The sequence below is a fragment of the Chenopodium quinoa genome, unplaced genomic scaffold (genome assembly GCF_001683475.1).
Source record: "Chenopodium quinoa cultivar QQ74 unplaced genomic scaffold, ASM168347v1, whole genome shotgun sequence".
Classification (NCBI taxonomy): domain Eukaryota; kingdom Viridiplantae; phylum Streptophyta; class Magnoliopsida; order Caryophyllales; family Amaranthaceae; genus Chenopodium; species Chenopodium quinoa.
In genome coordinates this window covers 568,750-712,928 of record NW_018745684.1, presented here as the reverse complement: position 1 = coordinate 712,928, position 144,179 = coordinate 568,750, and the positions used below count along the sequence as shown (strand labels likewise).

The 144,179-nt window shown below is 35.6% G+C and overlaps 9 protein-coding genes, 1 long non-coding RNA gene and 1 pseudogene across 15 annotated transcripts in view; 4 read left to right on the top strand and 7 right to left on the bottom strand.

Annotated features, from left to right (window-relative positions):
* LOC110717531 overlaps positions 1-1,533 on the top strand; it is a 6,990-nt gene extending 5,457 nt beyond the window's left edge. Inside the window, exon 10 of the transcript XR_002510758.1 lies at positions 1-1,533. This exon is cut by the window's left edge and continues 318 nt beyond it. The gene's annotated coding sequence lies outside the window, so the exon portion shown is untranslated.
* A 104-nt stretch (positions 1,534-1,637) lies between these two features.
* LOC110717532 (3-oxoacyl-[acyl-carrier-protein] reductase FabG-like) lies at positions 1,638-4,819 on the bottom strand. Of its 2 annotated transcripts, none has more exons than XM_021896258.1 (6): positions 4,362-4,819; positions 3,874-4,040; positions 3,477-3,739; positions 3,270-3,363; positions 3,036-3,147; positions 1,638-2,297 (listed from the first exon to the last, which is right to left on the bottom strand). In XM_021896258.1, exons 1-6 carry the CDS (start codon positions 4,373-4,375, stop codon positions 2,114-2,116), a joined length of 834 nt encoding a protein of 277 aa, XP_021751950.1. In that variant the 5' UTR covers positions 4,376-4,819; the 3' UTR covers positions 1,638-2,113. The 2 variants fall into 2 exon arrangements, with proteins under 2 accessions (XP_021751950.1, XP_021751951.1); XM_021896259.1 differs by having other exon boundaries at positions 3,874-4,035.
* An 11,218-nt stretch (positions 4,820-16,037) lies between these two features.
* LOC110717406 lies at positions 16,038-20,912 on the bottom strand. 3 transcript variants are annotated; one of them, XM_021896091.1, is made up of 11 exons: positions 20,637-20,912; positions 20,406-20,505; positions 19,910-19,984; positions 19,698-19,814; positions 18,743-19,417; positions 18,350-18,657; positions 18,157-18,256; positions 18,022-18,081; positions 17,331-17,414; positions 17,091-17,207; positions 16,038-16,583 (listed from the first exon to the last, which is right to left on the bottom strand). In XM_021896091.1, exons 2-11 carry the CDS (start codon positions 20,463-20,465, stop codon positions 16,281-16,283), a joined length of 1,899 nt encoding a protein of 632 aa, XP_021751783.1. In that variant the 5' UTR covers positions 20,466-20,505; positions 20,637-20,912; the 3' UTR covers positions 16,038-16,280. The 3 variants fall into 3 exon arrangements, with proteins under 3 accessions (XP_021751783.1, XP_021751782.1, XP_021751784.1); XM_021896090.1 differs by having other exon boundaries at positions 20,406-20,912; XM_021896092.1 differs by having other exon boundaries at positions 19,910-19,978; positions 20,406-20,912.
* A 5,987-nt stretch (positions 20,913-26,899) lies between these two features.
* Positions 26,900-32,840, bottom strand: LOC110718265. Its single transcript, XM_021897100.1, has 3 exons — positions 32,510-32,840; positions 30,008-31,802; positions 26,900-28,874 (listed from the first exon to the last, which is right to left on the bottom strand). The coding sequence occupies exons 2-3, from the start codon at positions 31,796-31,798 to the stop codon at positions 27,237-27,239; spliced, it is 3,429 nt and encodes a 1,142-aa protein (XP_021752792.1). The 5' UTR covers positions 31,799-31,802; positions 32,510-32,840; the 3' UTR covers positions 26,900-27,236.
* A 33,894-nt stretch (positions 32,841-66,734) lies between these two features.
* LOC110717624 lies at positions 66,735-82,454 on the top strand. 3 transcript variants are annotated; one of them, XR_002510763.1, is made up of 7 exons: positions 66,735-66,867; positions 72,068-72,283; positions 72,861-73,103; positions 73,213-73,321; positions 75,154-75,280; positions 81,222-81,447; positions 81,829-82,454. It is a non-coding gene; the product is annotated as an uncharacterized LOC110717624 (long non-coding RNA). The 3 variants fall into 3 exon arrangements; XR_002510764.1 differs by having other exon boundaries at positions 72,857-72,912; XR_002510762.1 differs by having other exon boundaries at positions 72,857-73,103.
* Positions 82,455-82,664: 210 nt separating this feature from the next.
* LOC110717623 (nodulation protein H-like) lies at positions 82,665-93,747 on the bottom strand. Its single transcript, XM_021896370.1, has 7 exons — positions 93,454-93,747; positions 92,525-92,751; positions 92,214-92,441; positions 86,528-86,558; positions 84,193-84,372; positions 83,959-84,114; positions 82,665-83,211 (listed from the first exon to the last, which is right to left on the bottom strand). The coding sequence occupies exons 1-7, from the start codon at positions 93,481-93,483 to the stop codon at positions 83,044-83,046; spliced, it is 1,020 nt and encodes a 339-aa protein (XP_021752062.1). The 5' UTR covers positions 93,484-93,747; the 3' UTR covers positions 82,665-83,043.
* A 2,810-nt stretch (positions 93,748-96,557) lies between these two features.
* LOC110717473 (patatin-like protein 1) lies at positions 96,558-103,768 on the top strand. The gene is made up of 8 exons (XM_021896186.1): positions 96,558-96,698; positions 96,859-97,040; positions 98,819-98,834; positions 101,232-101,400; positions 101,804-101,928; positions 102,563-102,865; positions 103,190-103,365; positions 103,582-103,768. Exons 1-8 carry the CDS (start codon positions 96,558-96,560, stop codon positions 103,646-103,648), a joined length of 1,179 nt encoding a protein of 392 aa, XP_021751878.1. The 3' UTR covers positions 103,649-103,768.
* A 998-nt stretch (positions 103,769-104,766) lies between these two features.
* LOC110717472 lies at positions 104,767-108,129 on the top strand (annotated as a pseudogene).
* A 287-nt stretch (positions 108,130-108,416) lies between these two features.
* LOC110717346 lies at positions 108,417-115,226 on the bottom strand. The gene is made up of 12 exons (XM_021896010.1): positions 114,635-115,226; positions 114,427-114,528; positions 114,253-114,333; positions 112,182-112,291; positions 111,911-112,046; positions 111,662-111,760; positions 110,906-111,008; positions 110,406-110,803; positions 110,140-110,316; positions 109,846-110,043; positions 108,965-109,285; positions 108,417-108,805 (listed from the first exon to the last, which is right to left on the bottom strand). The coding sequence occupies exons 1-12, from the start codon at positions 115,136-115,138 to the stop codon at positions 108,707-108,709; spliced, it is 2,328 nt and encodes a 775-aa protein (XP_021751702.1). The 5' UTR covers positions 115,139-115,226; the 3' UTR covers positions 108,417-108,706.
* Positions 115,227-115,436: 210 nt separating this feature from the next.
* On the bottom strand, positions 115,437-118,082 carry LOC110717347 (pentatricopeptide repeat-containing protein At2g03380, mitochondrial-like). The gene has a single exon (XM_021896011.1). It carries the CDS (start codon positions 117,824-117,826, stop codon positions 115,919-115,921), a length of 1,908 nt encoding a protein of 635 aa, XP_021751703.1. The 5' UTR covers positions 117,827-118,082; the 3' UTR covers positions 115,437-115,918.
* A 14,601-nt stretch (positions 118,083-132,683) lies between these two features.
* On the bottom strand, positions 132,684-137,512 carry LOC110717634 (methionine aminopeptidase 1D, chloroplastic/mitochondrial). The gene is made up of 10 exons (XM_021896380.1): positions 137,314-137,512; positions 136,179-136,248; positions 135,798-136,026; positions 134,975-135,136; positions 134,853-134,894; positions 134,282-134,353; positions 134,098-134,177; positions 133,725-133,822; positions 133,572-133,619; positions 132,684-133,106 (listed from the first exon to the last, which is right to left on the bottom strand). Exons 1-10 carry the CDS (start codon positions 137,423-137,425, stop codon positions 132,961-132,963), a joined length of 1,059 nt encoding a protein of 352 aa, XP_021752072.1. The 5' UTR covers positions 137,426-137,512; the 3' UTR covers positions 132,684-132,960.
* Between the last annotated feature and the right edge of the window lie 6,667 nt (positions 137,513-144,179).

The window sequence follows — 144,179 nt, the reverse complement described above, 5'->3', positions numbered from 1 at the left end:
TGTACATGCTGTATTTAGTCATAAGGAGAAAATAGTTCAAGCAGTATCTTTTTTGCAGTTGTTGCTGCTAGGTTATATATTTGTCGGGGTTATAAAGCTTTAGTTGAGCTATTCATATCCTTCTAGAATAGCTACGTTACAGACTTACAGAAAATGGCCCTACAAATGGAAATATGACTAGAGGTGGTTCTCACTGTGCTTGATTCTTACCTCCCATGCAACTTGAATATGGATCTATGAAAAGAAAATCTGAAAAATAGCTGAGGCTCATGCTCTGAGCCTTATAATCGCATGAGATGCTAGTTCCCGAGTTTGACAATTTAGAGTTGGCTTTGCTTGCTCATCCTGTATGTTGCCTGACTATAGTTAACATTTTAAGTAAGAACAACGCTGTTAAAAAGAATCAAGAATTATTGGTGAGCAGACAATTTACATCATCATGTCGTGTCCACAACTTTTTGAGATGTTTCATAATTGGATATTTGATGTGGAAGTGTTGGACATTGGACAAGGCTGGAAACAGAGAACTTGAATTCGTTGCAGTATGCACATGATAGGGCTAAGTCCCCACTAAATGACGGCCTTGGACCTTTCATAGAAATATCACTGTCTGACTCATTTCTAAACTTCCCTTTTGACCGGACTACATGGTACCTTAACCTCCATCCATTCACTTTCCAATAACAACAATTCAACCTTCTGAATGTTACTGGAGTGAATTTTCTTGTCAGTTATAGGAAAGAAATTTGTGGGGCCGTTAAGATTCAATTAGGCTACAATAAGTTTGTGTCCTCAATTACAACACGAAGTCTCTTTATCTTCCATGCAACTCTTGCCCCCATTGTATGCTCCATTTTCACTCTTTGTTCCACTGTTTAAGCTAGATCCTTATTTTTAGGGCCAATATAGACTTTACTAGATTCGCCTTCTCAATTATTATAGTTGCCTAAGGCTTTAACGTGGCATTTTAACACATAATGATTCAGAAAGCACTTGCCGATGCCAACGACCTAGGGGTAAAGTAGGGAAGAAAAACTTACTTCCAACCAGTTTAGTTTGTAGTTAACCAAAGGTCTCTTAGTCTATTGGCAGTATGTTCCCTCCTTAGACTCGGCCCAAGTCATCAACATTCGTTGCCAAGAGAAGTGTTGGGTATGCAACAAATTTAAGTCTGGTTTTCAACCTCTTGTTTGGGATAGAATTTCTAGCATCAGCTGTTTAGGGCTAAGGTGCATACGACGGGATAAGGGATGTGCTTCTTTACAATAATATGTATGTATTCCCTCCGTCCCATATTATAGTTCATGTTTCTATTTTTGGATAGTATGTAAAGACTATTATACCCTCATTTTTTAACTTTATTCATTATATTTATTCAATTACCCTTGAATTTTCCACTTGTCTTGTACTTTTTTTCACTTTCTCTCTCTAACTTTTGTCTATAATTGTACATTTTACCTTTTTTATGTACTTCATTCACTTTTTCCTCTCTAACTTTTGTCTATAATTGTACTCTTCACTTTTTTTTTATGTACTTCATCCACTTTCTCCTCTCATTTTTTAATACCGTGAAAAAACACAGACAAGAACTATATATTGGGACGGAGGGAGTAGTAATTAGTTTGTTATTCACAATCACTAGGAAACTAGGTTACACCACTTGGATATATAATCAAGAAAAATGTTCACATATCAACATGTAGAAACTATAATTAATTGTGCATATTGGACATGCATACAAAATCTTCCACCAAAGAAGAGAGCTAAAACATATACATACAGTTTAAAGATATAAATATTAATCAAAGCATTTCTTATCCATCCACGTTTGTCACCATGGTTTCAACTCAAGATTTGGCATTATGCAGATTTTAGATATTACTCCTTTTTGTTTAGCTTCCCCAAATCAACACAATGCCAAACTATGATTTGAACCTTAATGGTTGCCAGATGACTAATTAATTGATGACAAAAAAGTCCTAGTTTCCCCTTTTGCTGGATCAAATACCTGAGACTCCGTCTATCCCTTGTGGCGAAAAAGTAAACACTGTATGGACGTAAAAATTGGGTAGAACATACTAGCTGCATGACTGGTGCAAGGACTGGTTTGGTGCTAGAAGAACCTAAATGTAGTTGAGGGACGAAGGTCAATCTCTTGTGTCCAAGCTGAACGATCTTGTAGATGCAAGTGCCAATAGGTTTGAGCTAGAGCATCGGGGTCCATCAAGCCGTCTGCTGCCACTCCTACTCCACTTTGTTGCTCCCCTACATTTGTTCTCTGCAATATACTTGGTACCCTGCATAATTTTCCACCATTCAATTAATCTATCGAATCTATAGATCCATCAATGAGATTCAACTAGTGAACTGATGTTCCCTAATTTGTTGTATAGATTATGCTGCCTCAGATTAACACTCAAATTCATATGATTTGCATTGTTTCTGCTGAACACACACCCTTAAAATATACGTCTTTACCTTTTGGATTAATCTACATGTTTTATTAAACACTGTAAATTTTGTCTTGAGTCAACAAAATACTAATTGAAAAATATTGGCCTAAGCTTGCGATATTATATTTTGAGTTTTGCTATTGGGGAATTAAATGAAATATTTTAAAGTGTGAGACTTGACGATTTTCTTCATCTTGCATCCCTTTGGTTTTTTTGGCTGTGTTTGATTCTGAAGAAAACATTTTGATTTGAATTTTAGTTTCACTGGAAACCAGCTTTCATTCTCTTTGTTTAGTTCACTGCTAGCAAAGTTAGGGGGGGGGGGGAGAGAGAGGAGAAGAGAGGACAGGAAGTTAGAATGGGATGGAGAGAAAAACTGGCCATTCTTACCATAAAATGCCCTTAATCAACGAAAAATCTAATAATCTAAAAACAGGTTGATATATCCGGGGATGACATGCCCTTAATATGTTAAATCCACCATAAAATATTACCAAAAATAACCGAGACTGGAGTGAAAGTCTGAACTTGAGATCCTATTGAAATGGATGAAGTGTGAGGGGTACAAGTCGCACTACTTACCTTGGTGCTCCGACCAAGCCATCAATAATAACATGAGCAACATGTATTCCCAGTGACTGAAATTCCCTTGCCAGACATTGTGATAATCCTCTTAACGCAAATTTCCCACAACCTTTATTTAAACAAAAAAATTCATGGAACATTTATGAACTATACATGTAATTTAATATCTTAATTAGTAATTGTATCAAATATTCCAAATCTTAATTAGCAAGGATTTATTATAATACATACATAATTCTGAGAAGCCAGACATGCCATTGAGAGAAGCTGAACATCCTGTGAAGAGTATTGTCCCTCTTCCTCTCTCCACCATACCCGGAAGAATCTAACCCATGACAGCAAGTAGTTTCCATTAATCTTCACATCTATTTAAAACCTAGAGAGAGAGAGGGAGCGAGAGGAAGGAGGAGATTTGAATCAAGTTTTTGTGAGGATTACCTGCTGAGCACAATGGAAGGCACCAACAGATGAAACTGCGAGGGATTTTTCAAAAGAATTGACTGGAATTTCAGTGAAATTGGCTGGATGCAAAGGAAGGGGTTGGTATGCAGCATTGTAGACCAACACTTCAACGTATCCAAGAGAGAGAACCCCTTCAAAAGCTTCACTAATGCTTCTTGTATCCGAGCAGTCAATTCTTATTGCAAAGACTTGAGCTTTCTCTTCCCTTGCTATCTCTTCTGCAATTCTCGATAGCCTCCCTGGGCCAAAACCACAGAAAACAATAATTTCTGAAGATTTATTAGGAGAAACCTGAAAGAAGTACAAGAAGCAAAAGATTGAATGAAAGAGGACAGGATATATAATAATAATTGAAATTAAATAGGTTGCCTGCCTAAATCCCTGGAGAGGATGGCAACTGTGTAGCCTTCATGAGCAAACTTTCGGGCAATGGATCTTCCAAGTTTCGGTCCTACTCCAACAATGGCAGCAATGCCTTTGGAGTTTGTGGAGGAGAAACTGCTTGAGTTTGGCATCTCCCTTTCTGCCAAATTATCTGCCCTAAGAACTGTTAAGGAATGAAGCTAGGAAAGTTTGGGGAGAGGAGTGAGGGGAAGAGGAGGTTATTACTTGTAGCAAAAACTAGCATTATTACCCTTCCATTTTGTATCAAATTCTTGTTTGACTTTCTCTGATCAATAATTTTTTATTAATTAATGTTTGAAAAGTATAATAATAATTGTATTTGTTTTGAAAAGCACTTTAATAAAAAGATAAATAAATAATTATCAGAATTACAACAGTAAGAGCTCTATGTTAGACATAGCAAAAGTAAATTATAAATTTTATTATTGAATGAAGGAAGTAATATCTAGAAGATACGATGAAGAAGACATGTAGAACCCAACTGAAGTTGTTTGTCGGTGTTATAGCTTGCCTCCTCCAGAAAGACTAGTTAGCACTGCAATAATTTCCTGTAGTTTTGGAGATGACGTATATGCTTAATCTTCTTGCAGTTCCGATGTACTGAATGGCAGCTCTATTTTTTTCCTTCTTCTCAAAACCCCAGATTTATTCTGTTGACATGAGATCCATATTCTTTTGGTGGAATTATCATTTTTTGGTCAGCTAAATATTGATACTCCCACCTCTTACCAGTTACCAAGCTGCCTAGTTATGGTGGTGAATTGTCATAGGTGGCCCCTCTCTTTAGTGTTTGATAAAGATAAGCCATTTTTTTACTTTTTATCAGCTTATTTGGTCCAAAAAGGGAAAAGAAAAAAAAAAAAAAACATATAATTCCATTGTTTTTCTTGGTCTTTGTGTACATGATGAGTACATTAAATGATTGGTCCGTTATTTATACACGTCAGGATCCATACAACAAATCCAAATTATGGTAGTGTTTTGTTGTATAGTAATTTTGGTGGAAAATCATTTTCAGCACACCCCACTTATAGGAACTTCCATGTTAAGCTCGTTTTTATTTAGTTTTTACCTTGTTTTTGACATTGAACTCTAGGGGTGACAGGGTCCAATATACAGCATAATCAGAATTCAGAAATTAGAATCAGTAAATATTTCTTTCTCTAGAGATTTCGATGCCTTTTCACCCTTTTAACCATGTCTAAAAGCCGGTGTGGACCCTACATTAGAGGCTTGGAATAACATAACTGGGGTGCATACAACATTGTACTCCAGATAGATGGTGATGAAGTGTTCTTCTCACCATACCTGTATCCTATAGCTAGTATTGCCACTAAGGCAAGTTGTAAATTGGATATTAAAAGTTTCTTATTTTGTCTACTTGACTGCCATATCAGGTCAATAAAATCATTACGATATGATATGCTTCTGGCAGCATTGAACTAGTTGTACCAGATCTATTTTTTAGGGATGGTACAAAGTGTAAACTCATCACAACATTTATGTTATATTAGAGGGTCGAGCAGCCGAGAGTATCAAGAAACTTCTTAAATTTTATTGAACTTTTAGCTGCATATAGAATGCTAGGAACTAACATGTAAAAGCCACAACATAGTGGAATATAGCATTTGGAGTCAGTAAAGCGGCAAATTGAACGCTAGCATCATGCCAATTGCTAATCTCGAGCTACACGGGCTTGATGTTGTTCCTCATATGCCTAGCTACACAATACCAGCCTTGAGATAGATGATCACTTGAAAAAACCAACCAGTCAATCATTTGAGTCATTTCATTTTCACTGAAATGATGTGTACAGTGTACACTATCTTAAGGGTTTCTAAACCATTCTCAGGTGCTTGTTTTGTTGATAAGGGTATTAAATTCCTTTAAGAATCCGTTACCAGACAATCACTTAGGCTTCCGTTTGTTTTTGTTGGAAAATGATTTTTCTTCATTTCTCCGTTTTGTTGAAAGATGGAAAATGATTCCATAGGTGGAAAGTTACTTTTTGTGAAGAAAATATGCTAGAGTGTTCTCTTTACTCTTCACTTCTTTAGTTTCATATGTTTTCCTATAATCAAACAAGTAACCGAAAACCCTTTTCACAGTCATGTTTTTCTCTAGAAAATAATTTTTTTTTTTTTTTTCTTGAGGAAAAGTGTTCAAATCAAAACAAATGGAGAATGAGTATTAAGAAAAATTCACTTTAATAATCCCAACTAATAATCCAACTAAGATTTAATTATTATCTAATAATCCCAACTATAGGGTCAGCTTGCCTCCAATGACCTCGGATGACCGGTAGCCTGATAAGTAGGTTATCGAAATGTGTCGCATTTCTATTGGTTTAGAATTTCTATTGGTCTAGAAAAAAACAGGAAAAAAAACCCCTCTTCCTAGCCACCCTCCGCCCCCCTTCCCCTCCCCACCCTCGATTTCTTCCTCTCCCTTCTTCTTCCCCTGATTTCGGCCCCATTCCCTTCCCCCACCTTCAAATCCGACCCCATCCATTCCCTTACCCTCGAAATGAAGGGGTTTCAGATGGGAGAAAGGGTTTTGCAAGGGCAAGAGGTGGGAGGGGGGTGGTTTCGCGAGGGGACAAGGTGGGATGGCGGTGGTTTTGCAAGGGCAAGGGGTGGGTTAAAGGCGGTTTCGAGGGTGGGGGAAGGGAGGGGGCAATTTTGGGGATGGAGCTAGGGAAGGGGGTTGTTTTCGATGGGATGGAAGGGGAAAGGGGAAGTTTTCGACGAGGTGATGGAGGATTCCGGCTGGGCTAGGGGGAGGGGTGGCCGGTAGGGAGGAGAGGAATTTTTGTATTTTTTTTTTTTGAACTACTCACGTGATGCCACGTGTCAAAGTAACATGTTATATCTAGTTGATGACCGGTTTGGACTACTAGTGGTAAATTGATCCCATTATTAAGATTATTATATAATAAACCTAATCGCCCATAATTGAGATTATTAAAATGTATTTTTTCTAAGTATTAAATTACAAAGTACGAGTTTTGTTTGGTTTTCCAAACGAAGAGGAATGATTTGTAGTTAGTGGGAAGCAAATAATTAATTAGGTTATGGCATTAAATTTAAAGATTAAGCAAATAGCGAAGGAAGGCATGAGATGGACCATGGATATACATGCGCTGACCAATGAGAACTACTTTGGGGTCATTCTGTCAAGAAGAGCGGAAGATCTAAGATTGTTGCTCTTCCCTTTTATCTGGTCCCATACTCCAATCATTGGTTAATTGAACAAGTGTATGTGTCAATTTGCCAAATTGCCAGCTAAAAGATCATATCCCCTTCACTCTCACATTAGTGTAGCATATTTTTTTGGGACCCTTTGATTTAATGCTAATTGGAATTGCTGGAATTATATTTTTACTATTAGTTTGGTCCTGCACTTTTGCATATGCGGAGCCAGCGGAGGTTACTTAGTTATAAATTGATAATTACTTTGAATAGGAAAATTTTGCTTATGGTTATACTCCGTATGCAACAAGTTGATTTTTCATTACTCGATTTACGTGTCTTCTTTTGACAGTAAACAATTAGTATGGAGTACATATTAATAACAAATATTACGTAGTATCTAAGTTTTTTACTAATAATATTAGAAATATTAGTGATTAAAGTTGTGCACTAGCAAATGTGTCCGTCAAATTATTACATATAATTTGAAAAGAATGGAGTATTTGTAAGACAAAATTGGCAATTGTATTTGTTTTGTACAATCAATCATGATGACTATGGAAGCTTTGTATAAATCCTAGAGATATAAGAATGAATACAATATACTTTGTACTTTGTATTACTTAAGAGGTTCTTTTTGCACGCAGTTACCATCATAATCGTGATTATGAAAGTTTAAGGGATTGGTTGTGCAATTACTTCTTGATATAATCTTTATCTTTCATAGTTTTCATTAATTTATTACATGATAATTTTGATTGGAAAAAAGAAATCAGATCTTAAAAAAATTTATGGCTCAAAATTTCGCCTTGTAGGGTTAGCTTTGGTTTCGTCGGTCACTTAGAATTTAATATTGTAATTATTGATTGGCCTTTTGCGATGGACCAATTTGTACATTTCTCACGGATGCTGTTTGTAGAATTGCTGTTGGCCACTGCTGCTTTAGCAAAGCCAAGCGACTAATCCCAAGAGTTGGTAACTGATATTGGCGGAAATTGGTAAATAGTACACTTCTTTTCTTTTCTTTTTTATTTATAAAAAAAAAAATGAGATTAGGGTAACCATTTTTTTTAATGTTCAAAATGCTTGTTTCCATGTTATTGGATGTCTGGGGAATTTTGAGGACCTATTGAAAAATGTCCTAGATCACTAGATATTATTCCCTAAAGCTTTGAACTTTTTTTTTTTTTTTTTTTTTTTAAACAGTAAACTACGGGGAGGGCTTCCCAACCTATCACAGGAATGGGGGTTATGTGGAATTGAACCCCATCACTTGGGGAGGAGATGTATCCCTCCATCTCCTCATTCCTCAGCTTTGAACCTCTGATACACAATTTTTAGAAGACAACAATACTTCCTCTATATTAGATAGATTTCCCCTTGAAAATAGACGTTATATTTAATGGAATTCAATTCATCAATATAATTTGTATTTTATGTTAATATTTCTAGTCGGTAAATTACTCACTACTAGTATTTTTATTTCCTCATTAAATACTTTTTCCTTTATCCCTATATTGCACCATGAGAGGCGCATCCCAATACAGATTTCTAATCTTAATATAAAGGTAAAAGATTATAAGATTTAATACCATCAAATTCAAAGAAATAAAATGTATGAATAGTATAAAAGTGCAAATTGTGCTATATATTTAACAAATGGAAGAAGTAATAAAGTGGGTAAATATTTGGTCTTCTAATTTACCAATCAAAAAAGAGCCCCAAGAGTATGCTCAATCGATAAAAAGGGTGTACTCGTAATGAATAGGAGGAAATTCCCTCGAAAATTTACAGGTGTCCAATCCCTTATACCTCCTTAGTTAAGAAGATTACTGTGTAAAGAATAAAGACATAAAAGTTGTTTCTTTATAAGAGCAAAGTAAATTAAGCACTGATAGTAAATAGTGCAAGCATTTGGTATTATTATTATAAGAAGAATTGCAACTTGTCTAGTTGCTTACATACTGATTGTATTATTCATGGCTTTGAATATAGAAATAAAATCTATGACCTAAATATAGCATTTTCTTGAGAACCAGACGATTTACATATTACTATTTATATTTTGTCTTATCAAATTGTTCTACACAACTTGCGCAAGTGCCAATGACTAGCAATCTTCTATATGCCATATCTTTCGGTTTTTCCTTTTAATCAACTTGATCATACTGGTCCTTCATCTATAGTCACTTGCTCTATCACCCTTGCCATAATTGATCAGGAATACAATATATGGGTGTGCGTTTTATATATTTTTCTATTGTTTTTGTTTTAAATTAGATTCATTGTATTACAAATTTTCATCATAATATTTCAGCTACTGTTTTATTTATCTCGACATTTCTAATTTTATTCTATTTTTAATGTTTTGTTTGTACATATTTTAATATTTAACTTCTAATTATTGGGATGTCAAATATAAATGTACAAGTTTTATTTAATTGATATGTAGTACTTCGTATAAGAGAGAATTTACTCTGCATTACAGTATTTCACAATTTTCGGACTCAAGTTAAATTTTAATCGAAATTTATAAAAAATTAATCCAGCTTGTTTGCCCTAATGAAGTCACATTTATCCAGTGGATCAGGAAGCAAATACAATTGCGTAGTTATCAAAACTACGAGTTAGTCTTTTCTTTTTTTTGACACAAAGTTAGTCTTTTCACCCTTACTTATTTTCCCTGTTTCTTATTCACTCCAGTAAATATGGTATATACATTACTTCGTTTAAAAGGAAAATTGTTACGGTGTGAAAGGTGAAAGTGAAACATTTGCTTCGTTTTTCTTTGAGAGTTGTTATCAATTAAGTGTGTTGTGACTTGTGAGTGATGCTGAAGCCTGAAATGGTGAATAGCCAATTTGCAAGAATAGTACTATACTACTTACTGGGACGTTTTAGGAAACTAAGCTTCGTTACGAAAGTAATTACAAAAATGGTTGCGTGGCAAAAGTATTTACAAAAATAAGCTTCTGGGGTAAACCGCTACCTCGGGCAGCGTTTTACTTTCTATTTTTTTAAAAAAAAAATTATGCTACAAAAACGCTGCCCCAGGCAGCGTTTTTATAGTTTGACTTTTTTTTTTCCTCGTTTATTTTTTTTTTAAAATTAATTAAAAAAAGGCAACAGCATAAAACGCTGCCCCAGGCAGCGTCTTATGCTTGAACATAAGACGCTGCCTGGGGCAGCGTTTTATCTGTATATGTTTACAGGTAAAACGCTGCCCCAGGCAGCGTTTTACCTGGTTGGCAGCACCAAACCAGTTTCTTGCCCCAACCCTCAACATCCTTCCAACACCACCCCCAACCTCCTTCCACCACCTCCAACCCCTTTCCACTACCGCCCTCCACCACCACCGCCTTCCACCACCACCACCACCTTCCACCACCTCCAACCCCTTTCCACCACCGCCCTCCACCACCTCCAACCATCACCTCCACCACCTTCCACCACCACCGCCTTCCACCACCACCGCCTTCCACCACCTCCAACCACCACCTTCCACCACCACCTCCAACCATCACCTTCCACCACCGCCTTCCACCGCCTTCCACCACCTTCCTCCACCGCCTTCCACCGCCTTCCACCACCTTCCTCCACCGCCGTCCACCACCTTCCACCCCGACCTCCCACCACCACAACCACCTTCCAACAACCGTCCACCACCACCTCCAACAACCTTCCACCACCACCACCTCCAACAACCTTCCACCTCACACCACTACCTTCCACCACCACCGTTGACAAGTCAATATATACATAAATCAAAACATATTGGGAAACAAAGAACATAACACACAAATGTTGACCGAAAAACATTTATTATATTAGAAATGTAAATGTTATATACCTAATCTATACAAAAATTTTACTACATGAAATAACTAAGCTAACACTATCCCGATTCATCTATCCGGGGCAATTGATCTAGGTAAGGTTGCTCGGCCCTCTGTCTGACACGCCGCCGCCTGTAATGAGTAATGGTGGTGAATGGGTCTAGAGGCGGCGGGGGAGTCAGCTGGCTGGTATCTGGCACCTCCTGGGAGCCGGACGGCGCAGTGCTGTGGAAGGTGTAGTCCTCTGAGAATGTCGGCGTCGTAAAATCACCTCCACAACTACTCTGTCCGAGCTCGAACTGCGAATGCATCGAGTGGCCATCATACGTGTCCCGTTGGGGGACGAGGTAGTCGTGTCCATATCGACGCAAGCTGGCCATGCCCATATCCCGAACCCGCTGGACCTCGTTCCCGGTGGGCCCGTCAGCCAGGCTAAGGGACAGCGCGTCAACCATCGATGCCATGTCTGCCGCCTGCAATAATCATTGATCAGTTATGCATAGAAACCTAAAAAGAGATGAAAATTAATCGGTTGGAAGTGAAACTCACATATCCATAAATCACGTCATATGCTGGATGGTAATGGGTGGAGGGAGGTGTGTAGCTGGGGTTGATGAAACGCCGGGTAATCCGCTGGTACCAGACCATGTACGGATCGTGAGGCTGGAGGACGCCCTGCATCGGTACACCGCCCACAACGAACTCCAGTCGGCGATGCCAGAGCTCTACGTACGCACGATGCTCCACCGACCAATCCGTCTCTGCCTTTCCTCGTCGGTCAACCCCGTGCAAACGAGTGCTGGTGTCACATGGCTGAGGGATCGACTGACGTATCCCATATTGCCGCAAGACCCGGTCAGGGAGGTGACTCTCCACAACCTCAAAACAGATCACCGGGGTCCGAGCACGCCACTCTGCCTCATGCTCCAGCAAATGACCAGGCATGGCCTCCACTAACTCAGGAAGGTACGGATCCCATGTCACCTGCACATACACATCAAAAAAACGTCAGTGAACGCTAAACACATCAGACAGTAGAATAATGAGTACAAGTGAAGAAATACCTGGTCCTCAGTAAGTCGATTGAAGGCGTCTCGGAAGTACGGTAGACTCCTCGCCGCATGGGAAAGTGTGAGTCTAGGGGCAACCCACCTGCATCCGTATGCCTCGTCAGGTGTAGGAAGAGGGGGAGCGTCGTACGCCTGGTACGCTACTATGAACCTCGTTCATGAAATCACTGAAGGTCATGTTCGGTTCAAGTGTCAGTGGTTCCATATTTCCACCATTATACTCGACACGAGGTCCGTCAAACAAAAATTCACCTCCCCACCGGCACAACAAAACTACATTCTGTGCGGCCATATTCTACACAACAACTAAAACACATTACACTAAAACACACTAATCCATCTCTAAATCACATCCAACTAACCACTTTGGAACAACTAAGCATCACTAGGTCACCATTAACAAGCAATAATTCTAGAAATTCAAATACTTAACATCTTCAATATTTCAACACCAACAATTCTACATTATCCAAATTAATATTTAACAATCACAATTCATCAACTCAACCCTAAACCCCTAAATTCAACAAAACCCCCCAAAATTCAACATAAACCCTAGAAATTCAACAATTCAAGAAATTCAACAATAACCAATAATTCAACAACACTAACCAACAATTCAACAACACTAACCAACAATTCATGAATTCAACAACACTAACCAACAATTCAACAACAATATCCAACAATTCAATAATTCAACAACACTAACCAACAATTCAAGAATTCAACAAGCATAACGAACAATTTGTAAATACTCAACTAATATTTAACCATACCTTGAATAGGATGTAATACGAAATTGGGTTGAAGAGGATTGAAGAGGAAATTTGGGAAGGGAAGGAAGAGGATTGCGAAGGAGGCGAAGGAATGAAGAGCAAACGTGATTGAAAACGAAGCTCGAGTTTCTGGTTTTACAACCAGACAGAAACGCTGCCTGGGGCAGCGTTTTATGCTGTTGCCTTTTTTTTTAATTAATTTTAAAAAAAAATAAACGAGGAAAAAAAAAAAGTCAAACTATAAAAACGCTGCCTGGGGCAGCGTTTTTGTAGCAGAATTTTTTTTTAAAAAAATAGAGGGTAAAACGCTGCCCGAGGCAGCGGTTTACCCCAGAAGCTTATTTTTGTAAATACTTTTGCCACGCAACCAAATTTGTAATTATTTTCTTCGGGAAGCTTAGTTTCCTAAAACGTCCTACTTACTGTGTATGGTCGTTATCAATATATTCTATTATTATCCGTTTATACTTTTGAAGAAGTTAAATTTCATATTATATGCATACATTGGATTCCTTATTCTATTCATTCGTAAAAATGCAGGGGAATTGAAATAGTAAGACAAAGCAGATCTTTAATTACCCTACAACAACATCCTTGCATGTGGCTTACGTATTGTACCTTTACGTAATACATTACGTACATACATATATATTAGAATCTCAATTAAATGTGCCTTTATGTTAATCAACTAAATCCTAGAATTAATTTGCTTAGACGCAATCTAGTTGTGATTTAGCTATGGTCGTTGAAAGACTTATCAATGCGATTAGGGAATAGTATGTGCATATAAGATCCTTATGTTAGCTATGTATCGATCATTCGAATAAGTAGGGTTGAGTGAAGCTTAATTAATGTTGGTGTTGCGTGCACAATTTGGGTTGGGTAAGAGAAAATGTGTCTGATCCCGGATCTTAGCTATTTAATCTTCTAAGGGATTAGAAGGTTTTTCTCTAATGCCTGTAATTCGAACTGTTTGTCGTGTAAAATTTTGTCTTAAATACAAAGTTAGAAGTATTTTACATAGGGAAATTGTTGGTTTTGACCATGAAAAATTAGTCCTTTATATTTTACAACATAGACCCGTTTTTAATGAGAGTTGTTTGGGTCAAATGTTGCAAACAATAAAGAATCGATAGATGGAGAATTTGGATAGCATTCAACTTATACAAAAGGATCTTTGACCTCTTCCCCCAGACCTTTAGCATAAAAGATGCCCTGAAGTCAGACGATCTTACAACCAAAAGAATGCCTTTTTCCATGTATTTTAGTGTTCTTCGGTTCCTTTTTTTTTTTTTTTTTTTTTTTTTTTTTTATGTTCAACCCAACACTTTTTTTAGAAGATATATCTGATTTATAAAAGTTGAAAAAGTTTGATACTACATTCATAATTGAGAATATGTGTAACATAAACTATGTTACGTGTTCTAACTTCTTATGTTTCGTATAATGGAGTAATGATTTGGCAAGAAAATGGAACAATATAGAAGCTTGGATTTCTATCTCAGCTCATGTACTTTAATCTTTTCGGAATAGCAGAGAACTTATACTGTACGGGAGTAATCGCATAACGGCTTGGTGGATGGTGATCAACTGCCGTGGTGGTGGCGTAATTTATGTAGCCATTGTGAAGATCAACCATCGGAGGAAAGGATAATATATGTGACTTTGGGATCAAGGACCACCAGCAACAATGTTCTTTATTGTTAATTGGACCACAGTTTCATCACTTGAAGTGGTATTACTGTAATATGCGAGTAGCCCAACGACCTATGCCGGCCAGTTAGACTGTGATCTGTGATGATCTCACAGATTAAGCTACAACCTTCATTGGTTTCATGGTTTATCATATTGTACTGTAAGTAACAACTCCTCCAACTCCATTACGGCTAGTCTGCTGCTACTATTACAACAAAGCCCTAATCTGAAAGGTTTTGCGATTGGCTAGCATGAGTTGTCATTTGAAGTCGCCCACGAATAGTGAAGCAGGAAAACTAGTTAAGAACGTAAACAATTTATAGTGCAAAAGTGAAGGGGTGAGAGTTACGAGTACTATTGGGTAGGAAACAGTTTAACTTCGGGACAACTGAAGATTTGCAATGAACTGTGTGTTTGTCCTTAAACAAACACAAATATATAGCGCTCAGTAGTGTTTTATTCAATACTTTATCTATTGCATGTCGCTCTTTGGGCCTCAGACATGGGCTTGAGCCCAAGTCTCAAAGAAAGAGAAATGAAAAATATTTTGAAGTCCTGCTGTCCATTTAGTAGACCTGGCAAACGGGTCATTAGGGTCGGGTCATTAGGGTCATCTAATATTCGGGTTGGGTTTTGGGTATGACTTGAGTCAGGTATTGGGTCGAGTTTGGGTTGGGTCAATTTCGGGTAGGGTATGTTCGGGTCAGACCATTTGTGATTCCTAGTTCAGTGCATTATGTAAGCATGTGTTAACGTGCATACCTTTCCATAAATAGCGATACTTTGTGTTTTCTAAGTAGATAAGGAATCACAAATGGAAGAGTGGTCTGTTACAGTAGGATAATATTTAGTACTCCGTATGTTTTCTATGCACATGGATGAAATGGATAAGAATCATAAGATAGTTTAGGAACTAAACAAGCAGAATGATTGTTTATTGTGAATTTCATGTGATAAATCATTGTTAGATCGCCGCAATGTCCACAATTTCTCTGATGGCATTCTTAATTTATTAGGCAAGACTGTAGGCGAGTAGTGTGTTAGCCTGTTGGGCTGGTAGGATTGTTGGAACAAAAAAAGGCAATCCCGGTCCAAAATGAAGTGGAATGTGGTGGACTGGTGGTATTGAAGATACAACTGTGTGCAGGATGCTGGATGCACAGATTTGGTGCTGCAGCCAGTCAGCCAAAGGAGATATGTATCCTATCTCATGTGAGTACGTAGCTGTTTATGTGATTTTGTAACAGAATACCTCGTACAGACTGACTACTCTTGTTTCTGATTACAGAGTTAAAATGCCTTCATTACTGTGGTCTTTTTCTATCCCTAATTCCCTACAGATCCTCAGTAGCCTTTGAACATGGTCTCGTTGATCTCTCCACGGGAATATTGTTCGTGTTTTGCATAGTTAAAAGTTCTTAGTGACAATCAATTGGCAAAATAATCAGTATGCATCATTTCAGTTATAGGCAATGCTCTGTTGGCAGTACTAATTAACCATTGGGTAGGAAAACATCTGATTTTATAATAAATCGTAACTTTGACAGTAAATGATGTAAAATGGCAATTGAAAAGAAACTAATTACATATATCAAATGAAATAATCAAATCAATACAGAGGCTCCGTTTGTGGAAATATAGAGGTACCTACTTCGCAGCCTCACAAAAACCAACTAAAAAAAGAATTTGATATAATAAACAAAAAAAAAAATCTATATACTTCTGTGTAATTTTGTGCTTGTAAATTACAGGCCTGCTAATTGCTCCAGGGGCTGAAAATGAAATCTAAAATTGCACATAAAAGTTATGGATGTATAATGTACCTGAAACTGAAATCATATGGTACCACTTCTACTAAATCTGAAAGATTAATTTTTCCTTTTCTCTCAAGACAGCTAAATGCTTCTTTCCTAAGCTCGTCAGGTAACTGGAGACAAACCCAATCAACCAATGAGTCCAAATTCTTCGCAAAGTCAAGTTGATACCAATCCAACAGCTTCGGTATTAAGAGCTTGTCATTCTTTGACACTCCAACTGCCGCCTGGAGATACTCTCTCTTTGCTACTTCCAACTCGCTTTCAATTTGAGATGCTGTGTACACCCTCACCTATGTTTAACAAGACATAATCACAATGAGCAAAGGGAGAATTTCCAACATAAGAGGGAGGGATTGGTGCTATGAGGTTCTGTTTAGAGACCTCATTAGCAACACACTCAGTTTCCATTGTCCTCATTTAAGTTGCATATCTAATCCGTTTTCAGATGTCTTGTATTACTCTGTACATTCTGCTATCAGCAAGTTTTTCTCTGTACTTTTTCTCTATATTTCGGCCCTACACTCACCCACAAATTACTCTCTTCTCTGCTTACCCCTTATCTCTGTGCAACTTTCTAGTGTACGTACTAATAGTGGAAATTTGGGACGAAGGGAGTATATTTTCTTTATATCTCTCAAGTTTGGGACCAAGCAATCAAGTTTCTCAGCTGAAAATTAAAACTTCATGCAAATGTGAATGAACTATTGCCATAATCAATTTTACATGGGCATTTCCAAGTAATTATTTCAGATTTTTTAAGTTATTAAACCAAATGCTAAGGTGGTGCGAAAACTTACAACAGGAGATGACCAACTTCCACAGGATAAGGCAAACGTCACCAATGGTTCTACGCACTCCAAACCAAACATCTCGCTTGCCTTTAGGTCATCACCCTTGGCAGATTTTCTGGCACCCTGTTGTGAAGGAAAGATGTAGCAAGGTCAGTATACATGACATCCTTGGATGCTGATTTACTAAACAGTAAGCACCGAGTTGATCTCTGTTTGGGAGATGATAACAAAGATAGTGTCGGTTACCTGTTTTAAATAGTATGGTAATCTTAAAATAAAATGCTCGATTGTGATCGCATTCATTCTCTGGCCTCCCACCGTTATAGTTGCCTATCAAAATTTCAAACACAGTTTAAATTTACTTATACACAGTTGCAGTGAAAGAACATATTAAACATTTCCTAAGATACATTAAAGCTATTATCAGACAACTCGCATATTTGATTAAACATAAAGAAAAGAATATCATACAAAATGTACGTAAGTGACTCATACAGGTACAGCAGTATCTATATAAAAGAGATGATGAGCACAGCTGCATGTTCTTTAAATGGCAGTGAGAACCTGACACCAGAGGCACCTGATAGACTATGCTACTCATTACATTATCTATTTTTTTATTCGTATAATAGGAATCTTAGATATGGTTTTATGTATACTAATATGCGTCGATAAATACTTGTGGCCTAACAATGATCGTCTGTAGAGATATCTGAATTAGTTTTAAGGTGTGTATATATCATGAAAATCTACCTCTTGCATTCAGTACTGTGAAAATGTTCGAGGATCTTAAATAAAACCCATGGAATTTTTTAGCCAACAGTACTTATAAAGGAACTTCACATAGCCCTGGAATTCTTTTTGAAGACAGTTATATAAAAGGAACATTCTGATACAAGATAACAATGCAAACTAGCTCAGCCTCAAAAAATTTTACCTCACGCATCAGCAAGACAACCTTTTCTGGACTCTCGGGTATTCCATGCTCCAGAAAAGCCTAAAAGTGACATAACCTTAGCACAAAGCACATAAGTTAAGAGTTTCAGGATAGTACTCAGCATTGAGACCTTACATTCATCAAGCAGGCATTGTAAGTGTTAATCCAGAATGCAAGCTTATGCTGGTGGCTAAGGCCGTCCAAGCTGACTCTGGCAAGCTTTCCAAGGAGGAGCCTGGTAACACGCATAATTAAGCTAAGCGAAAATGCCAATAGGTAATCAATCCAAGTGTAGATAGTGAAAATATAGGAAAATGCAGCAACTAACTTGAGTTTATGAAGCAAGAATAGAGCATTTCTTTTCCGTTTAAGATCAAATGAGATAGCATCAATTAAGCAGAAATTTTTGTAAGCACCAATATCTCTAGCCTTGATTTCTGCAGAAGCTCCATAAGGATCCTGAAACTCCAAATCTTTCTTCGTTGGTCGAGAAACAAATGATAAAGGCGATGTGTCCAATTGCGTTCCTTTATCAATGTTTGTGCCCATCCTCATATAAATGCTACACAAACACTTCAATATATCTTCTGAGATCTTGTTTGGTTCGCTGTCTCCTCCTAATTCTTTGTTTACTGGCTGAAAGACAAACAATGTCAGAATCATGGCAGTATAGAACATGTTTCATGTTCCAACTTCTAATTAGCACCGCAGACAAATATACCTGCTGTTTCTGAGATGGTTGACGCTTGAAAGAAGACTTCTTAGCCGGTGTTTTGACTCTGGAAAGCTTCCTTTCTGAGAATTCTATGTTTCTGAAGTTAATAGAACACTTCTGATCACCTTCTCCTTTCTCCTTCTTCATTAACTCCAAAGAAAAATCATGATTACTCAAACCTTGTTTCCCATTCATCAAATCACCAGAATTTCGCCTAATATGACGAGTTTTAATGTTTGTATTCCTATTGGAATTGCAAAGTGTTTTATTTTCTTCCTGTTTGCAATTTTCCAAAGAATCTGCAGTCGAATTAGGTTCATCCACTACACCTTTCCTATTAACCAAATCACTAGAATTCTGCGCTGTTTGATCTGAAACAATATCAGATGATGTTGAAGTGGTTCTAGCTAGTGACAGCGAAGAACGATCAGACACAATGTCAGATGAAGTTGACGCCGTTCTGGCAACTGATATTGGAGAGATCTCTGAATCAGAGTGTTCATCTTTAGACGAACATCTACTCAATATACGCTCGTAGTAATCCACAGGACTCTCCAATTTCCTCTTTGAACAAATGAATACAGCTTCCTCATATAAATTATGCCTGAAAGTCACAACCTGCTCCTCGAGCCGAACCACCTCCTCTTCCAGGACAGCAATCTCTGCAAGAAGCTCCTGTGTCTGAAATCAAAACAACCCTTCAGGAATTCAAATTACTCCATTTACTTAAATCCACACAAACACTCAAAATTATACTCCCTTTGTCCCTTGATTAGAAGCCTATTCCTAATATTTATTACTCACATAATAAAGAGAAATAGGCTTCTAATTTAGGGACGGAGGGAGTAATCATTAAACAACTTAAGCTCAATTTCATCCAACAATCATCAAATGAAATGAAAACATTAATCTATATATTAATACATAGATCCAATACTTCATTAAAAACAGTGTTACTTACATTTGGAGGGAGATAAGGTGGCAAACGAGGAAGAGCACCTAAAGGCCTATTAAAGGCTCTTTGTAGGGCCCTATGTATGTTTTCTTCATCTCTGAGCTTCTTCTTCAATCTGTCAACCTGAATTCCAATCCCCAATTCATAAATTGAACAAAATATCAAAAAAAAATTATAAAAAATATTATTTAAAAAAAAAAATGGGAAATGTTAATTACATCTTGCAATAATGCCAATTTCTTTTCTTTGCTCTTTTGGTTTCCACTTGTTGATCTAGTTCCCTGCATCTGCGCCTTATTTTGCCAAATTTGGAAAAAAAAAATAAATTATAAATGATACCAACTGCAAAACCCAGCAAAAATCTTTTATTTTTTCAATTGAAAAAAATTAAAGATAAGAATGATATAAAAATAGAAAAAGACAGTTATATGTTTTGCTAGCTTACTTTCTGTAGCTCAAAAGATAAGGAATTTCGATCTTTTTCCAGATAAAATTGCAGAAACCCAGAAAGAAAGATTTAATCTTTTGAAAACCCAGATTTACAAAATACCCATTTGCCAACTAAAATTCAGATGGTAACATTGTATATCAAATTAACAGACCCACCAAGAAATTTTTAAATGACAGCTGGGGAATAACAGAAAAATCAAGTCATAAAAATTATTAACAAAAACAATTATTAAAAAAATATATAGAGAAGTAGAAGATTCATACATTTTGACGATTCAAAGGGTGTTTTCGAATCTGTTGAGACGTGCGAGCTTTAGTGTTCATCTTGTTCACTTGATGGGCAGCATGCACTTCACCATTTAAGCTATTTTTTTAATTTTTTTGTCAAAATAAATTGCAGAAAAATAAGAATAGTGGATATTTTAAATTTATGAAACGAAATAAGAGTAATGTATTACAGAGCGGGAAAGAGTTTGAATAGAGTTGAAAAGATACCCTGAAACAAAAATGTGGGTTGATTTTTTTGTTGAATTTTTCTGATCCTGGTTTTTTATATTCCTTTGGAAGAAGATCAAAATGAATACTTTATACTTCGTAGTTCGTAATATAAAACATAAAATATAAAAAAAAAAACTGAAATTGCAGAAGAATAAGAAGGGAGAGGGGGTGTAGGAAGACGACGAATTAAAGTGATTGAACTTAAACGGTGTTCAATAGGTTTTGGAGTATTATATTCAAGTACTATTTCTATTTTATATTTTATGTTTATGTTTATTTATACTCCGAATTTTATAGTCCAACTCACAAATATTGCACCATTAAAAGTTTTACGCTTTTTAATATTAATTTTGTTTGTTACGGAGTATAATTCTTTATTCTTACAATGTACTCCTTAATACATTAAGTATATAAATTTTATATTAAAAATATAAATCGAGATGAGTCTAATAAAATCTGACATGAATAATATAAATACGGAGTATATTACAAGTATGGCTTTATGAAAATCGCAATAGAGGTTTTAAGGAGAGTTTAGAATAGCATAAGAGTTGTACTCCTCCATAATTTATACAAATCACAATCCGTATGGTACAGTGTTTATGAAACGGAACAAGTAATGTAACGATAAATCGATAGGAATATTAAAAAAAAAAAATGTGGTGTAAAAAATAAAAATGAAAGTGAATGAAAAAGAGAGGGGGTGATCTGGCCAAGAAAGGTGGGGTAGAGAGGTGAGAGAGGCAAGACATTGTCTTTGTCTTTGGAATTTGGAGAGCTCATGCTAAAAGCTAAAAGCTGCTGATATTAGTACTCCTTACAATTTAATTACCAAAGAAATTGAGTGAATGAACGAGTGAGTGAGTGACTGAGTGGTAGACAATGTAAGATTAGTTCCATATTTTTAGTGTATGTTTGTGTGTGTGACTGTGACGCCAACCTTGTTTCATCATGAATACCCCCAGCGTGCTCCAATTATTTTACCAACCACAATCTTTTGCAAAAGCCTATTTAAACTTTAAAGCTTATTACTTTAACCCGCATCTCAAAAGCTATTGCCTTTTCTTTGCTACTTCCTACGGAGTACTTTTGTCCATGTCACTTATAGATTAGCAATAAACGTGTTTAAATAACTTGTCATTTATTTTGGCGACCATAGATAGATTACTTCTTACTTTATAAGAATTATTGTACGAAAAATGACAAATCAATCTTTATTGATTCATAAACAAAACTTACACAAGAAGAATTTACAACTAAAATATGTTCTGATAAGGCTCTAAGTGAGTCTAAGTTCATTTTACAATTAAAATATGTTATAACAAGATGAGTTCATATGAAATATAAGTAAAACTCAAATGAATAGAACGCATATCCTTAGTTATCCGTCCTTTTGTCTTTAGCTTAGGAATTCAATTTAATTGTGGCTATCTTTCTGACGGCTTTAATCTAATCATTAATTGCATTAATACAAAATTGTGTATGAAGATTTTAGTTTCTCCGTAGTCCGTACGTCGACACGCCAAAAATAAGGGATATTCGGATCATTAGTACTAATGCAACTATGTCATCGTCCCTAATCAGTGAGTGGGATAGTATGTATATTATTATAACCTTTCAAAGCTTATCTTATCTAACTATTCTAAGTGTAAGCAATCAATATATAACTCAATTATTTAATTAATTATAATAATTAAGAGTAGATTATCGTTGCTGAATAACAAGTTGGAATTGTTGACAACGACGTACCGCATTAATGATAATTAATTAGCCGGACGGAATTTAATTAGATGTGGCAAATTGACTTATAAACCAAGCAACCAAACGTGCCATTTAATGATTAGCCAAGAAAGATTCTAACACAGCTCCAGGTAGCTTAGCTAATTATACTCCGTAACTGATTATTGCAACTGTAATTAATTAATTACTCACTCAATTATTTTGTATGCTAGGTTTAGAAGCTAGGCAGCTAGCTCGTGAAAAATAATTTTCATTTGCCAGGAATATTTGCAAGAATGCCACTGTTTTTTGTAGGTTTGTGTATAATAAATTTATATTAACATTCTACATTTGAGGATCATAATGAAATTAAGTAAACCCTATAATTCGGATATATTTTATCATTGTTATTATTAATTTTTATAATATTTGACTTTTTTTTTAATATCATTTATTAATTTTTGACCTCATTTTATTAGTAATATAATATATAGATATATATAAAACAATGTTTCATAAAAATAATAATTATTTGGTTGATATAAATGTATATTTGATAACATTACATTTGTAAACCTCTTATTTATTATTAATTTAAAATTTCAATGGACAATTATGTAATAAAGTCAAATATTGTTTGAATTTTAAAATGGAAGAAGTCGAACCAATTTTCTAATAACATTAGCATGTATCGCCTGATCGCCATAATATTTTAGGAAAAAGTTTATGGTAAACCTCCTTAAGTGTTACTATAAGAGCTAATTTCGAGTAGTAATATACTAATCTAGATAAGATACATGTAAAACACGGTTGTCAAAAAACAAAAAGATAACAAAACAAATTCATTACTCCAAGCTAATAAACTTACCCCAATATTTTATTTATGTAATAATTTGATAGGGAGAATAGCAAGATATATTAATTATAATAAACCTTCGAGACTTTATCAAATCTACCCATGCATACTCCTAAATATATGAAGTAACTCTCCATACACGTGTGCCTATATTGATTCAAATGATTTGGTGTAGGTTAATGTCGTTGTATGTTAATTTCCTTGTTTATATATATATATATATATATATATATATATATATATATATATATATATATATATATATATATATATATATATTTATATATATATATATATTATATATATATATATATATATATATATATAGAGAGAGAGAGAGAGAGAGAGAGAGAGAGGTTGACTTAGATTAAATCTTGAGGATTTACACGCTATATAGGCGATCTGTGCCCGTCCCATGATGTTGTGCATTTGTGCTCCATTGCTAGTAGTGATCAAATGGTGATTAGCTCATTGAAAAAACATAATGTTGGATAGCCATTAGGCCAATCTTCAATAATTTGGTTATAAGAAAAAAAACTAAAGGGCTAAAAAGGCCAAAAGAGGGGCCACCAAAGCTAAAGGCACTAAATAAAGTATTAGCAATACATGTGGACACATTACATTACATGGTAAGGGTGATGATAATATGGACCACCACATTACATAATAAAACATAATGCCTTCCAACTCTTTGAGAACTACTAAGGGTAATCAAACCCTTTTTACGGGACAACCTTAGCTTTTATACCAAAACTTACCACTACATACCATTATCATTCTGTTTTTATACATTTTAATACTCTTTATTGGTTTGTTTATTTTGTTATTTCTCTTTCGTTTGCATTCATGGTTCATTGGTTCCCTTCTCCCCTCTTCTTCTTTTGCTACGGAATGAGGGCAAAGACAGCCTATTTCGTTTCTCTACCCATATTAATTGCCACATGGTCATCCGAGGATGATATATAACTGAGCGAGTAAATCACGAGTTGATTTGAGCAAAGTTTAACTTATTTTTAGTGAGCTGCGGTTTCCTCTAAACTCGCCACACTTTAAAACGGTAGACTTAGAAAGAAAAAAATATATCTAACTTGTAATCATGACTCATGCTCTATTACAAGACGAACTTCACATAGATAATTATGTTCAAGAGCTCCCAATTCAATAAGAAAGTTATCATAACAAGTACTTTAATTTCTTAAATCATGAATTTTTCAAATTAGCTCAATCTATTATAGATTCGAACAGAGTTCTATCTAATTGAATTTACTCGAATTGTAGCTAGACCGAGTCAAGTTCAAGTAACCTGCAAAGCTTGCGAATCAGCTCATCTTCTCATCAAAAGCTTGGTACATCATATCATTTATATGCCTTCCTTTTCACTCCACCTTAGCCATACTAAAGAGAAACTTTATTTCACATCCATAATCTTGTAACCATGTCGCCCTTTATGATTACACGACTGCCCTTGGTCCAAATCAGTAACCATTAATCCATTATACCTTCAGCTTTCACAACAAAGCACCAGCAAACCATGAAAGCTACTCATATCTTATATGTGCCCATTTCATGCAAAGTTTTACTAGCTAGTATTAAATTAGGTGCCCTTTATAAGAATTTAAAGGCTTACTTGTATTAAATTAGGTCCCCGATAGAAGAATTTAAAGGCTTTTGTTGTATTTAATTTGCTATGTGATCGATCAACGTACATATATTGGTCAGACCACGACGTAACTTTTGCAAGCACGTACAAAATTGGACCACAACTATCCACTATCTTGGTAAACACCAGGTTTCCAGTGTAATGATGCTACATTCAGCCACAGCAACAAGTTAATCGATACTTGAAGCTCATCATTTTTTGCCTCCGTACCTTTATGATGTCTTTTATAAACGGAAAGGAGTTAGACTGGAACATATTACGTACATTGATGGTCTGTGCGATATTGATTCATATTTTGAGGTAATAGTAATGAGTTTGTATGATCATGTCATATACACTAGTCCAATGTGATTTTTTTATTTATTTTTTTTATACGGTAAGATACGCCGGACGGGGGGTGGGGGAGGGGGGTCCCCCATCTATCACAGGAATGGGGGATGAGAATCGAACCCCCAACCACTTGGGGGGAACCATCCCTCCATCTCCTATGTACTCAGTCAATACTTGATGATAACAATGGAACTGAATTGATAGGCAAATTGATAATTACAAGGAATGTTTTTTTTTTTTTTCCTTTGCTTGTAGCAAGGAAACCTATCAATGAATCAATCTTAATATATTTTTAGTTTTGTTACATATCAAGCGGTAACATAACAAAAACGTACACATACTTGTGGGTGGAGAATTGAGATCTAGTCCATTATTAAAAGCGTTCATATACGGAGTATTAATACAAACTCGTTACCAATATTTATGACCTTTTACCAAGCGGACTACACAAGTAAAGTCAAACAAGATGAAAACTCATTAGAAGAAAACAAATTGGGACCTAAAATAGCTATCAGACCAGATCTCGCAACACTAGTAGTCATAATCAGAAGGCTTGGTCTTTAAAACTTAAATGAAGTTCAAACAGGAAAAAACAATTTGGGATAGATAGATGGATATTATTTCAGTGGAAATCATAGCTTCATATCATTAAGAAAGGGACGTTACCCGTAATTTACAAATTAATTGATATTGGCAAGACTTAATAGGCCGGATATTGGTAGAAATGCAGCAATTAACAAGTCATGCACGTCTCTACGTACGTCATTCAATCCTAACTACTCAACTTAATATTATAAATCCACCATTAGTGCATCATAAATGCATGCATGATTAAGGCAATATATCATAGTAATGGTATGTATCACTCTTAACATGTAAATATCATGTAATACATTTAGATGACAAAATCACGTGTTGATCAGTGTTGTTAATGCTTGCTTGACTATGTTTAGTAATTTTATTTTTAACTCTAGGAAAACTTACGACTTGGTAAGATAAAAGTAAATAAAATAACTAATCTCGTAAGAGATTGAGGAATATCAGGATTTCATCTCTAGTCCCGAGGTGTTAAAATTGAGTGACAAATCACTCAACACACCCATCATCTTAGCTAATTTGACTTTTCTATGTTTATTGTCCTTATTCTGTAGAGCACTGTTAGTTTAATGCAGTGAAACAGATATAATTTGTCTGTAATTAACCATCCCATTCATCATTGGGGATGTTCCAATAATGATGAGGTACCGTATTATTTGAAAATTTGGTGTTTTTGATAAACTACAGTTATTGAATAATTCAGATAATTATGCACATTTTCTTCCTCAGATAGCTACTGATTAACATAACTCTGGAATGTTAACTTATAATTCTTCTTTTATCTACCCAAATTTCCCCTTCATCTTGATTATTTCCCTTTGTCGCAAAGTGAAGATAGCCACCAAATGGTTGTCAATTTAGCAAACATTTGGAGAGAATACCAACGATATGCACTTACCAGAGTCAGACACGAAGCGACTGATGATGAAATAGGGCTATTATGTTTTCAATTGCTTTCCAGTTTCAACCATACATGAACCAAGCAGGGGCAGTTAATTGGGTGAATTCTGGGACAGTTACACGGATTAATTTGAAATTTTTATCTCTCTTCCTTCTTTCCCACTACTTAAAATCTTGCACACTTCCTATGTTGCAACATTAAAGGAACGGAGGATGCATAATTATCATTTACCATATGACATGTTGTTTTTCCCTAGTATTTCTATCATTATGACATAAATTTCGTGTACAGTACTACTACCAAAAAAGATGATGATTATTTTTCTGATATATTATTAACCTTCATCACAGAAACTACTTACAGATGGAGGTCGAGAGTTTGCAATGAGAGTTTGTTGAGGACCCCGAAGAAAGAAGCTATTAGAATGACCTACAGCTTCAGAGGTCATGGTTAATGAACTATTAGGCCTACAAAGATGAAGTCCAGAAAAATGGTTACCCCATATATCATAAGTAAACCTATCCTCCTCTGCCCTCACATTTTCCTCCGGTTGCACTGCTTTTGGGGATGAATCTTTGGTCCAGGAGCTCGAGCATGCGGTTCCATTGCCAACCTGGAAGGAGAAATATGCGTCCTAGGACATGAAGCATAAGGCAAAAGTATAGCTCGGCTTTCCATCTTCTTGGATCCACCAGGGGGTTTCTCTTGGGTAGAATTAAGATTCTGACTCTGCATTTCAGGAACTCTTGCTGATGCTAGCGGTTCACAGCTGAAACAATCATTAGGTTGCAATTTCTTCGGAGATGGGGAGCATGTTTCTGGAGGAGAAAGAGTTGTGATGGGAGACAGAGGTGATGATGGTGTAGAGTTCCCACTTTGGCTGCTGGAAACTTCAATAAGTGCATGCCTCTTCCTAGAACGCCTTCTCTTTTCCTTACGAGTTTTGATTGTCAGAGAATCAGGTTGTGCTACCTCAGGTTTGCAAGCATTCTTGACAGGTCGATTAGTATGTTCTGATGAAGGGTTATTCTCAGCTCGACAAGCCACAAATCGATCTGTATGTTCTGCAATGATTACTTGTTTCACGTGACCTGTTTTAGCTGGTTTAGTACCCTTTCGATTCTCCTGACTGATAGACACAGTTGATGATGACTTATCTGTAAGCCTTACAACAGGAATGGATCTCTTCTCTCCTTCAATTGAGGAATCCATACTTTCAGAGGGCACTTTGAAACGAAAGAGAGAGAGAAAGATTATGACAAAACCGATTGCCAAGCAACATTTTACAGGAGACCAAAAGAAGGAATCTACACATACATTAAGTGAATTTGGAGGTATACTTGCTTGCATTGGTATTACAAGTATTCCAGCATCCAAAATCAATTCGAGCTCCCTTTGTACTACAGGCCCAGAAAGATCTGACAAGTATGATAGCCCAAGCTCCAAAGATTCTCCAGGCTTCAGAGAAAAACCCTGGCAATTATGTACAACAAAACCATCCAATCCACATTCTCTTCCTGAGACATCTATTCTCTTGACATTGACAGGGTAATCACCTGCATTAAAAGCGGAGACCTTCTTTAATAATGGCTTACGACAGCCAGAAATAGCATCCTCATTGTTGGATAAATTCAGAGGATAGTTCATAGTAAAATCCAATCTCTGCACGAGTTCTGAACCCTCAAGCAAGACTAAAGAAAGTGATCCACCAGATCCACGCAGAGATAACATCTCCAAACCAGAAAGATTATTCCTTATGAAAGCCGAGCTCTTCCATTCACATCTATCTGAAGGATGAAATAAGATAGGACCCAATGATGCTGTGCCGTTTGGATGAAGAAAGGCCTCTGTAACTGTACTGTCTGCTACTGAAAACCCACACATACTCATCCTGGTGGAATCATTACAGGTAGAGCTACTTGCAGAAGGTGTCTGTTGATGACCATAACAGGTTTTGCAATTATCAACAATTTCTATCGAGTTTAGTATAAGCTGCACTATGACGGGTTGCCGGCTAGGATTTCTGACTGTAATTGACTTGGCATAGTATTTCCCAATTGGGAGCAGCGGGAAAAGGAGCTCGTGGTTGTCAAGCAGATAAAGCCCACTTATTGAGCTCTGAGTTCTCCACTCTTCATGAAAAAAATCATCTTTCACTGCACCATCCAATGCCTTCATGTAGCAAAAAAGATGTAGTGTTATTTATTCATTTATTTATTGACAGGAAAGTGTTATTACTAAACATGGAAAAACAAACGTATAAGAGCATGTACAGGGAGGGGTACACAAAAAAGATAGGAGCTTAGAAAGTGACACCTAAAAAAGTTGAAACAACTTCCCCATTATGCTTTGTACATTTGGGGCAACATGGTTCAAAAAAAAAAAAAAAATTGTAAAGCATAACAACGAATTAATTCTGTATTTTTCTTGGTAGGTCCAGCATAATCATCTGCTAGATGAGCAAGATGAACTAGTAGAGCTAATTGTAGCTTGTGCACAAATGCTTTGTAAGGTTGAAACGGAAGTAAACAAGAGCATGCCTCTATTTCCCACATGTTAGGTATGCTAAGAGCAATCATCACAAAAGTATGATACATTAAAATTAGTATACCAGATCCTTATTCAGCAGCCACAGAACAAACACATGACATGGCAAGGGAAATACTTAACCAGTGAACCATCTCGTCCAAGGAAGGTGGTGGGAGTGGAAGTTGTTCTAGACTTCTAGTTAAGGTGTGCATATCAGAATATGGATAACTAGGGTTAGCTAATTTAGGTGCTTCGACATATACACCTCAGAGAGTCAATTGAAACAAAAAAGTACCCTAAAGGAATATGTCAAGAAACAGTCAGGATTAAAAAGATTCACAGAATGCAAAAAGGACAAGTGAGGCCTCTTAATTGTTATTTCATGTTAAGAGGAAAAAAGATCACTTATTTCTTTGAGCCCATAACGTATGTGGCAGATAGACATGATAATATTAGCAAATAGACAAGGCAGCAACACATTCGATAAACAATAGTACAAGACCATGTCAAATGTCTTGCTAGTTGCTAACCCTGTCAATTTTTGCATTGAATCTGCAAGATGCGAGTTGATATCTATTAGCACTAATACGTTTGAAAAGCAATGAAGTAGTTGGGCAATAGGACACAAGAAGAAAGCAAGTCCACCTCATTTATGAAAAGCAGAAGACCTCAACACAGACAATAAGGAAAAACAAACTTATGCATGTCAAGGAGCAGCAGCAACCAAAGATCAAGTGTGTCAAGATAATAAGGCAGTAAGCGCGGATTGTTCATACCTTTGTTAATACTGGAGTCTTTTCAGAGTAGGTCAGAGGTACTTTTCTATTGCTAAGATCAGCAATGTCAAAAATATGAGAAGATGATTTCCGTTGTTGTCTGGGACATATTGCAAAAATATTCAGGCAAGGAACCTCTAGGAGAGGGCTAGTTGAGTCATTCACCAGTATTTCTAGCTTACAGCTTGTGCTTACACCTGGAATCTCAAGAAAGGAATTATACTCAAAATTTGAGGATTCATAAGTCACTAATGCTATCTGTGAGACAGTGCCAGGAAAAAGTAGGAGTCCCTCCAAGTACTTTATCTGAAGGATTTGTCTGCTGTCAACAGCTTCATTAATTTTAACAATCTTCAGCAAAGTTAAAGCTCTGTTTTTTACTGATATAGAAATAGTGGTTTCACTTGTATCACAAGGACCAACAGCCTCCATAGATACCGAAAGTAAAGAAGCTCTATCTTTCCAGGGTTCTGTCTTCTTCAGTTCTGATTCAAATGGAATTACGAGCATATCCTTCTCATCCTTTAAGGGTCTAAACAATTCCATACAAATTGCACCTACAACCTTTTGTTCTGAATCAGGTGAAAAAGCCATTTCTAATACACTTTGAGATTTATGAGGACTAATTAACCAGTTTGCAAGAGGCCTAACAGTCATAATCATAGAGTCTGATTGTTCAGTATCACCATTTAACAACTTGTCACTGGAAAAGCTATACTTGGTTTTTGCTTTAGGATTCTGTTTCCTGCAGATTGACTCTACTAAAAGAGAACAACTACTTTCAAATACTGAAAGCAATAAAGTTACTTCCTCAAGGTCAATGGTTTCATCGAAAGGATTAGATATGGACAATTTCCCACTCAACCACTCACCAGAAGAAGCGTCCAAGCCAACCAAGGGCCTCAGTTTATAAGGAGATTCAACAGCAGAACCCTTAGCCACTACCAAGAAACCACCCAAACTTGTCGGCAAAATCACTTCAGCTGAAGACAAACCCAACTCATTCGGTAAGTAAGCGAAAGATATGGAAGTAACTTCACCAGGTCCTAATACTACCTCGCTAAAATTGAACGGAAAGAACTGTGAATCAGTAGTAAAAGGTTTGTAAACCTTTAGAACACGTTCATTGCAGGTATTCTTTAAGGTCAGGGAAGCTACAGACAAATGATATAAATAGTTCTGTCCCCAATTCAGTAAACTAGGGCCAATACTGACACAAGGAGAAGAAGAATCTGAGGATGTATACTTATCTACATCTATGCTCCATAGGCTAAAACTTGTTTCTTTTTGGCTAAGTAAATGCGCACTACAGGAAGAAAGAACAGTTTGGCCAACACCATTCGCAATAGGAGTTAACTTATCATGGCCAAACTCTAAGAAATTTAAAGAACAGGTAACACTGCCCCCATCAGATAAGCGAAATACAACACCATCTGATGATCTACTAACATTACCATCTGACCTTATTGATTGTCTACGCAGCGCAGCTCCTGAATCAATCCTGTTTATATCCAAGTCTCCCGGCTTCAAACACTGTGCTTCTGACCAAACACCACTATAAACCGAAAAAAAGTGAAGCAATTCAGACCTACAACCATCATCGTCGTTAAAAGGCACCATCTTTTGCTCTCCTGAGCCATAATCCAAACTGAGATACCTTGAATAAGAGCCACAGGCATCATTACTCAAAGGTTCCCGGGGACATTTCTCACTTTCAGCCACACAAACAGTGGCACAAAATACAACGATCACGCTCACCCAAATGCAGAACTCATATGCAGGATGCACCATGTCCCTGTATCAATAAATGCATAAGTGTCTATAGCTAGCTCGATTGTATTCCTTGAACTCCAAACTACAGAACCATCCATACTATATTTTGGTCATAACCACCAAACATAGTATGAACACGACCACATGGACCAACACCACAGAAGAATTAATTGCAAATAACACTAAATATATAGTTTCTAGCCTCATGAACAAATTTCTAACAACCATCATCTAAACAAAAAAAACACCATTTCTGATTATATGAACGTCACCCAAATTACCACATCATCATCTAATGATCCAATCCCCTCTCCCCACCCAAAAATAAAAAAATAAGGAAAGGAGGACCCATTTTAATGCAATTCTTCAATAAGATGAAATAAATCACCACATCACAAAATTTATATGACAAGTTTTCAGTAAAAAAAACATTAAACTTTCATTCATAATATATTAATAAGCAAGTATTAAACACAAAGTTCACATAACCAACTCATATTGAGCACCCAAAACTTCAAAAAATCAACTAATTTCCATATTTTAACCAACACCCATTACATGATTCTCTGAAAGAAGAAATACCCAGTTTTGCAGATGCTAAAATAAGCAATAAAAATCCCAGACAGATTACTAAATATAGAATATCATAGTCCAAAAATATAGCAGAATATGATAAAGATTAAGCTTAAGAAAATATACTCGAAGACTTTTGGTTAAACAACTACTTACCAGTTGAGCTGAACTCTGGAAAAACAAAGAATAATTTGTGATTATTAGGGCTTTGAATACCAAATCAATGATACCATTTGACCTAAAAGTATGTTGTTTTTGTATTGAAGGCTCTCTGTTTTTCCCCTTTATTTTTCAAAAAATAGAAATTACTTTTGATATTCTTGATTTTGGGCCGAAAATGGCATCCGCCACCTGAAGATAGAAGCAAGTGGCCTTGAAGAATGGACAAGAGAGGTGGTGGGAAAAGTGAGGAAGAGAGAGAATATTTTTCCATTGAATTGACAACTTTGTCCTTCTCAATATTCTGTTTTTAATCACTTTTTTGGAATCTTTGGTTTAAGGTAATAGGGGTGGATTAGTCAACTATGAAAATAACCCCTGTTTTTTCACTCTTTTTTAGTAGGTTTAAATTAATGGAATATGGTCATTTTTTTAATTAGTAAGTTTCAAAGGTGATGAAAGGTGAAAGTGACTATGATCTTGATAAAGTAAAAAACTTAGTAGTATAATTAATTTTACTCCTATTAGATAAGGTATGTAGGAGTCAATGTTTGTAGATGAATGTTGTATCAAATTTTCAATGCATGCACAACATTGCAATGTTAGAGTTATGAGATTATGACTATTTATCTATCTACCTCATACTTAATGAAATTGTGTATGACATTCAACCACTTTTGTTTAGGTGGCTTCATATTATCATCATCCTTAGAAGGATAAATGAAAAATAGACACTACATATGTTATGTAATGATCAATACTCCCTAATTGTATGTTCTTGAATGGTCTAACATGCTTACTTTTATCAAATTATGAAGAGAGCTTATCTTATTTTTACTAGATATTTATACAAGTCAGTTGCCACACATTTTTGCAATGGCTTCAGAATAACCAACATTCAATTATGCTTGTTTTTAGGCTTGCTTGCACATTTTAACAACGGATACACTCACTTTTATAATGAGATACATATCAACAATACGAGATGTTGAAGGCTTTTTCCTATGTTTACTTATCTCATTCTTCTTGCCCCCTCCACCACTACCTTCCAACTTCTTGACTTTATTTCACAAAGGAAAAAAAAAAAGAGACAGAGAGACAGTAAATTTTAAACTTAATTTTTAACTTCACAAGCAAATTTGTACATGCCCGTGGAACAAATATACGGAATGATAGATTCAATTAATTTTAATTTAGGGGATTGTATGTATCATACAACAAATAGATTTGACCCACAAAGACATATTGAATTAATTGCTCAATGAATAAACTAATTCAAGAGAATTTAAAATAATAAAGGCGTGCTCGGCGCTAGCATTTGAGTAGCTTTTAGGTAGCTTTTAGTACTTAACAAAAAAATATGAGTGTTTGGCAATATAGTAGTTGAGGGTAGCTTTTAGTGGTGGAGATAACTTTTATCAAAAGTTAGAAATGTTAGCTTTTGAAATTAAAGGGGTAGCTGTTGAGATAGTTGTTTAGTTTAAAAATATATATTGATTTTTATAGGTAACAGCTATTCAACCGCTACTTTGCCAAACACTCATACCTAAATTATCTATCTTCACAGTTAACAGTTTGTCGACAGCTAACAGCTACCTACACCACTAACAGCTACCTTCACGGCTAACAGCTACCAATTCACAGCTAACAGCTACCTTCATAGCTATATTTTGCCGAAGACGCCCCAATTGTTCACTAATCAAAATCAATACCTTTAGAATTAATATTAGATAATGACGCCTAAAAAAATAAACTTATCGATTTTGAAATCTTTATTACACCACACAACACTAAATGCTTGTAAATCAATACCAGAGTACTTCACATATAAAGAAAGACAATCGAAAAGATTGAATATCAATTCCAATGGCCAAATTAATTAAAATCGATCGAAATTAAATCTCACTTACATACCAAAATATGTAGATTTTTTACAAATTCATTATTCAAACTCTAATCAATATGATGTAAGAGAACTAAAAAAAAACTCAAAATTGGAGTAGTGATTTACCTTCGATTAATTTGAAGTGAAGAAAAATCCCTAAACCTCAAGACTCAAGAGCGACTGGAAATGAATTAACAACATCTAAGTGTAAGCAGTGACAGCGTAGCAAAACGATGATATATATACACAAAGACTAGTTGACCTAAACAGAATTGTGTGATGGAAGTGTCTACTTATTATCAGGTGACGCGTGTCAATTTAATTTAAGATAATAAATTGACTATTAAGTCATTGATTTTAAATTGGAAAAAAAAGGGAGCTTTTGGAATTGAAGTTCCATCAAATTATACAAGATGCATGTTCTTTTCTTGTTACTCTCGTTAATTATGTAAATATATAATTTACTTATAGATTTATTAAGATTATGTTACCTATCACCTTTAAATTTTTTCTATATACAAACCACACATGATACTCACTTTTCCAAAATTTTATTAATTATAACAATTATTCAACCTTGTATGACATAAACGTGATATTATATATTGTATTGTGCACCTAGTCTATGGTTACAAAAAGTGGATGATAAACAAGATACTTGTTTTTCGTTGGTGCTTTTTAGAATTTCCAACTTTCCATCCCTTGTTTACTTAGGTGTAAGGGACGACTAAAGGGATGGACACATGTATAATTTCTCATGAACAGTTCATAATCGGTTTAGTCAAATTTGATTAAGGATTTATTCTTTAGTTATTGAGCCAAGTTTTAGCTAGGACTTATAGTCAAATATTAAATAAGTCAAAATTAAATTCAATGTTTAACACATATATCATGTATACTTCGTATATAATTTATCCATATGTAGACCTAATAATTAAGTTATCAATTCGATGACTAATGTTAGGAATATAGATTTCCTAAACAAATTATACTATTTAGTCAAGTAACAACTTAGTATTTTATTGGGCTTAGAGGCTAGGTAGAATGTGATTTGTGATTTATGATTTATCGAATTGAGCTCAAGTTTAGCTCCAACTCAAATTATTCCTATTAAGCCAAGAGAGAGCAAGGTGTTAAAATTTGAGCATGAGCTTGGTGAAATTGAATCAAACCAAGCTGAACCAAGAATATATAGTAGATCAAAATATGATCGAAACCAATATGGATTGAATAAATAACACGATTAATTAGATGTATGAATATATGTTAGTTCTTATTTTTGTCAAAAAGATATGTAATGAATTTATGTAATGTAATAGTGTAACCTACATATATATGCTTTGAAGGGATTTTAGAAATGTGGCTCTATAGTATCGAATAAAAAGTTACTTCGTATCAAAATAATAAAGGGTTGAATTGATAGGTTTAGTGATCATATTGATTATTAGGTGTCATGTTTATTTTAAACTAGCTTATTGGCTCGTTCGATGCACGGGTTGTTGTTTAAATTATTATTATATGTAGTATGTTTTTCAATAGTTAATACTTTTGATATAACTAGGGTGGCTAAGCTAGCCATGTCGGGAAGTTTTTTAGATTAGGCGTTATGGTATAACTTTAGTTGTTAGTAGCGTTCATTAGGCAAAATATGTAAGCACTTGTAGGCGTATAAATGTTAAGAGTTAAAAAAAAAACAATTAACATTAATGAGGGAAAATATGTAAATAAACATTTTAGGGACATAATTGTCTTAACACCATTCATAAAAGTGTGGTCATACTTTTAAAATGGGTAAATACGTAAATAAACATTTTTAGGGGCATAATCATCTTAACACTATTCATAAGAGTAAACTCATACTTTTAAAAAGGTAGGGAAATACGAAGTAATTGTTTCATGGCCATTGAAGTGAATGAACTTCACTGCTAAAACTTAAAATAAAGAGAGAGTGAGGGTGGAATTGTGGAAAAAGATAAAGGAATTTAGTTTTTTTTTTTTTTTTTTTTAAACAACATAAAGGAATTTAGTTAGGTATATATACATGAATATTGTGAATTATGATATGGCATATTGGTTTAAGTTATATTTTAAATTTAGGAGATGAAAAGTCTACTTTTATTTTACTTCATTCATATGTTTATTAATGCGTACTAATTAGTTCAACACTTCACTTTCTTACTTAAATTTACAAATTACGGAATGTATAAAGATTTTAATATTACATTCCGTATAATTTTTTTATTTTAAGTTTTTTTTAATAAAGGGAATATAAAAGAGAAAGATTAAGAGATGTGACATGTGGCATATGAGTGATTTGTAGTGACATATGAGTAATTTGTGATTTGTGTTTTTAAATACTAAATATAAAATTCAAGTTGTTAATAATAAAATTAACTTATTCTTTTTTATTAATAAAAGTTGGCCTGTTGGGGCCCATCCTAAAGATTCATTTGTGCCAAGAATTCAACTTTTGGATGGAATCATTGACATCTAAATACTTCGTGATTGGATGTTTATAGTGGCATGAATCAAAGAATTGTTTAATTTCTAATTCCTAAGCAATGTTATGTACTTATGGTGAAACACGTCATTGTAGAATTTTATTAATCTATTTAAGGCACAAATATTTGGTTGAACTCAAAATGTAAACAAGGAAATTAAGGGATCCAAAAAAGAGAAATGAAAAAACACAAATATTTGGTTGAAAGCAAAACGTACACAAGGAAATAAAGGAACCTTTCTCCTTATCGGTAAAAATAAAAATAAAATTAAACTAAAAGTTTATATTTATTGTATTTTTGATACTTTTGTTAGATATAAGATAAATTCATAATTAAGCTAAGGTAGGTTTATCCTAATGATCTGATAAGGTTTGACCTTATAAGTTAAAAGTTCAAACCCTATTAAAGTTATTTAAATATGATCTTTATATTTTTCATTCACTTTTAATGAGCAATTGAGCATGACTCTATATGCAATTGGAGAACATTTGAACAAGAACTAGCCTTCTGACCTGTGCAATGCACGGGTTGCTCATAGGTATATAATATATTTTTTTTATTTTATAATATGTTTTTAATTTAATGAAAAAATAAATAGTTTATAAAGGAGAAAAAGGGGTGAAAATTGAATAAAATTGAAAAAGATATAATTAGGGGAAAATGAACTAAACAACGTTTATATGTATTGAATTAAGGTAGAAATTGTTATATTACGGTGCACCCAAGGGTATTGTTTGCTCATTTCAATAAATGATTATTGTTCATTTTATTATCAAATGAGCAAACAAATACCCTTAGGTACACCGTGCACCAGGGTGTATATGACAATCTCTCGAATTAAGGTTTTTTTTTTTTTTTGGATTTTATTAAATGTTAGGAGGGGGATAAAAAGGATAGGGTAAATGAGATTAAATGTAGCATAGTTCAAGAAGATGGTTTGCGTTTTTAAATACTAGGTATAGATAAGTCGCACATTTGTTTTTTTTAACGGGATAAAAAAGTCGCATATAAAATGATAAATTACTAAACTTTTTCTATGAAAAATATGATACAAGTAATAAATAATAAGATACTTAAATAAGATGAACTAGACATGAAAGTTAAATGAAATACTTTCCCTCAAAAAAATAAAAAAATAAAAAAAGTTAAATGAAATACTCCATAGTATAATCTAATCTAATATCATATCTCTAATAAATAAAGTCGGTCTCGTAGCCAGGTGACGAGACAGCGACACTTGACATTTTAATTTTTCGATAAGTGTTGCACCACGTAGGAGATAAATAGGCCTTATTGTGACACATATGATGCCAAATAAGCAATTTTTAGATAGATTTTTTAAGATAAAATTGTTGCATAGAGTTTTAATATCGATAAAATTCTAATATTTCATATATACAAAATTAATCATAACTTTTAATAACATCGTATAACTCAATTCTATTTCCATCATCAAATTCGTTTTATAAAGTTTTTTAAAATAAGATCCATTTATAATACTACCTCTGTTCCTGAAAGTTTGACTCACTTACTATTCATGTGGTCAAAATAAAATAACTTTGACCAGATTTTATGATTTATATAATCAAAAAATTAACAAGTTTGATCTTATTAGATTCTCCTTATGATAAATTTTTCAAATATCAACTTTTCAAAATTTTTACTTATACATAGCCGAATTTATTAATGGTCAAAGATGTTCATTGGATACTGTGCAAATGCAATGTGAGTTGAACTTTCAGGAACGGAGGGAGTATATTTAATCATAAGCTTTTAAACGTAGCTGGACAATCCATGTCACCAACTATTATAAGATCAAAGTTACTTTGTTAGTGTTATAAGGGTTACTCAGTCAATGTTATAGTGGTTACTCAATCAGTGTTATAGATAAGGGTTACTTAGTCAGTGTTAGAGGTTACTCAGTTAGTATTATAGGAGTTATTGGATCTGTTTTATAGGGGTACTTTGTTCGGCCAGATAGTGTGATTTATTTAAATTAATTAAAAAAAAATCCGAACTTAAAAATATTTTAAGTTCAATAAAACAAATTTCAAGTTAATAATAACATAGTTTTTAATTTACTAACAAAACTACAAAAGTATACCATTATATAAATATAAGCGAAATGATATCGTATGTCTAAATATTTTGCATTACCAAAAGGGATTATAGGATCGTATTTAACATTCAAGCCAATAAGTTTATCAACAATTTGAGCATCGTCAGGGCACAAAACTAGTGTATATATATATATGATATATATATATATATATATATATATATATATATATATATATATATATATATATATATACTCGCGCGTGTGTTAGATTGGTTTAGTAGGTAAGTCCTTCTTCTCCACAAAATGTGGGTAGCCCAAGGGCCACACCCCTTTAGGTGACATGCACCTATATAAACCAAGCAACACTCTTATTTCCCACCAATGTGGGACTTTAGCATTTTCACAAATTCACACTTAAACCAACTTTGTTCCAACAATCCCCCACTTGAATTTTTGAAAATATTTTCGAGCAGAATCCTTACATAAATAGGTTGTGCATAAGCAGAAGTGTTTTTCAACTTAAACTTCTGCGTAGTGAATACGATTCAGATTCAACAAGGGTAACTCGAAGTTTTGAACCCTATCTCTGACAACGTACCACACACTACCTATTCTCGGTGTTAGTCATAGACCCGTGCTATTACCGCCATGCATGTCTATCCCAGTATAGTGAACGCTCTAGAAATGCTGCCACACATTTCATAGGAAGCGGCCTCACTTCCACATTCACATAGGTGAATCTATCAAGAGTACTCCTGTAGCTAGGTACTCCACTCCAAATGGAGTATATATTTCATTAAGAGTTCCTATTAACTCATCCTAGATCGCTTCAGGAATTTATGTTATTTAAACATAATCAACTCATATCACTCCATAACTTGTTATTACCCGTTGAACCTATTTCTTGGGATCTCCAGTCTATAGGTTGGGTTACCATTATGTGTGACTCATTTTAATGGCAATAGTCCCATTTTCTTAGAAAAATTATGGACTTTCTCTCTAGCTAATCCTTTCGTCAAAGGATCAGCCAAATTATTCTCAGTGCGTACATGATCCACTCTCATAGCTCCAATAGAGAGATATTCTCTTACAGTGTTGTGCTTACGAAGTATTTGTCGTCTTTTACCGTTGTAATAATGGTTCTGAACTTTTGCAATAGCCGCGGTACTATCGCAATGGATCAAGACAACTGGTAATGGTTTTTCCCATAAGGGAATCTCACCAAGCAGGTCTCTTAACCAACCTGCTTCTTCACTAGCTGTAGCTAGTGCTATCATCTCTGACTCCATGGTGGACTGAGCCAAAATAGTCTGTTTCTTAGACTTCCAAGATACAGCTCCACCGACTATAGAGAAAATATATCCACTAGTAGCCTTAGAGTCATCTGATAAGGTGTTCCAGTCGGCATCACTATAGCCTTCTAGTACAGCTGGAAACCTCTCATAATGTAATCCTAGGTTCATGGTCCTCTTAAGGTATCTCATGACCCTTTCAATAGCATGCCAATGCTCATTACCAGGACAACTAGTAAACCTGCCTAATAATCCCACGACATAGGAAATGTCGGTTCTAGTGCAATCAGTGGAATACCGAAGGCTGCCAATGACGCTTGCATAATCAGATTGCCTAACGGCTTCACCAGTGTTCTTAAATAACTTTACACTGGGATCATAAGGTGTACTAGCAGGTTTACAGTCAAAGTAACCATATTTCTTTAGGATTTTCTCAATGTAATGAGACTGATCCAAAGAAACTCCATTTTCAGTCCTAGTAATTTTAATCCCAAGGATTACATTAGCCTCTCCTAGATCTTTCATATCAAACTCCGCATTTAACAATAGCTTTACATTATTCACAGCGTGAATATTCGAGCCAAAAATTAACAAGTCATCCACATACAGACAAATTATAGTGCAAATGTCATTCTCAAATTTTACATATATGCATTTGTCACTACCATTTATCTTAAAACCATGTGAAATGACTAAGTTATCAAATTTTTCATGCCATTGTTTAGGTGCTTGTTTGAGACCATAAAGAGACTTATCTAATTTACATACCAGATGCTCTTTTCCTGGGATGACAAAGCCCTCTGGTTGATCCATGTAGATTTCTTCTTCCATCTCACCATTCAAGAATGCAGTCTTTACATCCATCTGATGTACTACAAGATTAAAAACAGAAGCAAGAGACATTAGCACTCTAATAGAAGTTATTCTAGTTACAGGTGAATAAGTATCAAAGAAATCAACATTCTCCCTTTGTCTGTAGCCTTTAGCTACCAAACGAGCCTTATACTTATCAACGGTCCCATCAACTTTCAGCTTTCTTTTTAGGACCCATTTGCAGCCAATTGTTTTGCAACCTAGTGGCAACTCAGTCAGGTGCCAAGTTCGATTAGACTCAAGTGAGTCCATTTCATCATTTACGGCTTCTTGCCATAAATCTGCATCAACTGAGGCTAAGGCTTCTTGGAGGGTAGAAGGATCCTCCTCTACATTGAGGACTTCAAAATTCGGGCCAAAGTCTTTTGCTACTATAACCCGTTTGCTCCTTCTTAGTTCGGGTTCAGCATTCAAGTCTTGTGAGTTAGACCTGACTACAGGAATAATAGAAGAGGACGTACCCCCACTATTTCTAGATTTGAAAGGAAACCTGTCCTCATAAAAATCAACATCATTAGATTCAATAATTACTCTTGCATTTAAATCAAAGAATCTATATGCTTTACTATTAATAGCATAACCAATGAATACACATTCATAAGCTCTACTAGCTAACTTGACCATTTTAGGATCAGGAATCCTAGCATATGCTAGACAACCCCAAGTTCTGAAATAAGAAATATTAGGTTGTTTATTACGAAGTAATTCATAAGGAGAAACCTTACTCTTATTCTTTGGAATACGGTTCAAGACATAACAAACAGTGAGAAAAATTTCTCCCCACCAATGATCAGCAGCACCAGAATTTAAGGAAATAGCAACTACTAACTCAGTAAAAGTTCTATTTTTCCTTTCAGCCTTACCATTCATTTCTGGAGAGTAAGGAGCTGACCTTTCATGTATGATACCGTGTGATTTATAAAACTCTACAAAAGCATCAGTATCATACTCAGTTCCACAATCACTACGTAACCTTTTTATTTGCTTGTTGAACTGATTCTCAAACTCTGTCACAAACAACTTAAACATATCAAAAGCATCGCTCTTATTTTTCATCAAATAAACACGAGTATAATCAGAACAATCATCAATAAAGGTGATGAAATACCGTTGTCCATTTCTGGTCAACGTTCCATTATATTCACAAATATCAGAATGAATTAAATCTAACGGTTCTAAGTTTCTAATAACAGACTTATGAGGTGTTTTTGTAATCTTAGCCTGACTACAAAAATCACATTTATCAAAGTCATTGAGAGAAATATTAGGAATAAGGCCTAAATTGCTCATATTTTTTATGAGTCTTTTGTTCACATGACAAAGTCTAGCATGCCAAATATTAACAGAAGAAGACAACATATAAGCAGAATCAGAAATTTTATTAATCTCAACATTCAGTTTAAACATGCCATCAGTAGCATATCCTTTTCCTACAAACATGCCATTCTTAGTTAAAGTAAACAAATTAGAACCTATGATTTGTGTAAAACCAGCCTTATTTAGAAAAAAAAACCAGAAACTAAATTATTTCTCATTTTCGGAGTGTGCAGTACATCCTTCAGAATGAGAGCCCTGCCAGAAGTAAACTTCAACTCAACATTACCAATACCAGCAACAATAGTGGAATGGGAATCACCCAACAACACTTTCTTATCATCGGTCTTTTCAGAATATGTTTTAAACATCCGACGATCATAGCAGACATGGCGCGTAGCACCAGTGTCTACCCACCACCCATCTGATCCACCTGTAAGGTTGATCTCGGTAATCATAGCCACAAGAGGCTCTTCAATCATGCTTGCCTGCGCAGTTGTAGGGTTAGGCATGTTCCTGCACTTACGTGCCATATGGCCTGGTTTTCCACACCTATAGCATAGAAATTGACCAGTACCATTCTTAGGGGGTTGAATTTGTTGCTTCCCATTGTTCTTTTGAAAATTCGGTTTATTTTTGTTGAAGTTATTCTTCCGGTTCTGAGGCTTGAAGTTCTTACCAGTAGGCTTGAGAACTGCAGCAGATCGCTTAGGAGCATTGTTTGCAGTGAGCTGTAAGACTTCTTCTTTCTGGTCCTGTTTTCTGGATTCTTCCTCTATACGGAGCTGAGTGATAAAACTCTCTAAGGAAAATTCCTTAGTCTTGTGCCTGAGACTGTTTTTGAAATCTTTCCAAGAAGGAGGCAACTTGTCAATAATAACAACAATTTGAAATTGTTCATCAAGAGCCATACCTTCGGAAATTATCTCATGAGCAATTTTCTGAAGTTTGTGGGACTGCACTTCCACGGACTTATCATCAGTCATCTGAAATTTCAAGTACCTGCTGACTGCATACTTTTTGGCACCGGCTTCTTCGGTGTCATATTTCTTTTGTAGGGCGTCCCACAAATCCTTAGCAGTGTTTTCCAGATTATAATAGTCATACAGGTTATCAGACAGACCATTAAGAATATAATTCTTGCACATGAAATCAGTTTCATTCCAAGTTTCAATTTCACTATTCCAATACACTAGGTCATCTTGTTCAGCATTATCAGGAATAACAGGCCGAGGGACAGTCAAGGCAGAATGCACTTTCTTAACAGTGAGGAAAAATTGCATTTTTTGTTTCCATCTTTTAAAGTGAGCGCCTTCAAAACGGAAGGGCTTGTTAAGGTCATTGGACATAGTGACATCTTCGGCAGACATAGTAATTACGACAGGCAGTAAAGAGTGTTCTAAAATTGTTGAAAACAGAACTGCTAAAATAAAGAAGGAACAAAGTTAACGGGAATGAGACTGAGTCGCGGACTATGTCGCTCTCTTTAAAACATTCACGGTACTGCCTTTGATGTGTGCAAGCAGCTCTAACGTAACCGGATGTCCCCCAGGATAAAACAGTCTCTCGTAACAAAAGGATATACCGATGGATTTGCACAGAACCACCGGACAACTAAACACCAACACTAATATAATAATGCTCGAATATTTCTGGAGAACGTTTTATGTAAAAGCAGAACAATGTAAAACGTCTTTGTGAGTTGTTTTTCTGTTTCAAACAGTGAGGGAGAGCCTCAAATTTATAGTGGCTGAAAAACGAATCTGGACAGTTTAGCAGAATGTATCTGGACGGTTTTAGCAAGCAATTAACGGACGTAATTAAGGGCTTAATTCACGTCAATTAGCTGTTGCAAAACAAACAAAAAATCAATGCAATAACCGTTACAGAACAGTCAAATAAAAACGGGCAAAAATGAAAACAGTAACGGTTAAGAATTGACTATGAAATCAGTTACAAAATAAAGGAATTAATCCTTGTTCAAAAAATATAAATCTGTTTAAGAAATCCAACTCAACCCAACCCGGCTCGGCCCGGTTCTAAGAGAAATCGGGGATTTTTTTCCCGAGATTTTAGAGTGCCACGTAGGATTTTAATTTTTAAAAAATTATTAGAGCGTCGCCACATAAGATTGATATTTTTAAAACGCTACAATAGAATTATGCCACGTAAGATAAGTTTTTTTTAAAGCGCTACGTAGGATTATAATAAAAAATAAAAAAATTATCAGAGCGACACATAAGATTATTATTTTTTAAAAATTATCATGAATAACATTAAATGATTAATTTGGGTTGATTAATGGAACCAACATTATGATAAATTTTTACAAAAATTACATAAAGGAGAGTTTTTTCAAGATATTTCAGAGTGTGGCATAGGAAAATGTAATATTTTAGCCAATGAAAAAAAAGAATTACAATTTATTTTAGACCTAAAATTTTATATTAATTATAAAAATAAAATCAACGCGTTTTTTGTGTAGCTGGCCATATCGTGTGGTCGGCTGAGACACACCAATACTCTGACCGGGTAACCCCTAACCGTCCGAGTAACCCCTGATCAATCAAGTAACCCTTGACCAACCGAGTAACCCCTGATCAATTAATCCCGACAATACGGTGTGCCCACCCACATATGAAACTTTGTGAAATAAAATATTTTTTTTATATTAGATTTTATCTAAATATGAGAAACAATATTAATAATTTATTTTATAATAAAAAGTTCAAGTAGTAAGCAAACGACATATATATATATGTATATATATATATATGTATATATATATATATATATATGTATATATATATGTATATATATATATGTGTATATGTATATATATATGTGTATATGTATATATATATATACTTAGTAAAATATTTTATTTGAAAAATACAAACAAACCGTGCATCGCACAGGGTTCAACTAGTATACATATAAATGGGAGTTTTATCCGAGATTTTAGAGCGCCATGTAAGATTTTAATTTTTAAAAAATAATTAGAGCGTCATGTAGGATTGATATTTTTAAAACGCTACAATAAGATTATGCCACGTAAGATTATTTTTTTAAAGCGCTATATAGGATTATAATAATAAAAAATAATAAATAAAAAACGTCATGTAGGATAAACATTTTTAAAACGCTACAATAGGATTATATCACGTAAGATTAGTTTTTTAAAGCGCTACAAAAGATTACAATAAAAAATTAAAAATTATCAGAGCGACACATAAGATTATTATTTTATTATCATAAATAAAATTAAATGATTTATTTGGGTGATTAATGGAGCCAACATTATGATAAATTTTTACAAAAATTACAATTATTACAAATATCGATATTATTATTTAGATATAGGATTAATGGAAATTAAAGGGATCAAATTAAGAAATGTCAATTATTGAGCTAGCATATTCAACCTTTAGTCAAAAGTGAAAATAAAAAGGACAAAAATGTTGACTCGGAAAAATGGAAAATTATGTTGTTTGTATACATACAATGGGGAATTAGAAATTTTCAAAAAATTTTGTCAAGGAAATTTCAAATTAGAGATAAAGCGTCACATAAGAAAATGTTATTATATTTTAGCCAATAAAAAAAGAATTGCAATTTATTTTAGATCTAAAATTTTATATTAATTATAAAAATAAAATCAGCGCATTTTCAGTGTGGATGACCATTTTGTATGGCCGGCCGAGACACACTAAAATATTGTTTGGGTAACCCTTGACCGTTCGAGTAACCTTTGATCGATCGAATAATCCTTGACCAACCGAGTAACCCCTGATCAATTAATCCCAACCACACGCTATAGCCAACCACATATGAAACTTTGTGAAATAAAATATTATCTTTTTATATTATGAATTTTATCTAAATATGAGAAACAAAATTAATAATTCATTTTATAATAAAAAAAATTCAAGTAGGAATCAATATATCAATTAATTAATCAAAGCCTTAATCCCATAAGTGGGGTCGGTTACATGAACCAAGTTTGATTATTCCAATCAGTTTGGCTCATGTCATGAGATATGAAAAAGTTTTACACTGGATGTCACTGGCCTACCAAAACCCTCCTCCTTTATCTAGGTTTGAGACTGGAAGCGGGAAAACCCACTGGCGGTGTTCAAGTAGTAAGCAAGCAAAAATCATAAAGTTTATCGGATAAATATATTTTTGATAAAATATTTTAGTTGAAAAAATACAAACAACCCGTGTATTGCACAGGGTTCATCTTGTTTTCATTGTATAGCTTTGTCCAACAAAATAAAAAAAAATTCCCTAATGTAAATATGACTATTAGTAGTTTAATTACTACAAAAAAAAAAAAAAAAAGGGGTAAATTAATGTGGAACCAATGGAAATATGACACATTGACATTTGCACAACCTTCCGTATCACGGCTTGTACTAAAAGACTCCATTTGCGATTGGTTACCGAAAGATTCTTTGGAGAAAACAATGGGGACAGTGGTAGACTGGTAGGACCTTTGCAAATTGCAATCAACGACTAAATTTTCAATGGTTGGGCCACTCTTAGCCCATTTCAATATTTATTTGACTGGACTCACAAACATATTAGTAAGATAGGCCCATCACTTCCGAAAGTTCCCGCCCTGCCCCATCCCTAGTATTATGAGCATATACATTGTAATTGATCTAACAACAGATTACCATGATATGGTGACAATATTTGTATTTAAATACATGTAAAAAAAAATTAAGTCAAAACTAAAATTCAAACTAGTGCACTTAAAAGTATGGTGGGAGTAGTAGTGTTGTGTTATGGCGGTCTAATCTAATGTAGTGTGTACGTCATAGAAAACGAAGGAAAATTCCATCTTGTCAACTTACTCCCCCAAAATCATTTTTTTAAAACGATATGAAGTATATGGATTTGCATGAGGATGAAGCATATGATCGTAAGGGATGGAGGAGAAATTTTTTTTTCAATAACTACACAATATAATCACTTTTGATTCATGTAGCAGACCCCACTTATGGGACTGAGGCTTTGATTGATTGATTAATTGATCAAGATCATACGTAGGAGTAATAAAAACAGAATGCTATGCTCCTGCCGAAATCTTTAATGGGTGGATGGATGCATACGGGCATATCATCATATGCAGTTGCAATTGTTAGCTTATCTTCTTGCACTTGCAGACCAGGTACCAGCCTTTGGGCCCAAACCCATTTCACAATTGGCTTAGTTATTGGGCCTAGTACTTCTATAAGTTACGTGTATCCTTTGGCCTTACACAACTTTTGTGCTGTGTGATCTGTAAAATGTCTGTTAATTGGTTCATCTATGATTCTACTCATTTCTTATCAAGTTCAGCTTTCGTCATATTTGATTAGCTTAGGTTATTTCTAACTCTGCATAGTTTATTTTGAATCTTACCAAATTATAACTGAAACTTTAAAGGTGAAAAGAACAAGAGTATAGATCATACACTCCATACACCGTATTTTGCTTAGCTTTATTCTTATAATATTCTCTCATGTGGTACATGTAAGAAATATGACTAAGCATTTAAAATAATTAAACGACTTATCTGGGAAATGTCGTGGCGTGACAATAGACCACTGCCCTAAAATCGAATTTTTCCCGCACAGGTACACACAGACATGTAGCAATTGACCTTCAGGATTAACTGCAACTCTTCGGTGTACTACAGAGAGTTAGATTGAAAACACCTTCAAACAATGCTCAATAGAAAAGGAGGTCATGAACAATTATTTTAAGAGAGGATATATTATCACTTTTTTTGTGTCTTTAAAAAGGGAACAAAAAGAGATGTTTATATAGTATTTGAGTGTAAATCGAATACAAACGAATCTGGTCACGAATGAGAGTGAACCAGATACAATGAATTTAGTCACTAATTAGACCAAAAATGGCTAGCATTTAAATCTTTCAATTAAGCCAAAAGCCATATGACTAAATGAACATAAATCAAGGAATTGAATTGGCTTAATTTAGGAAGCCATGAAAAATACTTTGACAAAGGAGAAATTAACTCTTTTGAATCACAACTTATATGGAGTTCTCTACCTAAACTCCAACAGTATATGATTACATGGTACTATAGTAGTGAGGATCCCTTTAGTCCTTTACTTTTTACCTTCACTTTCAATTGTTTAGCCCACAAATACTGGATAAAAATAAATAAATAAATAAATAAAATCGTGATATTTAATATAGTCATTCTCTTTACACACACAAAAAAAAAATAAAAAAAAATAAAAAAAAATTAGAATTGTCTATTTTCTAATCTCGAATAAGTTACAACTATTGTGAATTCCACATACACTCTCGTAAAGATAGTCGTTATAATTTTATTACATTATTGTTTTTCATTTTCATTTCTTTCAAGTAGGTGTGATGACATTGATGTCCTCAGTGCAAATACGCATGAAATGATGAGCTCATATGAGCGTCATTTCTCGTTTATAATAATAAAAATTCCATGTGTATTATATTATTCAATGAAACAATTAGAATAATGGATGAGTACATTCAGTGTCTAGTTGGTTCAAATCAAATTCTTTTAATTAAAATAGATAAATAACGTTGTAAGACATGTCGACATGCATAAGTGAATAAGTTAAGATTTGATTTATTAGAATTACCTTACTTATTTGGGAAAAATAAGGGAACAAAACAAACTCACATGCCACTAAACAACACATGCTTCAACTTGTACAAGTATAGTTTTAATTTCAAAAGTAATGGTCAAAACTCAAAGCTAAAGAGGAAATCAATCAATGAAATAAAAAAAAAAAGAATTTGTCACCATGTGCAACGCAATTAAAAATAGTCCAATTATTACAAGAAAAAAAAAAAGAATGGTGATTATTTAGAGGAACCTAAAACCGCACTTTCCTCTTTTAATTTAATGATTAAAATTAAAAAATTGGAATGACCAAATCTTTGTCCCTAAACATGCAATCTTAGTGTGGGGTTTTAAACATTCAAATTCACTAATTTTAATATGTTGAGTTGAGGTGGGGAATATTTCTAAATTTTAACTGCCTTAACTACCATTGTTCTAGTTTTGGTCAAGCTAGGATTTTTTTATTTATTTTTTATTATTATTTTTTTGATAAAGAAAAATTGTTTACATTATTTTGTCCAAACTTTTGAAAATGACTTTTCTGTAAGTTGAGTGTACGGAGAGTATAAAATGGACAAGGGGGGAAAAGGTACAGGCATTACAATCAATTTTACAACTTTAAGATTCCTTGATCTTTTCGGCGCTCTTTTAATATTTGGAGCAATATGATGTAATGATTTTGTTGAGAGGTACGGTCTGTTTAGTTTAATTTTATTTAATTAATTCAACTTGGTTAAATTCAATAAAACAATTTAAATCGGTTTAACAATGTAAAGTACAGTTTATAAGACGTATTTTGGAGTAATACTACTTATAGTCGTATACTACATATTCTGTTTTAATTTAAGTTCTAATATGAAGTAATTTGGAGTATACTACGTATACAATATGGAGTATATAAGTCAAGACAATTTATTTTTACTCCGTATAATACATTTAATTTGCATATTTTCTATCAAGCTCTATTTTCAAACTTTAAAAATTTTGTCCACATATATTCATGATGAATATACTCAAAAAAAAAAAATTAGGAGGTCCAAAATGAGTTGTTTTGACCACTACAATAAGCTAATTGAGGTGTTTGTTGGTGAACTACTTTAAAGATATAGCTTATTTCACTAAATAAACTCATTTTCAATAAGCTGCTTGGAAGAGCTTTTTCATTAGCTTATTCAAGTATTTGAAGGTGAATGTCAATGTCCTATTGGTGATATTGCATACTCACACAGTTATAAGAAATCAGCGGTTTACTAACACTTTTACACAATCAACTTATACAATCAGTTAGACAAATGACTTAAATGAGTTAAACCAGTTAATACAAATACAATCAGCTTGCTAGTCTAAATCAATTAACGCAATCAGTTTCTATTTTTATCTTTTTAGCTTTTTCACCAAGCATGACCTTAGTCATATGAGATCTAATGTATAGTTTTATATTATTAACTTGTTATAAATATTTGTGCGTAATTAAAGACATTGTTAGTAAATAAAACATCTTGAAATCGTGTAAAATAAAATAGGCACTTATCACGAAATGATTGGAGGGAATAACATTAAACTTCCTCAATTTATACCCACATGAAAAATGAGTAATTCTTGATATTTATATTACGAAAATAGTAATTAATACTCTTATGATCTTTCATGGTACTTTTCTGATTTTATATACCAGTGAAAAAATAGAGAAAATTAAGAAATGTTAAAATATAGAAGTGATAAGATGGGCCTAAGCAGCGAACCAAAATAAGGAATGGTAGAGTTGGGTCAAGTTACATCCTTCTTAAGGCCTTAAGCAGTCAAGCCTCAATTTTAGCCTTTCAACATCAACAGATAAAAGTTGGGGAGAGAATTCGTCCAAAAAAAAAAGAAAGTTGGGGAGAGAAATGGTCTTTTTATTTTGACTCTGGTCTTCTTTAATTTGCATGCAGTTATGCATAAATAGAACTTCAAAAATAAAATAAAGAACAGTAGTGAAGGAAATTCTTCTTTTTGTTTATACATTTGGCATTTGTTTTCATTATTGCAACAAAAAATCACCTATATACATTACAACATCTAAATTAAGCTAAAAGCACTCCAATCTAACTACGTTGATGACACATGTGAGTTGTCCCACGTCGTCAGAGAAAAAGAGAGAAAACAATGCAAATCACTATGCATGCATCGGAGCATCTAATTAATTTAAATATGAAACTCCATCGAGCTTGTAAGTGGTCTAAACTCTCCTGCATTGCATTGATGGGTGTGTCCCAAACACACAATAATCGACTACTGATGAACTTGACAAGCTAGTATTGTAGCTAAAATGCTAACATTTTAAGGTTGACTATGATCATCGATCTTTGATCATACACTCAATTATTGTTAATTGATTCAGTGTCCAGCACCGGGACTCCGGCCAGGGGCCGTTGGTCGAAAATCATCTAAAGTATCAACCACCTTCTTGTTTGTAACCTGATCTTTAATCAACGACGACATCCGACCTTTCCTCACCTTGTTGAAAACCAGCACATGCGAACGCAAGTTTCTTGAGGTTGAAGCAACATGACCGCTACATTTCTTGCACTTCAAGTGTCTAGCTTCAGTAAGCAAGACTTGGTGACTGAAAATCATGAACACAATGAAAAGTAGAGTACAAAATTTTACTAATAAGTTGCTATTTTTTGCCATTTTAATTAGAAAGTTGTGCTTTTTAAGCTAACAGAGTAGATTTTTTTGTAGGAGAGATTTATCAGAATGAATAAAATGGTTTGTGATGAAAATTGAAGTTGAACCCCAAATGGGGTATTTAAGGGTTGCGTAGAATAGGAAGGAGAGAGAGAAAGTAGGAGCGCATATGCAACTTACTTTTACAGTTGTGTTTAATTATGTTTATAATTAGAGAATTTAATTAATAATAATAATAATAATCAAGTGAATTAAGAGTACTACGGAGTAAAAAAGGGGAAAAGGTCCTGAATGAGTAGGAGATTCTCTATGAAAATGACTTAAAGAGAGGATTAAGAGATGTTTAAGGAATGATTAGTGACTTGTGTTAGTTAAGAAAGGGTATGCTAGCTTAATTAGTTTAAGGGCCCACAAAATAATGAAAATGTGCTAAATTGCTAGCTGGGGAACTAGTTGTACGCGCGTCCACTTTAGTTTCTCTTGTAATATCCAGCTTAGCTTATAAGCTAGACTTTGATCCATTTTTAGAGTTTCATTTCCTTGTTATTGCTTACCTTCCTAGAATCTTACTCTTTCTTCCTTTAAGCCATTCTTTCCTTAGTTTTTGCATAGATTTATAATGATTGATGGGAAACTAATTAAAGAACAAGGAAGTGAATAATGAGTATTTAAAGTGTGTGTATCTCAAGCAAAATAGTTCATCAAAAGTCTGGCTTTGTTCAATTCAAATAAGGTTTAATGTATTCAGTTTGATTTAATTAAATAATTAGGCAACCAACAAGCGAGTTCTGATGAAATAATTTTCACATACTCACAAGTACACCAAATTTTAGAAAAATTAAGTCTATTTAAATATACTTCCTTCGTTGTTTATTGTAACGTTGGGTTTTTGTGTGCATGATTGTCGGTTTGCCTTTTTTGTACCATTAATATTTTTCAGCCCGTCTTCTGTGTGACCGGCTGACACACACCAAAACACTGAACGAGTAACCCCTAATCGAGTAACCCTCGACCGAGTAACCCATGATCGATCGAGTAACCCGTGACTGACCAAGTAACCTCAGATTGATCGAGGGAAATATGTAAATGGATTGGAGCATCTTGCATTGTTTGGAATTCCATCCATGATCACTCATTCACCCATAATTCAATGTTCAGTTCAGTTGTTCAACACCAATCTATAACTATACTAAAACAGAGGGCACTACAAAAAATAGCTCCACGTGTCACCTTCACAAGCAGTTACTTAAGTTACTTGGTCAGGAGTTATTTGAGGGATTTGGTCAGGGGTTACTTGAGGGTTCGGTCAGGAGTTACTCGGTCAGGGGTTACTTGAGGGTTCGGTTAGGGGTTACTTGAGGGGTTATTCTGTCAGGGGTTACTCAAGGGGTTACTTTGTCATGGGGTTACTTCTCAATCATGAGTACCTCGAGTAACCCCTGATCGAGTAACTTGAGTAACCCCGACAACTCGAGTAACCCTTAAGCGAGTAACTCGAGTAACCCCGGCCATACGGTGTAATCAGCCATACAGAAAAATCCCCCCTTAAATTATAGTTAATAGAATATTACAAAAGATTATTGGCAATAAAAGATTATCAAAAGATTGCAAAATATTTCATTAAATTATTACTAAGTTTGATATATATAGATTCTCATAAATATTGGGAAGGGGTAGATAATTTGGCCTTGGATGTGGATTTTTTTCCTTGGAAATATCAACATAATTATTTATACACCTACATATATGCTGACCACATATTCAGAATAAATCATACATATATATATTTAGACTAATGTATTCTCCATATATACTTTGGAAATTCTAGAATTACTACTATGAGTATTATCATGAAAGATCACGCACATAAAGTTTTATAATATTACATTTGTTTGATAATTTCCTATAAAATATGTCATTATGCTATCTAAATTGCTGTAAATAGATAATTTAATAATATATTATACAAGTAATAAGTAGTCAATTTATTTGTATAAAAAGTAGTCCTTCATCATTACAAATACAAAAAGAATTACATAAGAAAATTAGTGATAATGATAAGTTGGCAGGTAATTGAGCGGGCAGGCGGGTTATAGACGGGTATGACATCAAATCCACCGCTTACCCGTTACATACGGTGGGTATGACTTATGTACTCATACCTGTCTACTTACCTGCCAAAGTTGGACCCATATTCGCTCCATCTAGGGCAGGTGCGGTGCGGGGCTAACATTTTTATACCCACTTGCCATCCCTAATTGTAAGTCTATAAATAATTTAATAGATAAAATAATAGTATAATTTAATAATATATTATACAAGTAATAAGTAGTCAATTTATTTGTATAAAAAGTAGTCCTTCGCCATTACAAATACAAAAAGAATTACATAATAAAATTAGTGATAGTAATAAGTTAGCAGGTAATTGAGCGGGTAGGCGGGTATGTAATAGACGGGTATGACATCAAATCCACCGTTACCTGTTACCGATGGTGGGTATGACTTATGTACTCATACCTGCCTACTTACTCGCCAAAGTTTGACCCATATCTGCTCCAGGGCGGGTGCGGTGCGGGACTAACATTTTTATACCCACTTGTCATCCTTAATTTAAGTCTATAAATAGTTTAATAAATAAAATAATAGTAGAATAATTATGTAAATACCAACGTTAAATCATGCTATGATATTTCTAGGTAGGAGCTATATATGTTAGAGCGTAACTTTTGATTTCTACTTGACTATTATTATTTAAATTTATTTTGATAAGTAAATTATACATATGAACTTATTATACCGTGCAATTACATGGGTACTATACTAGTAATAAGCTAAAACCTAAAAACCAACCAAAAATTCGGCTAATGCCTAAAGCCAATGACACCAATGAAGCAAAACTATAGTTCATTCTAATATAGGATCGGAATAATAATGCAAGATCTCATATATCTTGTAGCTATCTTAATCAAATCAATTAAGGAACAATAATGTGTGAACGAAGCTTCTCTCCTAAACCATTGGATGAAAGCTAAGGCAGTAGTATTGATTCATTCCATGAAAAATATGTATATGGTCACGCTCATCTTACTTTATTTTACCAATAGCTTAAACCCAACGGCAGCAATATAATGCACAACATTCTACTATAAGATACTTGCATATATAACTAGGGTACGGTACTACTCTGCAGTTCATACCCCACTAAATACTATTCTTCGTACTTCACCATTATTCTTTATTTCTTTTAATTTCCAAATTATATACGTCCTTTAACGTAACCATGACCTTTGGCCGATCTATGTTTTTGACCTTTGGCGGTCTCAACCTTCCATTAACTTTTTACATTTTTTAATTTTTTAATTTAATGAAACTTTTTTTTTTTTTATTTACATCATACATTATTACATAAGATTCTTTTTAATGTTGCGTGATTGGTAAGATTTTTCTTTTTGATTTTTATTTAGATGAAAAGCTCGTAGTTTCCATTTTTGGTTGGTTGCTGTCAAGTTTTTTTTTTTACTAGTAATAGTACTAATCAATAACAATCTCAATAAGGATCTTAGACAAACTGTATTGGAAATCATGCAGTTTGTAACTTTTCATATTGTATTTTTATGTCCCTTTGTGCTTTATACCAATTAACGTGATATGTTTGTTTTTCCCTATAATGTTGAGTGTGATTTCGGTCCATGATAATTTTTTTTAAGTAATCAAGGTCTTGGCGGTTGTGGTGTAAGGACATCTTCTACAGTTTAATACTCCTTCTGATTCATATTAATTGTTATATTTATCATTACTTATACCATTTTAATTTTATTCATGCTTGTCGTCAACGAACCATTATATATGTCTTTCTCTTAATTTGCTTCTATTTTTTTTAATGAGATAATCACTGTCTGATTAAGAACAACTTTTAGAGATGAATGGAATAATATACTTCGTATCAATTTTATACTTTATCATATGAACTTCCCTTTCTTCCTTGGTCCTATAAACCTTTTTAGCACACTACTTATAAAACAAATTACTTTAAGCTTTTAAGTAGTACGAGTATCCTTTTAAGTACCAAGTGTACTTTTTAAAATGTAGCATGTACTTGATGATAGCTTTTTAAAATGTATCAATTCAAACCATGTCAGTTAGAACTGAAATTAAAGTAAACTAAACTTTAAGAAGTGTATATAGACAAATTGATCAGGGGACAATACAACCTAGACAGTTTAAAGGGTCAAGATAAGTTAAGCTATACCATGCTCATAAAATGGTCCCCGGCCTGCCATCTTGTATTGTTTCGTGCCTCTTTGATTAATTAATAAATTAATAACATTAATTAATTTGTTAATCTTAAAAATTAAAGTAAAATAGTCAAATAGATGGTTCTTCCGAACACTTTGGGAGTTGATTATGAAAGAACCTTTTAGCTAGCATTTCAAACGAACTACATATTTTATTTAGTATACGTCCCTTTCCTTTTTCTCTTTTAGAAAGTAAAGTTGGTGAAGTATGCACCTTTCTAGCTAGTTTATAGCCAGGATCCTAGGTTTTGCGTAAGCATATTCTCGTACTTCATAATCATAAATTAATAAGTAAATATGGGTAGAGATAATTTATTATAGGAGGAGCGGACAACCTAATTATACTTGTTAAAAAAAAAAAAAAAAAAATTCATTGATATTAGGGTTGTTAATGAGCTGATCTACTCGAAATTTTTAAGAGATGAACACAACTAAACTTGTGAGCATACTTAAAAAAAATTTAGCTATTGAATTGTATACTTGTATAGTAAAAAATAAACGCCCTATAAATAAAATTACTATTAAAATTTTGTAAATATTGCTGAGAAGCTCGATCTTTAAAGTTAAGTTTAACTTGAGAATTTAAGCTTGAAAAAGTTCAATTTGGCTCGAATTCATCAAATGGCTTGCTAATATCGCAAACTAAAATTGTAAAAGTTAAAGTTCCGTTTTCATATATAGTTTTTGGTAGCATCAGCCATGCATCTATAGAACTCAACCATAATGATAGAATGAATACTACTTCATACCCTCCTCGCGTGCATAAGCTTAAATTCGCAAGGCCAGCCAAAATGCCATATAACTCCATAAAACTTACTTAATTAGTTAAAATGAAATATAGCATGCATGAATAGGAATATATATCTAGCTATCATTAAAGCACATAATTGTGGTTTGTGCAATAGCAATGCCAAGAAGCAAGAAAGGGACTTTAATATGTTAAAACTAAAGAACATCCCACGTATTCATAATGTCGTACTACGTATTATGTAATACAATTGATTGGCGTGAATTAAACTAAATACTTTTACTAAAATCATCCTTTTGCATTTAGATTATTAAGCTTGACATATTATTTTCTTCATTTATTGAAAATTAAGCTAACCAAAATTAGCATAGGCAAGTTTTCGCAAGGCAGAGCGAGTATCGTGCGATATATAAGCAACTTCGAGGCCGGGTTATCTATATTATCTTCTTGGTGTAGTATTCTACCTTAGCTTCATGGGATATATCGAATGCTTAGATGATGATAATAATGGCTTTACTCTGCAGTAGTTGAGGATGCTACAAGCCTACAACTATACGTGGTAGATTCGTATGTAGTAGTAATCGATCTATCTGATATAAAAGATTGTACATTGATAAAATTTTCATAAACAAAATGCACATTTCTAATTTAAACTCTCAAACAATTTGGAATTTGAATTTGATGAAAAGATATTGTAACTTCATTATCAATCAAGGTTGAAGTACAATTACAAGTCAAGGGTAATTAAGCCTCAAATACTAAGAACAACTTATAGCTAATGCGTGCATTTACAAGCCGGTAACAAACCATGGACAAATTAACGAAAATGAGATAATAATTTTTTTTTTTTTTTAGCTAGCAAAACCTACGTACATATACTAATATTGCTCAATAATAACTAGCTAGCTAGCTTAGATTATCGAGTAACAGTGATGCATTGCAGCATTTGCGTGGTTACTAGTGACCAGCTCCAGGACTACGGCCGGGGGCGGTAGGGCGAAAGGAATCCACATCCATTTCCAAAGTAGTATTCTGGACTACCCCCGATAGCAAATGCCTAGGGCTTTTGCTATTTTTTGTCTGTTTCATCTTATGCTTAGTATGAGCAATAAGAACTCCATTCCCTTCCTTTGGGACATAATTACTAATTTTTTTCAACCTTCTTCCCTCGACGTTGTGAACATCACTAGAGAAAATGATGAGTAATAGAAGAAGCACAAATTTATAGTTGGCCATGTGTATATTTGATGGAATATCGAAACAGTTGTAGATTTTACAGTTTCTTGTAGGGGGTCGAGTTTTGTAAGGACCTATTACAGTTTTAAAAACCGTGTAAAATTGATATTTGTGAGATATATAGGGAAGATTTGAGCAAAATGCAATGGTTAGAAACTTAGAATAAGCTAAGATAGTATGAATAATAATTATGATACAAATGCAATGCATGGGAGGTCGTATATATAGCTGAGAGAAGGAGCATGCATCATGCATGTGAGATGGCAAGATTCAGATACAAGGAATAAAAGTTGATTGACCAATGTATAAACCCCCAAAAAGTTAATTAACTAACAGTTATTAGAGTTAAACAAAATAAAATGGGCGGTTTAATTTGCATGTACAATAATCTATTTTATTTAGGGGTGGTGTGTGAGGGAGTTAGTTGCCAAGGAAAGACAGCTAAGTTGTAGAGAGCTATAGGCTACTACAGTACTAGTTTGGGAAGCTACTTGCTTGAAGAATTAAGGGTGGTGCTTAGCATGTGAATAACACCTACTTCTTCCGTATTACCGCACACTTACCACACTAATTAACATTATTATCATGTTGTCATCATGTTGCAAGTTTTGCAACTAAGGTTGATTGAAATACTTTATGCTCAATCTCATATACTACGTAGCTTGCCATATGCCCATATGATTTATGATTAACAAAGGATCTTGTAAGTTTTATTGTGTCTATAAGCACGTACACGTTAGAAATTCCCTGTAAATATTTAGAGACAAATTATTTGGAATATGAAATATGTCAGTGTTCTAAATTCCATCGGTAACCTAAACTGAGAATTAACTAGAGTTAACTCCTCTTTCATACATACATACCTTCTCCAATCCTTTTATCTTAAGATGTGACATAGCTAAGTCCACTAGAATAGTATATTGATTCGTAATTCCTAATTCCTTCTTGACACCTCCTCTAAAATTCAAACACCGCGCTTTTTTGAAGGATAATAGGACAGGATCGGACTTGAGCCATCCTAGAAAAAAAAATAAAAATAAAAGAGGTAGTTCTATCACAAAATCATGTGCCATATATTAAGATGCTTTTTAGCTCCCTAAGTCCCTAACTGACCTTATAATGTTTTCAATGAAGAATACTCACATAGTCACACAAGTTGACCTGGTTGGATTTAAATCTATACAGGGTTCAACAACAAATCGATCAATATAGCTCAGTGATATGAACAGTATAAGCCGCGATAGTTGCAGTACAGGTTCCCTCAAGTTTTTTTTTCCTTAAAATTTTCTCATTTGTGTTTTACGCAATCTCTAATGTACAATTTTGACAATTAATGTATCTTTAGTTTCGTATTATTAAAATGTATGAAAAAATTATTATGAATATACAAATTACAATAAATCTAATGATATCTCGTCTGATAATTTTTTCTTATATAGTAATTTAATTACAAAATATGTCAACATTTTATAAGTTTGACCATATATGAATAGTGAATGGAAAGATAAAAAAAAAAGAATGAAGAGAGTATGACTTTTAGCGAGGGTTTGTAGCTTAACCTACTTTTAAGAGGGAACACTACCTTTAATCCTCTGACTACCTTTTCTAGATTGTTATGTTAATTATGTCCAATAAATAACAATTAGTATTAATGTCTACATGTCTGTTTATCGTACATTATAAAGTTTTCATTAATTATACATGTAGCCTGTGGAATACTATATTTCCTTAACGCTTTGTTTGAATAACAAAGAAGGAAGGAAAGGAAGGGCAGGAGAAAAGAATGAAGGGAAGGGAAAAGAAAGGGAAGGGGAGGTGAGCTTCATTTTCCCTCCAAATTTCTCCAATTTTGTAGGGATTATGATTATTAAGGAGAGAGGGAAATGGATCCCTCCCTCTCCTTCCCTTTCCTTCCCCCAATCCCTTACCCAAACAAGAGAATTTATCTCCCTCCCTCCCTTTCTCTTCTCTTCTATTTCTTTCTATCCAAACAAAGTGTAATTGAGAATAAATAAGTACAGTCAATATTACTATAAATGTATACAGGAAAGAAGCTGAGGATTTTGATACTTTAACGTACATCTATAAATTAATTTCATTGTGCTTTGTGCATCATTGCATCTTTGGCCATGCTCAAAGGCCATCCAACACTTTGAAGCTCATAAATCAAGTTCAAATTCCACTTAACCCGGCCTTGATATGGTTGTATATAGCTAAATAGTACGAAGTATATTTGTAACGATATGTTCTTTCAAAATATAAAAAATAAATAAATATATAAATAAAAAAAATTAGTAATCATATGGTACTGTGGCTACCTTTGTTTTGAATTATCGGTCTACCATTTGCTTTCATTTATTGTATCGTCCTTTATTTAATTTTATTTTGATGAGGAATTACCAAATTATTATATCGTCCTTCCCTCAAAAAAAAAATATATATTATATCGTCCTTTAATAATATATATGTACATATACATTATCAGCATGTCTAATTTATTTTCAATAAAAATATTCGAATTTTCATTTATTTATTAAGGAAAAGTACTATAAAAACTACATGCTAGTACATTTTTATTTTGTTAGTAATTAATTAGTTGATTACAATTGTCAATATTGGATGGTTGTACCAAGACATAGATTCAAATCTTGTCTTTTTAAAAAAAAAAAAAAAACAATACAAATATTGTCTATAACATTTGTACTTTGTGGCTCTCTTCACGTACACACAAAAATGTCTAATCTTATTGATATGTTTCTTACAAGTGTAAATGAAGGATACAAAAGAAATTAATTCCACCATACTTTATGATTTATACTTAACTATTTATTAATGTCAAATTCTTTTTAGGCATTCATTCTTTAGAGTATTTTTTTAATAATTAAATTTTGTTAGTATTCTTTATGAGACAAATGAATAATACAAGTATCATTTATGAGCCAAATGAATATAGTAAGTATAATTGAAGAAATCAATTGCTAAAGATGACTCCGTGTTACAAAATCATAATACGAAGAACGACGAAATGAAGTTAACTCGTGACCAGACTTAAAAAAAATAATAAAAAAAAACACACTATTGGGTGCGGCTTGCGGCAAGCCGCACCCAACAGTTTGTACGGTAGCAACACTTCTTTTTCTTCCTGTCTCCTTCTCTTTCTCTCTCTCCTCTGCTCCTCCTTTTTTCCCATCAAAATAAAAATAAAAAATTCACATCAATTGCATAAAACCATCATAATTAATTCAAAGGGGGGGGGGGTATTGTTTCGAAATTTGCTATTGAATCGAAATTGATGATTTTCTCTGTTTGAAAGCAGATGACGGATGCGGAGGTTATGGTGGAGGAGGGGGCGTTCGTTGGTGGAGGAGTCGTTCGCTGGTGGTACTTTTGGTTTGCGTGGTTGAGCTAGGCTCCGGCGTGGCTGCGACAGGAAGAAGAGAGAGTGGTGGTGCATGGTTGTGTTGGTGGTGGGTGGGGGCTGCGGCAGGAAGGAGAGAGTGTGTGGTGGTGCATGGTTGTGTTGGTGGTGGGTGGGGGTTGCGGTAGGAAGGAGAGTGTGTGTGGTGGTGCATGGTTGTGTTGGTGGTGGGTGGGGGCTGCGGCAAGAAGGAGAGAGAGTGTGGTGGTGCCGTGGTGGTTGTGTTGGGGTGATAGGATTAGAAGAGAGAGAAAGAAATCTTGGATGATCTTGGGTTCTTGGCTGATATGATTTTGTGAATCTGCTAATAGGAGAGAGAGAGAAAGAGAGGAAGAGGGGGAAAGAGGAGAGAGAATGAAATAAAAATATTTTGTACTTGTATATACTTTGTATATCAACTAATACAAGTAATATATCAGCCAATTGATATTTCGTATCAGTCAACATTAAAGACATTAATAAAAAACATGTCAGCCAACAAAGGAATATATCAGCCAACAAAAGATACATATCAGCCAATAAGATGAATATATCAGCCAATAAAAGGTACTTATCAGCCAACAGAAGGAACATATCAACCAAAAAGGAAGCATATCAGCTAACAAAAGGATGAAATCAGCAAACAAAAGTAACAGGTAAGCCAACAAAATAAACTAACATATCAGCCAACAAAATGAAACATATAAGTCAACAATTAAAATATACATATTAGCCAACAAAATAAATATATCAGCCAACTAAAAAATCATATAAGTCAAATGATGTCTGATATCAGCCAACAAATGGAACTTATCAAAAATTAAAAAAAAAAATATATCAGCCAACAAAAAGAATATATTAGTCAACACAAAAATTATATCAGTCAACAAATGAAACATATCAACCAACACATGAAACATAACAGCCAACAAGTAAAACAAATCAGCCATGCCTGTCGCACGGAAATTTACGTGCAACAGTCCGCACCCAATACCTTCTCTAAAAAAAATATAATAGATAAAGGAAAGAAATTAAAAAAATCAATGATGAACAACAAGTTGGTACTTGATTTTTTAAATACATGTAATTTTGTAAAACAAAGTAAAAGATATTATACGAAAATGTCGTACTTTATATAAAATCTATCCTTGCATAGAATATTCCGGAGCATGAGGAAAGATGTCTTTAGACAACCTTGAATTTTTACAGTGAAGCTTTGTTGGAATTAGGGGTGCTAATTGAGCGAGTCGATCACGAGTTAAGGGGTGCTCGACTCGACTTAAAAACTTTTTATATGTGCTCAACTCATGCTCATTAAAGTTTCGAGCTAATAAAACCTGCTTGACTCATGCTCGTTAAAGTTTCGAGTCAAGTCGAGTAACTCACGATCTGCTCGTTAAAGTTTTGCCCCTTTTAAAATTGCAGGCCTTTATTTTTTTTTGTTCACTTTATATTGTTTTCTTTTATTTCTTTTATTAATTATTAAAGATTTACTCTTTTTTTTTTAATAATATAAATTAACTCTTATTAAGTGTCAAATTTGTTTAAACATGTTAACTTTGTTTGTAAATTCTATATAAATAATATATAGTATCGAGTTGCTCACGAGCTTATCGACTCGAGTTACAGCTTGTTCAACTCGTGCTCGTTAACATATTGAGTCGAGCCAACTCGAGCCGAGTTTTGATAGAACTTTGACCAATAGAGTTTAAGCAGCTCACGACTGCTCAACTCGTTTAGCACCCCTAGTTGGAACTAATTCCTAAGGCCTTGCACATGGTAATATAAAGGAACTTAGTTTAGGGGCATAATAAGACATTAAGGACACTAACTAGACCATAATGACAGATTACAGAATTGAAGGACGAAGGGGACATAAAAGGTGATATAGTAAACTATTCAAGGTGTTGTTGGTTGCATCAACTAATAAAGAAATTTCCAAAATAATATTATTATATTAAGTTGAATTGATAATTTAAATAAAATTATTATTTGTCGTCAGTGCTACTAATATAGTCCTAACTAGATTAGTGCTCGTGTGATGCATGGTAGTAATAATCTTTTTCTCATCATAATGAATTTTGATATAATATAAAAATGAGGCAACTCATGTGGAATAAACAAATGCAATGTATATAGAAAAATAAAATAATAAGGCAAAATTCATTAAAACTACAATTGAGAAAGAAAAAAAATTATTGTTGATTAGTTGAGTTGAAAATATTTAAAAGTAGTATACATTATATTACATAAATAATGCATATTATTCCTAATAAAACTATACACTAATGACTATATGACTAAAGACTTATTTATAGATGCCTTTTAATAAACATCAAAACATTAATCAAACAACAAACTAAAATCTACAGTAAAACTATTGACACAACATACATGTAAATATATAAATTACAAATTAAATAATATATCATCTTTATATCCAATAAAATAATTTAAATGGAAATAAATACTATTTAGATCATTAAAAGCAATAACAATTAATAATTAGCCAACACTAACCTATATTATTAGTATTACATTTTCTGTTTATGGATTGATGTTCTACATGATATCGTCGCTCTTTGTTATTAAATGTGTTTGAAAGCTATCCAATAATTCTAGTTTGATCATTGTTTGTTTATTGCCTTAAAGTTTTATTTGTCAATGATAGCTATTCATCCAAAAAAAAAAAAAAAACAAGAATATGTCACTTGTCACTATGTCCGACGTGTTTTTTTTTTAAAATGCAGCTTATTTAGGAATGTCGAATGTGATAAAATTATTATCTCAATAAAGTGTTTCAACAAAAGATAATAACTTTTTTGTATTTACTAAGATATTAACTTTTTTTTTTATTAATGTAATAGCAAAAAATTGATTGATATTTTACTTTTTCGAATTTGACATATAATATAGTTGTCGAGCACAACATTTATTTTATGGTCATATCAAATACTCCATTAGTCTAATAAACAAAATAAAAAGGAATTTGAAAACAATTTTTAAGAGATGTTTTAAATTAATTTCTTTAATACCAATCACTTCGATATGAATCAATTTTATTATTATTTTTTTGGTAAAACTCAATAATACTCGTTTAAAAGATAATTAAAAAGAAGTTGAAAAATTATTTTAGGTAAATGTGCATGGAAAATTTTAGAACACAATAAAAAGGAATACATTTTATATAGAGATAATATATAAGTTTGAAATAATATTATTATAGTTTTATTATAAAAATATTCCAAAAATAAAATATTTTTTGCTAAAAGAGGAAGGGGAGTGTTGGAGGGAAAAAACAACACCAGATGTGACACATGTCACCACTCCCAGTGTCTGTTTTAGTATTAAGTTATTGATTATTGATTGATTGATTATTGATAAGAGCTGTGCTAAACATAAACGAAATATATTTTTAAAATACAATAGCGATGTATAAGAAGTAATCTATAAAAATATGTTCTTATATGACTATTACTTTTCTTATATATCAGGAATACGGATTACTTCGTACTACATATGTATTTTAGAAGATTCTCTTTAGTAAAATAAGTATAGCGATCAATTCCATTAAAAAAAAAAGTATAGCGATCAATTTTTATAATTAAAAATAAAATAAAGGGTGAAAAAGGTAATACTATGATTAAGACGAAATGAGTAAATAAAAGGGTATTTTTTGCATTTTGTTTGTATATATTTTTAATGTATAAATTAACAATAATTTAACTAATATAATTTCTCCTTATTTTGATTGGTTTCTCCAAGCATTTATGTCGCTTTTGGCTTTGTCATTAGTAGAATCTAATGAAAATTTGACAGCCAAGATTTGATTGTCGTGTGAAGATTCCAACGAGGAGAGGGATTCCTTCAATTCCCAACTTTGCGGCTGATCATTCACTGAAAATGACATGCAAAGTGCAATTTCCTGCTACGTGATCACTACCGTCAACTTATGCTACTCCATGTATAATCAATTCAATTAATCATTAACACTAATACAATATATTTTATGCACTTTAATCTGTTCATATACCTCTTTTCTTTTGCTTTAATGAAGTCGACTTTATAACTTTTTTACTAGTTCTACTACTATATATCACACTATTTCCTCGATCTATGTACTATGACTTTATAGTGTCTACGTACATTCTACTTTAAATTTAGCGGCAGTTTTAGTAATTCATTTAATATGGCGTCATGAGCATTTTTATGGTGGCATTAGTAACTTCCAAAAGAAAACATGTATTATTGGTAATTGAAATAGAGACAATTTTACATTTGTAATAACCTATACGAAAAATAAGATTCTAAAAAATTGCCAAGTTATGTACATTAGTTAAGGCAACATTATGTACATTAGTTTTATACTTGTATTAATTGTATGTGAAGTAAAAAGAGTCATATAACCTTCTTGAAGGTTTGTGCTCAATTGTTATAGCAAATGCATCCATTGATTTGCCCACCACCATGGGACTTGGGAGCTCACAATTTGTCAATCTAAAGTTCATGTCTAAAGTTATTGATCTAAGTGTTAGGTCACTGACAGTGAATAAAATCAATCTTAGGACTTCAATTATCAATTTTTCTTTTGATAAAACTGCTCCTTTAATACTCATCATCAAAGTGTAACAACTATATGTTTGCTTGATAATACTAGTATTAACTAGTAGTCACAACTCACAAATACACCAAAAATTAATTATAAATGATAATATATTTTGGTGGGTGTGTGAAAAAATATCACTGATATTCATTATCTTTGAAAATATTCTCTTTGTTTTTTTGTTCTACCTCATTTCAGTATTAGGGTGTTAATTTGTTCCATCAACATTTAGCACTCGTACATCGGATTATATCCCAATTTTAATACTTCATATTTTCGCATCTTACCTCAATTAATTATCCTTCTATTTTGTAAAAAAAGTATCCTTCTCAGGCAAGTGCATACTCTTTAGTCTTTACTCTATGCGTCTTTGCCTCAATTTTTGTTTAGTTCGTCCTTAAGTTTATACCATATAATTATATGGGCATACGGTGATTATGACACTTCGTATAATTCCCTCCATTTTTAAATACTTGCACCACTTTTCATTTCTAACCGTTTTTAAATACTTGTTTTATTTTCTTATTTGAAAAGTTTTTACAATACTTAATTCATTTTTCTCTATTAGTGCACTCAACCTAAATTATCTTTTATTAATTTTTGTATTTTCTCTCCTCCAACTATCTCAACTAGTTTTGCTTTTTATAATTTTTTAAAACGAAGTAAGTATTTTAAAACGGAGGAAGTAAATTTTGGGTGCAATTTCAAAAGGACGGGGACTACGAGAGTACGAGTATCCTCTAAACCGCAGAAACAAGGGTAAAGAACAAACAGATTAAAGCAAAATTCCCAATTCATATGCAATGTTCATTGGTCTGGAAGTGACGAAGATTACATCAAAGAATCACCAGGTCATTTTCTATAAATCTTTCTTGATTTGTTTGCAATCACATTGATTCTCTTAGGGTTTCTACTTGTGGTAATTAGCTCACTCTTTTTCAATCTATAAATAATGTTATTTATTCAATGTGCGAATGTGCGATGATCGAATTTCGAAGTATTTTATGTTTACAATTGATTGGAATTTGGAAAAAAAAAGGTTCTGAGTTAGCTGTCTTCACCATGTGCTCTCATTTGATACGGAATACTAATGTAGATGCTTTAGTGGAGATTCTTTTTTGTTAATGTTTATACCTCTTTTTTCTCCTTCCCTCATTTTTGTAATTGGGTTGTTAAAAAGTGTTTGATTGACTGTTCTTGTCGGTTAATTCTTTTTAATTCCATGCTGACTCGTATCCGATTACTTGATTCGAGTTATAAACTGTATCCAAAATAAGATGATCTGCTTTTGGCCGAAGCAGAAATTAATCCAATTTTATTGGTTTAAGGTGTGTCCGCGTGAGTATGTACATACTCGAATATGATCATCACCTGAATATAATCCAGACCGAATTAACCCGATTAACACTTAATCTGTATAGCCAATTTGCTAGATGTAGTTTAAAGCAAACATTCTTCTAGTTAGCAATTTTAAATTATAAAGTGATAATGGTGTTACGATGCTTTGAACTTTTTATGGTAAAAGATGTACTTTTTACCCCACATGAAATATTTTTGGTACCACAACTTTAAGCAGCTTATATCGTAGATTTGAATATATTGAATTTTTGATGGTTGATGTCAACTTTCAGATGTAAATAGGCGTCTCTTTCCAATTTCAGTTGGTTCTTCATTTTTAATTGAGTTGGAAAAAGTTGCTGCTGGACATTTTTCGGTTTTATATTAAAAAGGATTAATAATAGTTTAATGATAAATTAATAAAGTTGTTTTTTTTTGTTTTTATTTTACTGTAAAGCAGTAGGCTGGTCAATGCCTTTTGTCAATTGGAGTTTATTAGTACAAAATCTTTGCAATCATATGATATGAGTGGCTTACATTTGGTCCTGGCATCCTTTTGTGTGGGGGAGTGTTTGTGTAGCCATATAGACACTAGATTGCTTGTTTAATTAATTTGATTAACTGTGTAAGATTTCACCATTCAAACCAAGCTGCATTTTCTAGTACTAAGCTGTTTTAAATTTAGAAATGGAATTATTACGTGATAATCCTGATTTATTATATTATTCGTGGTTGTAACTGATTTAAATTTATAACATTATACATGAATACCTATTTTTTCAATAAGTTATTTATCTAAAAATTTTAGGGTGTGTTTTTAACTCACTCCTTTGTTTCATTGATAATGCTTTTATACTCCTTATGTCTAGGAATGATAGTTATGTGTACAAATTTTCCATTTTTGGATATCCAGGAAAATAATTTGTATAAAGTTTTGGTTTGCAAAGATTTTCCAAGAACTTCTTCCTTGAATTGAGTAACAAAGAGAGAGTGTCAAAATAATAATTATAAATGTTATATAAAAGGGTCTCTTGGTAAAGACAATATCTTGAATTATGAAAAGGAAGGATAATGTGACCATTTGATCTTGGACAGAAGGAGTATTGTGAATGTTGTATGCATTATGTTATTCTTTGCAAGCTTGTCTCATTCGGCCAATCTCATCTCCCACTTGACTTTTTTTGTCCTGTTCGACAATTGCTTTTGGTGAAGCTTTGAATTGGCAGCTAGAGATTTCGATTATCTATTTACTACCTTGCTCGACGAGAATGTTACTTTACTTTCAGGACAAAATGCAAGAAATCTTTGAACTTGTGATCCACAGAGTGTGTATATGATTAGAAGAAAGGGAATTGAGGTTCATTTTGAGGATTTAGTCATGGAATTTATAATATTCATGTAACATTACTTCAGGGGGGGTGGGTGGGGGGTTGTGCTTTTGGATGTGTAGCGAAGTGTCCTGTACCATACAATTGATCAACAACTAATTTTTTATGGTGTTTTGGAGGGGAGGAGGTTTTCAGGTGCTTATGGTACCACCCTTATACTGTTGGTTGGGACAAGGAAGGGAAAATGAAAGTTTGCTGACATTAATTACATACACTAGCTACATTTTCTGCTGAGGTATAATGTTTGAAAAGTTAGAAGGTTTTTATCACCTTGGTTTTCCAAGTAAAGATTTTATTTTTTACAAAAAATATGTGTACTGGTTTACAGTCTCTAATTGATTTTGACTAGTTATGATTAAAGCGTTCCTCTGTACCTCCCCATATTTTGCCTTTTGGGATTAATACTGGGTGGTTAGATGATGAGTGATGGCTGGGACTGATACTGGGTGGTTAAATGATGAGTGATGGCCTAGGGCATGGAATTGTATGTAATTTGAAATCTGACCCTGTTTCTTCTTCAAGCTTCCAAAAATTGATGAACTATCATTTTAAGTGTTTGGGGGTGGAGGAGATCGTTTAAAATCTGACCTGCCGAATTTTTTGTTTGCTTAATTTTATGGAAGTAAACTGAATATTGACTGACTTGTTGATTAGGACAAAGGAAGGGAAAATGATGATTCGAAGTTTACAATAATTTTTTTCTAAAAATATTTGATTACATAGTACAACTTACATATATTACATCTGTATCTCTTAGGACCTTTCTACTTTAGAGCTATATATTAACTGTAAGTAGAAATCATTATGAATTTTGTATTTTATGAGTTTGTCTCTTGCTTATCTAAAGCAGCATGGCCAGCACCTGGACTGTGGCCAGGCTTAGTAGGCCGGTAATCATCTGTTCCTTCTGCATGGGGATGTTCTACACCAGGGTGCTTGCGTTGTTTTGATGCAATGCTGTCTGAGTCGCTAATATGGAGATGACCAGCCCCAGGACTGTCCCCTGGTTTTGTTGGTCGGAAATCATCTGTGCATATTTCACTAAGACAAAATCCTGTTTTCTGTACACCCATTTTGTTTTTGTCAAGATGGCCAGCACCAGGACAGCCTCCAGGAGTTGTAAGTTGGTAATCATCGGTAGATAACTGTGCTGAATCACTGAAAAATGAGGTAGGACTTGATGTTGAGGGTACTCCTGCAGCTGTAAGGTTTGGATCCTCCTTGTCTTCTTCAGCATGCCCCGCACCTGGGCTGTGACCTGGTGTAGTACGTCTAAAACCATCTTCTGATCCTTCCAAGCTATTCCAAATTTCAGGATTTTTAGTTTTTTGGTTTGGTGAGGATTTGTCTGTGTTAGTCATGTAAGAGTGACCCGCACCAGGGCTGTGTCCTGGTGCTGTAGGTCTAAAATCATCTGAGCATTTTACACCAAGACAGTTGCTTTGCACACTGCTGTCTACTCTGTTTACCCCAGATGAATCAAACTTGTGACTGCTTGGGGAGTTTTGAGTAGAATTCAAGGAGGGGAAATTCTTTTTATGTATTTCAGTTGGAGGAGTTTCAGCTAATTTTTTCTGTGGAGTATTTTTCTTTGGTGATGTTTCATTGTGGTCAGAATTATAAATTTGGTTGCCTCTATGGGAGTGGCTCGGGACATATTTGGTCTCTTTTCCACTTTGTGACCTTATAGGTCTCCCTTCACCATATAGAAATTGACTGGTAAAGATAATTAGCAGAAATGCTTGAGTGATCATGCATGAAATTTTAGCCATGCTTAGAGAAGAGGACTTATTTATTATAATTGTGATTGAAGAGGGCTTTTTATGGTTGTTGCAGCTCTTGAAATTGCTATGGAAATTTCAGTACTTGGAGAAAACTTAAGGTTAGGGAGAGGAAGTATTGTGCAATGATTTACAAGAGGTCTTAGCTTGGATATATATAGATAATATGATGGGCAAAAAATATCATGACCACTAGCTAGCATTTTCCTACTTAAACATGTTAAGGGTGAACTTGAAATTTGCTTTTGTGGAAGGGTCCCCACTAAGAGGTCCTAATTTTAAATCATAATTTAAGATATGCACATATACACTTTTACATACACATAGATTTTTAAAGCTTAACCATTTTTGGTCTAAAATCTGATTTTTTGTAATTTTTGCGTCAAGTTATGCAATATTAGCCGTAAAAAGTTTCTGAAAGTAAAACATTATAGGCATAAGTACGGGCAGACAGGTTGATTGACCAGAAATCATCTAAAATGGCTTGGAGTACTGTAATCCATTTCACAGTACACTTTTGTATGCAGAATGGTACGGGAATGCAATATGGTAATTTTGTTACTAATACTCCTAAAGCGTATCATTGTTTCACTCATTTCAGATCATAGTCCTTGGGGGATTATAAAGTAGGTAACATCTTCATTTTGGCCTTGCAGGATACAGTCATAGCAATAGGTTTTGACCCTAACCATGTTTTGGCTATGTGATATAGTTATATGATAGGTTTCAATCATCGATATACCAACAATTTTATATAAACAGAGTATTCTTGATATAGTTGATTGCTAGAAATCAAATTTTAAAATTATGTTATATTATATGGTCTTCCCTGTAGTTGTATCTTCATTTTCGGAAACTAGAGCAGAATACTGGTATATTTCCAAAGAATGTGGAGAATAGAAGTTTGGTATATTAAGACTTAAGTTGGCGCTTGTTTGTAAAACCTGTTGACTTTATGGAATTCTGTTTTCCCTATTCCTCTTGATATGTCTGGGGAGTAATTGGAGGCTTTACATGATGATTGGGTGAGCAATAAAATTTCTCACCATGGTTTCAAAGGAGGTATTGATGAGTTTGATTTTCCATTGTGCTTCATTTACAAAGGTTGAAGCACATTAGGGACTTTAGAATCTTATCCCTTTTTGGATTGTTAGATTGATCTTACTACAACAAATGCTAATATGTCCTTTGCAAAACTTTTCTATATTTGACCTCCGCCACCTTTCTCCTATTATTGTTGGTCACCCTCTCTGGTTTGTGTTTTCTGTGTCACTGTGCGTTGCTCATCTTGCATGTTAGTCTGCCAGAGTGCCGGGTGCTAGGTCCTGTGCATTTTGGCTTCCTTACTAAATGCTGGTGCAGCTCAAGGTGACTGTTTTTGCTGTTTCTTGCAATTTTTTTTGTTTTCGTCTTACATTATTCTTATTAGAGATCGGGCCACTATTCTCAGCCTTTTTGGTGATACTTATGTAACAAACACTTTAGTACTAGTTTAAATTCTGATCCTTTCATGAAATTTTGCCTTTTTCTTTTCACTTTTATAGGAAAGTCAAATGTATTTTTTTAAAAAAGAGATTGGCTGAGGAGTGGAAGATTGTTATTCGATGGTTATGACTTGTGAGTTACGGAAGCAGAGAGATCCATCACAAAATTATACCAACAATGCGGGGATTTCCTTGTACTACCCACTTGGAGCAGTATAATCACCCTTTATATGGATGGATGGCAGCATCCCTTGGAATTCTTGGTCCATGCTTAAGGTGAGAATGCGAGATACATCACACAACTGCCATGTTTTGTTTTTTGTAATGTTGATAAAGTTATTGACTGAGGTGTCTATTTAGCTGTTAGATGGATGATTAATACTGCACATTTTTCTTTTTCCTTTGGTTCGTCGTAATTTTAAATATATATTCATCACATATATAAAAGGAAATCTATGCTTCAGAAAAAATCACAAAGCAGTATCTATGCTTCACAGTTGCTTTGTTTGTTCAAATTTCTGGTGACATGCTCACTTGCAAGTACGGTACTTATAGTGTGATGATTCATCTGGCATGTGATTGAGAGTACTTTTTGTCTCCAATCCTTTCATCCTGTATTCTTGTTATTGGTCTATTTTTCTTTGTACATTCTGCTGTGCTTTCTTTGCTATTTATTTTAGATAACTTTAGTTGATTTTAGAATCTCAATGAATGTTTAAGGTATTTGGCTTCTATGAGACTACGATACACATATTTGGTTAAACTAATGATATGAACGACGATTCATGTTAGCTGACCCCAAATCATTTTAGGACTAAGGCTTTGTTGTTGTTTTTTTTGTGATGCAAGACAGGATCGAGGCTTGGGAAAGGAAATGATGGAATATTATGAAGGTCGTTGTGAAGGTGGGGATTTATTTGAATGTATAGTGATATGCGGTTGTGCTCACCGAAATAATTATTGGTGTAGCCTGTAGCCCTATACGCCTGTTTTAGTTGGTGTTATTCTGCGCACTTAAACTGTAGTTGATACCTTGATGCGAGGATTAATAAGATTAGTATTTTGATATATATGTGCAAGGCATAATTCTGTTGAGGTGAGATTCAAATAGATCACTACTTTATTCTCTATTAATTGTTTTGAATTTGTAGAATACCCACTTCATGTTCTAACAAAGTACACTTACATTTTGGAAAAAACTTCAGGATTCCATAAAAAATTGGACACTTGATAGCTCATACAAGGATGGTCACCAAAGATGGTAAAAGTCTAATATATTCTATGGAACTTTTGGAAGCATGCTCCTGACCGCAGGTATAAGTCAAATTTCGGCTTGCTCCTTGTTAACCATCCATTCTATTGGACATTCTTTCTCAATCACTATTAGTTGTTTAGGTTTTTGATACCCCTGTACTGTGATGTGAAATCTTTGTTAGCACATTTGTGGTTTCCGTGTGTAAAGATTGTAGTTATTCTTGTACCATGTTGTTTCATATTCACTGTCTCTAAATAAAAACCTTATTTCTCCCAAAATTTTGTCCCTAGCCTTATTTTCCATTTGAGCGGAGTCCATCATCTAGCCATACACCAATTTTAATTTTTTTTTTTAATTATTTTTTATTATTATATACTAATAATCATTTTGAGACTAAGCCTTTATTGTTGTTGTTTATACTATTAATCAACAAACCCCTCGAACTTCACCAATATTTTTTTCATCCCCTAAAGTAAATTTATTTCCACTACATTCCTTTTAACTTTTGTCAATAATACCTCTCATATCCCCTTCAGAAATTGTGCACCCAAAAGATATATGTCTTTTTTTTAGGGATGATGAGTATTAATTTTCATCTGTTTAGTAAGCAGTAATTATATTTAGTGTTACAACAAAACTTACATGGGAATGTCCATGGTAATGCTTCTTCATTTCATGTATGTGCTTTGGCTGAGTATCCACTGTTTAACGTTGAAATCCCTGTTTTCTTTCCTTTCCAGCGTTTGTGGTGCATTAGTTCTTGGTGCATATAATGAATGATACCTGTACTATTAATCATATTATAACCGACTAAAAGTCCATTCAAAATCATCGAAGTTATGGGGGGGTCCCGACCACTACTCGTCATGGCATGATGTATACTATTTGCATTTGATTTATATTAGTCCAATGGAGCAAATTTGGACTTCTTAAAGATCCTTGATTTCCTGTGATCTTTCTGTTTCCCTGGGGAATAATTAAGATAGAGATTTTTGCAGTGGGGACAGGGGTAGGCTTTTCCTCAGGTTTAGGAATTTTCTCATCAGTTTTAGTTATGGTTTAATAATAATCATGCAAAGGGACGGCTCTTCACAGTAGTTGAAAAGGTGCAATAACATAATATAGTAACATCGCCGCTTGAATTTTTTTTGGTGCTAGGATATTGTGCTAACCATTACTAATTTGGTAGGCTATAGTGTATTTTGAGGCTAGTGCATCACATCAACCTTTTGAGGTGCTTGTGTGGTGGCAACTTTTCTGCCCCAGACAAGATCTTGTGCTTTATAGTGATAATTTTATGTAGATTTACTCCACCTATTTCATAATGTACTTTACACTTATATAGTTATGTTGGACTTTATTAAAATAAATGTCACAATTTTCAAATTAATGTTAAAAATCAAAATCGAATTGTTACCTTTTCCCATTTTTCATTCCATCCATATTTTTCTCTTTATTATACCTCATTCTCACTTCTTTTATCTATAAGTTCATTTATTATGTTTCAAAAAAAAAAAAAAAAAGTTCATTTATTAAAAAACACTTCTTTTCCCTAACCCATACGTGCCTGTGGAGCAAAGGGGGTATGCTTTTACCTTACACATCCTTTATTGTTTTCATCTGCTGTTAAACTCTGGCGATAAATGCATATAGCTCATGTGAATAACTCCCATTATTTATTCTTAATGATCGTATGAATTCTGAAGAGGGGAAAATACGAATCAGTAAATCAGGAAGACAATGATACATCTATTTATTGCATGATAAGGAAGCATGGTGAAGCTTTATTTTGTCTTGAATATACCAAACTGTCCAAAATACATCCTTATAAGCTGTGTCTGATTTTATGGAAAGGTTTTCCTTGTAAGAAAAGCTTCCTCTTTGTTTTCAGGAATTTCCAGCAAGTAAATTTACAAAGTATTTTGAATGCTTCACCAGATCAACTCATGCCAAAAGTAGTAAAGTGGGACTCAGTAAGTTGACATTATTCACAACATCGCATCAGCTGCTGCTGTAAGGTAAAAAAGCTGCATCTTAGCAGACTCATTACAATATCTTTAATGCGCTATTATTGCTGCTGTTAAATTTTTTTTGAAGATGATTCTCTTGAACTATATTTTCCTGAGATTGAAAAGACACTTTAGAATAGGGGCGAATATCATTGTTGTGATAAAAATGTATTTCTTGGTTGATTGTAAAAACAAGTTTAGATGATGGGTGAAAGATAATGGAAGTAGCTAGCTGTAAATGCTGTATATATTGAGTGTGTAGAGAGATACTTGTTCCCTTAGACGTTTAATATGAATTGTACCATATTGAAGAGAATATATACCACTACGAGAGAGCAAGTTCTATGATACTAGAAGAATCATCTTATGAGGACAAATGTTTAGCAAAAAAGATGGTATTGGCTAGGAAGGATTTTTTTGCTTGTTTAGCTTATGACCTCTTCTTTGCGTTGAGATTGTCCAGACTCCAGACTGCGGTGTATTTTTAATGTCAATAGTTTGTCTGTAAAAACCATGTTAGCCCAATAGAAATATCAGTCTATATTCACTAGAGCGATATATATAAAGGCTCATGGTGCACTGAGTCGATATTCCCTGATAAATAAGAAAAATAATCTAGAAAGAAGTATGTTCAATTGATGGAATTCTTTGATCTTAAAGGGGATGTTCTATGATTTTGCACGTGAGGGGTTATTTCTTGGTTTCGTTCAGTCATTAATAATTTGCGCCTCACTAAAACTGCCTCACCTAGATATAGAAAAAAGCATATGGTCCATGTTGAGGGCCTTGCGTCTTAACCTTATTATATACAAGACTAGTATTTGGGGATCATGAATTAGACTTTATTTCACCTACACGCATCCTCTTTTGTGTGTGTTAAAGATTTATTCAGCTGAGGAAACCATTTGGGTTATCATTTGGTGGTTATAGGAGTTAAGATACATGAAATAACATAGGCCATACTTTGCATGCTATGTCTTGGAAAATAGTTAGGTATTGAGAAAATGTGCCTAGCAACTATCATAGTCTTCTTACTCCCTAAGAAGTTTCTCGATCTAGCTTTAAATTTCCTTTATTTGTGACATTGGAATGAAAATTGTGTTTGCTTTCCCATGTGAAGGCCACAACTTATTCCGATGAGAATGTTACACCAATTAGATAGGATGCCTTGTTGGTTCAAATCAATTACTACTGAGATTGTTTACAATACAAGACCTAAGATTGATTGTCATTGATTAACAATACGAGTGCAATTTGTTAATGTTGGGAATTTAATAGGTGACCATTATCTGCCACACCTAGGTTGTGGAAGTCCCTTAAATCTTCTAGTGGTCTTTAAAATTGTCACCCAGCATATGTTTATACCATTTCAATTATAGACTAAACCGACTGTAGATAAAACTTATTTTGAACTCTTTGAGTCATGTCCACAAGACTTTTATGTGCTCACAAAATATTAGATGGGCATGGAAGAATTTGTAAGTTTATACCATGAAGTGATTTTATTCAAACTTCTGGAAGCTTTTAATGAGTAGAATAATAAACAATACTAGAATCAATATACTCCCTTCTTTTCTGAAATTTGACTCACTTTCTGTTTTGGTGTGTTTTAGAAAGTTTGAATCACTCTTAACTTTATTTCATTTTTGGCAGTTTCTACCTTACCCTCTTATCTCACACTATTTACGTACACTTTTTCACTCATTCTCTCGTACTTTATACTCCCTCTGTATTTAAATAAATGCCCCAATTTGACTCGGCACGTATGCCATGACCAATAACATTGGTCAAAGTGGATTATGTGAATAGTGCAGAAAGTCAAAATGAGACATTTATTTTGAAACGGAGGAAGTACATTTATTTATACACTCACCCACCTATTTCTCCATTTGCTTTTACATTATCCTTCTTTTCCTTACACTCACTTACTTTTGTATATTTATGTAGAACAAGAGTGTATAATAAGTGAGTCAAATAATATGACATCCAACTTTATTAACTCAAGAATCAAGGCCATTTCTGCTATCTCTTGGTTGATACTTGCAATTTCTCAAATTATTTTTAATAAAAAACTAGAATCTTACAAACTTCCCAGAATATAGATGGACCATAATTGGAAATTTTAGTAATAAAAGGTTTAGTGATTATACTATGTACACCAAATTTTCTAACATTATGAATGGCACAATAAGTACTCTAATTGCATTCAAAACAAGGCAAGGAAGGAATTTTAAAAGCAACTTAAAAGAAAAACTCTTGCAACAATGCCTTGCGCATAGGATCCTTATTGAGCTTTTTCCCAGAGAATTAAGTGATACACTTGTGAATGAGACTACGAGACATGAAAGTCTAAAGTCTGGGATGTATGATTGTCCTTTAGATGTTTTAACCATATTTGAGCGTTTTGAACATGCTCAGTTGATGCTAACTTTTTGTTTTTGGTTTGTTTAAAGGAGAAGGGGGAGGGGAGGTACATGATGACTAGAGCATATCCATTTGACCATATTGCATAGTCCCGACAAATGGATATGTATCATACCCAAGCCCAGATAACATAGTCAATAATGCTTGAATAACTTGTTGACTAGAGCATATCCATTTGACAATATTGCATAGTCCCGACAATGGAAATGTATCATACCCAAGCCTATATAACATAGTCAATAATGCTTGACTAACTTGTTGACTAGAGCATATCCATTTGACAATATTGCATAGTCCCGACAATGGAAATGTATCATACCCAAGCCTATATAACATAGTCAATAATGCTTGAATAACTTGTTGACCAGTAATAAAAACTAAAAAGACGAGAAGGCCTTGAATGATAAGGCAAGCCTCTAGCTTTTGTCTTATTGGAGAAGTGATATTGTACTTGGAAATTTGGAATGCTAGGCTTAATCATCTGGGAAATTAAGTATCAATATTATGTACGGTATAACTATGGAGCAAATGTTGAAATTGTTCCCGTTGAGTCTTTGACCTTTAGAAGTAGGTGGATACTTGTGAAGGTATCACAGGTTATGTACTCAGTCTTAGTTTTTCTCTGCATTAGAAAATTTTCTTTTACTTTCTCTATGTAGTTGAGGTAAATAAAGAGCTTATTATTACTTCATGTTATTGGCGTAGAAGTGCAGTCAACTTGGCATAGTTGTTCACCTGCAAACTCTTTTTTATGCGATCTGTTTTTGCATTCGGTGAAATACTATTGCACTGTCCAGGGCCTGGATACATTTTGTGGTAAAAGTGTCTTGGGGCTTTTTTTGAAAAACCATGTGCTCTTTGAAGTTTGATAGATTGTGTTCTTTTACCATGCATAATTGTTAGTGCTCCATTTGCCCTGCAAGACTCAGATTAGTAATCTCTCTCTCTATCATGGTCAAGCATAAGAGCGTTGTAGGAGTGTGAAAATTTTCTTGTGGTGATTTTTAGAAATTTCTTAATACTAACTCACCTATTTGTATTTTAGGTGTGTTCAGAAAATTCATAATGGTGAGTAATTAAAATACTTGGATCATCAAGTTGCCCTGAAACTGTTATATAAACATTGTGGGGAGATTGGAAGCTCGTTGCTCAAAACTTCTAGGTCATTCACTCATTTGTTATATATTTAGAAGTGGGTGATTTAAGTACTATGATATGCAATTAGACTTTGTATTTTAGCTGAATTTGTCGAGTCATATGGTTACCCCGAGCTGGAGTTATTGGCGGGTAAGGAAATAGACTTGGAAAATGGATTGAGTCCCATACTGCATGCATGCATAATATCTTGACACAAGTATGGCACAAAATAAACGCAAATGGGTGAACATAGAATAAAAGAACTGACTTCATATATAGTTGATCAAATGCATGTTAGAGGTGCTTGAACTTGCAGGTATACAATTATTCTGGCATGTAAATGACCTAGTTGTGAAGTGAATGTCCAGCACCGGGGCTGTGACTTGGGGCTGTGGGTCTAAAATCATCTAAGCGACCAGGGGGTGACGGTGGACCTGGTGGTGACTGAGATTCATCAGTGACTTGAACTGGAGCTGTATGTTGGAGCTCATAAGCATTTGTTACTCTATCTGGATTGTCATCATGCATGTTTATGTGGGTTTTTATGGTTACCTTTGTTTCTTGGTGAATATGAAACTTTTGGAAATCTTTGGTATTCCCTAATCTCAGTTGCCTGCCTTGGACAAACTGAATATTTTGGTGGAAAAGCATTGCCAGAATGAAACAAGCAATTATCAAATTATTGCAGCCCATTTCAAGTTTGAAGTGAGGAAGGAGAAAAAGGAAGTTTTAGGCTCTTTACTTCTTTAGTGTCTAAGTAAGCAAGCAGAGCAAGATGCTCTTACCTTTCAACTTCTAGTCATATTTATAGTACTTGAACACTAACCCTTGAAAGTTGAGACCATCATACCAGTTCCAGCCACCTTGGAGATTCCCTTACGTACATATTGTATATGTTTGAGTGGTTAGGGGTGGGGGCCAGGATTTGATTAATGCATGCGTGATGCACTTTGTTCATTGCTTGACTTTATATATATATATATATATATATATATATATATATATATATATATATATATATATATATATATATATATATATATATATATATTTCATACTTAATTGTATATGTAATAAATATTTTCATTCTCGTCCATTATAAACAACGTTTGAAGAGTCACTATGCAATGACTTCACAACTTTCACTATGATGTTTACTTTCACTTCCTAGCTGTTTGGAACTGATAAGCTAAACATTTACCTTTCCAATCATCGGAAAAAACTACTGGTTTATTCTGCTTTGGGGTAAGGATTGCATATAACATTGTTGGGATCTATATTTTTGTAGTAGTTGTAAATGTCTTTTCCATTAAATGAATGTAAACAACTCTGGAATCCAAGATGTGTTGTGCACATGTGACTCAGTGACTGCTTTGCGGCAGCTTCATTTGAGGTGCTAAGATAAAGGTGTGGTACTTCATTCTCTTGCTCCAAATAAGTATCGCCTTGTGCCCTTGTCTACGATAAGGAAAGCAATATGGGAAGAGTCGTGTGATGGAAAAGTCAATAGTAGATAGTTTGTAGGGTTAGTGGGAATGACAATTGTGGCCTGGTGGGAGGTGAAATGGTAAATTCGATTCTTGTTTTTTTTACTCCCTCCGTTTCATGTTATCTAGTGTCTTAACCAACTCTTTTAATTCCAACTGTCATCTCATAATACAATACCCATACACTACTATTTGTCCTTTCAGAGTGCCTATGCAGTGTTACTTGAGGAATAGATACCAATTTGGTAATTACTAACTTTTTATTGTATGGGTCTTTGGTTGCACTTGAAGGATATATAGTGATAGGGGTCTTTGGTTGATATGGTGGCTATCGTGGTTTTTATGGTCTTCGGGCCAACATATGGTGGTATTAGTTTTCACTTTCATGCTTTTTAAAGCCGAACCTTCCCCTGGGGAATGAAATCTGTCAGTCTGCCAGACTTGGAGCCACCTTATATTGACCTCTGCTGGCTGCCTTCCTATATTCTCAACTCTTTAGAAACGTCCCATTAGTAAGCATGATGTCTTGATTCCACACACCCATTACTAGTACTACATTACTACTGAGCGAGTTGTTAAAGAAAAGGTGAAGTTTAAGTGGAAGTAAGAGGGTACTATCTTTGGAGATTTGATAGTTTTTTTCAGATGAACTGAAGTGGATTGTTAATGATTCTGGTATATATGAAAGGTCTTTGTAAGTCTTGTAATTACTACATTATTTACTTTGAAGTGCTCAAGTGCAAATTAAAATTTGTGTGCTCTATTATTTATTTATGCTCTGGCTCACGTCTCGTTAAGATACAATGAAGCCATTCTTCATTTCACTATCGATGCATATATTTTGTGCTGTTTGCAAATTTAGATGACATCATGACAGTCTGAAACCTTTTGAACTTATGCAGAATAGATCTTCGGAAGAGAGACGTTGATATTGCATGTATCACAGTACTAGGACTGATGATTTACTTACTTGGTGCCTTTAGACAGCTGAACAAACTTTCTTGTCAGGCTTCCAGCTTTCCAACTAAAAAATATCTGAGGATGCTGAAGGTATCTTAAATTAAGAGTCGACTTTGGCATTTCACCGGCTGCTATTTCCAGCCGCAAAAACTGCCCATATGGTAAAAGGTATTATTTCTCTGTTAAGCACAGATATAGTCGAATTTTGTCCTGGTCCTTTGTTTATTCAGTTGAATATGCTATATGCTTCTGTACTGTCGGATATTCTATAAAGCTAGCAACTTGCGTTTTACAAGTACAATTTTGGGAGTTCACATGGATCCTTAGAGCCTGCTTCATAGAGTATATTACTCTGTAATTTGTTGATTGAACGTGTAAAATAATATGAACCGTCAAGTTGTGTGTAGAGAAACATATAATATGTTTGTCGAGGTGGCGGGAGTGCTTTATTAGTCATCAAAGTTCTCTTTTTTTTTTTTTTTTTTCTTTAAATATATTCTTGTGATTTTTTTTTTTCCCTTTTCTGTTGGCTGATTTTACCAATTCTAGGAGCTGCAGGTGAATTCAAGTTGACAAGAAAGTAGAATGAATCACTTGTCATGTGACCATGATTTGCTGATGTGTTGTTGAGGAGTTGCTAACTTTCCCTGATATTTGGAGTGCTTACATCTTCAGCAACATAGCTGGTTTTGTGCACTTCTCTGCTTTAACATCATGTGTGTGCACGTTCTCGAAAGTAGTTTCATTGCACGAGCTGATAGTAGCTTTGCTACTTCATTGAGTATCTTGTTTTAGACCCAGTCCTCAGAGTTGTTCATTTATTCTTGTTACCGGGTTCAAGTAAAGTTGGATGAATCTTGTGGTCCATTTGGTAGTCAGTAGTAAATTGTGTTACAGAGTACTTGTTTTGAACTTGTGTATTTTTGAGGGAGTCATCGTGTCATTGGAAATGCATGTTATGAAATTTGTTGATTTTTTTTTTTTTTTTTTTGAAAGAATTATGATATTTGTTGAATAATTATGAAATTTCTTCCGAATTCTTTAAAATCTCTACACAATTGTGCATTTGTGCTTGCTTGAGCATGGAAAGGTCAGTTTAGAATATTCCAAAAAAAATCTGGCTTCCAAATAGAATATTCAAAATTAAGAGGCAAAAAAAAAAAAAAAAAAAAAAACTAGAATATTACAAATGTCCTAGAATATCGTAAATTCGTAATGTGATACTGTTCAACTATATTTTATTCGGTAAAAGAAAAAAAAAAAAAACCAACAATATTCTATTCTATGGTACGGAATTTTCAAGTAACAACTCACTAAATTAGGTTGATATTTGGCCTTGCAGTCATCTTTCACGTAACCTGTTTAAAACAATTGGCAATCTGTAATTTATGGAATTGTCTACAAGACTACAACAGAAGTTTATACAATTCATCCAAGCTTTGGGATCCTTTCCCTCTAAATTACATTCTGATTTTCACAGTAAAAACCTATGAATTATGTGATCAAAATTTCAGAATACTTGCATGATACTATAATCCTAACTACATAATTAAAATACAAGGGGCTTTACATCACTGTTGTGAACATTTCTACACTATAATGGACAACAGAAACGGGAGGTGATCAAAAGAGTACTTAAGTGGTTACATTAAGTTGGACATTCCAATCAACAAGGAAGCTTCATGCCTTCGGTCTCAGCTTCCGGGCTCACTTTATAAATCAGCATTATATACACCGTATCACTTGTTAGCTGATAACAACTGTTCAATAGTCAAGTTGAAGGAACTTCGCATAAGCTGTTCCATTGAGGGTCTTATTGACATCATCCCAATTCTTGATATGCTCTCTCAGATGACCTTTGTGTATCTTTACTTGCCGGCTAGTTAGGTTCATATGTGGTATCCCAAGAAAGTCCTGAACGTCCACCAGTTTCTGCAAAAGAATAAGTAAAAAGAACACTTCAGAAACGGCAAAACATAAAAGTGGGAAATTATACACAGTAAACCTCAAGTTTTACCAATCACAAATGGTACCCAAAAAGACTATTGTAAAATCTTTTCACATAATACCCTCAAGATTTGCAGTAAGAATGATCATATGGCATTATGTTGAAGTAATCAACTTAATATTACCATCCACCCTATACCCAAGAGCAACCATCACCTGTTTACCATTTGATCGTCCGTGTATCAGTAACTTTAGCTTATGGCAGTTTTGACCATTATACTGAAAAGGCGAAGATATTAAGATCCAGTCATATGATCTTCTTAGAAAATATATTCATGACAGCAAGTCCTTAAGTCACTCTCATTGCAAACAATGAGGAAGGTACCTGTGATGCCTTATCATCTGACAGGCCAGGTAACAGTGATGAATGATATCCATTGCAATTAAGTTGTTTTACCTTTTTCACAAGAAATTTCATTGATTCATGATGGTCACAATTGTATAAGGGGGGAACCACAAAAACCAATAAAATTTCTGTCTTTGATGATACAAGCATTTTATGTCAAGCTTTTTCTGCTTCTCAGTTGCCACAAAAAAAAAAAAAAAAAATAATAAAAAAAAAAGGTGTAGGGGGGACCACAATAACCAACAAAATGCTAACACTGTGAATTTCATAATTATTGCATTTATATGAATTCTTGTTACACAGAAAACACTCAGTTTAGTTCTTACAGTGTGGTTCTTGATAAGATCTTCATAATATAGAATAATATGCCTAGTGCTGTTGAAGTTGGCTAAAGCCTGGGCCATTGTGAACTCTGCTTCCTTCAGAGCAGATAATAGTGATGTTGAATTGATGAGAGGCTTGTATTTTGAAAGAGTCTCAGCCTACAAAATTATCAGCTGCAGCGGATAAGCTTACATAACACAGACAAACAGAAAGAAAAGAAGGATCAAGGTTCATACCTCTTCTGGAGAATGCACATGAGACTTGTGGGTTCCGTTTAATATCTTAGCGTAGCGGTCAAAGGAATTTGCAAGTACTGAAATATACCGGCGCAGTAGATTTCTTCGGAAGAGAAATACAGCAGACACACCTCTTCTGTTGAAATATTCAACTATCTCTTCTGGATAATCCATCAGCCCCTGTAAATTTAGAGCTGAAAATCTGAGTCAAGTATCAACTAACCAATATCTCTTTGATGAAAATCAAATGCACCAAAAAGCATCATAGCTACAGATGGGCCAATATTTTCCAATAAGACAATGCAAAAGATAGGCAACAATTAACACAATGCTTCAGCTACCATTACAAACACCAGTACACCACCATCATTTGGGCATCTCAAGATGGGAGTAAATTATGCACAATTAATCTAGTAAGCAAGTACACATTGGGTTCATTCGCTTGGTAGGTACATCTTAAACTAACTACTACAAAAGTGAGAGTGAAAACATCCGCAAATGTTTGAAACAATATCTTGGCATCAAGCTCATGGAGACGAAAACAATATCTTGACAAGGACACAAGAATACAAGACCTATCACTTTTTTTAAAAAAATGAGTTGAGATCCATATGAATTGATATTTCTTTCTCAAAGTTTCAGTAGTTACATGAAAGAAAAGATGCATTATCTTCATATAAAAACAATTCAATCAGCCATATTCATGACTTCATGCATTATCTTCATATAAAAACGATTCAATCAGCCATATTCATGACTTCATGAGTATTGAATGATTTTCATTAGTCCAAGTTAATCAGTTACATATGCCACCAGATCTGCAGCCCACCATCTTTCATTCTTTCCAATGAATCTCTCTTTTTCTCATCAAGCTTAGAGCTCTAAAGATCTTTTACATAATCTTCTCATTATCCATTTTTTAAACACAACAATATGCAAGAATGCACAAAGAGCATCTCAACCTGCAATTTGTCAATATGCAGATTTCCATATTCCAAGTGGATTAACAGCTCATTTGACAGACATTGATAATTGACTGTAATGAATCTATATACGAATCTGTCAAGATAGTCTCAAGTCAATGTTCATGATAATGCTTGTCCATCCAAACATGTATGATTCATAATAAATTCTTATTGCACTCAATTCCGCCACTAAAGTGGTAATGGGTTGTATTGAGAATATATGAAGAATAACAGAACATTGAAACTGGACAAGCATTGCCATGGACATTGGCATGAAACCTCCTTAACAAAATTCAATATAAATTTATTACCATTACCAACATTCATCGCAACCTACCAAACAAGCCGTAAGCTTACTTGCTCTACATCCATTAGTGCAAAAAACTCCCAAATTCCATACTTCAATTCTCTTAAAATTGTGCCAGCTGTATCTGATATCCATCAGAATTTAGAAACCCACTGTCATTTGAAATAGCCAAACAGGGGAGTGCTATGTTTCATCAGACATGACATATCATGAACTAAGCTCCTCACAAAGAACTAAGCCTGTGCCTCTTATTGCAGGCTGGCAGTGAAACTGTATCCAATAAACTGTTGACCAGCTTAATAGTCGTGGTTTACTGAGAAGCCCTACACCTTGTTCTTCTATTCTCAACCTGAAATGCAGCCAACAACTGCCAAATTTCACTTCCCAAGGGATGGAAGCTTCACCCACAAGGGTGTTCACAGAGTACACAGTACATCATGTCCGTCATTCTCTCCCTCCCTCCTCCCTCTGTTTTACTCTGTCTTTCCGTCTTTCGATTCATATTTTTAGCTGAGCACTTTACTTGTTTCTTTACATAAACACCATTTGTAAAATGGTAATTGAAAACTCAATCACTGACTTGGTTGATTAGGTGATGAAACCAGTTTCTAGATGATATATGTGAAATTAATTGGGGGTGGGGGGGTCATTCTTTCTCAAGGTGTTTTTAGAAGTAGTGTACTTATACCAAAAATCAGTAACCAACATTTAGCCTAGACTACAATTCAGGAAAACAGGAAGTGTTTCTGATGCTGCTTAAGAACTACTGATTCTAGAACCTTAACCCCATGGAATCATTGCATAGGTTCACTAGATCTTCGCATCTTACAATGAGATTATTGATAGGTCATAAACCTCTGACTTAGCTGCAAGATCAATGGCGAAATTGGCACTTTTGTAGCCTAAAATTTCAAATGTAATAATTTAAAATGTCCAACTTACAAAATTAACTCGAAGTTCTAAAGATAAAAGTCATACTGTTGTAACATTTTAATGGCAAGCACTTAGCTTCATGACATTAGGCCATCAACAAAACACAATTAGAAATTAGAATCATATTTACCTGATTTAACATCCACTTGAAGCCAACAGCATGTTGATAAGTATATTAGGTGACTCGTACTTCGTAGCTTTGTCCGCCCGATCGGGCGGACATTGCCCGGTCTGACCGGGCGGAAGAAGAAGAGGTGCCTGGCAAATTCGTTGAAGAAGCTGCTCTCGCGCGCCCGATCGGGCGAGCTTTCGCCCGACCGGGCGAGCCTTCGCCCGACCGGGCGGACATTGCCCGGTCTGACCGGGCGGAAGGGGTTTTTTGGAGTACTTCGGTTGTTGGAAAAGACGTGTTCTCGCGCCCGATCGGGCGGGCCTTCGCCCGACCGGGCGATCTGGGTTTTTTCAGCGATTACGAATTTAATATTTATCATATTGTGATATTGTAACCTAAGTATATCTTAATTAGGAATCACTACTATATAAACTTCCTATTATCATTATTAGGGTAACGGAGAGAGAAACACAAGAGAGAGAATACTTTGAGTGATTAAGTTCTTCATTGTAATCTTTGTAATCTTTGCCAGTTTATAGTGAAATCATTCGATCTCGGTGCCCGTGGACGTAGCTATCACATCGATAGTGAACCACGTAAATTCTTGGTGTTGTTCTTATTGTTTGCATTGAATTTCTTTATTGTTTTCTTGTTTGTTTTCGACCTTTGCTTCCGCTGTCGCACAACAATTGGTATCAGAGCTCAGGTTCAATCCTTGGAGAGTTTCTTGAAGATAACAATGGCAGGAGATTCAACAATAAGAATTGAGAAGTTTACCGGGAAAAATAGTTTCGGGCTATGGCAAATTAAGATGAAGGCTCTGTTAAAACAACAGCAGATATGGCGTCCGTTGGCTCCAAAGAGTACTACTTCGGAGTCAGGAGACGGACCGACTGACTCGCAGTTAGAAGTTATGGAAGAGAAGGCACACTCTACCATATTACTTAGTCTTGATGATCAAATCATCACGGAGGTTGCTGATCAGGAAACGGCGGCTGGATTGTGGCTGAAGCTGGAGTCATTGTATATGACTAAGTCGTTGACCAACAAATTATTACTGAAACAGCGGTTGTTTAGCCTCCGGATGCAGTCAGGTACTTCCTTACGGGAACATCTAGAAAAACTTAACTCTATTTTGCTTGATTTACGTAATTTAGATGTTAAAATTGATGATGAGGATGCTGCGTTGATTTTACTTGTATCTCTACCGTCTAGCTTTGAGAATTTTGTAGAGTCTTTTGTTGTTGGTAAGGATTCTATAACCTTAGAAGAAGTGAAGGCAGCACTTCATACTAGGGAACTCAGAATGAAAGCTACGAGTGATAATGGGGATAATGGTAGTGGGTTGTTTGTTAAGTCCGGAAAGTCTAAAAAGAATAAGGGGTTTAACAAGGGGAACAATGCTGGGTCGGGTGCTGGAAACGGCAAGGATGGATCTAGTAAAACTACTACTAAAACATGTTATTACTGTAAAGAACCGGGTCACTTTAGGAATAATTGTCCGGTGAGGAAAAACAAGTCCCAGGCTGCTGTAGTTGAAGAGAAACCGAATGAGAGCTATAATTCAGAGGAAGATTTAGCATTAGTCAGTTCTGCTAGGTCTGATGATTTATCTGATAACTGGGTTCTAGATTCAGGGTATTCGTTCCATATGTGTCCACGTCGAGATTGGTTTGATACATATGAACCTCGCAATGGGGGTATGGTTATAGTCGGTAACAATGCTCCATGTAAGGTCACAGGTATTGGTTCCATGAGGTTGAGGACTGTTGATGGGCGGAGGTTAACTTTGACTAATGTACGGCATGTTCCTGCTTTAGGAAAGAATCTGATTTCATTGGGTACCCTGGATGAATTGGGGTACAATGGTGTGTTTTCAGATGGGGAGTTGTGTATTTTCAGAGGTTCTGAGTTGGTACTTAAGGGTATCAAAAGGAACACCCTCTATGTTTTTGAGGGTGTTACACTGCCTAGTTCTGCGGTTTGCGCATCTGTATCTCACCAGGAGATGACTAAGATTTGGCACATGAGGCTTGGTCATATGGGGGAGAAGGGGATGCAGCTATTGTCCAAGAGGGGTCTTCTATCCGGGGTCAAGGTTGCCAACCTTGAATTTTGTGAGCATTGTGTGTTTGGTAAGAAACACAGGTCAAAGTTCAGCAAGGGTGCTCACATTACTGATGCAGTGCTCGATTACATCCATTCAGATTGCTGGGGTCCATCTAGAGTTGAAGGTATGGGAGGTTACCACTATTTTGTGTCATTTGTTGATGACAAGTCCCGATACACATGGCTTAGGTTGCTTAAGTCAAAGGATGAGGCCTTCAAAGTTTTCAAGCAATGGAAAGCTTTGGTGGAAAATCGACAAGGAAGGAAGATCAAGAAGCTACGAACGGACAATGGGCTAGAGTTTTGCAAAGACGAGTTTAATCAGTTCTGTGCAGATGAGGGTATAGGTCGGCATCATACTGTCAGGAAGACACCACAGCAGAACGGTGTAGCAGAACGGGTTAATCAGACACTGCTAGAGAGAGTTCGATGCATGCTCTCTAATGCAGGGCTTGGGAGGAGGTACTGGAGTGAAGCTGTGTTAACAGCTTGTTATGTCATTAATAGGGGTCCTCATTCTGGAATTGATTCCAAGATTCCGTTTGAGATCTGGAGTGGTAAGTTGCCTAATTTTTCGAATTTGAAGATTTTTGGTTGTGTTGCTTATTATCATGTTATTGAGGGTAAGCTGGATCCACGAGCCAAGAAGGGGTGTTTTGTTGGGTACGGGGATGGTGTGAAGGGGTTTAGAATTTTTTCACCTTCGGAGGGTCGGGTCATTCTTAGTAGGGATGTTACTTTCGATGAAAACACCATGTATTCAATTAAAAATGCAGAGATTTCAGATTTGAGAAGGGAAGGAGACAATTTATTACAGACAGATGGGGTACTTGAGGTACATCAGTCTACCATTGCTGATTTACCTCGGGTACAATATATTGATGATGATGCTGATGTTCCAGTGCCGGGTACTCCTGAACCTGAGATTACTCCTACTCATTCTAACTCTGGGGATGAGGTGGAGCAATCTAATCAGGGGTCATCTAGTCAACCTGACACCATTCTTGAGATGCCTAAACGAGTTATCAAGAAGCCTGTTAGATTGATTGAAGAGATGGAGGGAAGAAATTGCTGTGTTGATGCGATGACAGGTTATGCATTGAGTGTAGCTGATGATGTAGAGTCATTTGAACCTGCCACATATAAACAAGCAATTAGTTGTAGTGAGTCTGCGCAATGGCTTGCCGCAATGGGTGAAGAGATGCAGTCTCTTTACAAGAACAGAGTGTGGGAACTGGTAAAGGTACCGGAAGGGAGGAAGCTTGTGGGTTGTAAATGGATTTACAAGAAGAAAGAAGGGTTGTCGGAAACTGAGCAAATACGTTTTAAGGCTAGGCTAGTTGCTAAGGGGTTCAGTCAGGTAGAAGGGGTTGACTTTGTTGAGATATTCTCACCTGTGGTTCGACATACTTCTATCCGTGTGTTATTGTCAATTGTAGCACATTTTGATCTTGAGCTGGAGCAGTTGGATGTTAAAACGGCCTTCCTTCATGGCGATTTGGAGGAGGAGATTCTGATGAAGCAGCCCGAAGGATTCGAAGCTCCTGGAAAGGAACACTATGCCTGCAGATTGCTAAAGTCATTGTATGGACTTAAGCAATCCCCCCGACAGTGGTACAAAAGGTTTGATTCTTTTATGGTTTCACAAGGTTTTGACAGGAATTCATATGATTGCTGTGTGTATCATAGTAAGCTGGATAATGGTTCCATGATTTATCTTTTGTTATATGTTGATGACATGTTGGTAGCCACAAAGAATAAATCTGATATTGCTAGATTAAAGGAGATGCTTAACTCGGAGTTTGACATGAAAGACTTGGGTGCAGCTAGGAAGATTTTGGGTATGGAGATCTACAGGGATCGGGCTAGAGGTAAGCTTTTCTTGACTCAGAAAAGCTACATTGAAAAGATTCTGTCTCGTTTTGGGATGGAAAAATCGAAGCCTATAAGTACGCCAACTACTGTTAGTTGTAAGTTGTCTTTGTCTATGTCACCTCAATCAGAGGAGGAGTTGTCTTATATGTCTAGAGTTCCATATGCAAACGCGGTTGGTTGTTTGATGTATGCTATGGTCTGTACTAGGCCGGATATTGCGCATGCTGTTAGTGTTGTAAGCAGGTTTATGGCTCGACCTGGGAGGGAACACTGGCAAGGGGTGAAAAGGATTTTTCGCTACCTGAGAGGGACAGCTGATATTGGTCTTGTGTACGGGAATGGTAAGGAATGCTTGGTCACTGGGTACAGTGATTCTGATTATGCAGCTGATGTGGATACCAGGAGGTCTGTGACTGGTTATGTGTTCACTTTGGGTGGTTCTGTGGTTAGTTGGAAGTCTACATTGCAGTCATCAGTTACGTTGTCAACTACTGAAGCTGAGTATATGGCTCTAACTTCTGCAGCTAAGGAGTCTATTTGGCTCAAAGGCCTAGTAGGTGAACTGGGTATTGCACAGGATTTTGCTACAGTGTATTGTGATAGTCTAAGTGCGATTTGCTTAGCTAAAGATCAAGTACACCATGATCGGACGAAGCACATTGATGTCAGGTATCATTTCTTACGTACTGACAAGAGGATTAAGGTGAAGAAGATTGGGACTGCTGACAACCCGGCTGATTTCTTCACTAAGCCTGTTCCGTTGAGCAAGTTTAAACATTGCTTAGACTTGCTAAATATTGATTACTACGTGATGTAGTAGGCCCTGAGGGGCGAAGTTGGGGAGCTCCTGGTGTAGGTGTGTTGGCATTAAGGTGGAGCTTGCCCGGGGCTTGTGATGCAGGTGGAGCATTATGAGTTGTTATACTTGGAGACGAGTATGTGATGGGTCTTGGTTGAAGACTTATCGGGATGTATGGCTTATGCATGAGTCCTGCATCGGGTTTGGCTTGAGATGTTTTTTCACTATGTCTTGATGGGGTCGTTTGCTGACTACGAGTTCTCGTCAAGGTGGAGATTGTTGATAAGTATATTAGGTGACTCGTACTTCGTAGCTTTGTCCGCCCGATCGGGCGGACATTGCCCGGTCTGACCGGGCGGAAGAAGAAGAGGTGCCTGGCAAATTCGTTGAAGAAGCTGCTCTCGCGCGCCCGATCGGGCGAGCTTTCGCCCGACCGGGCGAGCCTTCGCCCGACCGGGCGGACATTGCCCGGTCTGACCGGGCGGAAGGGGTTTTTTGGAGTACTTCGGTTGTTGGAAAAGACGTGTTCTCGCGCCCGATCGGGCGGGCCTTCGCCCGACCGGGCGATCTGGGTTTTTTCAGCGATTACGAATTTAATATTTATCATATTGTGATATTGTAACCTAAGTATATCTTAATTAGGAATCACTACTATATAAACTTCCTATTATCATTATTAGGGTAACGGAGAGAGAAACACAAGAGAGAGAATACTTTGAGTGATTAAGTTCTTCATTGTAATCTTTGTAATCTTTGCCAGTTTATAGTGAAATCATTCGATCTCGGTGCCCGTGGACGTAGCTATCACATCGATAGTGAACCACGTAAATTCTTGGTGTTGTTCTTATTGTTTGCATTGAATTTCTTTATTGTTTTCTTGTTTGTTTTCGACCTTTGCTTCCGCTGTCGCACAACACAGCAGCTGAGCATTCATTCTTGGAAGCACTATTGAACCAATCCAAATTGTAAACCTTATCAAGAGTCCGAATAATAGAGGAGATATTGTCTCTCCTTTCCTTATTAGAGAATATCTCACCATTGGAAGTGACATTCATGTGACTATTTAACAACGTCTCAAACCATCCACTCCCTGATCTCTGCATTGTTACAATCACAAAGAACCGGACCGGATTTCCGGAACATTCAGCCCTAAAACACAAGGAAATCAATACTCACAATCCAATTCAAGCACACACAAAAAAGATTATCGACTTAAGGCAACACCGCATTACCTGCTAAAGGTTTCAGGCTGTGGGTAATGCAGATATGGATAATCCAAATGGTTGGCCTCACAACTTATTCTCAGTCTCTCAATAACTTCAATACTAGACTTGGTTTGGGTGTTTATCTGCTTCAGACAGACTGAACATATATAAACTCCACATACTGTAACAATCACTAGCATTATCATTCTTACTATCAGAGAAGACATCTTTGGAGGCCTAAGAACAAAAGTATCCTGTATGACACAAAATGCAGATTAAATATCACTAAAGAAGACATCGCCTGTGAATTACAATCTACACTGATCAAGCCACCACAAAATTACAAATACTTTTAACCGCATAGCGCGTAAATTACATAAGAACCTATGTAATATATTATAAACCAAACAACAGTTTCACCACAATCCACCAAAATTAAGCTCAAAAACATGCAATTGCATACTTAAAAAGGAACTAATTACATTATACTCAATAGCAATAACAGTACAAATGATTTAAAAAAAAAAAAAAATCAGAATTTTTTTTTACAAAACTTTACCATTAACTCATTACATCTAAACCACATTCGTTACAAGAGAAAAGCATATCCCATCAATCACTCTTGTTTTCTTCCCCATTTTCTCTATCTCTCTTGACTAAATTAACTACTCACCAACTTTTTAGCTGCTAATAACAAGCCTTAAAACTCATATCTTACTAAAAATAGAATCTTGTTTGCTGATGATAAAGACTACCAAAAAAAACAACTTTTTTCCCAGCAAACCCCAAAAACCCACAATTTCTACTGCAGCATCTTATAGTCAAATTAAGGAAAATAATACTAAAACTTAAGAAAATGTCAAAATCTTACAACTACCCACAAGATTATTTCAACATAAAATAGTTCAATAACTAAAAAAAAATACAGGAAATTAGAAATTAAAGATGGAACATACCTTATAGAAAGAACGCAAATCTCCCACCATTTTTCTCCAACAAAAAATAAAAAAAGGGAATGGTATGAAACAAACCCAGATTTCAAATTGTTTTAAACCTTTTAATAATAATGAAAGATTAAGAGAGTTAATGATGGTTAAGTTAAAGCTGAAACGAAGTAGAGAAGAGATTAACGGGAAGAAAGTTCTGGCATTTTTTTTTTTTTTTTCTTTAAGAGTGCAGCAGAGTCCTGAGTCTGCTGACCCCTCCACCACCACCCCGCTTTTTTCAAGGAAATTTGGGTTTTTTACTTTTTTAAAAAAAATGTTTTTTTTTTTTTTTTGTTTGCTACCAACTTTTATTTATTTATAATTTTTATTTTTTTTGGGAGAAAACATTTGTGCACTCATGTAGTCATGTTTCAGAAATTAGACGTGGCAATTGCAATCGTTGTCGTCGAGGTGAATGGGTCTGTGTTTTTGACCGTTTACTTTTGTTTGTTTAAGAGTACTCCATTTTTTTTAGGTAAAAAAAAAATTGTTAATTGATTTCTCTTATAAATAAGTCAACTCGGCCTGGATTAATGAGTTAGATACTTTGAAGTATTAGCTAAGTATGACTAATTGGTAATAATGACGTCATAATATGAGTAACCTTATCTTATACGAGTAAGATAATTTTTTTAGTCTATTTTACCAATGTAAGAGACTTCACATATATAGATTTTAATGGATGCATATAACACACCATCTAAACGTTAATAAGAACTTTAATTAAGACGGAGGAAGGCATTCAACATAGATTGAGCATTAGATTGTGTTATTGAAAGCATGGAATATTATTAATCAGTGACTAATATAGTTGTCTTGTTTATTTATTTGATATGACAATGGTGTGACACGTAATTGAGAGATAGATGGAGTTTCATTCGTGTAAATTCTGATCAGAAGAACAATCATCTTAGAGCACTCTCACCAAAGAAGAAGAAAATTTCCTTCTCTACCTTTCCCTCTCCTCCACATCAGATTTTTCATAAAAGAATTTTTTTCATCCTGCCAACAACAAACCCAAACATTCTCTCACCACTCTCCTACCAATAACAAACCCAAAAGTTCGCTCACCAACCCCACCCTTTATCAGCAAATTTTAGTAAGAGGGAAAGAGAAAAAATTCCCAAATTCTCTAGATATTTTATGGGGAAATTCATTGGTGGGGTAATATTTTGGTGAAAAAAAAATTCTAGATAAGAAAAACTTCATTGCTGTAAGTGCTCTAAACGAAAAAAAGACGCGCGATTTTTGAAATCATCGTGTTGAACATGATTGTGACTTTTTTTTTTTAACCCTTCTCGGTTAATTAGACAGTTGATTGTCGGTAGTTTTACTTAATTAGTTTAGCCAATCAAGTAGCTGCTTGTGTATTGTACATTATATAATTTGTTGTTTAGCTATTATTAGTTGTTCTAATTAACAAATTTGGTACAGAGGAAGTAAGAAACTGCAAAAACACCTGTATGTATCACTATATAATCAATCCAATACTCTCTAAAGATGATAACATCATAATATGCTCTTTTTAAGATTAATTAGCCCTATTCATTTCGTAAAATGATACGTTATTTAAGTTAAAGATAGAAGTACTAAAAAAATTTATAAGCTTTATAATTATTTATTTTCGTATAAGCGCACTTTATTTTTTTCGTAATAGTTTTATTAATAATAATAAAAAGAAGGTTAGCGTCATAGCGTGTATGGGATAGATTACGGAAATTGAATCGAAATTAAAAAGATGATTAGCATTATAAAATATACGGTTAACGTAAATGCACCTGATTACAAAATTGAATAGAAATTAATTAGTCAAATACCCAAAAACGTGTCCAACTCTTATTCTAATTAAAAAAAGCTTTCCAGTAATAGCCTAATGAGCAGAATAATAAATTGTACTCCGTATTAGCATGAGTGCATGACATTGGCCTAATCCTAATTTCAATTATCAATTTCAGCAAGGCTGCTAGAAGTGTTTGTGAACTGGCTCCTACGAAGTATTATACTCCACTACACCTAGCTATACGAGTATTTATTTTCTTAAATAAAATATACTGTAAAAACTAAGAAGTAAATCAAGTAGTGTTAACTGTAATTAAATGTTTTTTTTACCTCGGTTATAAACTTATAATCCTCCAAATGACTACACTGTACCACATATCCACATCCCATCTTTTGTATAATTGGAGAGTCATTTTTCAACCCTTAATCACAGCCTTCTAAAAGCATAGTTCTTAAATCTTATGTATTTTAGGTAATATACATCTCTCTCTGAAAAATACACGTACACAAAAAACAAACTATGAGCTAGGCAGTAAATACGGAATTAGATGTACAGTTAGTTTTAAGACTTATAACTAGATGATTTTGCCTCACTAGAGACATTTTGGGGTGGGGATTCCCTTACCCTTCCCCAACTCCATCCTAAAGTGCCTAGCTCACTAACCCGGGCCGGAAGGATTTGTGAAAGGTTCTGCCCCGGTAGGGCCTCTTCCTTACCAAGGCCTCTTCCTTACCCAAAAAAAAAGGACTATTTTGTAGAGAAAAATTATTTAGGTTGATTGTAGCAAATTTATTTATCTATTTTATTGTCCTAGCTATTTATCAGAATCAAAACTCTTCTAAGGCCTTGCTGGCTAAGTTAGTTCACATTTTGTACAAATTATCGAGAAAGTTGATCAAATAGATCAATATACTCTTAAAACTTAAAAAGAACAAGATTAAGTCGAAGTTAGTATAATATTAGCATACGTGCCTGATTGTATTATGATCGATAAGCTAAGACAAGATCTTGGTAGGAGCTAATTCATACAAGTATAATATAATGTTGGATAAACCTGAATTTAGTCAAGTCAATTTCCCTGAAATGAAGAATTAGAATCTTATATTATTATATTATTATTTATACAATTTTAATTTTTCAAGTGTGCATAAACTCCAGCCACTATGAAATAATCGTTACATCACTTCTGCAATTATGCAAGCAAACAGGATTACACGAAGTATAAATTTATAGCTTCAACGACTTCTCATTTTCTAATTATTCCTACGCCTAGAAAACATTTTAATCCGATAAAATGGAGAAAACTACGAGCCATATCCTTTGCCCTAGGCCTCCAAATCGCGGTAAGCTCATAACAATCCTTAGTATCGACGGAGGAGGGATTAGGGGTATCATCCCCGCGGTCATGCTTGATTTCCTTGAATCAGAACTCCAGGTACACATAGTTATGTTGTTCATATAATCATATAACTAATAACTTGAACATGAAGTTTTGAACATAGTGAGGGAATCAAGTTAAATGTTAACGTCTCTCTTGTTAGTTATAATTTTGCATGCTAACGATTATTAATATTAATGCTCAAAACAGAAATTAGATGGTAAGGATTAAGGAAGCAAGAGTGGCAGATTATTTTGATGTCATTTCTGGAACAAGCACAGGTGGCTTCATAACCGCCATGTTAACTGCCCCTAATGAGAAAAATCGGCCACTCTACGATGCTAAGGATATAATTCCTTTTTATCTTGAACATTCTCCGAAGATCTTCCGTCAACCAAGGTAATAAAATGTAATTCCTTTCTATCTTGAACATTTAATTTTCCAAAGACCGTTTGTTAGTCAAGGTATGAAAGGTCCATAATATAATCTTTTATAATTTTCGCTATTGTGAGACTAGACTAGCTTTAAGGGGCCGGGTTTATTTATCAAAGAAAACTTCGTTTTTATTATCATCTGATAGGTATGATCCCGAACTTAATATAATCTCCTAACCCATTCCATGCACCTAAAGCCTTTGGAAACACCCAGTCAATCACAAGGCTCCTACTATTCACACCATCTAACTATCTAAGAAGTATAGAAGGCACGATGTTCTGGTAAAAGGCTATTGGATATCCAATAAGGCCAAAAACACGCTGATCAATTTAATTTATAATTATATTGTACAATTTTACAAATATATACATGGCCTGTCACTACGTACATCAAAATAAATCATTACTATATATAGACAATTTGGCTTCTGGCTGTATATAGTTATTACTTTCAACTAAGCAAGCCGAATATGATTTCAACAAATTGTTCATAAAATTATATTTAAAATGAAAAATAATACTAACGAACCCAATATGCTTTGGATAATTCTAACTATTAACATATATAGCTGCACAAAATGATGTTTACTCAATTTCTGGTGGAGTCTTATGGAATATTGCAACATATTTTTTGCCTTTAGATAAAACAATTTATAAAGAACTCACCGCAAAAAGGAAAAAAAAAGCTTGTGAACATCAAAATGTATACTTTCGTTACTATTTAATTGACATACTTTAACTTTTAACACAATTCTAATTTTCAATATTTTTAATTATATATCTGTAAAAAAAATATGATCAGTTATCGTTTCTAAAATACACATTAACATTTAAATTTGGTTTTATATATTAGTAAAAAAAAAAGAGTCAAAATTATAATAAAAGTGTCAACTATATAAAGACAGAGTGAGCGAGTAAGCAAATCACAATCAAATGAGATAATTGGCAATCTATTGTGTATGATATACGCCAAAGCACCTTAAACTAACTCTCCAAGTAAGACCAGTAATGTGTGGGACTTGATGAAGAATAATCATTAGAAAATTTAATGGTAATTTCAATTCAGAGATATATGACTCGCAAAGTAAATTTGTTTTAGTATAAATCTTGAGAGATATGACATCCCAACATGCAAATACTACTTCGTTTCTGCTTCCACAAGTTACTTACATAAACATATGCTTCCATGATTTAGGTGTACAATTATTGTTCACCTCATTTTTTTTTTCAAATGTGTGTGAAGATTACACTAGAAATTATTGAGGTCATATCGTTTGCACATAAATATCATTAATAGCTTGTAAGATACGGGTAAATTCAAGTTACTTTACATGAATAATTTAACAAACTATGTTACTTAAGGGGCACTCTTGTCTTTTCAATTCTACCATTTAACTTTCTCTCTCCTTACTCCTCTTCTACCTCAACCATCACAGCCACCACCATCATCACATCCACCACAACCACCACTATCATCACTTCGTCGCCGCTGAACATAATTAACTTATTTCATCACTTTCGACCCATCTACGAAAAGTAAGCTCAATTGAAGGAGCTTCAATGGAGGACATGGTCACCCCTTCCCTTTAGGGTTGACCATGCCCTTAATTTCACCCTTAATTTATAGGGTTTTCGTTTTGTTCTGATGTGGGTGGAGATGGGGGAGGTGGGTGGAGAAAGGACAAAGAAGATGGTGGCTGTGAGAAAGGACGATGGTGGAGATCTCCTTGAGAAAGGACGAAGATGGTGGAGATCGACTGTGAGAAAGGATGAAGAAGAAGGTGGAGATCGGCGGCTGTGAGAAAGGATGATGGTGAAGATCGACGACTGTGAGAAAGAACGATGGCGGAGGAAAGATTGTGGCTGTGATGATGGTGGTGGCTGTGATGGTGGTGATTGTGGTGATGGGAAGGAAGGAAGAAGGATGAGTCAGCAACAAATATAATAAAATATTATCAAATTTACAATTAATTACAATTTGTGCCATTTGAGTAACAAATTTTGTTACTCATAATGAGTAACTGGGCTCACCCGGAAGATACAGAGTAATTATATTCATATATAGTTTGGATTAATTTTCAAATATCATTCACTATTTGAATTAAGTTTTAATCTGTAAATTAACTTCTATGCTTTAATCAGTACAAGTTTAGAGGTGCACGCAATACGTGCACGATTATCCTCCCTACTCTTAATACTTCATACATAAAGTTATCTTTATACTTTACTTATTTGCATAAATGGCATATTGATATAATTTATTATTTCGTATTTTTTATGATTAGTAGATGTAAAAATCCATTTAACGGATGAGCTATAAAAGAAAATCATGCAAAAAAAATTCTACTCCATCCGTCCTAAAAGTTCGACCTTTATGGCCAAAATTTTAGCCCAAAATGATCATCCCATTTACAATAAAATAACCTTCAATTTGCAACAATATTTGTGCAAAATTAACTTTCCCATGTAAAATTTTGTGTTTCCATGTATTTTATTACTTTCTCTTTTTACTTTTTTGCAAATCCCATGTAAACTCATATTTTCAATGCACTTTTACTACTTCTTATTTAACTTTCTTAATACCCGTGAAAATTTCCCATAAGGGTCGATCTTTTAGGGACGGAGGGAGTAAATTTTACTTTTACATGTAGTTAAATATTTTTTTTAAGCATTACACGGGCTTAAATAACTTTTATTGTATTTATGTATGATTTAAATCATACATACTTATAAAATAAGTTTCAATATATTTCTATCATTTAAATTAAATATTCTTGTAAAATATGTGCACAATATAAATATTTGTACTACTAAATAAATTATACTACTAACCTTTAAAACACCAAGTGTGAAATTTATATCACTAAATAATTACCATGAGATGAGTTATCATTGTAAATTTATGGACCAGTTAAAAATGAAAGTTATTTTTTAAGATTAAACTTTAAATAAATTTTAAATTTTTATTAATTATAATAAATTTTTTGAAGAGGGGTAAATGGTCCACTCAAAAATTCCCAACCAAAAACACCTCTTCTCTTTATATATTACATAGATTTTTGTTAAGGTTGGTGAGTGCACAGCGGAAGAAAATTAAAGATGTAGAGATTGATAAAATAATTAGGAGAAAGATAAAGGTAAGATAAGTAATAAAGAAATGGACACACAATAATTAACGTGGGAAAAATTATCAAAAATCCACGAACGACGAGAGTCGAAGTAATCCACTATATGAAAATAGGAGAATACAAGAACCGTTTAAAGGGTGAGTAGTACACGAAACTCTCACACTATAGAAAACTCACTAAGGAGTATTACAAAATAGTATGTAGAGAGATGTATAGTAAAAGGAGGTGTAGTATGTAGGATGGCTAGTGTGTATGCTATGGCTTCTTATGTGTGTGTATGTGTTGAATGTCCATAACTCATATTTATAGTTGTAGATGGAACTTGGAAGAAATGGTCAGAATATTTCAGAAATTCCTCCATCATTCTTGTAGCCTTAATATTCTATAATGTTCACGAACCATGTTTCTAATTACTTCCAATGTCAAGAATTCTCTAAATTATTTTAGTGGCTTTGTTGATACGAGCTTGTAGAAAAATCTAGAGAATTGAGGAGCAACACCAACCACTCTACATGTATCCGGAAGCTTCTAGAATCATGAACCAATACTCCATCAAAATAATGGGCTTTGAAAATTTAGGCCATACCCAACATTTTTCACTAATTTATTCATTTTAACTATATATATATATATATACATATATATATATATATACATATACATATATATATACATATACATATATATAAATATATACATATACATATATATATATATATATACATATATATACATATATATATATACATATATATATATACATATATACATATATACATATATACATATATATATATATATATATATATATATATATATATATATATATATATATATATATATATATATATATATATATATATATATATATATATATATATAACTTATACTCCGTATGTAGATTGGATATATAAAAATTAGAACTGATACAAGTATTATAAAGTCTAATAAGGGTGCTAACGTGAATGTTTTGTGATTGGTCGTGCATTAATCGTTGGAGATGTAGTGGGATATTTGGATCGATGGAGACTCTTTTGAAGGTGCTAAACGGACCAAAATACGATGGAAAATACCTGCACAAGCTTGTGAAAGAAATACTAGGTGATACAAGGTTGCATCAAGCACTGACTAATGTGGTTATTCCCACTTTTGATATCAAAAATCTTCAGCCTGTTCTCTTTTCTTCTTATATGGTATGTTAGCCAATTCAATCTCAATGTATAGTATTAATTCATCCGTGACTTATGTATTTAATTTGATGTATCATTATTTATACATAGTTTATTAATTTGTATATGTAAAGATTATGCTCTCATCCAAATATTCGGAGAACTTAACTAATATTATCGTAAGAATTATATACTTCATAATAAGCTTAATTATAAAGAGAATCAAGAGTTTAACTTCAATTCACTCAAAATATATGCACACCAACTAGATTCATTAGTTAAAGACTTGAGGGGCATGATATGCATCATTTAAGGGCGAATTTAATTTGGCTATATTATTTGTTCTTTATTACCATGCTCTCTTAACATTAGGACGGGATAAAACACATTGTAGGTTCCAAATTATAAAGAATTAGACGCTTTGATGTCAGACATATGCTTAGGCACGTCGGCTGCTCCAACTCTCCTACCGGCGTATTACTTCGAAAACAAAGATGATAAAGGCAATTTCAGAGAATTCAACCTCATCGATGGAGGTGTTGCTGCCAATAACCCTGTAAGATTATTCTTTATGTATTGTTACTTTTGAAAACTACATATTGAGATTGATAACTATATGTATTGTTGGATTCTAATTTACTTAGTTATAACGGGGTTCTTTAATTCATAAAGGTGTTTGGATTTATACTCTTGTTATTAGAACTTGATTTCGATAAAAATGTGCTAAGCAAGTACATGGTAACATTCAACTATATTTGCTTTGCAGCTTATAAGGAGTAGGGGGATTTCCTTATGGTCTTACCCCTCTTCTACTCTTAAGGGTTGACCTATTTAGCTAGATTGACTTAAAATTGTGAGAGGTGTTGGTTCAGTAAGGTCTTTCATCTTACCAACAAAAAAAAAGTACATGGTAATATATATTTCCTTTTGTTACATTTAAGAAATTTGTAACTACACAATTTTTATTTATACAATACTCCCTCTGGCCTCTGTTCCTTATTGTTTGCACTATTTGACCCAAAAAGCTCTCATAAAAAGTAGGTCCATGGTGCAAACATTAAGGGATTGAGGGAATATATGCATGCATTGTTAGTTTTAGTGAAAAAATCTATTGTGCACTCAATGCAAAATGGACTGTAATTGTACTTTGCTTAAGAGTTTTAACAATATTTAAATTTGGTTATCGACAGACACTAGTTGCATTAACCGAAGTGAAAAAACAAGTAATGAGGGAAAACCCGAATTTCTTCCCGATTAAGCCCACGGATCGTGAACGTTTGCTGGTAATATCGTTAGGGACTGGATCCGACAAGTTAGACCGGAAATACAATGCTCATACCGCAGCAAAATGGGGTATAATTTCATGGTTATTTGACAATGGTTCAACTCCAATACTTGATGCTTACAATCAATCTAAGACTGATATGATCGATTTCCATAACGCTGTTGCTTTTGAAGCTTATGGCTCCATTGATAATTACCTTCGTATCCAAGTAAGTTCCTGCACATGTTTTTCTAATTCTACTCATTTTAATCTCATTTCTACCTCCGTTTAGAAGTATCCATACCATTTTAACTTCAATAATGGGGGAACTGCATAAATCGAAAACAATACAACTATTTCTAAACGGAGAAAGTATTATAGTATATAAAGTTGATTGATCCATCCTTTCATAGATGATATCAAGATCAATAAAACAGTTCAATCTTATTTTGTTTGTACTTGTACATTTATTATGGATAGTTAACGTACATGCATGGCAATTGGTCGTATATGCAAGGTACCCTAACATTCTAAATTGGGAAATTGTACGTAGGATGATACGCTAACAGGATTAGCAACAAAAGCAGATGCAGCAACCAAGAAAAATTTGGAAAACCTTGTGAAAATAGGAAAGGCACTATTGAAGAAACCTGTTTCAAGGATTAATTTTGATACGGGCATTTATCAACCTATTCCTAATGGTGGAACCAATGAGGAGGCCTTGATAAGGTATAAATCATTTAATCATTTTTAATCGTTGATAATCATAAACTTTGTTGATAAATATATGGGCTAAAACTTTTGTAATACGGAGTATTATTAACTATTAATGATATTTGTTAATATATGTATGTATCACGAATAATAAACACTCCCTGATATGCAAGTTTAGTTAGGCCTACTCATAAAATTACTAATCATTTAGTTAATGACATCCATTTACAGGTTTGCAAAACAACTTTCCGATGAAAAGAGAAGGCGGGAACAACCTGAGAATTGCCGAAAAGAGTGATACATTTGGCATTTGTATTCCCTTACATTAAACACCATTATATGTGATTTATATAAAGTATGAAAAAACTTTGTAAAAGAGTGCACCGGTGTGGATTATTATAGTAGCTATCCCCAAACAAAAAAAATGTATGAATATAATTTTATTTTATATTCATTTTAATTTAATAGCTCAAGTACAAGTTCATGTTTTATTGTATATCAATATATGTATGCTCCAGTGAATGTTTGTAGCCAAGAAGATTTTACATGGGTTCAAATAAAACATAAATAGTCAACAACGTCACGTCTGTCTACTGTAAAATATCAAATTTTTAAAATTTTTGTGACTAGAGAATTGAAAATATTTACCGTATGTTTTAAGGCGTATTATGAAAATTGTGAAAAATCAAATTAAATGGGGCAAAAAATTAGGGATACAAGGATTATATAGTATGTATTATTATCATATTTTGTGTACAATAGTAATTAATCTAATCCTTTGAATTGATATTTATAAAGCCCTAGCTAATTCAAGTCCGGCATGCAAAAACAAGCAATAATATTAGTGAACGTGAAATAAGGATAGCACCAAAAAGTACATGATTGATACATAAATTGAAGGATAATTTTCAACAAAAAAAACTTTTACACTATTAATTATTAATTATGAACCTTGTTTATACATTTTTTTAAACAAGTTTTCGTCAATTTTGAAATTCAACTTTTTTTTTTTTTTCCTCTTTTCCGTTTCTCTGTATGAGTTTATTCTAATTATGAATATTCCATATAAGATCATGAATATCTATATTTGAAAAGGCCTGTGACAACTGTGTGGGCTGTGTGGGATAAGCATATACTTGTATTATCCATAATTTAGTCATAAACCCTCTGTATATAGCATAGTTGCATCCAATAACCCTCTTATTAAACTTAATTATTTGTATAATTTAATTAGCATACCAGTCTAATATATTAAATAAATAGGAATAAAAGAATGGAAGAAGCAATAATAATGTCAATTATAAAACTCTTACAATCCAATTACGGCCTTTCTAAATAGAACGATACGTTGTTGCAGAGCTGTTAGTTGTGTTTAACTTAGCTTCTCTCAATTAAGCTCTCTTCTTCGAAATTGGGATGGCGGATCTAGAAGGGTCTCCTCCATCCTTCAGTTACTACAACAGAAAGAAGTTGGTGACTATTCTTAGCATCGATGGTGGTGGCATTCGAGGGATTATTCCTGCTGTCATTCTTTCTTTCCTCGAACAACTTCTTCAGGTATGTACATACATTACTTACCTAGCTACTTCTCGACTAGTCATCCATCGATCTATCAAGTTCAGAGGAGGACCTTCCACCCCGGTAAATTATTGTAATTAACTAGTTAATGAACCTAAATAACCTTATTTTATTTATGAAATATTATAATATAGTGAGTAGTTTTGACCGAGAGATAAAAAGTTTAAATTCTAGCCCGTCTAATATTTTTGGCCAAGATCCGCCACTGATCAAGTTCACACACATCATCTACCAAATATCTATACGTCAATTGAAATGTTGTACAATTATATGTCTATACATACAATCTTGTAAACTTGGAGAATAAGGACAACTATAGAAGCATATGTACTATGTACAATATATATTGATACGGGGTAAATCAAATGTGAATATGTGATGCGTGGTTTTAATTAAAAATGTAGGAGTCGGATGGAGAGGAAGCAAGGCTAGCAGATTATTTTGATGTGATAGCAGGAACGAGCACGGGTGGGTTAATAACAGCCATGTTAACTGCACCAGATGACTATAATCGTCCTCTTTATGCTGCCGAAGATATTACAACTTTCTATCTCGAGCATGGTCCTAAAATTTTTCCACAGGAAAGGTAACAACTTTAATTTGTGCAGAAATGCGAACGAATTTGAATGAACATCAATTGCTATTTGTTACTCATTGTACTTTTAAATAAATGTATACTCAACATACAACTTGCATTATATTGCCTACTTGGCTACTTGCATTCACGGAAGTTTAGTTGGTAAGGAGCGAGTAAAAAAAAGGAATATTTGACTGGGTTTAGACAGCTAAGAGGCCAACATATTGACGGTGTAATTCTTGTTAGTTCTTCCCACTTTGAATTGGCTCCTTCTTCACATTGATTTTCTAAGTATTTCTTGCTGGAACATCTTTGTCGTACAGTGCGTTGCATACTTGCATGGACTGTGTGTATGAATATTATTTACAATACTAGTATGCATTAACATCCTGTTTGCACGTCCACATCCTTAATGTTTTGTTTATTATATTATAGTTCGTATGTAAATATGTAATACTCCAATATTATCGATCAAAAAAATGTCGATATAAAGATAAAGTTTACACAAAAGCATAATAATAACTTAAGGCAATTCTGTGTCATTGATTAGGAGTTAGGACAAAAGTTATAAACATGATACGTTTGTAGATAAAGCAACAAAGATGATACATAGATACGAGCGAGTACTCTGTACAGTTATTAAAAAATTACATTGTCCAACATGATTAATAGTTTCATAGTTGTAATCCGATGATATCCTAATTACAATTAATCTAATTTTCTCCGAATAATGGATGTAGGGGGGCACTCGCTAAGCTTACAAGCTTTGTCAAAGCTATGACAGGGCCTAAATATAATGGCAAGCCGCAAGCATCTCCGCCAAACAATGAGGGAGAAATTGAGAGCGACAAGGTTGCATCACACATTAACAAACGTTGTCATTCCTACTTTTGACATCAAAATGCTCCAACCTGTTATATTTTCTTCCTACAAGGTTAATACTCGTAAACTATCAACTCTACTTCAATAATTTGTCTGTCATTCTTATTGTTTGCTAATGAACATCTTCGATCCATTCATTGCCCTCTGTTCCACAAAGATCTTTCTACTTACGAAAGAATAAAGTAAAGTAAAAAGAACTTTAAAGAGCAAGTCTTAAATGAAAGTGAAGAATATTAACATTAAATGTTAGGTTAAAATTAAGAACTTGTTCAAAGGCTAATCAAGTTTTCCGTAATGCATTTAACAAGAAATGGATGATGAAAAGACTCAAAAATTAAAGCATTCAAACTCCTTCATTCATCATTAAGTAATGCAGGTTCCGAGTTACCCAGAATTGGATGCAAAAATATCAGATATATGTTTAGGAACGTCGGCTGCTCCAACTGTTCTTCCATCCTATTATTTCCAAAACGTATATGAAGACGGAAAGACTAGGGACTTCAACCTCATCGATGGCGGAATTGTGTGCACTAATCCGGTAATGCTCAGCGACCAATAACTAGCTATTCTCTTCATTCCAAACTACGTAGTAAAATGTCAACTTACATCATATTGCAAGGAAAATTTCCCTCAATTCTACGAGTGGAACATACGCCTCAAGTCTAGCTCGTTACCAAACAAATAACGAAGGGAAATCCTATTTGTTTTGTTTTTGTTGGGCAGACATACCTAGCAATTAACGAAGTTACGAAGCAGATGATGAAGGAAAATCCAGGCTGTGGAAGCATCCATGATAGACTACTGGTTTTATCAATAGGAACGGGATCAGGAAGGAATGAGCAAAAGTACAACGCTAAAACAACTGCAAAGTGGGGGCTTTTGTCTTGGCTATTTGAAAAAGGATCATCTCCTATTATACAAGCTTTTTATGAAGCTGGAGCTGACATGGTTGATTACCAGAACAGTACTGTTTTCCAATCCTTTCGCTCTCAGGACAACTACCTTCGTCTTCAAGTAAGTCTAGTACTTACCTCCACGTTTTTTTGATTAGCGTAACATACTAGTATGGTTTGATATATAGATGTAAATGTAGTGCTCTGTTTATAATGAACCGGTGTATTTTTTTTTTTTGGGAAATAAACAGGATGACAGCTTAACAGGAGCAGCTGCTTCAATGGACGTATCAACAGAGAAGAACATGGGAAATCTTGTGAAAATTGCTCAAGAGTTACTCCGCAAACCAGCCAGCCGGGTAGATCCGGAAACTGGACAACTCAAAGCAGTTCCACACCTGGGCACCAATGCAGCTGCTCTCCAAAGTTGGTTCCTCTAATACCTGAAGTACAACTACTTATGAATTGTCAATGAAAATAAAACTCTCTATTCTACAAGATGAGTGTCCTAATCACTCAATAATCCAAAAACAGGTTGGCAAAACAGCTCTCAGACGAAAGAAAATATCGCTTGGGCAAAGCCTCCATCTGATGGAAGAAATACTAATACACTGAAGGCATTCAATATCCATAATTTTGGTCTGCATTTCATACCTGTGTGCATAGTTCAATTAAGTGCAACCCGGAATATAAGTATTTCCTTGTCTTTTTCATTACATTCATATGTATTTTGGTATACTAACATAAATAAAACCGGGTGCATTATACTTGCCTTGCGAACAAGAAAAACTGGGAGACTACAAACAATTACCTTATTGGAGATTCTTTTTATTTGATTAAAATTAGAATAGATTCTTTATCCTCCTATCCCTAGACAACCAGAGATTTATGTAGGCAGCATACCCTCAATTTCTCTCATTGTCAAGTTATGCTTCCATCAGAAGTTGCAGAAATGAATGATAAGTGTCATTTGCTAACACAAGGCTCACCACATGACTTTGAACACCCTTTGGGTCATATTGTCACAATGAACCCAGAAGTAACAAAGTTTCATACCATGTGATGTTTACTGAAAACACGGAAATAATAAAATACCACACAGAGAAGCCAGAGTTTGACGAAATTGGGGAGACAAATAGAGAAGTTACCAAAGCTAGGCATCCTTTGATTTCCAGCAACCCGATATTATGATATTGCTAACCAATTTAATCAAATCTGTCAAGACTACAAATAATGGTTCAAGTAGAGCGGTATATGGACATGAAAGAATTGTAGGAACGAATAAATAATTTTAAAAAAACCCAACAAGGGTAGGGATATACAGAAGAAACCGCCGTGTATCTACCAGATGCAAACTCAAGAAACCACCAGTGCTGCAAGCAACAAATAAATACCGTTGATGTCACACTGATGGTCATAACTCTCATCAACTTTCTCCGAATATTTGTTGTATAGCAGTCTCAGCATTTCCATTACATTGTGCCAACAAATGGATGGCATCAGCCCTTGGGAGAGCAAGAAATTCCTGCATAAAAATTGGAATATTGATTATAAACTACTCGTACACCATGCAACACCTAATGGGTGAATCAGACACAGCTGAATTACAGGTACAATGAAATGATGCAAATATGAATGCATACCAAAAGTACTTTAATTTCTTACAGCAGGAATTATGACTCACCATAACTTTGAGGATGGCACCTTCATCGCAAACTTCTCGGGATGACACTTGAGTTGGACTGTTACTATCTTCCGGGATCGCACTACTAGACGAAACTGTAACTTGGGAAGATCCATAAGTATGTGCACATAAATGGGATTTAGAAACAGTATCAGCCAGCAACAGACTATTGACTTCTTTCAAGGCATCAATCTTCAAAAATGATTCAAAGCGGTCTTTGCACATTTGAAGATTAAACCACTCAGTATGTGTATGCAGGGTTGCTTGCATAACTTTCATAAGCTGTGGTTCTTCAATGCCAAGCCTCCTACCAATTGCAACCTACATTGAAACATCAGTCTTACATCAGTGCATGTCTCAATGAAATAAATTATAATTTCGAATCTTCCAAAGCTCTAAACCAAATCTTTACAAGATTGGAATTTAAATTTTTAGATTTGCAGATGAAGTAAGAATGTTAGCAATAAATAATCAGTCAGAAGTTCCAATTATGACCCAAATGACAGCTCAATTAATGACCAAAGATGTGCATTGACAAAAGCACTGGCCAAACTACTGCAATATTAAGAAAACAGAGGACGTATATAAGGTCAGTAGGTCACCTTTATCTACTCAAAAATTTATACTTTGTATTAATTTAAAATTGACCAATCGCCAAACTAAAAACTAGTTTATTAATACAATAAATAAATAAAAAGTGCATCCACCTGAAGTGAACCGGCCAAACTACTGCAATATTAAGAAAACAGAGGACGTATATAAGGTCAGTAGGTCACCTTTATCTACTCAAAAAATTTTACTTTGTATTAATTTAAAATTGACCACTCGCCAAGCTAAAAACTAGTTTATTAATACAATAAATAAATAAAAAGTGCATCCACCTGAAGTGAACTAGCCAAAGCATGCAATGGTAAATCTCTCTTGAAATCAACTTCATTAGGCCTGAGCAAAGCTAATAGTGTCTCTTTCAAGGGTTTTAGCAAGTCATGATTGTTGGCTGCTAAAGGCCCCAAATGGGAACAAGCAACCTTCAGAGCACCAGAATAATCTCCAGAATCAACCAGTTTCAGAAACTCAACCTGAATACAGCAAGAAGCCAAGTGAGTAATCTCTCTAGAAGAATGAAAGCTTTGGCATCAACAGCACATTCATGAGAAAAAAAAAAGTATCATTACCTGCTTCAGTTGGAAAAGCAACAAAGAATTATGCCCAAAAAATTCAGGGTCCAACGCTTCCACTTCTTCGACAACCTCAGCGGCCATACCTCGATCAGCTAAATCTTTAATGCTCAAAACAGTCTCACATCTATCCTCCTTATAGGTAGAGTCAAAAGGGCTATATTTTTCAGAGCCCTACAATATCATCACTTTATAATTAGCTACAGGAATAGGCATAGCTACCAAAGATGTGTTCATATCTCCTTCAAAAGGACTTTACTAACCTCGCGCTTATTGCTCTCATTAGACAGTATGCCAGCAGGAAAATAAGGATCGTCATTTCTTTCCCTCCATCTTTTTCGTCTTCTCCCATCGCCAACTGCATGACTTTTATTTCTCTGGCAAACCTTCAAGTTCTTAGTTTGATGAGTGCTGCTAGTGCTACAATCATCATGGTTACTTGTACTCTCACAAGGGAATCGCATCTCCACATCAGTATCTTGCATCCTAATCATGACTGTGCTTATTTCAGCACCATCAACATGAGCATTAACAATGGAAGATCCATCATCTGAACTTTTACTATTTCCGCAATCCAGATCATGGGAACCATCTAATGACAAACCAGTAGCATTTAGTTGATTAGCTTTCAAATGACCAGTGTCAACCGACAATGTAGATCCTGCCCAAGAAAAGAGGATGGGAAAAAATGGAAATGTGTATAAAGATATTTACATTTGAAAGTAGGGAGGAGAAACTGAAATATTGTAAAGAGTGAGCATACCAGAGGAAGGCACACCAGGAGCAACAATACCCCTGTAAACACAATATTCGCGGACGAGCTCGTCTAGAATAGATTCATTTAATCTCATGCGGCATAATTCATTCTACATAAAAATAAATAAATAAATAAATATAGTACTTAGCTAAATATATGCTGATTATACATCATAACTTCAACTATCGTACAAATCAGCATGATATAACATGCAAAGCCATTTATAATACAACATATTGAAGACAAATTTACTAATGAAAAACTGAAGAATGGATCACCATGCCTAACCACCATGCTACTTTCCCCTATTACATAACTTGTTTGGACATGAACAGAAAATTCTATAGCAGGTCTGAAGGGTAGATGTCTTCATTATTGTTAAGAAATGAACAAGCAATATTTCCAATAATGTAAATATGTGGTATAAAAATACAACTTTTTGAACGATAGTGCAAAAGGGCAAAAGGCTATAAATTCTGAAGCTAAGAGAAAAGTTAGATCAAGCAATTTCATAAAGTGAATTCACAACAATCATATCATAACAGTTCTTATAACATGGTATATACATGGTCATACAGTTGAAAGTTAAAGATGAGATCCCTCAGACCTAATCCTAAAGATAACAGGAAAAAAACGAACGCCATTTAATGTAAACAAATCAAACATAAGAACAGAATATGTACAGAGAGAGTAAAGGCTAATGAGTTTTTTTTTTTTTTTTTCTTTTTTTTTAAAGAAGTAAAGCTAATGATTTATGATAACCTTTAATGCCTGAACTAAGTCACCCTTTGTGAATTTCAAGCTTTCAACTGCCCCCTGTCTGGTAAGCTGAACAGCATGAGCTAGGGCTTGTATGTCCTCCTGAAATGAAAGATGCAACAAGGCAAACCAATTATTATTGAAGGTGTTTCATCAAATATCCTTTTAGTTTCAGTGTATTTTTAAACCAAATAACCACGTCATCACTTCATTCAGCACACAGCAATAGGAATAATAGCTTGAGAATCTCACTTCCTGTAATATAGGCACTCCAGAAGCCAACTCTTGAAGTGTTGCTGGGGCATCTCTTTCCTCAAGAAGCAACCTTTCAGTCAGGTCCGAGATTGGTGAGGGGACTCCTTGACGAAGACAGAACTCCTTGTGTAAGCTGATCTCAATTATTATGAAAGGACCAAGAATATTAGCAACAGACACAAACAATTAATGTATTCATTGCTATTTTTTATGAGAGCACAAAAAATCAATGTAAAAGAACCAGAAAAGGATGGGAAGGGAGAAAAACCTTATGAGATATCTCAATGTCATTGAGAACAAGGGATCATGCGCCTGAAGGTGTGCCCTCAGAATAGAGGACATCAATCCAGCAATTTCAAATCTTCGTCTTTCAGACCACTGCAGCACAGAATGCCAAGACAAGGACTATTATGCATGTGTTACAAGATGAACAAGAACTTGACTTAGAAAAAAGTAGAAACCTAAAGCTTTTTTATGAAATAAATTATCTCAGAAAAAACAGAATTACATGTCAATTCAACCCAATATGGTAAGTAGGGGCTGAAGGGTCCAGAACCCTGAATAGTAAATTGCATGAGCTTCTGAGAAAAATTACGGAGTTGCTCATTTTCTTATTGGTTCTATGCTAGGAGAAAATGGGCAGATTGATCTTCGTGATGCAATAACAAATTAGCTGGAGGACGGTGAGCATAAATACGGAAAGAAATATAGTGAGCAAGATTCCGTATGAGAGAAAGTTGAAAAGAGTACCAAATGTTAAAAATAAATAAATAAAAAAAAATAAAAAAATGGAGCATAGTAATCCGACAAAAATAATTAAACATATACAAAGCGAACACAGTTTCAAAAAATAACCAGAAGCCAGATCCTGAAGTAAATTTTTTGGAATTAATTAAAGCCATTCCACGACACAATAACAAGACAAATTGCCACGACATGCAGAAGCTACTTGTGGTACTATATAGCATAAATCTAAAATTCACATTTAAGAAATTTAAATTTCATTTTTTAGTCTATATAAGATTTAGAATCTTTCATGCCTCCACACAATAATAAGATAAGGTGCTGCAAAGTAAAACTTTCAAGAAATTTTCGAAAGGTTAAAAAAATAAATCACCAGATGAAAATGGCCATTCCAAATTGACAATTTACATGTGAAAGCTGTGCTATAAGCCTATTACGAGTATTACCCTCCAGATGCATCCACAACCCTGCAACATCTTATCATAATCAAAGCCACTCAAATATGTTCAATGGGAAATATTCATGCATACTTTGAATGATCATTACTACTCCCTAGGCAAGCTTTACAAACCTCATCATTGGTTCAAACATCAACAAGTCAGATAAACTGACAAACTTTTGTCGTTTAACCATGTTAAGGGCTATTTCAATAGCCAACATAGACCAGGATAGAAACCTCATTGACAAAGCTTCCATTGTGTGTGCTTCGACAACTTCCACTCCTCATACCAATTATATCAAGCTTAACCTATTTCATAAATTTATCCACTTGTCTTGTACTCGTTTCCTTGCTCCTCCTGTCCTAAAATAAATATACAGGTTCCCCACACTAATCGAATCTGATAGTTTGACTCACATGCTCAACTTTTGGGACACAAGTTATCTGTGTAAGTGTCACAGGTACAGGAACAGGAACATGGTGAATTTTTTAAAAAAAACGGTAAAACATTGTAGCTCTGCTTGGCTTTGCATATACTGATATACATGGTGTATCTCAAGATTGATATGAAGTATATTCTAATGCAATATGTAGAGTTTTTCATATCAATGTTACTACCCACTTACCCATTGGCCACTAACAATCTTAATACGGAAATTTATTTTTTTTGGTTAAAATACTAACGATATATACAAACCCCGAGCCTTTTTTATATCTGAAATGAGGACTAAGGACAAAAACTCTTACTCTCAAGCTAGTGCATAATGAAGTGTCTCTTAGTACAGAATGCTTAGCTCGAACTACACATTAACTTCTATAAACTCGTGGCATCATTCTCAAACTACTCCGTATTTAATGTTACTTAGCTTCCAATCACTTACCACAGTTCATATTTTCTAAAACTAAAAGGAAATTTATCAAAAGCACCCCCCTCATCACTTCCTCTAACTTACTGTTACTAATCACATAAATATTAAGAAGATTGGAAAAATCAGAGTGCAAATATTCACCAAATTCAATATAGAAAACAATTGTTGAACTAAACAATACCAGAAAATATATTGCAAAAAAAATCAACTATATTAATTAACATTACAGACTGATAATCGACTACATTAATCAATACGGAGTACTAAGAAATGATGAGCTAAAGTACCTCACTAGAAATAGGCGAATTGGTGTCATCTTTATCATAAATTAGGGCTAGAAGAATATGTTTAAACTCCTCATATGCTTCCTTCAAAACAACAAACAATCTCACCGTCAATAAATTCACAGCAAAATAAAAATTAATAAAAAATTATTAAAATAAATATAATGCGGTTCATACAGGATAAGCATCAAGTGCGCAAGGAGCGAGAGAAGTGCGCAAGCATTCAATAGCAGAAACACGATCCTCTGGAGTTCCTCTTCTCAACAACTCAATAAATTTCTTCAAATTGAAAAACAAAAATCAAAATCAATCAAAAATTCCAGCAATAACCTAATTATTTGAGAAATTACAAATTAAAACAAAAAAAAAGGAATAATAATGAAACCTGCTTTTGAAGGCAAAAAAGAAGGCGAAGATCATGTAATATGGAAGGAGTATGAAGACGAAGGAGATCCAAAGCGGAGTCAATATCACCAGACTCTAACAGGCGGCGAATCCGACGAATCAGGAGGCGTGATCGATACGACTCAGATGAAGATGACGATGAAGAAGGAGGTGGAGGAGAGAGAGAGGAGGAAGAAGGAGAAGAAGGAGGAGAGAGAGTAGAAGAGTCTTCGTTGTCGAAGAAGAGGTTTTCGGATTTGGCGAACTCGATGACGAGAGAATCCAAAGCTTCCCAGTTTAATGGCGATGAATTCATGGCGTCTGTGTTTGATTTTCCAGATTGTGATAGAAGAGAAGTTACCAGAGAGAGAGGAAGAAGATAGAGAGGGATTTTTTTTCTTTTTCTCTTTTTGGGAGGAATGAGATAAGTCGGCGACTGTAACAGTGTTTGTGATCGTAATGGGATTTGACACGAATGGATTTTTACTCCTGTCATGAACCTCATGGTATGTGAAAATTTTTACACTCTATGAATTGATTTTGACTCCTGTTATGATATCGGAAATTTTTGTATGAATTAATTTGGACTTCTGTTATGATATAGGAAAATTTTGACATTATATAAATTGATTTGGACTCTTGGTATCGAAATTTAACACTCTAATACTCTATAAATTTATTTTAACTCCTTTCGTGATATCGGAAAATATTTAACATATCGTTAGAAAATGGTATTGAATTTATAAAATTGTGCTTTTATAGTGGAATTTGACAAAATCTAACTAAAGAGAGTTAAATTTAGGCTTTCTATTGTGAGATTTAAAATAAGAATTTGATTTAGAGTGCACGTTAAGCTTGTGAGTACTATATGATCCGGTGGCTTGGACGGTCGGACCTCAGAGTAAGGTTTTTTTTTTTTTTTTCTTTTTTTTTGGAAACCTGGCTCGGAGTAAGATCGTTGCTACTCTACACCGCTTACGGTTTATAGACTACACAAATCAATAATATTATTTAACTACCCTCACATGGTAAAGGTTGAAAAATTATCTCATCATTTATTGTTCTCTCCAATTAATGCCTTAATTATCCTACACTACAGTCCTACTAAGTGCTTTAGCCTAGATAACGGTTAAAAGTGTCCTGGGAAATTTTATACTGTATTCAACTTATGCTAAATTATTTGATAAAACATAATTTTGTAGCAAATTTTGCTGCATAACTCACAGAAAACGTGACAGCATATTTTGTGACAAATAAAAACTCAATATGTCTGCAAAATATATCCTCAGTTTTCTCCTTCAATCCAACTACTTCCTTTTGCTTTCATCAATCCTCTACTTTCCATCAACCTTCTTACCTTCATTGCATCATCCCATCTTCCATCATCTGTGTATATATTCGACAGTGTTACGTAATGTCCAGCATTTTCGGGTTCTAAGCTAACAAGATTTTCCGCAGCCAACTTAGCAACCTCCAGATTCTGTTGCACTTGACCAGCAGCTAAAAGAGTCCCCCATATATGCTTGCCAGGCATTATAGGCATTTTCATGACAATATCAAGGGCCTCGTTGAGCTGACCAGCACGAGCTAGCATATCAACAAGACAAGCGAAATGCTCCATTTTAGGAACCAAGCCAAAGTCTCTACTCATGCCATAAAAGGCCTCAAGCCCTTCATTAATAAGACCAGAGTGATTACAAGCTGACAGAACTGACGTTAAGGTTACAGAGTTAGGGGAAAGACCGGAAAATATCATTTCATTAAGTATTTGAAGAGCAGCCTCTCCTATTCCGTGCATTGCAAACCCTCCAATAATCGTGTTCCATGTAACTAAATCTTTAATGGTCATGTTGGAGAATATGAGTTTAGCAGAATGTATGGATCCGCATTTACAGTACATGCTGATCAAAGCATTCAAAACAGGAACCACTGAACCTAAGTTATTCCTAAGAATGCAGGCATGAATCTGTTTGCCAGGCTTCAGATCACAAATGGGCAAGATTGTTGATATCGTGGTCTGGTCATTCTTGACGCCAACATTTTGCATCATACTGAAGGTTTCAAGTGCTGAATGTCCCATTGCAAGATCAACCAGGCCAAGTATCATCGCATTCCAAGTGACTACGTCAGATTTGTCCATCAACTCAAACACATTTCTCATATCATGAACTCGACTGCACTTAGAGTACATCGTTAACAATGCAGGTCCACAGGACGTATAGAATAGGGAACGAGAGTGAGTTTTCATTCCATAGGCATGAATTTCTTGGCCATTTCTTAGAGCCCTTAAATGCCGACACGATACCATTGCACTAGACAAAGAATCTAAGTCAGGTATATCCACCATAAAGTTCACCATATCTCTAAACATGCTCAGTGATGCCTCATGATTTCCAATCCTTGAATAGCCAGACATTAATGTTGTCCAAGAGACAACACTCGGCCGTGCAATCTGCCTAAAAACCTCGAGAGCTTCATCACATAAACCCATTCGACAATAAGCATCCATTACAGAATTCAATGTGACTAAATCAGGTTCAACACCCATTATTCTCATTGACCCATATAACTCCAATGCTAACTCTAGAAACCCATTGGCCACATAACCAGAGAGCATTGCATTCCAAGACAGCAAATCTCTTACCGCCAAGTTATCGAAAACCCGCCTAGCACTATCAACCTCCCCACATTTCGAGTACATGTCAATCAATGAACTACAAACCTGCAAATTTAACTCAACTCCACATACAACCACCTCCTTATGAATCATAGCCCCTGTTTTAAGTTTTGACAATTGAGCACATGCCCTTAAAATCTTAGGAATAACATACTGATCAGGCAACACACCCATGAATCTCATTGCACCATAGACCTGCAAACACTCAACAAAAAGTCCATTTCTTGAGTAAAATGCAAGGAGAGCAGTCCAAGCAAATACATTTGGTTCAGGCAATTTATCGAACAGCTTCTGGGCATACCCCAGATGATCACATTCTGCATACGTTTGAACCAATTTAGTGGTAATATAAGGTTCATGATGAAGCCCATGTTGTATGATTTGCAGGTGGGTTTGTTTGGCTTGAGCTAATGCTCTTGAGTTGCTGCAAACCTGGAGAAGATGAGTGAGTTTTGAAGAAGAGAGATTGGGTGTTGAAAAAGATGAAAAATGTCTTACAGTAAGCCATATTCTCATTTAAATTGAGTTTTCTAAAAGAGAGAGTTTGGCCAAGATTGAAGGTGAAATACCATTTAATCTTTAGTGGTGCTAAATAAGCATGAGATCTTTTAGAGTGGGAGTGTAATAACTAATAACTATACAATTTTTTCTCTCTTTCTTACAATCGAACAAAATGGAATGATATGTAGCTAGGTAATGAAAAGAGTTGTAAAGAATTGGGCGTGAATTTTAAATTATAATTAATAGACCTGATAAAACTGACCCGACTTGATTTTTTAAACTGAATCATAAACTTTAACACAAATTGGACCTAAACAAGCTGGCTCGACAATCAATGTGACTAATAATAAATTAATATTCATGTTATCATAAATAAGTCTATGATCAATAGATTTGAAAGTGATCCGACTTGAACCCAAAATCAATTCAAATTATTCTTAATCTAAACATAACACAACTTTAACTCTATCTTAAAATACATGATTGTCACCTCTGCATTCAAACAAATTTAGCAAATTTTTCAAGTGGGTGTAACATTACATCATTATAAAATTTATAACTCACTTTTGTAGACGAAGTAGGAATATAATTTTAACTCACTTGACCTTCATGATATGAACACAAGATTATTCAAAATTTCAAATGTATACATCTTAACTCTCCTTGCAAAGCTGTTCAGTGTTAGATGTTTGTGAGAAATGATCAATGAGTGCATATGAGGTTATAGGAATCATGCATTGGAATTAGGAAGAGTACTCTTGTGAATTTTAGTCTTGTGAATTTTGCCAATTTGTGTTACAATACAAAGAAAAGTGGACAAGATAATATGATATGGAGTACACAGATTTCAAAACAAACACTCCAGTTACATAAGGTAGAGATTGAAGAGAAATTGTGCTACTAATCCTTAATCTATACAATAATGTTGATTATAGATTATAAAATAAACTAGTATTTAGCCCATTCGATGCACGGGTTACATTTTTCATTAATTTTCTTTTTTCAGTAATTGAAGGCTTATTATATTGCATGTTTAGATTATATATAGCTTGGATTAAATTTAAGGCAAAAAATTAAATAGCATTGTACATATAGAAAGGTTAGGAGCTTTCCCTGAAAACTGATACCATGAAAGAAGGTAATTCCTTGAATATTATGAGCCTATCAATAGGCAATATATACACTGTAATCACGTATACTAAGGCTATAAAGTAGGACGGACCTAACTTTCTACAATTAAGGGAAGATCAAATACAATCATATACAATTAACTAATACAAAGTATACACTAACAGAATATATTGATGCTTATCAATATATTCTAACAGCATCATATACATATATAAGAATTAAAAATACAAATTGTATCATACAATCTGTAGTAGTAAAGTGAAATAAAATGTATTACATCATATGAAAATTTATAGATACAAATTGCATTGTATTTATAAGTTTATAAAACGTGATCGAGACCAAAGGAAATTCATCGTATTGTTATAAGAATCTTGATATAGAGATTATAAAACATGCTCTAAATAAACTTTAACACCACTCCCTCTTTCAAAAATATAATAATAATAATAATAATAATAATTAAAAAAAATAATATATATATTAACAAATCACCACACACATCTTATTTAACTCAAAGAGGTCCTATCGCAAAAAAATTACAAAGCATCTTTGAATTAAATGAACTTCAATATATCTTAATAATTAAATTAAGACTATATAGATTGTTTTCAGCCCGACAAGCACATGACAACTATGCGAGTATCAAGACTTTTAACTTCCAATTACGGGAATACACATAAAATTCATAATTTCATTGTTGGCAATATTAAAATAAACTTATTAAAGCCCATGTTGTTCTTCAATTACACATATGCTTAATAATTAAACAACTGAGAATAAAAATAGAATTAACAATAAAATACTTAAAGCCCCAAATTTTCTAACAGTTTAGTTTAATCGAAGGAAAAAAAAAAATTACGTAGTATAAATGCTTTCAAAAAAACCCAAATCAACATATAGATGATACATCTATTAGGCTTTAACCATAAAATGATATTGAAAACACCACAAAGATACTTCAGCAAACAGAACGTAAAAAAATAAAAATAAAAAATTAATTTCCAAATAGTTTATATTCAACCATTAAAACAAAACAACATGGATAATCAAAATAACAACAAATAATCCAATTAAATTTAAAACATACCCAACTATTTGTCTGTACACCAAACTAACTTCAAATTGAGGAATGAAATTCTTCCGCAATTCTAATCAAATGACTAACTTCAATCAAGATCGCATAGCGATGAAAATTTACATAGTTTAACCTTGAAATATAACAATTAAACTGATTAATCATAACCAAATATTGTTCTAAATTGCCCACAAAATTTACATCTTCTTGAATGAATAATAAACTCATGGAAACTAATTAGAACAAAACAAATAATCAAATTTAAAACAAAAACATACCAAACTAATTAGACTATCACCCTGATTTCAGATTAAGCAACGACGTTTTTCAGTAATTATATCAAATTATTCAAATGACTAACTTCATGATCACAGAGCAATACAGTGACAAAATCTCATCGACACTGACACAGCACAACTTTCTGGGTTGAATTTATTCAGCGAAATCAAATTTGTGCATAAATCAAATTTCGATTTTGGTGAATCTTCAGAGTGGGTACATAAAAATTAACTTAAAATATGAGAAATTTAGGGCGATGAGAAATTACAGCTAATCTTGAAAAATATCAGGGAGATCGTTTGGAGGGGATAGAAAGAGGATTGATCAAGTGATAGTGAATAATTGCAAATCGATTTATTTATAAATATTGAATGCATGCAGAAACTGAAGAAGTATAGCGTCGTTTGGGATTCTGACGGGCTGAAGAGGAACCATTAATGAAGTGTTGTTTAGGAAGAAAAAAAGATTGAAAAGAAAAAGGCCACGTGGCACACTAGATTTGTTTTAAATTTTCCTGTTAATAAATATTAGTATTTGTTTGGGTCCAATTTAGTTCAATTGGGTCTAGTCACTGAATGATCCAATTTAAAGGCCAAGGTCAAGGTTCAACTCTCCAATTGTGCTAAAGTCAAAGATCAGTCCTCAAGGCAAGTCAATTGGGGTAAGGCCCAACTTCTCCATATATGCAAAGGTATAAAAGTCATCAATATTACATTTGTACATTCATTCAAAAAAAAGCCTCAAGCAATTAATTCAATTAATTCTCTTGCATAGCATTCTCTTTCTATACACTGTACTGACTTTAGCATCGGAGGGGCCTTCCTCGACAACACCCCCGAGGCTAGTTTACGTGTGTTTACTGTGCAGGAAACCTTCGGCCGAACATCACTTGGACCGAATCCAGTCTTCTCCACTTCATCGGACCTTCGACAAGGTCCCATTGTTTTCACCCGAAACAATTTGGCGCCGTCTGTGGGGAAGACTTTCAAAAATCTTTAAGCCAAGTTTCTAACCAAAATCATCTCGCAATTATCTTAGTAGCAATGGCTAAGAACCGCAAGAGCAAAAGCCTCCGTCAAGGAGCAGGCGAAAAGCCTAAAACCCCTACACCATCACCCTCACCGGACCAGAACTCTCCCAAGGGTGCCAGCTCGGGGGGAGGATCATACAGGGAGGATTCCCTTTCTCCCGTAATTCATAACTCTCGTCATAGGTCGAGTCACTCTCGGTCTAGCAGGGGTCAGTCCGATCATAGGACACATTCAGTGCCCCAAAGCCAACCATCGACCGTCCGCTCTCATTCCCATACTCAGCCGAGGACCCCTTTGACGGGGCCCAGCTCGGAGGAGGTGGCAAAAGCGCTGGCAGTGCTCATGGAGGCAATGAGGGCACAAAATATGCCGCCACCTCGCGATCAAACTCCTCCGCATACCCGGCATCAGCGGAGGAAGCTAGACCATGATGGTGGGAAACTTCCTTCCTTCCGGGAACTGGAAGAGTGGGAAGAGGATACCTGGAAAACTGAAAAAGAGAGGAAAAAGAACCCTCAATTCTTCAGAGGATCCTCGACCTCCCGACAGGAAACGCATAAGAGCAGCAGCTCAGCTTCTCGGCCAGAATCTGCTAGCCAAGAACAACCTGAGACTGTTCGCCGAAGTGTTCTCGACCGACTCGGCGGCAAGGAACCGAGCGTGCACAGTCGCCTCTCGTTCCCTGCAGCCGAGGCCCAGACTTCCCAGCCAGGGACGAAAACCACTCCTACCTCTCTAAGAGGGCGGAGCGCGGTCCCTTCGGCCAGGAACAAGGGCAAAGTCGTTATGCTACCCGCCAGTTCCCCATTCGAGCAATGGATACTGGAAGAGCACGTGCCCACGGTTAAAATACCGTCGCACATCACATATGATGGGACCCCGGATCCGAAGGACCACGTTGCCTCGTATGAGGCTCATATGCATCTTTGCCCCAGATCCGAAGCGACTTGGTGCAAATATTTCCCAACCACTCTCAAGGGGGTCGCGCAAGCATGGATCTCCAAGGGAGTAAAGCAAGGCTCTATAACAGGGTGGGATGATCTGTCCTCCAAATTTAGGAGCAAGTTTTCCACGACAAACCGCCGAGAGAAGACTACTGCAGAACTCATGGGTCTGCAGCAGGGGGAGACCGAAAGCCTCCGAGACTATCTGACCCGTTTCAGCAACGAGTCATCCAGCGTCTCTCAGCTGGACCAGGGGCTAGCCGTTTTTGCAATGCAGAATGGCCTTCAGCCCGGGAAGTTCCCAGACTTCATGGTCATGCATACCCCGCAGACCTTGGAGGAAGCTCTGAGCGCCTCGGATAAATTCATCCGAGCGGAAGAGTGGAACAAAAAAAAAAACCCAACCTCAATTTGGGGGAGGGAAGCAAAAACAAACACCCTTGTCTGAAGGCCAAGGCCAGAGGACAAAGGGAAAGGCAAAGGCCTCGGAACAGTCTTCGGCCAGCGACCCAAAGAAGGAAAAATCTGCCTCATACACAGGCAGATACGAGTCCTACACTCCGCTCTCTCTCCCACGCGCCAAAATTTACAGCGTGACGAAGGAGGAGCAGAGTTACCGAAAGTCGAGACCACTCCCAGAGTGGTATCAGCGAAAAAATAAATATCAGTGGTGCGAGTTCCACGAATCTCCGGGACATAACACTGAGGAGTGTATCCAACTGAAGGACCAGATAGAGGACGTGGTCCGGAAGGGATACTTGAAAAAATACATCGCGGATCACCGCGAGAAAAAGGAGTCCGAGAAGTCAGCAAAGGACTCTCGGCAAGACCTCGACTTCCCCCGGAAGAACAGTAAAAAGCCAAAGGGAAAATTCTCTCCGATCAATGTTATCTAGGGAGGAATATGCTCTCGGAGGGAGCACAAGCGACACCTTAGGGCTCTGACCCACCAGGTGAACAACGCTGACATTCAGCCTCCCCAGTCGCCGGTGCCGAACATGACGTTCACGGCCGCCGACTGCCGGGGGGGTAACGTTCCCTCACGAGGATCCGTCGGTGATCATCGCCACGGTGGCCAACCACGACGTCATTAAGGTCCTTGTTGACGGTGGCAGCGGAGCAAACATTCTGTTCCGAAAGGCCTACAATCAAATCAAGCTGAAGCCCAAGCACCTTACGCCGGTACCCTACCCGGTATCCGGGTTCAACGGGGCTTCAACTTATCCAGATGGGAAGGTGACACTTCTTGTCACCATCGGCTGCGATGAGGCAGCCAGGAATGTCATGATTGATTTTTTGGTCATTGAGGCTCCTTCAGTGTACAACGTGATTTTGGGGAGACCCATAATTCATGAGATCCAAGGGGTCGTCTCAACTTATCATCAGCTGGTGATTTACGTCTCAGACGCTGGCTTCCCCGAAAGGATACAGGGCAACCAAAAGGACGCCCGAAGGTGAAACTACCTCAAGCCATCCAGTAGTCGCCCAGATGACGACAAGGATGAGGAGGAGAAAGAAAAAGAAAGAGAGCCAAGCACAAAAAAGCCGAAAGGCCTAAGTGCTTCGGCCCAAGGATCTGTACCTAGAGAAAAAGGGCCTGAAAGGGAAAAGGCTAGCTCTTCATCTGAACCGAAAGACTCAGAGAGCCAGCCGAAGAACAAAAATACTGGGACACCTGCTGACATAGGCAGCAGGCCAGATTCTGAAGAGTCCAGTCCATCAGCCATGGACATGGACCAACAGACTGAAACAGTTGAGTTGGCCGAAGGAGACGTTGAGAAATGTGTAACAATCGGGATGGACCTTGATCCGAACACCCGTTGTGAACTTATTCAGCTCCTTCGGGACAACAGAGATGTGTTTGCTTTCTCGGCAGCTGATATGCCCGGGATAAGTCCAGATCTCATCTCCCATAAGCTTAATGTTGACCCAACGTGTCGACCAATTAAGCAAAAGAAGCGGAATTACTCCGCTAATAAGAACCGAGGCATCGCAGCCGCGGTCAAAAAGTTGCTGGAGGCAGGCTTCATCGAGCCTTGTCAGTATCCAGAATGGCTTGCAAATGTGGTGATGGTTCAGAAGGCCAATGGTACCTGGAGGATGTGCGTTGACTTCACGGACCTAAATAAGGCTTGTCCGAAGGAGTTCTATCCCTTGCCGAGGATCGATCAGCTAGTTGATTCGACAAGTGGCCATGCCTTGCTTAGTTTCATGGACGCATTCTCAGGGTATCATCAGATTTTCATGCACCCCGACGATCGAGCAAAGACGACATTCGTCACGAACGCCGGGGTGTACAATTATAAAATGATGCGCTTCGTATTGAAAAATGCGGGGGCAACCTATCAAAGGCTGGTGGATCAAGTTTTTCGCCGATCAAAAGGGCCGAAACATGGAAGTCTACGTCGACGATTCGATCGTTAAAAGCAAAAAATCTGAGGACCATGTTAAAGACCTGGCTAAAACCTTCGCCACCTTAAGAAAGCATCAAATGAAGCTGAATCCGAAGAAGTGTGTCTTCGGCGTGAAGTCAGGGAAATTCCTTGGGTTCATAGTCAGCAAGAGGGGGATTGATGCCAATCCCTCCAAAGTCAAAGCAGCGCTCGACCTTCCTGAGCCAAAAACAAAGCGGGATGTTCAGCGGCTCACCAGAAGAATGGCAGCCCTCTCGAGGTTCATTTCCAGAGCTAAATCGGATAAGGGGTTACCTTTCTTCAAAGCCCTGAAACTCCCGAAAACAAAAGAGCTCGTTTGGGAGAGAGAGCAAAAAGAAGCCTTTAAGCAGCTTCGGGAGCATCTGGCTCAACTCCCAACGCTGGCTAGCCCACCGGAAGGAGAAACTTTGTATCTGTATGTGGCCGTTAGCCCAGCCACCATCAGTGCAGTACTGCTGAAGGAAGAAAGCAAAAGTCAGCAACCGATCTATTTTGTCAGTCATACACTGACGGATGCCGAGACTCGCTACCCTCTACTCGAGAAAGTCGCTTTTGCGGTAGTAGTAGCTGCTCGGAAGCTGAGGCCCTATTTTGATTGCCATCAGATAGTGGTCTTAACTGATCAGCCGCTGGAAAAAGTTCTCGGCAAAGTTGAAAAATCTGGTAGGCTGGCCAAGTGGGCTTTTGAGCCCACCGAATTCAGCATCAGCTACCATCCGAGGGCTGCCATTAAGGCTCAAGCTCTAGCGGATTTCTTGGCCGAATGCTCATACCAGGAAGCGCTAGACAATGAAAAGAAAGTCTGGACCGTGTTTACGGACGGATCTTCCACCAAAAATGGTTCGGGGGCGGGAGTAGTGATAACCTCTCCCGAAGGCAAATCCTTCGAGTATGCACTAAAATTTTCTTTTAAGACCTCGAACAACGAAGCCGAATATGAGGCAGCAATCGCTGGCCTAGAATTGTGCATATCCCTGGAAGCCGATCATGTCTGCCTGAAAACAGACTCTCAGCTAGTTGCATATCAGATCAGTGGCAGCTACGAGGCCAAAGAGCCCTCCATGATAGCCTATCTTGCCAAGATCAAATCAGTCATTGCAAAGCTGAAAACTTTTGAGGTTCAGCTGATCCCAAGGGGTTAGAATACTCAAGCCGATGCACTCTCTAAACTTGCCAGTTCAACTCTCACTGAGCTGAATAGATCTGTATATGTGGAAGTGCGTCGAGAAAGAAGTGTCGACGAAGCACCTGAAGTGTGCTGCGCTGACCCATAGCCTAGCTGGATGGACCCCATCCTAGCTTTCAAACTTCGGGGAGAGACTCCCGAAGATAGAGCTTTGGCCTCCAAGATGAAGAGAAGCAGCTCAAGGTTCATTGTCTTCAGGGGGGAGCTTCTGAAAAAGTCCTTCTCAGCCCCATTGCTGAAATGCGTGGGACCAACAGATGCAGATTATATCCTATGGGAGATTCACCTCGGCATCTGTGGGAACCACATCGGGGGAAGGACCCTAGCCCACAAGGCATTGAGGACTGGATATTACTGACCCACCATGATCGCAGATGCTAAGGAGCTGGTCCGAAAATGCGAAAAATGTCAAAAATACGCACCAGTTATCCACCAGCCAGCAAGGGATCTTCAGCCGATCCTTAATCCACTCCCGTTTGCCCAATGGGGACTGGATATACTAGGATCATTTCCAGAGGTTGTGTACCAAAAAAAATGGCTGATAGTTGGTGTTGACTACTTCAGTAAGTGGATCGAGGCCGAAGCAGCCTCGAACATTACAGAGCAAACTGTAAGAAAATTTATCTGGCAGAATATCATCACTCGTTTCGGCATCCCAAGAGTATTTGTCTTCGATCATGGGAGGCAATTCGATAACTTACCGCTGAAGCGGTATACAGACCAGTTCGGTATCAAACTGGCATATTCAGCGGTATGCCACCCGCAAAGTAACGAACAAGCTGAAGCTGCAAATAAACAGATCCTAAATGCCCTCAAAAAGAGGGTGGAAGATCAAAAGTCCAAGTGGCTGGAGGAGCTCCCTGGAACCCTTTGGTCCCTTCGGACAACTGAAAAAGAGGCAACGGGCTATTCACCTTTTGAACTGGTGTATGGTGCCGAAGCCGTTCTTCCAGTGGAAATTGGCTCTGAGAGCTTACGAGTGCACCACTTCTCGGCTGAGAATGAGCGGTTGATGAAGGAATCTCTTGATTTCCTCGACGAAGTAAGAGACTCGGCCCGAGACAGAATGGCTGCTTATAAGCAGAGAATCAGCAAATTTTACAACCGAAGGGTCCATGCAAGGCCTCTCAAAATTGGAGACCTTGTCCTTCGAAATGCTGCTGCAGTTCAGAAAAGCCGAATTCATGGAAAACTCTCAGCTGCATGGGAAGGGCCCTACGAAATCTGTGATGAGCTTCAGCCAGGGACATACCGACTTCGGCAGTTGGAGGGAACTGAGCTGAAAAATCACTGGAACGCTGATGTACTGAAAAAATATCATGTGTAAACCCTTCAGGGCAGAACAATCTTTGTAAGTACATTTTGAATTAATGAAAGGCCTTGGAGCCACCATTTATATAAATATTTGCAACTTTTTATTCTTTCAAAGTTTTCTTGGTTCTATCTACTCTTTAAGGGTTTTTATTTAGCCTCGTCTGAAACCTTCGCCTTCGGGTAACTGGGTTTCAGATTGCTGACAAAACTCGTCTTTTTAAAGAACACTGGTCTTTCAGCTGAAGTCAAACTTTAGTAAGACTTGTTCTCCAAAGGCATGAGTCCATGGACAATTCTGGAATATTGCCTTAACTGAGCCTTGTATTCCAGAAAGCCATTATCCGAAACATTGCCTTCAGCTGGCCCTGTGTCTCGGATATCCATTTTTTTAAAGATAGCCAGAAAATTAAGGATAACAAGAACTATTGGAAATTGTTTATTCAGCCTCGTCTGCAACCTTCCCCTTCGGGTAACTGGGTTTCAGATTGCTGACAGACTCGTCTTTTTAAAGAACTCTGGTCTTTTAGCTGAAGTCAAAATTCAGTAAGATTTGTTCTCCAAAGGCATGAGTCCATGGACAAGTCTGGGATATTGCCTTAACTGAGCCTTGTATCCCAGAAATCCATTATCCGAAGCACTGCCTTCAGTTGGCCCCGTGTTTCGGATACCCATCTTTAAGAAATAGAGAAATTGTTTATTCAGCTGAAGTCATACTTCAATTTCTGGGGGGGGGCAAAAGGCACTACCAGTGGAAGTTTATGTTCAGCAGAATTGAAGAAACAGTAAAGCATTCAAAGTAAGGCAAAACAGTTGAAGAAAGGAACGTCAGATTAATAATTCATGCTCAGAAATTGAGCTACAAGTTCAAATAAATTAAAAACTATATCGGCAGCCGCCCACAAGCGGAAAATAACAGCTGCCGAAATACGTACAGAAGCAAAAAATAAACTGTTTGTACGACAAGGCAAGCTGAAGCAAAAAAAAAAAGGCAAAAATTCAGAAAGCGGCAAGTCTAAAGTTGAGTGCATGATGAACCGCAAGATTCTGAAGACGACTGCCCGAGTTCCTATGCTTCAGCCCGAGGATCAGACTGATTAGCATTGCGGGGCCCCATGGTGGCCTCAGCTCCAGCAGCAGAAGAAGCAGGCTTTGCACTCTGCCGAGCCTCCCTTTCCCTTTGTTCAGCCTCCAACTCCTTTCTCTCAGCTTCTTCTTCGGCTTCCTCAACCTTAAGGATTTCAGCTTCGATTGGAGTCGCATATTTCATATGAGGGTCTTCGGGATCCTGGACCCATTCAGCACATTTGGACCAGTCCAACTTCGGCTCAGCATGTAGGCAGACTCTTTGGCACACTCTGAACCCGTTTCTGAAACCCATTTCATACTCTTCTTGGGTATAGATACGGACTTTGAGTAGAGCCTCAGCATCAACCAACTTCTTCTTTGTCTCCTCCAAGTCTTCCTTGGATTTCTTCAGCTCATCGGCGAGCTTGGAGGAGGAACCTTTCAGCTCGTTCAGCTCCTGCTGAACTCGGGAAACCTCTGTCTGAGCCTGGGTCAGTTCTTCTTTTTTGGCCATCAGCTGATCCTCAACTTCTTGGAGCTTAGCTCTCTGAGCTTCAGCAGCATTAGAAGCCTCTGAGAGTTGGACATTCCGGGTTTGGAGCATCTCTTCAGCGGCCATTCTACTGGCTTCAAGAGCTTCCAGCTTTTGCTGCACTTCAGCTTGTGCAGCAGCTCCTTCCTGGATTCGGCTCCCAATGGTAGCCTTGAACTTGGAGATGTCCACTCCCATGTGCTCTTGAAGGAATTTTTCCCCTTCCATCAGTGGGGGAAAAACTTCCTTCTCCATAGCATCGCAGAAGGTTTTAAGGGCTTCAGCAGCTCTCTTTTCATATTCTTCACCCTTCTGCTGCTTCTCTTCAGCTGCTGCTTGCTTCAGCTTAGCAAGCTTTAGCTCCTCCTCAGCTACCTTCTTATCATACTCGGCAGCATCTACCCTATCTTGTAGGGTATCTATCAGCTCTACAGTGAGAGTCTGATTGTGCACGAACTGGAAACAGGAGCACAAGTCAACCAAAAAAAAAAAATATATATATATATAATAACTGAACCTGAATTGAAGAGCTGAATTGAAAAAGAGATAAAGGCAAGGAGAATCACCTGCATCATCAGCAGTTGGTTAGACCTGGCTGGGTCTAGAACTGATCTGTTGGATTCGCCCATCCCAGCAGTGGCCTTTAGCGACCAGATTCTTGCCCTATCTACTTCGGACATGCCAGCAAAATCGCCGAAGTAGGCTGCAGCACCTTCTCGGTTCTGACCCCATATGAGGTCCCAGATGTGATCTGCGATTGGAATTCGGGGGGCCGAGAAACCCATTTCTCCAGACTGCAGCGTTTGGAAGGAAGGGAAGGATGAAGATGGAGCTTCTTGAATCTTGGATGGCTCGGCATCCCCCTTCTTCTCAGAAGAGTCAATTATTATGACTTCTTCTTCTTCAGGTGTGAGGACGAAGGCCTCAACCTCTCTTGCAATGTCTGCCGTGAAACCCTCAGCACTGGGCATCACAGCATCCTCATTTCTGTGCTCAACAGCACTCTCTTGAACTTCCTCTTGGACCCCTCCCTTAAGTTCGGGAGTTTTCGGATCCACCTCCATCTCAGGAGGTGGCGGAGGGGTCTTTGGAGGTGATTGAGGTGGCGGCCGGGGAACCCTCGGCGATCCATTGCCTTCCTCGGGTTCCCTTATCTCGACGCCGATGGTCATCGGCCTCCGCTGAAAGTCATGCGGGCCGATGATGGCCATTCTTCGTCGCCTTTTCTGAAGCGACTGCTCATCCATGTCTAAGTCTGAAGACTCTTCTTGTGCCTGGTCTTCGGGACGAACAGGGGCTTTCCCTTCTCTATGTCTATTACTCTCTTCGGACTGTAAAAGACAGGGGGGAGGAAGAATGTGAGTAAAAAAAAAAAAAAAAAAAACACAGACAAAACTAAGTCTAAAAGCTCACCGAGGTCTTCAGCAAAGCCTCGTCTTCTTTAGCTGCCCTAGCTGCAGCTTCTTCTTCAGCAGCCCTGGAGGACCCTTCTCTTCCTTCACAAGCTTCAATAACCCGTGCAACCTCTTCGGCCGTACGTGCAGCTTCAGCTTCTTCTTCTAGCAGCTGAAACCAGGGATCTCTCTTCTTCCACCAAGGCTTCTGCCTCTGATACAGAGCAACAGCCTCAATTTGGAAATGGAAAGAGTCTAGATGGACTTCCCTATGCCTCGGTTCAGTGATAGAGGGGGCCCGATCAGTTACAACTTGTTCTCGGTTGACGCCAAGACGAGCGTAGTTAATGCCGACGTTGGTCTCGTCCCGCTCTGAAAAAGAGGAGGGAAAAGGTCAGTTCAGTTAGGTTGGCACAGCACAAAAGAGCGAAGTGAAAACGGAGGAAAAAAGAGATAATTAAAAGGCCTCGGCCCCAGCCGAAGAAGCTTACCATCCCTAAACTTTCGGCTGAGGCCGACAGCTGCTAACATGTTCTCTTGGAAGACATAATGCGTATCGGGGAGCCAAGTCTCCGGGATATGCTGCATTCGACCGCTGCCCCCCCGGTTCGGCAGCTTGCCGAAGATGTTCTGTTGATTAAGGTTCGGATCTGGGCTGTTATCTTCGGGGGGACCTAAACTTCCCATGTCGGGATTAGGCTCAGCAAGATACCTGGGAGCGCTGAAGACACAAGGGTGGCCCGGGTCCGTGGGCGCCCTAACCCAAATCCATTGACCTCTCCAGTCCTTGTCTGAAGAGTCGTTCGGCCACATGGTTAGGTACTGGGGCCGAGACTCAATCCGGTACCACCCAGAACCGTGACTTCCGTGCCCACTTTGAATATTTAGCACTAGCCGATGGAGCTTTTTGAAGTAGTGCAGGTTCGGCACATACCTGAAGAACTTGCAGACCCATAAGTATGTCATCACCCTTCGGATGCTAATGGGAGTTAGCTGACATAGGGAAATATTATAATGGATCAGCAAGTCTCGGACGAATACGTCCAAAGGGAACCTCAGCCCATACTGAAGTTGTCTTGTGTACACCCCCACATACCCCGGGGGTGGACGATGGATTCTATCGGATGCCACGGGCATTCGGCACCAATACCCATCAGCTTTAAGGATGCCGTAATGCAACTCAATCTGTTCGGCAAACCGATACTGTTCAGCATTCTCCACCCACCATGAGTAGGGGCGGTTCTTTATCATGGCCGAAGCTACTTCAGCATCCTCCCACTCCGAAAACCCAGGAAGGATGTCCCAAAGGATAGCGGGAACTTCATCGTCCCGCCCAGAAGCGCTCGGCCCCTCCGTTCTCTGAGGAGGAGCCGAAGAAATGGGAGTCGCCCTAATCCCTTCAGCAGGGTCAGGCTCCGCTCTCTGTCCATTCCAGGTCCCAATCCTGTTCCTGTGATCGGGAATTGGCCTTGCTCTTCTTGGAGCACGGGCTCTACCTCTAACTCCTCTCACCATGGATGAGTTTCGAAGAAAAAAGTCGAAAAAAGGGGAAGGAGTTCAAATTCAGAAAAAAAAACTAAAATCAAAGGAATTTACCTTAATCTGAAGCGAAAGTTGCCGATTTACGAATTGGTAGTGACGAGTCTCAGTTTCTAAGCTTAATGCTCGGGGAATTTGCGAAGTTTTGACGCGGGTTCTTGGGCTCTCTCGAGAATTCTGGGTTTGTGTTGGTGAATAAGTGAGGAGAGATGACGCGCCTCTAATTATATCTCCAGAAATGGGAATTCTGGGAGTCCGCGTTTCAATTTCTCTTAAACATCCCACTAAGTAACCGTTAAACACACGACATTGCGATTAAACCGCCCATTATCCGTCCAACTTCCACAATTATTCGCCTTAATTGTTGTTATCTCATTAATTACGGTTTAAATTCAAATTTCTTGGATTAATTAAATCATTCACTTCCCTCCTTTTCTGATTAATCAAACCCGACCCGTCATCCTGCCAAATCGGGTCTGGGGGGCAAGTTGTTTGGGTCCAATTTAGTCCAATTGGGCCTAGTCATTAAATGATCCAATTTAAAGCCCAAGGTCAAGGTTCAACTCTCCAATTGTGCTAAAGTCAAAGATCAGTCCTCAAGGCAAGTCAATTGGGCTAAGGCCTAACTTCTCCATATATGCAAAGGTATAAAAGCCATCAATATTACATTTGTACATTCATTCAAAAAAAAAGCCTCAAGCAATTAATTCAATTAATTCTCTTGCATAGCATTCTCTTTCTATACACTGTACTGACTTTAGCATCGGAGGAGCCTTCCTCGGCAACACCCCCGAGGCTAGTTTACGTGTGTTTACTGTGCAGGAAACCTTCGGCCCAACATCACTTGGACCGAATCCAGTCTTCTCCACTTCATCGGACCTTCGACAAGGTCCCATTGTTTTCACCCGAGGCAGTATTGATTACCAACAAAAATCGGTTACAACTTTGGTGGTAAAGTAATAAGCTCCTTGAAAATTTCTACCAAAAAAATAATACAACTCTTTAAATTATTCAGAAGCGGTACAATATAATGAATTCAATATTTTATAGAAAAAAAAAATTAAGACTATTTAGGGGCAAGAAGCAATGAGAAGGATAGTAATAGATCAATAGGATATGTCCTTTTTTCTTGTCCGGTTGCTCTTTTCTCACTTTGCTGCAGGATCAAAGCCACAGAGCGAGGAGGAAGATATCAGCTACAGTATCACCGATTTGGCTATATCAACACTGAGTCAAAATCTCGGCTCCGTCTTTTGTAATTAAAATTGTGTGCTCAAACTGTGCTGAGAGGCTTCCATCTTCAGTGACCACCGTCCAGTTATCGTCCCACATAATTGGATTATAACTACCCATTGTAAGCATAGGTTCTGAAATAAAACACAACGCATGAAAAATTGAACGATGAAGGTTCAACTTCACTAAGAAAACTTCGAAGGGAGGAAAACTTAATTGAAGTACAAAGACAAATATGATCAACTAGTGCACCGAGCAACCAACAGTTCTTATTCAAACCAAAATGAGATGGTTATACCAGTATTCAAGCATTCTACTTTGGGATAAGCCATTGGGTCATTCCACCTTGACTAGTACAAGTTTTCATGTCCAGGCCTGGTGTGCCTATAATCCTAGACAAGTATCCCAAAAGGCCCAATTAACCATGTTAGGCCTTCCGGAACTCTTCATGCTAAAGCTGGTTTTGCCATGACCCACCCGCAGGCTTAACCAATGATCTGGTCCCAGGCCAGGGCCATTAACCAGGCTTGGGCTAGCCCAGTCTATCTATTTATATCTGTGAAATTGCAAGTAAATTTGCAAGAGCAATGAGAAAGTACCGATAGTGAAAGTTTGGTTCAATATCATGCGCCCTCCATCATTGTTCCCTGCAGTATAAAAAAGATATCACTTCTTCCCATTGTTAAATGTTAATCCAAAGAATAATCCCTCAAAAGCTGAAAAGTACAATGATAGGAGTTCAAGATGATTACTGCAGTGCAAAACAACAGGATCAGCATGGAAAACACGACCAACACCATGGCCAACAAACTGGCGTACAACACCATATCCATATTTATCTGCATGGTCACTACAGTGAAAAGATGCCAATTTGAGAAATCTAGATACACATTTGCATTATGAAAAGATCAAAACTTTTGACAGGTCCATATTAGCTTCTGACCTCAAAAGACAGATCCATAACAGGAGAAACTCGTAGTTCATCAAGCAAACTTTTCTTACTTAAATTTTTTCCCCATGCATTGGAATGAGGACTAGGAAAGCAAATTAGCAACTTCTGCCTAAGTAAACATAACTTAAGATGCATGATGGAACATGGTAATTTTGACAAGAAATAAGTCTTACTGTATTGTTCTGCCAATTTTTTTGTACTCGACTCCTGGTCCACATATTGCAATTGCCTTGTCCAAGCATTCTTTGGTTACCTAAAAAATGGGCAATATTAATATTAATCAAGTGTTGCAAGTTAGTCCATAAACCAGCTTTGTTAGAATGGCATAGAATTCAGAAATCTATGCTCAGATGCTACCTGAACCAAATTTTTTGCTTCATCATCAACCTCCCCACAGAAGAAGGTAGCTGAGGTATCACCATGATAACCCTGTTTGACCAAGAGCAAAAATTAAATTAAAATATATGATATTGCAGTGGATATATAATCCTCAACCATTGCACAGCCATACTCAAATATTTGTGCCAATAGGCATAAACAGATCTGAAATATCATAGAAATCCAAAAAAAAAAAAAAAAAAAAAAAAAAACAAAAAAAAAAAAAGAAGAAGAAGAAGAATTAAAGTCACAAAAGAAAAAATTTGTTGCGAATGGCATAGAATATGTAAGAATTACACGTTCCTATTACTCATTAGCATGCCCCCCAACCTCCTGTAAGATTTTCAGAAAAGGAAGCTTTGCTATAACCTATAAGGCATGCTGTAATATACTAAATGAAATCTACCATATAAAAGAGCAGGTAGCCTTAGCATGTGACACAATTAACAGAAAAACCATTCTGCAGTTCCATGAATTTTAGTTTTATGTTAAAATAAACAACAGTATGTTATTAGCTAGAAGAATAAAAGAGAAGTACTAGGTTGCTTACATTCAGGTATGCCGTAACATCAATGTTAATTATATCACCATCCTGAAAAATGCACATTTGTCACTACTTGATATAAGGAAAAAGGTGTGGACAATGTTTATAGAATCTCATACTGAACAAACCTCAAGTGGCCTTGAATCTGGTATACCATGGCAAATACATTCATTAACTGATGTGCAGACACTTTTAGGAAATCCGCCATAACCAAGAGGTGAAGGATACCCTCCATTGTCAATAATCATTTGATGAACTGCTTCATCAATTTCATCAGTTTTCACGCCTGGCTGTGGATAAGAATTATAAGTACCATGCATTGGGGAGCAATCATCTAGAAAACAGATTCACCCACACGATATTAGCAAAGTTCAGAGAAGGCATATTTTGTAAGTAACATGCACCAACGCTGTAGTTACTATCTTTTTAAATCCATAGAATAACCCGGTAACATGAGTTATCATCTTATATTTCTTCGTTTACTTTGGAAGGGAGGGTGACAGGAATGTCTAAAAGAGGATCTGAGAGAGACGGAAGTCGGGGCAGGAACAGATACTCAGATAGAGAGAGTGCATGCATGAGCACCTTTAAGTCCTACACATAAATATCAATCACTTGGTGAGATAAGAGCACATCATTAATCAATTATTAGATATGACTCCTCCCCCTTTTTTTTGTTTTTTTCCCGGCTCACCACGCCTATCAGGTCTCTATAGAATGAATCTTGGAGAGAAAACTGCCAGTTTAAAAAGTCCAATTCGGCCAAGATATGTTGCAGCTAATCAGGAAAGACAGAGAAGATAATAAGCTTAAGTGCCTAACACAATCCTTTGATTGTGATAAAATATAATCCGCCCACAAAGTTTCACAGGAATCAGAAGAGTACGCACTACGCAGACAGAAGAAAAAGTAACACTAGAATTTAAAAGACCAAAAGCCTTGCATTAATACCTTGACTAAAGTGCCCGCGTATTCAAGAACTTCAGCTGCCAATCTCCCAGAGGCTCTCATACATTCTATCCCCCTCTCATCATGCACCTCAGGTCCACTTGCTATTCCCGGAGGACTCCCAGTTTTTACATATGGTGGTCTCTTTATATGAGATGGAACAGGTCTAGGAGGAGACACCTTACCAGGCCTCAAAGGTTTACGTTCTCTTGTTGACACTTGCTCGAGATTTCTGTAAGTGTACCGGTGAAATAGTCACCATCAATCAATCAAAGCCTTAATCCCATAAGTGGGGTCGGTGAAATAGTCAGCCCAAAATTAAAAAAAAAAAAAAAAAAACATTTGCATGGGCACATGGAAAGAAATAGAGAGAAGGAAGCACACCTTCTGTTGAATAAGAGATTGGTCAAGCCAGAGAGAGATTTTGGCAACTGCATAGAGACATGTTTTCTTCCTACAAAAAATAAGTTTCCAATAAGATAAAGATCCAAGACCAATTGCAATATAATCCAGCAAGTACCATCATGGCACTATGGCAGTATCTACTATCTAGGGAATTAAGCAAGGGCCTAAATATTTATGTATTGCTATTTTCACAGAATGTAACAAGATACCTAACTCCACCCCACCCCCCACTCCCCCCCAAAACCCAAAAAAAAAAACACTGAATGCTACACTCCTTTCAGGCTTTCACTCATGTGCAATGAAAAGAAGTATTATACGAGTATGTGTGAATTTTATTAAGGCTGTACAAATAGAACTTGAAGATCACTTGAGACACCTTCTTCCACATTTCATTTGCGCCTAGGCTTGTTCGCAAGATCTCTATTGAGGACCACAAAGAATGGTACAGCTTCTCATCAAATAAAAATCTTGCAATCACGAAAATCCTCTCTTCTACTAAATTCTACAGCACAAAACATATGAAGCTGCTACATTCCCAAGCTAAAGTTACAACACTAGCTTCCAAACACTTGACCTTAATAAATTCCAATCACAACGGTAACTAAACTTCTAATAGAAACTATCCTACCTCACTAGTCATTAACAATAATGATATAGAATCATTCAAAACCCAAGCATCTAAGGATATTGTCCACTCAGCTCGAGACACGACATGTTCCTCCCAAACATTAGGACTTATACCTGATACTCAACAAACTAGGGTCAAACTCACTAAGACCACATCCCCAAACTCACAAATTGCCACATCTCAAGATATACTCCAAAGTCTACACACAACTAACAAAATACAATGTCAGATTTTAACAATCTATAACGCTTCATTTGCCATTTATAATCAAACATTGCAAAATTATATCAAAAATAGTAAAATTAATTCAGCAATCATATTTATACAATATATGCATCAACAATTGAGCACAAATAGTTAAATAAATCAAATCAAATATTCAAAATTAAAGTTGAATATGAGAATTAAAGTGGTCAATCAGTAATTAGGTTTAGCAGGGTACAATGGAAGCGAAAGACAAAGAGTAGGAGAGAGAGAAAGAGGGACCTGGAGAAGAGCGGAAGAGGTGGTGAAGAGGATGTTGAGAAGGGTGGAGTAAACGGTCGCCGCCGATGAAAGAGGAGAGAAGGCGTGACTGTAAACTTATGCTCCCCGCCATTTTCTCTCTCTTTCACACTCTCGTTATCTCCTCTTGCTGAAATGAGAGATTAAGGTTGGATTCATTTTTATTTCCACCCATTTTTTGCAAATTCAGTCCGGGAAAATTATAAAATACGGAGTACATCCTTTACTATTAGCCCGTTATATGAACTAGGGGTGATAGTTCGGTTTTCGGTTTGGTTTATGGCCCAAACCGAAACCGAACCACTCTAATTCGGTTTCGCGATTTTAGAAACCAAACCACACCACTTTACTTTAGAAACCGAACCAAACCAAACCGAATAAATTTCGGTTTCAAAACAAAAAACCAAACCACACCGAATTGTTTTTGGGCCTTGTTTTTTTGGGCTTTATTCTGCTATTTTTGATATCTTAAAGCCTTAAACAGCAAGGAGCATGTAAATAGAGCATGTAATACATTAATAGCAAGGGCTTAAACAGCATAATAAATTAATAGCAACCTGAACATGTAAATAAAGCAAGGCAGACAGGCAGTAGGCCTATTAGCAATGCATGTCAAGTTGTCAACAACTCAACATCACAACATTCACAAGTCACAACAATACAACATTAAAAGTTCTAATTCAAAGTTCTAACTTCTAAGAATTCAACACTTCATCCAAAAAAAAAAAAAAAAGTGTTCAACATTACAACTACAGCAGTAGCATAACAATATCAGCAGCAACATCATAAGATTCAGCAGCAGCATAGAGGGAAAATCAGCAGCAGCAGCATAGAGGGAAAGTCGGCAGGCAGCAGCATAAAGGGAAGGCAGCAGGCAGCAGCAAGTTAGCACAGCAACAGCAAATTAGCAAAGAGCCCACATCAGTCTATTATTTGCACTTCATCAATATCAGCATCACTAATTGCCATATTCTTCAAATCTATCATAATTCATAACAAAAATAACCAAGTTAATATATATATATACATAAATGAAAATATGTAAATTTTGATTAGATATTCTTATATATTACCTTCTTCAAGCAGCTCAACTTCCTCTAAACATTCTTCAATACTTGGAAATGGTGAAGCACGTAACCAATTTTGAGCACAAACAAGACCTTCTACAACTCGGGGAGTTAATGAGCTCCTAAACTGATCTAGAACTCTGCCACCAGTGCTGAATGCACTCTCAGAAGCTACTGTCGAAATAGGGACAGCTAGAACATCACGGGCAATTCTCCCCACGGTAGGAAACCTTGAACAATTGAACATTGGTTGTGGTATGTCAACCCACTAGTACTACCACTTGGTACTTTAGCACTTTTGAATGAAAACAAACTTTGTTTTGAATCTTTAGGGGTGTTTAAGGGATACTTACGACATCGCGAAATATGAGCCCATAACACACTGGTGCCGTTTTTCTTTGCCCCACACTTGTAACTCATTCCACAATACTTGCAAATTGCCTGCCTTCCAGAAGCCAAATCTTCTTTAATAAAGTGCTCCCAAACTTCAGAGCGCTCTTTCATCCTCTTCCTTTTTGCTCCCTGTTCTTTATTATGATTTTTGGAGACTTGGTCAGTCTCATGTTCAGACTGAGGTTGGTCAGGAGCACCACCCACATTGGTTGCCATTGGCCTAGGACATAAATAAAACCAAATTAATAGAGCAGAATGCACAATGCACAATGCATCAGAACAACATCACAAGTTCACAACAACACAGCAACAAAAGTTCACAACACATGCATCCATGTAGTCTTAACCATTTCTTTGAAAATACAGTTACATTTCTTTGAAAATGTACACTGTAAATAGCTATGAAACTAATACAGAGTGTATCTGCAACTACTTAGGCCTAGTGTAGCATGTAGGCTGTAACAAAGTATTTCGCAAATAAAACATAAACGAACATTGCCTCACAAACAACATCACAATTCACAAGTTCACAATCAACAATCGAGTGTATATTCACCCAAAGATACTAGAGAATTCAAGGGAAGGAACAGCCGAACATATCTGAATTTTTTATTAAATTGTACATGTAAATTGTAATTTTATCATGATTCAAACTCATCTTTAATAATCATTTTCGTAATTAACACTACTCATAATTAAAACCTTAAGAAATTAACTTTCATTTTCCAGATTTGAACCAAGTAAATGCTTAATCGCAAATATGAAAAATTACCTTTGGACGGCAGGACGGTGGAGGAATGGACGGTGGATGCTGGACGCCTGGACGGTGAACGGTGGTGGAATGGACGGTGGAATGGATGAGAGTTTGAGACTTAGGGTAAGAGGCTGAGAGCGTGGGGGATTCAGACTTTCAGAGGAAAACGCAAATAGATTAGGTTTTTTTTTGGGTTTATATACTTAGGGTAAATTGGGCCTAATATTTCGGTTTTTTTCGGTTTTATTCGTTTTTCGGTTTTTAATTTTCTCAGACCGAAACCGAACCGAAAACCGATTTTTTTTTTAACAAACCAAACCGAACCACTTTAGGAAAAAAAACCGAACCATATTTCTTATTCGGTTTGGTTTTCGGTTCGTTTTGGTTTTAAACCGAATTTGTTTCACCCCTAATATGAACAGATGGTTTTTAGGAACAAAGTAACCTCTACAATACCGATAAACCTCTGTAATACTGATCGACTAAGCCATATAACAACGATTGTGTAACCCTTATATCATTGGTGGAGTAACTCCTATAACACTTACCGATTAACCTCTATAACACTAACGAAATAACTCTCATGATAGCTGGCCGATGTGGTCAGCCACATATAAAATATGTGGGTTAGATGATGTGTTTCAAATACTTTTTACTACGAGATAAAATAATATTATTACTGTGTGACAAATAAGCTTAGTTTGAGATATAATCAAGCACATTAAGATTATACAAAGTATAGCCTTAGGCTTGTTCAACTATAAGATTTTAGGTAAGCATCATAAGTTTAAAATTATTGTGTTGTTTTCTTATTTTATTTGTAAATGGGTTATTCCAACCATGATATTGTTTTTAATTAATAAGCGCTAAACATGGTTATTTTTTTTTTTTTTTAATAACTTAAGCTAAAGATATTTGTACAAATGAAATCGACTTAAGAATTGTGTGTTTGCGCTGGGTCATTTGGCTTGAGTACGTCATACCCTCATATCCTTTCGATCGTCCATTTATGTTAGGTCAATTCGGGTTGTTCAATATGTAAGAACTTTATGTGTAGCAATAAAAAATTTGTTTCGGTAATATTACTACTCTAGATGTTGTCTATTTCCTAGAAGATCATGTTGTTTATTATATACCGAGTTTGTGTCAAGCGATTCACCATTATCCTCTCATGGATGAATAGAGAAACAAGTCCAAAGAGGTATGAATTTACGCTCATTATTGGTGCAAAGAAGAAGTGGTGAAATCCTATTACAATTGATTTTATTGTGAAAGCTTTTACATCAAAATGTGCATTTTATGAAGCATTTTAATTTTGGACTTTAAATATTTGATATTATGTTAATATTTTAATTTTTAGAACAATTCGTGATTAGATTTTGTTAAAACCAGTACTTGAGCACAAGTGCTATTAATAATACAAGCCATTAAAGTTGTTGACACATTTTGGTATGTTCATATTCATAGAGCAATTGTATGAACAAAACAAATTTGCTCATTTGTACTAATGACTTGAGCAAAAGTTATGACTATTGTTTCTAAATCTAAGGAGAAAAGTGTGTGATTATTTTTTAGAAAATTACAGTATATATATATGAATGATGGACAAATTTGATAAAAACACTCGTCAAATTTAAACCAAACAAATTGAGAAATGGGCACATTCGATTTTTGCTCATATGATTATATGCTAAAGAAGGTTGTTTCTACTCATTTGAACACAATTTTCTTACAGCTTACTGACAAATATTTGTTATCAACAGTGTGATTCTTATTTGTATGTGAATAAATACAAAGTAGATGATTACATGATAAAAACAAGGATCAATAATAATAGTCCGTATTATTGTGGTACACCCTTGTTATTTTATAATCAACAGACATCTTCGGACCCGTATTCTGAAAAGCAAACAAGGGCTCACAACCTTTACTGTTTTACCCAAGTCAACAACTTTTTTTCTGAAACCTGAAAAGCAACAACACAACCCAAATAATGCAGGCCTATGGCCCAGCTTCTAGTAGCAGTCCCCATTGCCAAAGGTTTTGTATCTACCAGGCCCCTTGCCCATCCGCTTCGCGCCCAAAAAAAAAAATAATAAAAAAAATAAATAATAATAAAAATAAATAAATATTAATGTCCGCCATCACAAGTTTGGATTCTGTAAGGGAGTTGTTCCCACTTAATCAATTGTATAGGGTATGTTGATCCAGCAAATAACAAATGAGAACATGGTTCAGTTGATCTCCCTCGACGGCTTAATTCTGAAGTAGTCGTAATTTAGATGGCTTTAAAAGTTAAAAGTTTTGTTCATTATCAAAACGGGGTTTATGTAGCCCTAAGGGCTATATACAAGCATTAAATACACTCTTAAAAATTGTATAAAATTAGGAATTTATGACAAAAACACGCGTAAATCAGTGTAATTAGTGTTTATATTTTTATGATTTCCTAACTTTATACGATTTTCTAATGTGTATTTAATGCTTATATGTATAACATAAAAATAAAAATCATATTGAGGACCTTCTATGGTCGAATAGTATTGCAATAAATTAATGTCTTAATTACGATAGTAAAAAATACATTAACTTAATAATATTTATGAGATGTACTAGGAACTTGGATTCAATAAAGAGCATATATGTCAATTAATTTTACTATATAAGAGCAACTCCAATGGTTGTAGTTAGGGACTTGCTTGCAATTTTATATTATCCCTAGCTACTAGCTTGACCATATGAGCTACAAAATGCAATTAGCTTGGCCAAGCTAATTTGCTTGAAAAAATACTTGCCAAAAAAGAATAAATAAAATTAAATATAAAGAAGCTAATTAATTGATTGAGGTTTATTTAAATAGCAAGCTAATAGCTAGCCATTAGAGCTCAATATAGCTACAATGACAATTAGTTTAAAAGCTTATATGACATGACGAGTTAATTTAATAATTAGTTTGTCATTGGAGTTGCTCTAAGCCTCGTTTGTGCCAAAAAATCAAACATCATAAGTTTAGGCTTCCAATATAGTTTAGGGAAGTCAAATTTATGGTTTTAGACCGACCAAGTACGTAACATTCTTCAATTCAAGGATTTCAAGCACATTCTAAATAAGAGTTGCTTGCTGTTGGTACGACAATATGTCTATAGTACGTAAATATAAGTGGTGATACAAAGCCGGACATAGTACAGTACATTTGATCTATATCCCACGTGATTTTGACCCCTTCTCATGCTATACAAATCATCTTTATTAATTTGGCATGTTTTGAGTAAACTTTTTGAATCAATTATGCAATCCTGTACTCCCTCCTACATGGCTACTACACACTCATATATGTGAACGGACTATCTAGTGTATCTTAATGATCAATTCGGAAAATGGTAACCCACATATATATTATTCACACCAAATGTGAGTTGTAGTATATTAAAGAACGAGTGATCTTAGATCTTAACAACCTTAAATTTATTTGAAAAGTTAATTACTAATCTCATCACAATACTAATTGGTTTTGAAATGAAATTTTATTGTCTCAAACTCTCCTCCTTCGTTCATGTTAGATTTCTCAACCCGCCCCCATTTCACTTTCTCAAAGAAGTTTACATATACAATGTGCAGACCGAATCATAGACTAATCTTTTAAATTACGCACAAGTTTTTAATTTTCAAAATGAAATTTGCATAGATGTCCTAATAATTTGGGAGCTAATGAGTATCCAAGAGACTAAATGATAGATTGAACCCTTTAGAAATTGATGTAGTTCCAAACACTTATGTTTGAATGGAATCAAATAAGGACATGAGTAGGGATCTTGTGGAATATAATTCTTGTGTAGGCCATCTTTAATAATGCAAACAGCTTTTGTAATCATATACAGTCCAATTTAACACAAGGGAAAAAAAGAGGAAAAAGGCAGGAGAAAAACAAAATAAAAAAGTAAACAGAGAAAAGTAAGAAAGTCCAATTTTATTTATTTATACTCGTATTTTTTTAAAAAAGCAATTTTTGGATATAAAGTTAAAGGCTTGTTGCCGCCAAAATTGTATTGATATGTTAATGTTTAAGGTCTCATCACTAACTCTAGTTTTCCGAGCTTAATTAGTTAATTAGCACACTATCAATGGGACAATAAGGTACGGTCCATGTGATCTTGTTTATTGCACTTTTACATAATTTAATTAGTTTTAACCTCACCTCGGATTGGAATCTCATGCATTTCTTATTTCGCTTGATTGATAGTTTTTAGCCAATCATCTTTTGGTTATGTAATGCCCTTTAATTTGAATTTTTTTTACCTGTTCAATTGATTTGTTGCTTTAATACACTATATAATGATAATGATGAAATTTACTTTTTAGTACAATCATAAGGTATAACCATCCAGAACTGATCCTCAAATCCGAATTAGCCTAAAGGGTGAATCGGGTGGAACACCAAAAAAAAGGTAGTTGTATACCAGTATTAATAATTTTTAGTATTGATAAAATTCAATCATATATGGTGTGACTTGTGAGGGACAGAGGGAGCGAGGATGATCAATAAGAGTGAATTCCGCTAGTAAAAACTCGAGTTAGATTATGTGTGCATTTACACTATAGTACTATGCCATACATGCAAGTTGTATATACAAAAG

What these genes read in the sequence shown, in the direction of transcription:
- LOC110717532 (XM_021896258.1), bottom strand. An exon ending in CATCCTCTCCAGGGATTTAG is followed by an intron (nt 3,740 to 3,873) that starts GCAGGCAACCTA and finishes GTTTTGGCCCAG; the next exon opens with GGAGGCTATCGAGAATTGCA. An exon ending in GGCTTGGTCGGAGCACCAAG is followed by an intron (nt 2,298 to 3,035) that starts GTAAGTAGTGCG and finishes AAAATTATGCAG; the next exon opens with GGTACCAAGTATATTGCAGA.
- LOC110717406 (XM_021896090.1), bottom strand. Translation starts at nt 20,465, where the DNA reads ATGAACACTAAAGCTCGCACGTCTCAACAGATTCGAAAACACCCTTTG. An exon ending in TTGTCTTGCTGATGCGTGAG is followed by an intron (nt 17,415 to 18,021) that starts GTAAAATTTTTT and finishes AAATTTTGATAG; the next exon opens with GCAACTATAACGGTGGGAGG. An exon ending in TACCATACTATTTAAAACAG is followed by an intron (nt 17,208 to 17,330) that starts GTAACCGACACT and finishes CCTTCACAACAG; the next exon opens with GGTGCCAGAAAATCTGCCAA.
- LOC110718265 (XM_021897100.1), bottom strand. Translation starts at nt 31,798, where the DNA reads ATGGTGCATCCTGCATATGAGTTCTGCATTTGGGTGAGCGTGATCGTT. An exon ending in AGACTCCAGTATTAACAAAG is followed by an intron (nt 28,875 to 30,007) that starts GTATGAACAATC and finishes TGCTACATGAAG; the next exon opens with GCATTGGATGGTGCAGTGAA.
- LOC110717623 (XM_021896370.1), bottom strand. Translation starts at nt 93,483, where the DNA reads ATGGTGGGAGATTTGCGTTCTTTCTATAAG. An exon ending in ATTTGCGTTCTTTCTATAAG is followed by an intron (nt 92,752 to 93,453) that starts GTATGTTCCATC and finishes TGTGTCATACAG; the next exon opens with GATACTTTTGTTCTTAGGCC. An exon ending in TCAAGTGGATGTTAAATCAG is followed by an intron (nt 84,373 to 86,527) that starts GTAAATATGATT and finishes CTAAATTTACAG; the next exon opens with GGGCTGATGGATTATCCAGA.
- LOC110717473 (XM_021896186.1), top strand. Translation starts at nt 96,558, where the DNA reads ATGGAGAAAACTACGAGCCATATCCTTTGCCCTAGGCCTCCAAATCGC. An exon ending in CTTTTCTTCTTATATGGTAT is followed by an intron (nt 101,401 to 101,803) that starts GTTAGCCAATTC and finishes CTTTGATGTCAG; the next exon opens with ACATATGCTTAGGCACGTCG. An exon ending in ATAATTACCTTCGTATCCAA is followed by an intron (nt 102,866 to 103,189) that starts GTAAGTTCCTGC and finishes AATTGTACGTAG; the next exon opens with GATGATACGCTAACAGGATT.
- LOC110717346 (XM_021896010.1), bottom strand. Translation starts at nt 115,138, where the DNA reads ATGAGGTTCATGACAGGAGTAAAAATCCATTCGTGTCAAATCCCATTA. An exon ending in ATGAGAGCAATAAGCGCGAG is followed by an intron (nt 110,317 to 110,405) that starts GTTAGTAAAGTC and finishes ATGATATTGTAG; the next exon opens with GGCTCTGAAAAATATAGCCC. An exon ending in CTTTGGCTAGTTCACTTCAG is followed by an intron (nt 109,286 to 109,845) that starts GTGGATGCACTT and finishes GTTTCAATGTAG; the next exon opens with GTTGCAATTGGTAGGAGGCT.
- LOC110717347 (XM_021896011.1), bottom strand. Translation starts at nt 117,826, where the DNA reads ATGAGAATATGGCTTACTGTAAGACATTTTTCATCTTTTTCAACACCC.
- LOC110717634 (XM_021896380.1), bottom strand. Translation starts at nt 137,425, where the DNA reads ATGGCGGGGAGCATAAGTTTACAGTCACGCCTTCTCTCCTCTTTCATC. An exon ending in CCTCTTCCGCTCTTCTCCAG is followed by an intron (nt 136,249 to 137,313) that starts GTCCCTCTTTCT and finishes TATTTTTTGTAG; the next exon opens with GAAGAAAACATGTCTCTATG. An exon ending in AAGCAAAAAATTTGGTTCAG is followed by an intron (nt 134,178 to 134,281) that starts GTAGCATCTGAG and finishes CCCATTTTTTAG; the next exon opens with GTAACCAAAGAATGCTTGGA.